Source organism: Mercenaria mercenaria, chromosome 17, assembly GCF_021730395.1.
Source record: "Mercenaria mercenaria strain notata chromosome 17, MADL_Memer_1, whole genome shotgun sequence".
Taxonomy (NCBI): Eukaryota; Metazoa; Mollusca; class Bivalvia; order Venerida; family Veneridae; genus Mercenaria; species Mercenaria mercenaria.
The window spans coordinates 42,016,491-42,160,669 of record NC_069377.1 but is presented as its reverse complement, the minus strand read 5'-3'; the positions used below and the strand labels follow the sequence as shown (position 1 = coordinate 42,160,669).

Below are 144,179 nucleotides of genomic sequence, written 5' to 3'. Positions count from 1 at the left end.
GGACTAGCAGTGTGAAAATTTGAATATGCGTTTTGTTTTTCTTCGAATTACATTTGTGTATTTCCATAAAAGTATATTATGAAACAGTATATACTGTATTTATACATGTGTAAATACTGGATATTAAACGTTGTCTTATGTTAGTGGCATTATTATATCAATAAAAATAATTATTGTTATGAGTTACAAATAACGAAACCAGAGATTTATTTAACATGTTGTATAGTGACACTTCAAAACAAAACTTCTCTTTGACAGTCCCTGAGTAGAACAGCATTTATTAAATAATACAACTTATATCATGGCTGTTATAGTAACAATTTGATAAAAATATAAATATTTAATTCATGGTATTTTGAGTTCCTGTTCAAGCTTTATTAAAAACGAAAGTGGGAGTTTGATATTGTTCAATCGAAAAATGTCATAATTGTTTACAAATGCTCAAGCTGAAATCGTTTTCGATAAATAATAGAATAAGTAAATTTAAAACATTATTTTATATTTTACATGTAATTCATTGATTCCATTGTGTACACTTAAGTTTTCAAAACTGTAACTTTCGTTCTCGCACAAATACACTCAGCCAAGCCGAGTCTGTTGTTGATTTGCTTGGTTACGTCATGGGCTTCCAGGGCATCTCCTTATAGATTTATTGTAAGTGCCGTGCGACGGAAGTAGATAGTAGAAAGTCTCATTTTACTTGGATACAATGTTGTTACTTTTCGGGTTGTTTGTGATAACAGAAATGTACAACAGTATTCACCTTAAGTCGGTACTAGGGATGTTGCACACTTGATTACCTCTCATAAACAGACTCAATCAAAATCATATCTGCTATCATTTTCCTTGGATGCTCTCTATGCTTGTAAAATACCTGCTTCTATATGACTGCAGTAGCGAAACAATCTATTGGTTTTTCCTTTGATACTAAACATAGTACATGTAACTTGTTTTTCATTCGGGAAGCAAAATCATTATTTTCACGTGTTTCTTTCAAATGGCTTAGTGCATAAAAATATCTACTTTACCATTAAATTAAATACTCATTTGTGAACCTGATAGATTTTTCTGAATTTCTACTGTTCAGCCTTTCAATTTATAAATTCCAAAGTATCCCGAGTTGGAAACTTATCTTCCCAATCGAGAAACTTAATACTAGTAATATACTTACATCAAATTGCATGATGTAAAATTATGGTGATCAAGTGACGTCCATATACCGTCTTCTTTTATAAGTAATAAAACTCATCTCGTTACTTCGTCAGAAGTTATTTTCGTGCAAGTGATCGATTCCATAAATATAAGTCCCTAACTTGATCATTTTATCAACTTGGAAGCCATCATTTTCTCGTCCAAAATATTTTCCCATATAGCTTACGAACATTAGCCAACTTATTACTTTCTGTCTTCTATTATCCTAATCCCATGTGGCTCGGTTCTCTTTCTCTTTATTTTCTCTGAGATGACAGCCCGACCTGACACGCTTAATTTTTCATCTGCCACAACAAGCGTACATGGAGGAATACTGTGCAAGTGGTTTTGACGGTGCACACGCGTCTCGTCATTGTAAGCAACTCTTCATTTCAGCCGCGCCATGAGAAAACCAACATAGTGCATTTGCGACTAGCATGGATCCGGGTCTATGCTGTTCGCTAACGGTTTCTCTAATTGCACTAGACTTTGAAAGCGAACAGCGCAGGCTGGTCTGGATCCATGCTGGTAAAGGTATGTTTATCGCTAGCACATACTGACTACGTTGTATTGCTTAGTATTACTTAGCGTTAACTTGGGTATTATTTAGCGATCTTTTAATTTTGCGATCACATGTATTTGATATTCGTAAACATTTCAAATATTTAAAGTATATACAACAGAACAAACAAATCCCATTTGTCATTGGCATGATAGGTCTAAGTCTAATTAAGTATACGCTTTCTGTTACTAGCACGGACTTCCATCGTACGTTAATTTGCAGTTTCTTAATTCATTTTCTTACATTATGTTTATTTGTAGACATTACATCTCATTCTAGGGGCCCTCATGGCTGAGTGGTTAAGGTCGCTGACTTGAAATCACTTGCCCCTTACCAATGTGCGTTCAAGCCTCACTCTTCATGTGAAGAAGCCATTCAACAGCTGGCTCACGGAAGGTCTGCGGTTCTACCAATGTGCCCACCCTTGATGAAATAATGCACGGGGGAGAGGGGGGTTGGGGGGGCACCTGGGGTCTTCCTCCACCATCAAAGCTGGAATGGCTTCCTATGACCTATAATTGTGTCTGCGCGACGATAAACCCAACAAATACACCTCATTCTATTACCGCTGTAATTAAATGCCATGTTATCATTGATACTGACCAAAGCGTATCTTAAGTATTTTATGTTTCTTTAAAGTTCGTTATTCCGTCAGGTTTATTAAGACACCATACAAAGACATTCACATTTAGTTATTGTATTGTTTAAACGGATGTTTTCTGGGCAATATTTTTCTCGAATAATTTGAGACAGACAATTTGTAGACAACAAACATTGCTGTTTCTCAAACTAACATATGATATAAAACAAAATAAAGTTTTACTAGTAATACATATCATCGGGGAAAAACGCTTAGTTTAGAAAACAAGTGTTCTACCGTCGCTTGACTGATAGAGCTGTTGATAATATTTTTTTGTAAACTTAATACTACTGTGTTTATTCAAAGCTACATATCTAAACACTGCAGTACTACAAACATTTAGATATTTTATTGTGTTATTTTAGATTATGTTTTTCGTTTTTATTTGCTGAAGTAGGCAAAGATATATGTTTACTTTCTGATAGGAAAGAGCAAAATACTAAAACGGCTACAAAGATTCTTTATATTTTTCGTTTAACTTTAATCTATTGAAATATAGGCAGTGGAGTTGTTACCAAACTGAATCTGTCATAAAGGTTGTAATGCAAGATAAATTTTCAAATCATCGTCTACAAAATGATAAAACAGTCACACCATTAGATATATGGCAGTCCGTATTGTAAATGCTTCGACAACTGTGTTACTAATGTGTTACATTATGAATTTATGCAAAATACAGAATATGAGGGGGTGGGGGGAGGGGGGAGGGGAGTTCTTGGATAGTTGGGGAAGGTAGAGCAAGGATAAATATTAAACAGGGAAAACCACGTTCCTTAAACGTAGTATTTTTACAACGTTGCAGACACGCACGTTCTTGTCGACTGCATTTTAACATATCACCCTGGCATCAACAAACTTCACTCAATTAATGATTGTTGTTAATAATGTTTTCCGAACTCAGTCTAGCTGTTTAGCCAAGAAGGTTTTTAAAGTGCCAACTTAACAGATACAGAAAAAATAGGCCCGCTCATGGTTGTGATGAGACAACTTTAAGAATGATAGAAAGTCATACAAGAAACATTCTCTCAAATTACGTTATTTGAAAGTACTTGTTTGATTTTAGAATTATTACACAATGTGCTTGTGTCCCTTTTCCATACTTGATAATGGCATGTTGATATGTTAAAATGCGTGGTCGCTATGATCGTGACTTATTTTCCCTGCATGTATTATCAAAACTATATTTCGCAAATGATTCTTCTTGAGACTTTTTCACTTTGTTCAAACTATGTGATCTGCGAAAAGACAAAGCTGCCTTATCTGTCTGAACTGTGAAACTCAGTTGATCGCTCTAGAACCATCGTGACCCATATGTTTTAAGCAAAATTTATCTCGAGAGCTCGACATCTTATTTCAGACGCACTACACCTTATCTCGAGATCATGGTCTTTGATTTCGAGCGCGATTTAAATCTTAAAGATAAGTCCGTGTCCTCAACATATCCCCTTATCATTGAGGAAATTTTTTAAGCCAAATGATATTTATTATAAGCATGCGTTCTTTTTACCAGGGTTATAAAACATTTTGGCTGGTTTATCATAATGGTTAAGTTTTGATGAAAAATGATATAAGTGGAGAAATTTGTTCGTAATTTTATCCACTTTTCCACAATGAAATACAGATGCAAACAGAAAATAAGTCGTGTGCGTACAGTATCTACCTGCTAGCAGAATTCACACATGTCAGGCAGATGTCTTCGATAAAGCTCGTTACAGCACGGTCAGACATAATATGCAACATACTTGTTTGTTACAGATAAAAATAGCTAGTTCTGTAGAAAAAGAACCTGGAATTATCAACATCCCATTACAGTTAAAAAAATGAACATGGAATCAAAATGGAACGATATTGTGACATAAATTGTTAAAAGAAACTTATATTAACATTTTTTATGGTTGCCGATAATTTTGATAACGTTGCACATATTCTACTATGATTAACAAAACGCGGTATAAGACCTGAACAGACATATTAGTGTATTTAATCAAGGTCATTAACAACTGAATTCACTGATATATATTAGAATGTCCGATTCAGAATTGTTTTGATAAATAATCTTACACATTTACACAGTGCAGGTAGATTTAAGACCGAAGTAGTTACTTTAAAAACATTTTCAGACACATTTTCAAAAGTTGGTTATCCCGTGTACTATCAAACATGCTAAGTTTATATCAAAACCATCATTTTTACAATTGATACATAAGTTACCTAACATATAAAAGCCTGCGACACTTTTTCTTTTATGTTCTTGGTTCATTTTTATATGATGCATAACATAAATACAGCTTATGATAAAATAATCATCGATTTGGTGTTGTATTTAGTAAATGCTCGAATACTAATAAAAATGATATACAATAAGATGAAAAGACTAGAGGAAAGATATGAAAGTCAGCCTTTTAAATATTCTTTTCAAAGGCTTTAACATGTTGTGTTAAGAAACTAACTTGATGCGGGAAGTAACATATTGAACAATGAACTGTAACTACAATTGTAAGAGATAGGGCAGCTGGACATCTATTATTTCGTTTTATTTCTAAGATCCAAGAATGTATCTAAATATAGCAATTATGGAACTCTGTCAGTCTATAACAAAGTTAATAATGGTATACAAAGCAATGAGGAAAGTGGAAATATTTAGTTAATTTCGATTAAGATATACAAAGCTGTTAGGACACCAAAGTGGAAATATTGAGCTATTATGGATGAATTTATACAATACAATACAATACAATACAATACAATACAATACAATACAATACAATACTTCTTTATTTCGTCAAGGTTACATAACAGTAACTACAGACAATATAAAAAATATAACAGATTGAACACATGTGGGTAACAAAAATATTGTGACAAAAAGTAAATTACACTGTATTACTATAACATGAATTTTATTATAATTGTAAACATCAAGGAAACAAATATTTATTTTTCTACCCTAAGATGTTTGTTTGGGTTTGGGGACAGCGATACTCATTATCGATTTTCGCTGTATTCTTAGTTGAGAGAAATGAGGAAAGCAAAGCGGATATACTTAATAACGATAGATGCATACAAAGCATTGAGTACTGCAAAGTGGAAATACTGAGTTAATATCGATAGATGCATACAAAACATTGAGTACTGCAAAGTGGAAATACTGAGTTAATATCGATAGATGCATACAAAACATTGAGTACTGCAAAGTGGAAATACTGAGTTAATATCGATAGATGCATACAAAGCATTGAGTACTGCAAATTGGAAATACTGAGTTAATATCGATGAAAATACTGAGTTAATATCGATAGATACAAAACATCGAGTACTGCAAAGTGGAAATACTGAGTTAATATCGATAGATGCATACAAAACATCGAGTACTGCAAAGTGGAAATACTGAGTAAATGTCGATAGATGCATACAAAACATCGAGTACTGCAAAGTGGAAATACTGAATTAATATCGATAATTGCATACAAAACATTGAGTACTACAAATTGATAATACTGAGTTGATACCGATAGATGTATACAAAGCATAGAGTACTCCAAGTGGAAAACTGAGTTAATATCGATAGATGTATACAAAGCCTTGAAGACAGCAGAATGAACACTGAGGATTGCAGACTTATGCAGCTAAATTAGAATATACTAGTCCATTAAAAGCAAAATAAAAAAAGGGAAAATTAAATGTAATTTTATTTCAAATTGCCTGCTCTTAAGGTACGGTTTCACACACAAAGATGAACCTGTGCATATATATAGGAAGCCAAGAATTGAGAGTTGAGCAAATTTCTGTGTTTTAAGCAAGTTGTAAGTATTATATTTCGAGGTGTCCTATCAATGAGCATATAATTATGTGACATAAGTTATGAAACGATATGCATTATTATACAAAACATGAATTTTTGTGTGTGTGAAAATGCCATTATCAAGACAACGACATTATTCTACAACACACGGGCATGCTGAGAACCACAAGCCTTTCACTTACTGTGAAGTTTGTGATTACCACTTTTTATATCTATTGTAATATTTTGCTCCATCTCCTTCTCGTGCTTAAGAAAAAGCAACAATGGAAATAATTTTTAATATCCATTAACACATAATAACATCATTACCTATATCCATTAACGTTTATTTTTTCATACATACCGTACACTCTGGTATACGTTGTTCGCCGTAATTGCTTTATCAGAAATACTACGTACCAGGCAGACGATTTGATGGGAAATATTTTTGCTTAAAGAAGCCGAATGATTGTTTTACTATGTTGTGATAGCTTCCAATGGTAGAAATTTCAAGATTCAATGTAAATATGCTTAGCAATATGAATACAATGACAGTCTTTCTTTTCTTTTTAAACACAAGGTGGCCAACCGGCCTGCGAAACATTAGCTCAATAATAATCGTTACAGCATGGTCAGACATAGAATGTGGCATACGGCTGATGTGTGTTCTCTATCGTGACTCCTTCCAAGATATCTAAAATATCAAGAAGAGTTATATTGTCTTTTCCTTCTTTATTACGAATCCAAAAGTGATAATAATAAGATAACACCAGTAATGTCTACATAAGAGTGATTTTACAAAGGAAAAGACACACTTTTAAACTCAAACGTACTGCTCCAGGCTCAACGACAAAAAAAGGTGCTTAAAGGGTTTCCTCTCAATAAAGGTAAGATATGGCCAAAGCTTGCGGTCAGTTTTGAGAATCTTGAATTACCATGAAAAAACTCACTGATAAAATAGGTGGTCGTTATTAGAAACGTTTTGTAGATTTTATCTTAATTCATTGAAAGCCTAATCTCTAAACTAATTGCGCTAAACTGTGGATAATGATTGGTACATTGGTTAAATTAGAAACCTTGACACATAATTTATCAGACTGTCACATTTACACGTGTTTCCGTTTAATTTGATCCAACTAAGTCATCATTTTAAAGTTCCAGACACTTAAGTGGGTAACCTCAAGTGTTATCAAATGTGTAAATATAATTTTTATAATATTTGCATACCATATCGACGTCTATAGTTTATATATTAACGAGGAATGAAACACTAGAAGAAAGATACGAAAGTCAGTGTTTTATTTTTATCATGGTTTTCTGTATAAATCGAAGTCAATAATTTTCTGTAGCCCAAGCTGGATTGATGCGGGAAGTAACATATTGAACTAACTAATGTAAGGGACTATTAATAAAACATATATTACTACATTTAATTAAACGATGATGGTGTACAAAAGTACCAATTATGGAACTCATAACAGTTTTGACAAAGTAAAATTATTGAATCTAAACGTAAATTGGAATATTTTGGCACTTTAGAGACAAAATAATTTCTGAATGGAGTTTTATATTAAAGAAATATGTGCATAGCTTGAAAAGTAGTAAAACTATTTGCAGAACAGAATGCATGCACTGTGGGTATGTGGTTTCGAAAATGTAACTTCTGCATATAGGAGTCACTTAGTTTTGTTTTATGCAAATTTCTGTGATAAAGATATGTATTAAGTTTCGATAGGCCATTTTAATAAATGAGCATATAGCTGTTTGGTGTAAGTGTTGACATGATGAGCATTATATTCTTAAAGTCATGCATGTATGTTTGTGAAAATGCCATTATCAAGACAATGAAATTATTCCACAACACACGGGCATGATCAACCTTTTTCTTACTGCGAAGTTTGTGAGTACAACATTCGATATTTTATTTCAAAATATCATCTCTAATCTATCATTTTTACCTTTCATAAAATGAGAACAGGTAGAATTGTTCATTACCCGTTAACACATGATGGTATTATAACCTGTACCAAACACTTTTTCTGACCTAACCGAAACTCCTGTGTGTATTTTCGACGCTGTTCGCCATAGTGTGATCATTCTCTGCCCAGACACACATGACTATCAACTCAGGACTACATTGACATTTTGTATAGTGACACTGAACCTGACAGCCCCTAATTTGTATAGCGTAAATAGTTCTATTTATTTCATGGCTGTAACCTTACAAGATTATAAATAACTATTTGTTCCGTGGTATACTAAAAACATCGGAAAGACTGAAAAGAAAAAAAGAGGATATAATACTGTTAACGTTGACAAAAAAAGACAGGTAATTGTTTCAAACAGTACCGTATTGAAGTTTTCATTAATATACTAGTTATAAGTAAGTTAAAATCTGATACTCGTATAGTTTAAGTTGGATATTTACGTTATTCATAAATCCCATTGTACATTGGATACAAACTGGCAAACTCGTGTATTTTACTTTTGGGGCGAAGTGAATAAATTGTTTCCTTGACATTTGTTCTTTCTATTAACTATGAAAACTATATAATATTTATAAAAATGCTAAACAAATACTAAATACTCGAGGAGAATCTAATCTTATGTTATAGTTTTAAAAGTCGAAAATCGTTGTAAGCTAATTTCTTTTCCTCGCCTTCAACGTGTAATAACCGAGATTCATGTATTTATGGGAAACATGCAACATGTTACACGTTAAGCATAATTCTCATCTAAATTAGCAACATCTTGTGAGTTACTGGAGCGAAAAAACAAATTGCGATTTAATCAAATTTTCATTTTAAAAGATACCTAATTAATATGACAAACTAATGTTTTAGACTGGAGATGAATACAAAAGTGTAAATCGTATTGACTGTCACTGAGTTAAAGCAATCGGCACCTCTTGGTGATTATTGAAACACGTTACGAACGTAGACGGAAAGGGCCGAGCAGGATTGCTTTTTTAAGCTGTACTGCTATTTTTGCCCTTAATTGGTTGAGACTACACATATTTTAGAAAATAAAAGGACTACAGTTTCAACATGCTGAAATCATTTTTTTTCGCATATATTTTGAATGGAGTAGAGCAAAACGGTTTTATTGATGTATGATTTTCCGACAGCTTGCACATGTTTATACAATACTTAAGCCCTCTACAGACGGTAAGTTTTTGTTGTACAACACCAATTAAATTCAAGATGTACAGCCAAATATTACCGTGTGTACGATGCTATTCCTTGATTTCGTAAATCTTAAGTCTTGACTTACAGATTAGGACATGTTCTATTTCGTAAGTTTTGCCTTACGTACCACCCACGTTGACAAGCAACAAATTGGTAAATAATTAGTTGATAAGAGGCAAGTGAATGAAATTCCAGAAACAATTGCCCAAAAAATAAACACAAATCTTAATATAAAATGGCTTCTAATGCATAATAGAAAAAGGATGACACTGAAAAGTTAAATGATTTGAGCCGCGCCATGAGAAAACCAACATAGTGCGTTTCCGAGTCTGGTCCATGCTGTTCCCTTACGGTTTCTCTAATTGTAATAGAGTTTGAAAGCAAACATCATTGATCATGACCAGACTGCACGGATGCACAGGCTGGTCTGCATCCATGCTGGTCGCAAAGCCACTATGTTGGTTTTCTCATGGCGTGACTCATTTGTGTCATACGTAATCAAATTTATGGAACATAAAAAGGCGAATATTATTTTTATTATTAATAGTTACATTTTTTTCAGTACCTGATGCACTATGTTTACTAGGTAAATCTCTGTGATTTTTATGAGAATGGAATACTGTCTGTATGTGAAAAATGTACAATTTCAAAATTGTACATCTTTCAGATAATTAGTGTTGTACAACAAAAACCTACCGTCTGTAGAGGGCTTTAGGATAGCTGGCATATATTTTATACAATTTCGCAGTTATATGTATGTATTTGACAACACAGAAAATGACGTCAGACGATTTTCAGCTTTTCCTGGAAGTAAAGAAATGAAACGAAAACAGGCTAAACTTGGAAACGACAGTCGCATCTACATTAAGGGCTCCCTCGGGGAGTCAAGCTGTCTAAAAGTATGTGCGTGGAATTTTGCTAATGGGGCTTTTTTTTCACTTTCTTACGATTTGATTGAAAATATGTAGGGTTGAGCAAGACATTTCAGCTTTTTATCTATGAAATAATATTTTGCTCGCGGATTAAACACAAAGGGAGTCTGTAACGGGGCAAGGGTATATCGAATTTTTTGGAACTTCGCCAAATCGTTCAAAAGGCATCTTTTGATGTTGTTTAAACTTGTCAGTATATGCCTCAGTTGTTAGGTAAATCCGTATTTGAAAGCTATTTCGGCCATATTTTCAAAATAAATATAGATTCTTTGGAAGCAGACGCTAGTACATTTTTTACGTTACAGGTGTTGAAAAAATATGGCTTCAATTACATACACCTTATCACATTTTAAGATTACTTTCATTCTTGTCGCATTTATCTCTGTGTTGAAAGAAGAATAAGTGTAAAGTTATGTTCTAAACGTGAGAACATAAATTGAATCTAAATGCCAAAATAAATGCCAAAATGCCAATCTTTTTTTTTTTCGAATTAATTCAAAGCTATGCAGAATTCAGTGGAATAAAATATAATTATCATGTTACATAAGAATTGCAATTGTAGCAACCACATTCAATAGCTGAACAGTTGTTCTTTATATTTGTATTGTTGAATAAGTATATACATGTAAAATATTCTAGACGTACAAACTGAAAAAAATCACAGAAAAAAAATAGGATTCTAGAAAGAGTAATTAAATAAGTAAATATATACCAAATTAGCAATTTAGACGAAGTAAAGATGATTTTTGGATGATTTTTTGCAAATATGAGTATTCTGACTGATAACGTGACATGGCTCGAACATTGTCGAATGTTACCACAGGCGATATAGTCTGTGAGAAATCGCGTGTTGTAGTTGTTTCTGGAATGTGACCAAAATATGTTATGTGCATAGGTATTGTTTGAGCGCTCTCAAGAACTATATTGCCATGTATCTAATGTTTTTCTTTTAATCTAAAGTCAAATTCATTGCATAACGAAACTAATTATGTTTGAATGTTTCGTCAAGGTAACGCTGTGTTATTCTGACGTTTCTAATCTATAGATGTTATATCATTTATTTAACGAATAAAATAGAACGTTACTTTCACCAATCGAATTCGACGTTGAGAAATAGAGGAAGTTTTTATTTAACATTTATTGCGTTGTTTAACAAACACAGATATGTGTTTACAATACGATAGGAAAGTGAAAAATACCAAAACTTGTCCAATCTTACTTTACAACTTTAGACAATATTCTATCATTTTAACTAAGTTGAAACTAAGCCGTTTAAAGAGATTTAAGCAAAATTGCGCTCTCGAACGACGGTAGCATTAAGTGATTGTCCAATTTTTAATCAACAGGGATGTGCATTTTTTCTATGTGTAGTCTCGGTGCACTAATCAAAATGTAAAATAAGGCTTTTGTGTTTCTAAATCGTTTACTGGAAATAAAGCACATACCAAAGTTGCTCTGTTATTTGTCGCTGCTACAAATTTATGTTTATTTGAGCCAGAATTATCAGTGTCTAGTCTCCAATCAAAGCGCAATATTCTCTAAGTTTCATCGTTCTATCACATGACGCGATATACCGGCGAGGCTAGATGACCAATGGTTTAAGTCCTTTTTCAGATTTTACCTTAACTTATCGAATATTGGTTCGAAATGTATCCACAGACTGTTAATCGAAAGTTCTGCAATATTAACTCTCTAAAAAGCTGTTGTAAGTCGTTCATGAGGTATTTCTAAAAACGAATTATAGGTAAATGTGCGTTCTTTTAGCCATAATAATTCAAATCTTTAAAAGAAAATTGTGTTTGAAAATGTAAGTCAAACTTCAATATCATAGGTAAAAATTAAATGAAATTGCAGAAATTCTCTCGTGATTTCATCCGTTATGTTCATACTCGTTGTTGTTAATGAATAACATCATTATGTTAACAGAGAGTATAGTGTTTGTATATAATACTATAACACATGTCAGTAATGTAGCAGTTGGTACATTCCAGTACTATTGGCCATTGTCAAAATCTTAAAATAATGTTAAGTCTCAAAACTGAAGGCCATGTTCTCCTTCAAAATAATATTCAATGAGTATTTTGTGCTGTTATGCTATAGAATTGTCATGTTTTAAATTTCTGACAAACATTCGGCTGACTTGAGTAGAATGTGTGTCCAGAACTTGTCAGCTGACTTGAGTAGAATGTGTGTCCAGACCTTGGTCAAATTTGGAGCTATAAATGTCGACCGCTAGCTGTACGAGCAAATGCCAAAACAAGAGACCTAATTCAGCAAAGATTATTGAAAAAAGTAGTCAGTTGACAGTAGTTTTGTTATGTTGAATTGGTAAAGGAGAGGTTTGTGTGCGAGGTAATATCTATTGCTGGACCACTGCCTTGTCTGCCAGTTATTGCCGAGCCAAGTATGATAGTGTTCTTATAAGTTAGTTCAAGTTTTTGCGGACAGAGGTTCCACTATTTTTTCATATGTATGGACTACAGACTCATATCATAAATGTCAGATATTGTTTATGGATTTTAAGAAAACTGTACTATACTGTACTATACTTAAAATATACTAAATACTATACTATGTTCTGAAACGAAAAATCAAGCACGATACGGAATTATTTAGATTATAAATCCTACTAAACTATTGATGAAAAAACTCACCGATAAAATCGATGGTCCTTGTTATAAACGATTTGTATATTTTATATTTGAAACGCTTAAAACACACACACAAAAAAAAATAGCCCGCCCGCTTAGTTCAGTAGGTAAGAGCGTTGGTCTACGGATCTCGAGGTCGCGAGTTCGATCCTCGGGCGGGACGTATGTTCTCCGTGACTATTTGATAAACGACATTGTGTCTGAAATCATTAGTCCTCCACCTCTGATTCATGTGGGGAAGTTGGCAGTTACTTGCGGAGAACAGGTTTGTACTGGTACAGAATCCAGGAATACTGGTTAGGTTAACTGCCCGCCGTTACATAACTGAAATACTGTTGAAAAACGGCGTTAAACCCAAAACAAACAAACAAACAAATAAAACACAGAATATTCTATCTTTTTTTAATTCATTGAAAACCTAATCTCTAAACAGAATGCGCTAAACTGATAACGATCGGTACTTTGCTTAAATAAGAAACTCGGATACATGATTTATAAGATTGTCAAATTCGACGTGTGTCAGTATAATGTAATTCAACTAAGTCAATATTTGTCACTTACATGCTTTTAAGTGTTCAACCTTATATATTATCAAATGTGTAAATATAATTTTATAATAGAAACATCATTTACATAATGTATCAAAGTCTATGGTCTATATAAGAGAAAAAACACAAGGAAGTCAGTGTTTTAAATGTTATCTTCAACTGCTCTGAGACATGGTTTTCTATATAAATCGAAGTCCATATTTTTTATTCCTCAAATTGATTTGTTGCAGGAAGTGACATATTGAACTACTTTTGTTAAAACATGTATTACAAGATTTAATTAATCGATTATGGTGTACAAGAACATTATTTATGGAACTCATCACTTTATGACAAGGCAACATTTTTAATGTATACGTAAATTGGAATATATTGATGCTAATTTCTGAATGGAGAATTATATTAAAGGAATAAAAGTATAGCTTTAAAAGTAGTAGAAATATTAAAAGAACAGGAATACATACATGCATTGTGGGTATCTAGTTTCGAAAATGGAACCTTTTTATTTGCAAACAGGAATGGAACATTGGTTGCTTCGTTCAGTGTTACGCAAAATGCAATGTTTCGTAGTGTCTTAACCCTGTGTGAAAATGTAAGATACGGTGTCGTAAGTGAAAGCTATTTTGATATCATGTGTAAAACAAACATATTTTTTTTTCTTTATTGCTTTTCTAAATTTAACTATTTCGTAGCATCTTACCTCTGTGTTTCCTATATACCTCAAGAAGTGTGCTTTGGTACATGAATAAACTAGGAGTACAATGCACCAGACTGGCATTTATGAAACGAGAACCGTATAAATGAAACGTACTCTCTGCATATTGAGTAAAGAAGAAATTTCATGGCGTTCAGTTTGTGATAAAAATAACGTTTTATATTTCAAGGCTGCATAGGTCCAATTAATAATTGAGCGTATAATTATGCGATATAAGCTTTGAAATGATGATCATTGTTAAACCTTTGCTTATCTATCGGTGAAAATGACAATATCAAGACAACGAACTTAATCCACGACACGGGGGCATTTCGACGATGACCTAATTTTTGCTTATGTTGAAGTTTGTGAGTACAATTTTCGATATTTATTGTAGCATCCCATTTCTATAATATCACCTGCTTGAAAAGAGAGCAGTTAAAATATTTTACGATCCATTAACAAGTAATAGCATCATCATAAAGTGACCTCAAATCCTGAAGGTATTTCTTACACTGTCCGCCACTATTGCAATATGATTATTATACCGATAAAATGTTTCTGCACAGACTCTTATGTGACTGAGAAATCGGCTGTTGTAGTTGTTTCAGGAATGTGACCAAAACATTATGTTATGTTTGCACAGGTAGCACTCCACATATCCATAGCTTGATTCACCCTTGTATTGAACTTTCTTGCAGTTCGTTTATGAAATATTTTGAAAACACTATAGTGTGACAACCATTACTGACTATTTTGTGTGCCAAAATGAACTAAGCATTGTATCAGTATAAATGGGATTACAGCAGGGTAAAAACGTCAGGGTATCTATATAAAAAAGGGTTATGTGAATATCCATATCAACAATTATGAAGTGTGTCTCTGGCCAAATGGACTTGGAATGATTGTTGCCAATAATGTTTTTGACCATTTATCCCAAAATATCGGTGACCTGTCATAATCAAAATCAAAGTTAGATCGATGTTTATCATCGCAACATTTCTGCAATCTCCGCGTAAACGAATGATCTAAAACAAAATAAAAAGTAAGAAGTGCCTAAAAGATTATTAATAAGTGGTTAGCAACAACACTACCTGTCTGTCCTGCTGCTACGGACGCATGACGACTTCTGGTAGTTGTCACGTGTTACAGTTACTTATTCAGACAAAGAATCGAGCTGTTAATATCCATTAACAAAAAGCAACACACAAAATGACTAATAAAAATGCCCAAAATATCTTTCAGTATATTACTTTGCCGGTATAATTAGCTACACATGTACATGTATGATAGATAGTTGTCTATGTTTTAGTAAAAGTTTAAAAGATAATTTCGCGTATTTAATTAAGGTTTAGCAGTATATCACAAAACAACATATTTTTTTAGTAAATGAACAGCATTTTGACGCACAACTTATCTGTCCAATACATGTTTTACTGTTCTGTCCCGCACAGCTGGATACTTAAAATATTCTAAATGAGTTGTCCTCATTTGAATAAGAATACCATTTGTAAAGAAATAAATGTAAACAATTTTCAAAAACGATGTTTTACCTAGTTATGTAAAGTTTAAACACCCGCATGATGTTGCAAATGCATCAAAACGAAGACATGTAACAGTTTTTTAAAAATGGTGAGTTTTTAAAGGCGCTGAACTGTCCAGAAGTGTGGCCCCTTCATGCAGTCCCTTTCCGGAATTCAATACATACATGAGTAAATTGACAATGGTTTTGTAGAATCATATAAATGTTTTATATGCTGTTAAATGTTCATGTAAAACAATGCTTTCTTTCTATGATTTGATGACGTTCGAACTTTTTTCTCCGAAACATGGACCTATATCTTAAGATCACTGAAACCTTCACCTCTAATGATAGCGGTTAGCATCCAGGTTATAAAATATCGGATACCGGATTCATAATTGTTTCAATATAGTCTGGCACAATTATATAGTGCAAGTTATACTGATGTTACTACATTTGTTATCCCATTTTAATCATTGAAAGCTTTAATATGTTTTTCTCCCAACCTATACTGGACAGATGCGGGAAGTAAAATATTGAATGACATAGAGCGTGATTGAAAGGAAAGCTTAATTAATTGTTTCATTTATTATTAATTGATTGATTGTGTAAATTATTGAACTTAACAAGTCTACAACAAAGCGAACGATCTGGGTTTATATCGATAGATGTAAACAAAGTATCGAGAATAACAACATGGATAAAAGAATTTCTGAATGGAGTATTGCCAATGATGTTTATGATGTATAACTTACAGTGCGCTTACCGACATATTATGGTTTTCCTTATAAAGTTATCTTATCGTCAAATGAGTATTGCCAATGATGTTTATGATGTATAACTTACAGTGCGCTTATCGACATATTATGGTTTTCCTTATAAAGTTATCTTATCGTCAAATGAGTACTGCCAATGATGTTTATGATGTATAACTTATAGTGCGCTTACCGACATATTATGGTTTTCCTTCTTATCCACAAATAGATATGACCATAATAATATGCACGAATTACTACGTGTTCTCCGTGACTATTTGATAAACGACATTGTGTCTGAAATCATTAGTCCTCCACCTCTGATTCATGTGGGGAAGTTGGCAGTTACTTGCGGAGAACAGGTTTGTACTGGTACAGAATCCAGGAACACTGGTTAGGTTAACTGCCCGCCGTTACATAACTGAAATACTGTTGAAAAACGGCGTTAAACCCAAAACAAACAAACAAACGAATTACTACAGTCACGTTTTTGACTGCGAAATGGTAAATCTTACTCTGTATAATTAATGGATTTCTGTTGAAGTATCACTGAAAGCAATACAGTAAATAAAATAATAAAAAGTCAATAACATATTTTGTCATGTAATTTATATTTTCTTTTTCAGAAGCAAATATACTTTTAAATGATACCAAAATTATATGAGCTTACCAGGCATCAACATTTGATATATTTTAATGGCACGGTCTTGTAGAACTTGCTTATTTGGGGACCGGTACCTTACACATTTTATGCTTGAAGTTGAATAGCACTTACGCATGTTTGTCTCGTGTTATGACCTCTGCAGTATCCACCACGATATGCTAGTGTCCTCGACCAACCGGGCTTGGTCACTGATAAATTCCTCGGCATTCTGAACATGTTATAACATAAATAAAAAAAAAAACATACCTAGTCTGCTCATAATGCATTTCCTCGTGTCTTAGTTCTGATTGCATGTTTATCTTGAAATGACAATTACACGAAACACAGTTAATTAAATCATCTATCATATCACCATAATAAAAGACTATATGGAGGGGGTACAGGCACATGGTAAGAGCTCTTGCAAGCGAACCACGAGTTTGAATCTCGTCATTTTCAAACGCTAGTTTTTTTCAAGAGAAAAGAAAAAAGAGCCGTAACTATAATTTGAGATTGCTGCACTTCCATACATGTTTATCGCTAGTTTCGTGTATTTCTACTTTGCATTTACTTGGTATTATTTGGCGACAGGTATGTGTGATTTTAAGTGATTTTAGGCGAATACGTTAATTTCGTGCAGACTGAAAATGTTTCAACGTCGCAAAATTAACCACTTTATAGTAGTAAAGTCTTTACGAGTTTGCAATTTACTCTTATGATGTATATACCGAATATAAAATATTCACTTAAGACTGTATACAGTTACACACCCTATAAACGACTGTATACCTCGCTTCCTCTTGCGAGTGATCAAAACAATAAAATGACACGGAAAAGGTAAGAATCGTCATTAAATTCATTATTTGACTTTACACTGTATGTGTATTTAAGTTAAACGATAAGTCTAACATAAATATGTGAATATGATGATATAATAAATGCAACTGACAGGTAATGTTTAAAAAATGTTGACTGATCACACTCATTGCATGAAAATTCTCTCGACCAAGTCACGAAATTGATGAATATCACGCCAGATTGATTTGTAATCCAATTATTCATCATGTTTTCTGTAATAAGTATGCTTACTCCATAAATGCATGTAAATAAAATGTTTTGTTTCTGTTGCGTTTTTGAATGAAATTAATTTTTCTCTAGTCGGTGAAAAAACATTTACTGTATGCCGGCTTGCCAATTTTGATATTTGATCAGAATTCGTATTTGCGAGTGATACTGTATTCCATCTTGCGATTATAAAAGGCAATTTATGTCCTTAAAATGCGTAAATGAAATAAAAAGTATGTATACAAAATTGTTTCCTCTGATCAGTCGTCATGTTTATAATGTCATTAAATGTCGAACCCAACACCCCCACCCCCATGCGATACTTATACTAATCCATTGGGGGTGGTTGGATTCGAGTGTCTGTGACTCGCTATCCTACTTAATTGAATAATTAATTGAATGCTTCAGCATCGTTTACATGCAAGTGTTCAGAGTTGGCTTTACACACATATACTATCATGAAATACGAATTAGAAACTGAATGTATACACAAGGTCCCTACCATGTCTTGCAAAAAATTAATCGTCGATTCCCTATGGAAATCACACGAAGTAATGTTACCTTACGATTTCAAAATATCAGTGAGATAAGACAGGAGAGGACTATAGGCTGACCCCCGTCTGTCTGTCCGTCTGCAGGAAAATGATCCTCTGATTTAAAAACAGCAAACAAAACTATTTCACCCGCAAGTATCCTGCGGATGAACGTATAAATAGAAAAGGATAACGAATATATTATCGGAAAAGTCGATTAAGTCCTTATTAGTAATTCAGAGTTAACTTCATGGTGAATCAGTCAACAAGATTCAAAAGCAGCACAAAATAGCTGAATGGCCTAATGGTTTAACCCCGTTTCTCAATAATAAAATAAACATGTTATCGTTACAAATACAGCCGTCATGTTTACTGACTGTCAAGATTTACCGCTATTTCTCATGTTAGAAATAGTTTGCATTTGATATTGATAACGCACACACGCCAGGAATATGTCCTTGCGGATTTGGTCGTTTTCATTGCTTTTTACAGTTTACAATTTATTAATCAAGTCAATGCTCATAAGGGCCTCTGACAACAATTGTAACAATAACAAGTCATAGTAACAAAATCAGACTGACATGTAAAACCTCGTTGCAGAAGTAACTGATGATGTGGAGGACGAAAACTAACTATTTATCTAAAAGCAGACATAATTTTCTTACAGGAAACAGCCAGTTTTAACAAAGTATTCTTATTGTAATTGTTCATAAGGTCAGAAAATTTGAGAGTATCTATATATTAAATATATAGATGAATATTATATTGATAGAAAAAATATATTACATTTGTTATCAACATTGAAATATATCTTTGTAATAAAAAGGAAATTCATCTCCTAAATATGTTACTGTTACACAAATGACAAGTACTTTGTTTTCCTGCATTTTTTTCAAATATACCTTTTTCAATTGGCAACATGATTCATGCATCTGAATTTACAAAGTGAAATGCTAAGGTCAAAAGGTAAAAGTTTGAAATATTTTACAAATACAAAGTCGTGTTTATACATTCTATAATTTAAACATTTGCTTGGGTTATTAACTGAATAGTTCCAGTTTTGTATAAACTGATTTTTAATTCAAGTGTTAACAACATTTTTGAAGGAGTTACAAGAGCGAATCTTCTGATCTAACGACTAATTAGATATACCAAGAGAATCAAGAATTTCTTTAAAATAACATAACCAGTTAAATTTCTTGTTTCGTCTGTGAGACAGTGAGAGAAGTTCTGTACAAAATATTACAAATTTTATTTTCCTTGGAGTTTATTAACTTACTCCAAAAAGTTAACACTCTACATTTAATACGACTCGAAAGTGGTAAAATACTAAGATCACCATACAACATGTTATTAGGGGTACTCTGCTTCAAATTTAAAATAAGTTTTATATATTTCAACTGAAATATATCAACAATATCTAAATTTTCAACCCCTCCCCCATACCTCTGAGTCGTACAAGACAATAGGAGTAACCATGGTATCGAAAAGGTGCAACTGCAAATAAATAGTTAAAAACAACTTCCTGAATTTACTAATAACTGCAAACATAGCTTTGCGTGCTTGATCATCTAAATGAGCCTCAGTTCTACCGAACTTGCCATTGAATGAAAATTGAATACCTAGGTATGAGAAGTAGTCAACAATTTCTAAAATATTACCACCCTCAAATTGAAATACTTAAGCATTACGTATACCTCTCTTATTTTTCCAAAATATGACAACTTTAGCCCCAATGAGGTGCAATACTCTGACATAGCATTAAGAGCTGACTGGAGGTCATTAGGGGTCTCTGCTTATGTGACTGTGTCATCAGCATATAATAGCAAATATAACTTGAAGAAGAAAACTTCAAAATCGTTATCACTTAATATATGACTAGCATTATCAGAAAATAACTGAAGACCATGAAATTTACTAGACAAAAAGCTATTAATCATTCCAGAATAAAGAAAATAGAATAGGAAAGAGATTTTCACCTTGTCTAACTCCTGTATCACAAAAAAAAATCAGACAGTGTATTGTTTGATTTTACACAAGACTTCGCTTTATCATACATGTTGAGAATAATTTTAAAACATTTACCATCAATATTTTAACTTAGAATCTTTCGCCACAGAGCAATACGATTGACTGAGTTGAGGGAAATTTGGTTAATCCACAAAAGCACAGTACAGTTTTTTATTATTGACAAAATACATATCTATTAACAATTTTAAAGAAAATATATGATCAACAGGGCTATAATGTTTTCTAAACCCAGCCTGTTCTTTACACAATATGATATTGACCTCAAAAGTGTTTAACCTAGTGTTTTATAAAGATGTGAACAACTTTCCAAAACAGCTTAATATAGTTATGACCCTGTAATTGTCAGGGTTATTAATGCTACCCTTATTCTTGTACAAAGGTAAATAACACCATTACTCCAGATATCGGGGAAAATACCCGACAACGACAGACGACGGACACAGGATAGTCACAAAAGCTCTTCTAGAGCACTTCTTGCTCAGGTGAGGTAATAGACCCTCATTTTTTTCCTCTAATGGCACTTCTGCTTGTAAAATGGGGACTTATTTCATTCGCAGAATGTATTTTCAGTAAAATAAGACAAGGTTCATGTTAAAGTTCATGTGTTTATGGCAAATACAAAGACAAAACTAAAATAAAGCTGATTACTGTGTGACGCTGTCAAGAAAGCGATCCACAAAGGATTAGTAGATTTAATCTCACGCCATTTCACCCCATTTACTGTTCATATTCTCAGTTCTGATTATATATTAGTTGGTTTGAAATTCTAGAAAATATAGTCTTGTATGAGACACATTGTCGCATTACGGTCTCATGATGGTGAACATTTGTGTCAAGTTATTTCAAAATCCCTTAATGCATAAAGACGTTATGGCACTGATACGAAACACAGACCATGTTTCACCTTTAAGTGTAACTTTAAAAAGAAAAAGGAAAGTAATAAGATGGACATTAACTACATATGGCCGATGTTTGTATGAAAACTTTGAGAGAGGTAGGTGCAATAGCATTGAAGAAATTGCACGACTAAATATATGAGGACACATATACAAACAGATCGAACAGACAGACCGCATGGTGACTGCTTTATACCACCCTCCTTCAAACATCGTTTGCGGGTTCTAAACATGAAGAAATACTACAGGAGCATAGGAAACACCGATATTTTTTAAAGAAGTCACTCACAAACAGGCATACAGTCTTTATACCAAGCTCACAAGCACTTGTACAGAAATTAAGTAAGCATGCATACAGTCAGGAAATAGCATTGAATTTTCTTTCCTTTACGGTTATAAACAAATTCGAGTATTTATCAATGGTTTTATTTCATTTTACCAAACTAGTTTTGTTTCTTTATCCATGAAATAGTGGAATTCACATATAGGTCATTCTTCAAGCAAGAAAATAAGTACTTTTGACGCTGACAATGTATAATTTCTCGACAAAATCAGTGATCAATCGAGTTTTTTGCTATAATTCTACCTGTCATCAGACTAGCACATTATATACAGAAACAAGTCATGTTCAGGTTCTAATAAAATGTAAATATATATACCTTTAAAGCAAATCAGTCACTTTAAAATGCTGTTTTTCAACGTTTAGATGTCAGTTTATTGTTTTGATCACTCGCAAGAGGAAGAGGGGAAATACAGTCGTTTATAGGGTGTGAGTTATATCTTAATCAAATTATGTATGCGATAACGGTCACTAGCACGGCTCCCACGGGGTTTTCATCGTAAATAAATTTGTACACCTCTTAATTCTTATTTCGTATTCCAATATTGCCTTAACAGAATGCTTTGCTATCGTTGAGATTGATTGAAGGATGTTATAAATATTATATATTTCTTTACGCTTCATTATTCCTTGTTTCGACTCTTAACAAACAAGGATACTTACTTCTAGTCATTTAAGACGAAGTAAAAATTGTATCCTAAACATACTTTACTCGTCTTTAGAAAAAGTTTTATACAGGCAAGTAAAATATGTATGTCAAATATGAAGAATGCCGAAAGATCGAAAGTTCAGACCAAAAGGTCGAAAGCTCTGGCTACTGCATTTAAGCGTTTACAAGAAGACGGAAGTGACGTTACGCCTATAGCATGCGTTTGGTTACAAAGTCTCGGCGCGCTATTCTTTAGTGTTTATGCCATAGGGTCGGTACGTCCTTAGTTTGTTTTTTCTACGGGTTTGCCGTGCAGCTTTCAAATCCCATCAATGCGAAGTCGTCCTTATTGTGGCCGTTTATGTTTTAAGTTAACGGCCACTGAATCGTCATATTTCGTTCTAATCATGGATACGTTTACCAAGTGTCTTTGGTAAAAAGCTTCACCGGTTTCTCCAACAGATATATATGAATGGCAAATTTTGCAATACACCGCATACACTAAGTTTGACTCTTAGGGCAAGGTGGACGTCCATGAATTAATCGGCTTCTATGATGTATGGGCACACAACACAACGGTTTGCAACACACGGGCCACATGAAAGTTTTCCTTAAAAATTGTCTGTTGTGTTTCTTGTGTATAAGAACGTCTTGCAGATTACAGTCCCTCTTAAAGGCTATGACGGGTGCCTCTGGATATACTTGTTTCATCTTATGAGAGGTGTCTAGCATGAGTAAATGTTTCCGTAAAATTCTACCTATATTTGGTAATGCTCGGGAAAATATCAGAACAATCGGAACCTGCTTTTCCACTTTGTTTACTTTACTCTAAAGCAGCAAGTCATCGCTTTCTTTCATGTCTACCTTTCTAAGTTCAGTTTCCACAAATTTCATTTCGGCTGTGTGTAATTTATACTCTGATTCATCGGAGCAAATTCATTACCTAATATGAATTATCACTTTTGAAATCGAAAAACGACTTCAGTTGATTCCCATTAGTGAAATACGGTAAAACACGTTTGCTTATTTCTTATCTGTTATCTTAGGCTTTTATTCCCGTTTCAAACTGCTGATAGGTTGAATTTGCAACAAGGAAGTGCAAATACTTAACAAATTTAAAGTACTAAATTTCTGTTAGGTGGAAACAAGCCAAATCAGAACAGAACGTAAATATACTTATTCGACTTGTACGACAAATCACTGCACAGGTCTACATAAAATATGGTCATGAACTGGAAAATATATAACCCTTTCAAATGGGAATTTCTCACCAAACTCGCGTTGGTAAGTGCTATGTATATCGAAAGTATAATGATCTTCCATTGTCTATGGATATTTAATATTCTATAGTTTGCTGAAAATATGTGCTTAGAGTTAGAAGTGAGCAGAAATTACATGAGGTTTTTATCTTTTAACCCGGTCATACTGGACAAGTCCAGACAAAGTAACCACAGGGTGAATATGCCTTTAGAAAGTTTTTTTTTTTAAATAGATACCATTCAGAGAGTCGAAAGACATAGGCTTTGCTCGTTGAAAAGAAAAGAAAAATAGTTCTGCAGGCAAAATGAATTACAAACCAGATGACTGTCTAACTGTATTTGATTATAATTAAACAAAATTTCGCCTCTTTCAGTCCACAAGAAAAACGAAGTATCGAAGTAAGGCTTCGCGATTACGTTTTTGTTAACTAATTAAGAAAACTTCAAATTGTATACCAAGAAACACTAAAATAGTGAAACGGTATATTAAGTCGTTTTGTTTGTATCTTTTCTGCAATAAGCTATTCAAAACCACATGTTATCCAGCAAAAATATTTAAATTCCCACACACACACACACACACACACACACAATTAAATTATATAGAAAAAATAAATAACATTACATGGGTTACTTAATGTTTGCGAACCGGTTTCGTTTGTTTACTCATCAGGGCAAAAAATATTATAAAGTAACTAATGTAATGTTATTCATTTTTTCTTTATAATTTACTTGCTCTGGCACAGACTTTTACATTTTTATAATAATTATATATAAACCTATACAGGTCCTCATAATTTTTCGCATACCCCTATTGCGGTAAAACCAGGTCTCGAAGCCTACTTATTATCATGTGATATAAATTATGAGCTCCTGATGCTATTTTCTAACACATATTCAAATGAAATTATATATTTTCACAAGCAATAAATGACTAAACATTGTTGAAAATATTTCAGTCTTCTCAAGTTATTACGAAATTTTAATAAGTTAACAGTATTTTGTACTCTAAGTAATGGATATTTAAAATTGCCAACCAAAAGGTTTATTGGTTACTTTACAAATAACAGAAAATACCATTTATCTAAACACCAAAAACCTTAAATCTTAAAATAGGAACATCTTAATTTTGCAGATACAAAAAAAAACCCCTGTAAACAATACTTTGATTCGGACTTCTTTGAAAAACAAAAGCCCTTTTGAGCATCTAAGTAATAAGATATCAATCTCACTCCGCTTATTTCTCGATTTCAAAAGCATTCAGGATACCTTAGACTACAAAAAGGAGAAACATTTACACATTTAATTAAGTTAATATGTTAATCTATCTATTAGATATTCACATGAAAATTACATGTTGATAATTTAATTAAAATACCTTCCATTTTCAAGGATTTACTAGACTTATAGAACAAGTTAATGACCAAATATGGGTTAAATATAATTAGGAAACAATTGAAATTCACGAATATGTTGTTTCGGATTAAGATAACCAAAAAGTAGGTATTACTGGCTATAAAACTGGATAGAACCTTCACTTGTTTGCTCCTTAAGTGTTTTAGTGAAAACATAAATTGGTATATCTTCTTTTCAAGATGTGACGTTATTACAGACATATTCAATAACAGAACATCCAAATTGATGGGATTTCTACATTAGGCACTGTCTCACAGTTTGTTAAGACAAGTCTTAAACTCTGTCTTAAAATTATCACCATTTAGGACATGCATAAGATCGCTTTGTGGAACAGTATAAAGTATTAAAGAATTCAGTATTGTCCAATGATACAAGTTAGGACTGAACTTAAAAAATCAAATAGTTTGAGTAATTCGCAATTAAAAAGCTACAAACATGCAGTTTGTTGAAAAAAATGCAACTGATCTGAGTCAAAAAGTTCAAATTATCAAATAAAATTAATTTGATATAATATTTGCCTGATTTATCGTTGCCTGCTTGAAATAACTACAGTCATTTCATTAATTTAAGTTTCATTAAATTTAAGTTCATTTAATTAAGTTAATCTTCATTTAAATGATAAAAAAAATGTCAATAGGTCCTGATGAGCTGTGACTGAGTAACTTCTAAAGCTGAGTTACATGATAATACGTTCTATTTTACCACAAAAATATGAAAAATTGACCCGAAATTATTTTTGTTAACACGCTTTATTACTAGAATTCGGTTTCTTGGGATAACAAAACAGGACAAGTTACATAACTCTAGCCTTTATTTTGTCAAAATATACCTTTTTAACCTAGAAATTTTGGTTAAAGATTTGTTTGTAAGCAGGGCTTTCAAAACCTACTATTGCAAATGCTTTCAACCTTCACACATGTCTTCGAATTCACAAGATGATCTCATTTGGCAAGTTACATAATTGTTAATTCGTTAAAAGTATGCCCCTTATTGTGACAATTTTTCATGTATGATTCTGAAGAATAACTTTACCAAATGTTTTCAAACCCTAAACATCTCTTTGGCATCATGGGATGACCTCACGTGGAAATTTTATAATTCTGGCTTACATTTTTGAAAATTTATGCCCATTTTCAACTTAGAAACTTTTGCTAGGCCAAATGCTTAAAATATCACACATGTATTTTACATTATTAGATCTTAAATAATGTTGTTGTTTTTTTTCTTAGAAATATTGATTAAAATGATGTATGTAAGCAGGTTTCGCAGAAGTCACTTAGCCATATGCTTCGACATCATGGGTAAACCTCATGTGGCAAGTAAAATTACTTTAGCTATTATTTTGTCAAAATAATGCTCCTTCTTACCCCGACACGTTGGTGCAGGTTTTGCATGTAAGCACGTTTCTCAAACACTACTAACCAAAGGCTTTCAAACTTCACACATGTTTTCCGCTCTTGAGTTTATCTCATAGGCAAGTTACATAAATATTACTTTTGATTTGTTAAAATTATGCCCCTTTTCAACACAGACGTTTTGAAATTTTTCATCTGAAAATTTTATCTCTGGCGTCATAAGATGACCTCACATACCAAGTGTCACACCTCTGGCTTACCTTTTTGGGAAAAGTATAAGCCTAAGCTTTTGTATGTAAGTTATAATAAGGTCGAATGCGCTGTCAGTAGACAACATTTACAGCTGCCTTCAGAAGGTAAAGCGTGTGCATATGATATGTATCTGTTAACAAAATCAGAAATAATCATTACAACACGGTCAGAAATTATATGCAACATGCTTCCCTTCACATCAAATATCATCTAGGCGCTTAACGTAAATGAACTATCAAACACGTTACGAAATGATTTTGACACTAAAAGTATGTAGTAGTTACTTTTTTTGATATATTGTATGAATAAAACTCGGTTTAGAAAGGTTGAAAGACAGTTGAGTATAGTTAATTTTGGTCGTTGAAAACTTAATCTCTTAACTGAATGCGTTAAACTGATAATAATCGAAACCTTGCTTAAATCAAAATGTAGAACATTGGATTGATTGTCCTATTTAGAATTGTTTCAATATAATCCACTACATTTATTCAGTGCAGGTAGATTTAGACCGAAGTGTTTTACAAAAGTCAGCCTTTCTCAGATGCAGACCCAAAAGTGGATAACCCCCTACATTATCAAATATGATGATATTTTTATATGATACATACAGACGAATAACTGACATGATATATCAAAGTAAATAGTTTTGTCCATGTATCGCTCATGTTTTTCACGTATTATTTTATTCATTTTCATACAGAACAGTCATTGATTTAGTGATCTTATTAGTAAATGGATTTAATGCTAATTAAGTTGAAGAATGTTTTTAACAAATGAAATGTGTAGAGATTGACGAATTATATGAAAGTCAGCCCTTTTAAACATTAACTTCAAAGGTTTAACATGCTTTTTCTGCATACAGGAAAGTCCTATCCCGTATTTCTTTACCCGAAGCTTGCCTAGTGTCGGAAGTAAATTATTGAACACTGTAGTGTAATTGTATACGCTATAACAGGACAATTGTTAAAATATGTATTATTTTTATTTCATTTATCGATTCTGGTGTACAAAGTTTCAGTTATGGAACTCTATCAGTCTATTACAACGTGAAAATATTGAGATGTGTACCAGTCTGTGTGAATAGCAAAATCCTGCATTTAAACTGGATTATATTGGCACATCGGAAACATAAGAATTTCAGAATGGAATACCCTGTTACGGAATAAAAAGCATAACTTTAAAAGTAGTGGAAAAGTTGAAAGAATAAAAGAAAAAGGATGCACTCTAGGCAATTTGCTTTTAAAAAATAAACAAAAGATAAACTTTTGCAAATAGGAGATGAGCATTTGGTCATTTATATTAGTATCAAGCAAATTTCTTTACTACAGCTGAGTTTGAAACGATGCAGTATGTCTCGATACGTCCAATTATTGAATGGACAGACAGTTTTGTGATATTAAATTTGAAATTACGTGCATTGATTCTTTAAAAACATGTATGCTTATTTGTAAAAAAAATGCCACTATCAAGACATCAAAATTATTCCACTACTCACGGGCATCCCGAGGACGACTAGCCATTTGCTTACTGTGAAGTTTGTGAGTACAAACTTTTAACACTTGTTGCAATATAACTTCCATCTGTATCATTTTACATACATAAAAAAAGAGAACTTTTATGATCCATTGACACATTCTTGCATCAGTCTGTACCCATCAACCTACGTCGAAACCTGTTTTTTACACTTACCGAACAGCTAGATGATTGTATGTTCTAGTAGTATATTTGTGCAAAAATGGTATGTTACTGGTTTAAATCAATACGGTAAATTAGGAAACATTTGGCACACACATAATTATTAAAGCATAATGTAGGGATAATACACGTTTTTTTGTTTTGTGTATTAAAGTCTGCAGAAGCCCGCGGGATTGTTTGTGACCGAGACCGAAGGTCGAGGTCACAAACATATCCCAAGGACCTCTGCAGGCTTTAATACACAAAACAAACGTGTATTGTCGCTATTCTTGCATAAAAAAACTTTACACGACGACTGAATGCATTGTTTTCATATGTGATGACTTGACGATTCCGGTACATTTTTTATTTACCATTCTTGTTGTTCTTGGAAACGGTAAACATGTTTTAAATATCCATAACCTGGGCACACATAACAACAACACAACTAAAAGCATGATTTGAAGGTTTTTGAGCATCTTATTTTTATTTTTAGTTATTACAAACGTTACATTACACATAATTTTGCATATAACTAAAAATTTTGATAAACAGGAACACAATTCATTTAAGAATAACAACTTTACATTCGAATTATTTTGAGTACGAACAACATGCCGTGAATTCCCAGTCCAATATTACCACTTTAGATTTTCGCAGTAGCGAACTGTGGCAAGTCTATATCTGCATGTAGTTTTCGTGTGGCTATCGGTGTGTAACATTACCGTATTCGCATTGACCGTTTATTATAGGCTATAGCATTTATTTTTATCCATCGGTATTCAAGAAATGAGAAGAGTTAAAGACCCACCAATACCTAGTGGTCTACTTTTTCTTCCCACATGAACTCTGTGCAAAAAAAAATCTGGTAATATTGGTATCATACAACTATTCTACAAGATGACAGGCGGACAAGCTAAGCCCTGTTTTCATAACTTCATCTGCAAACTTACTCAGTCATTCTCTTCTTAGTATAGTTTTATAAAAAATAGAATAATAACTATCTTACACTGTATATAGAAACAAAGTGTGGTCTAAATACATGGAAATACCGTGCATGCTACTACATTAATTGAATAATATACTTAGTAATGCATTGCCTTAGCCTTATATCTGTTACTGTCAAACTGTAATTAGATACTTGTTATTTCTCATTTCTCCATACAAAAAATGTATAATTACAATCATGGAACAATCTGACTGAAGTACTTGATCTTGTAAACGAAGATCCACGAATGACCCATTCTCATTCATCTTCTGTATATTTTTGATTTCCAGAAATGCTATTTTCATTTTCGCAAATCTATTTTTTATTTTAACCAATCAGACGACTGGTTCGAATGTCAAAGATTAAGAAAAATGTGCAGGCAGTCAGCGACTCGAACCCGGGACCAGTCGCTTACAGAGCAAGTGCTCTACCGACAGAGCTAACGCTTTACCAACAAAGCTAACCGGCTATCTGACACTTTACGTCATAAAAATATAAATATCAAAAACCCAGTCTAAATATAGATTTTTTATTCTTACAAAATGTTGTAAGTAAGCCTTCTGATTGGCTAGCGGAATGGTCGTCAGAACGAGGCTGTCTTTAAGGTAACTTGAAAATAGCCTCTACTGACCTTGACATTTTATAGGGAAAATGACAAATATATATAACTCTCAAAGTTAGAATTGAAGCTCAAACAAGATCTGGCACTATCAGTTACAAACGCCCCCGAGGTTTGCCCAAGAATGCTACAGTTCGATGCGCAAAATATGCCAGAATAGTTTAGGTATGACTCAATTTCTCCGAAGGTAACCTTGACCTTAGAGCTAGGGTCTGGGTCTTGAGCATGACACAATAACTCATCATAGGGAAAAAAGTGACAAGTAATGTTTGATGTCGGCAGAGTTATTGACTGGACAAGAAACATAAATGTTAACTTTTGAATTTAAGTTTGACTTTGACTTTGAAGCTAGAGATCATGGACTTGCGTCTGACACGTCATTTCAATACAGGGAACGTTTATGCTATGTAATTTTAAAATGTCTTCATCGATGGAATAGTTATGGAACGGACAAGAAACACACCATGTAAACCGTTAACCTCTAAATGTGACATTGACCGTGGAGCTAGTGGTCTGGTTGTTATGCATGACACGTTTTTCTCGCTATCGGGGAATATTTCTGCTAATTAATTTTGAAATTTCTTGATTAATGACAGAGTTACGAACCGGATATGAAACAGAACCTTTTAACCTTTCACATGACTTCTAAGTGTAAATTTGATCTTGGAGCTAGGGGTCTGGGTCTTGCGCGTAACACATTGTCTCCTTATGGTTAACATTTATGCCAAGCTGTTTCAAAATCCCCTCAGCGATTACAGAGTTATCTATTAAGATATGACTTCTAAATATACTCAGCGCCACTGAAAAGTTACCACCCTAATGGCCCTTATATTTAAAAACTCGCACTAGACTGTGTTTAAAGCATAACACGACTACATTTTTGACGCAGCTGAAACGTCACTGGTGTAAAGTTTTGTCAAATCCGATTAACTCAATTTGAGGCACGGGCTGCACGTGCAAAATGACTTTTTCCAGCAATGTCGACATGTACGAATTTTCTATCGCAAATCATTCATCGCACTTGAAAGTTAGTCGACAGACTAAAAGGAATACGTTAAAAAACCCAGAATATCCTTGCTAAGAATGCCACGTTTAAGGCACGATAAACGCCATCAGGCCATTGGCACGGTTGACGCCGAACTTTCATGTCGCGAAATTGCACGTCGTATATCCTGTTCTCACCTGACAGTCATGAAATGGGTTAGGAGACATGATCAGACAGGGTCTATGAGTAATAGACCGCGCACAGGCCATGAAAAAGTGACGTCTTTATTGTATAAAATAGTAAAGAGGTATATAATATGTGGTAACTCTTCAGTGACGCTGAGTATATGACCTTGACCTTGGAGTAAGGGATCTGATTCTTGCGCGTGAGACATTGTCTGATTATGGTTACCATTTATGCCAAGATATTTCAAAATCCCTTCATGGATGGCATTTGAGCACTAAGTCTGACCTTGACCTTGGAGCTAGGGTTCTCATTTTGATAAACATTTATGCTTAGTACCTTTAAAACCTCTTGATGAATGGCAAAGTTACGATCCGGACACGAAACAGACCCTATTTATGTTTGACTTCTAAGTGTGACCTTGGCCTTGCAGATAGGGGTTTGAGTGTTTCACATGAAACGTCGTCTCATTAAGTTAATATTTATGCCAAACTATTTCAAAATTCCTTCATGGGTGACATAATGAATTTTACAAAGTTACGGTCGGACGGACGGACATTGCGATTTTAATATGGCCACCTTCGGGGGCATTAAAATCAAAGAACATACTGTAGTGTAAATAAAAAGTTTTTTTGCTGAAACATCTTTAAGGAATGTAAGAATGTTATTATTAAATAAAAACCTAAAATTATTATATTACTTTTGTAAAGTTCTTGAAATAGATATATACTTAATCCCTTAATAACGACATAATATATCAGGCCCTAACAAAATCTGAAAATAGATCCCTCGGAAGCAACGAGGACAAAACTCGATTTGATTGAGACCGCATTAGCTCTAGTTGGTTTAATTTGTACGCTAGTAAGCAGTGAACATGTATTTAGATAATTTACAACCATGCTTTGCACGGAATGTCACGGATCGGAGGGTAGACTGGCTATATTCATCACTACAACCCGGCAAACTGTATGAAATCTAAAGTGGTAGGATATTCATGGCATGAACAGAGTACGGATGAGTACGAAGCTAATGACTAGGTTTCGAGGTTTATTATATGAATTATGCGGACAATCAGGTAAAAACAAACCGACTGATACTAACAAAAATCATTAATATAATACCTAAAAACGGGCAACAGCACAAGTTACACGCGATACTTATTTATTCACAGTTATTTACAATAACTGAACAGACGCTTTGTAAAGGGAGTAAACTCTAAGAGAAGCTAGAGCGTACACTGATGGGGGCAGTGCGTTTGGGGTTGGAAACTGATACAGCTAAACATACTATGGATTACATTGTATCTATAATGCTACAAGAAGAGGTTATTATGGAAGAAAAAAGATGCAGATGCCAAATATTAGTCTGCGCAGAAATACATACATACGTCCCTGGCAAAGCATTTCAAAAATAAAAATCATGTATTAACAGCACATGAATTGCTTTGTTTGCACACGATTTTTCTCCCGTTTATACATGGGCGGATCCAGTGAAAAAAGTAGTTTTTATGCAAGAATGAATCAAAATATACCTATTTTCTCTCAAAGCTTCATGCAATAATAGAAAATTAAGGTCACTGCAAGTCATACTAGACAACTAGACAGAGTAAAATTTTAATGTGCATAAGGATATATGCAAGCAGTCACACATTCTGTTATACATGTGTAAATACAAGGAATAAAAGGTTGCATTATTAATTATGCAGCATTAGCACTATATATCAACAAATAATTCTTGCCCAGCCTGTTGTAGTGATCAGTTACTAAAGATGGAACCAGGGCTTCGTTTTACACATTGTGTAGCGGCAATGAACGAATCAACTGAAATCTGTGTCCTTCCTCAGTTGTATAGCATAAATAATTCGATTGATTTTAAGATTATGGCAGCAACAAGGTTATAATAATATAAATATGTATGTTAATGGTGTATTAAGTTACTGTTTATGTCGTGGTAAAAAGGAGGATTAGGATACAGTTGACATAATTGTTTCAAAATGGTCATGCTTAGGTCGTCATCAAAATAAGCTTAAATAATGCATTCATTTCACTATACATGTATTTTATTAACAAATTAGGATATAGATCTACATTTAATTCATAAATTCCTTTGTGTATGAACATGCTCACTACAAGGAGGGAAATGCTCGTTGAACAGATGTGTCTATAGGCACACACGAAAACTATTGAAAAAAAATATTTCAGTTAAGACGAAAGTTAAACAAATCTTATTATTATGTTGCAAATGTCTCCATAAATGGCCCATGGAGAGACACAAGAGATGATAACATGGTAATACAATGTATAGCCTAATACATAGAGTAATATATTTAAGCATAGTGGATATACAGTGAGGTATAGTATAATACAATAGCTTACATATTAAACATTAATGTTATGAAGCCGAGTAATAACGAATATTAAGGAAAACGCCAAGGATGAATATAAATTCATGCAATATGTTACACGTTAAGCGTTATAGTTTATAAACAGCATGTTGAGTTACTGACGTGAAAAACTAATTGCAATTTTATCTAAAATTCATCATTGAAAAATACTTAATTAATATGAGGGAAATAAGCTTTTATGTTCGTAATGAATATAAAACTGCAAGTCTAATTGCATAGCCACATTTAAGCAATCAATACGCCTCCACAATTCTTAATAACACTTTAACAGAGCTCGACAAAGATGGTCGAAGGAGCTTGAATGCTCGAATACTTGAGCATCTTTATAAGAAGGTTCTAACCAAATATGGCAAGATAATTTTTTTGAAAGTAGTAAATCATGTCTGGCGGAGAGATTGCCCATTGCTCTACTTTTTTATACGGGCTTTCATCCTTCAGAACGCCCAGTATCTGTGATATACGTGCCACTTCGAATAACATGACATGTTTTCCAGTCTCTAATTTTGAAAGACAAGTCAGATCTAATAATATATCGTATTTGGGATTATAAACCTAACGCTCCGTAATGTTATATACTACCGGTATTCAAAATATAACCGCGAATATGCGTTAAAGACCTTCTGACTGACATGTGTGTTAAATGTAAACATTTCTTTCTAAATTTTATATGCAGAACAAGAATAAATCCAAGAAATAAAAATACAATATTGTCAGATTACCTTACTAAAGCATGTCTAATACATTTGAATGGCATAACTATATCAACTATATGAACTACATGGTCATATATTTTAGACACTCCCCACATCTTACGCATGATGAGATGACCTTACATTGCAAGTTTCATATCAGGCTTACATTTTGGCAAAATTATGCACCTTATTCAAATTTGTTCCACGTATTTGTGTTGTCGGCATAAATATGCACATTTAAAATTATTCTGGTTTTGAAAGCGCAAGAGACCAGAGACATATTCGTTCTATATAAATTTTCATACTGGTTGGCATATTTAGTGTGTAGCTTACAACACCGATTCTCAATAACTCTCTAAAGATACTGGTAGGTATATTTACAGTGTGTAGCTTAGCTCTCGTTAGATTTATTGCATGGTTCGTCTTTGTCGCTGTTTCTGTGATATCAATCTATAATTAAAATGTCTGATTAAAATATTATTTAATTGTTCACTTCACTGTCGTTTGTAAAACTGCTATTTGCTTTAAATACTGCACAATGAAGACGTTTATATGGGTCGTTAGTTAATGAATCTAATAATTAATTTAGCAGAACAGAACAGAACTTTTAATTACTAATTTCTTTCATCACATGGTAAATTTGAACAAAAAAAAGTTAAATCGTTTAAAATCTAATCTTATTAATTCTGAACTTCAAACATTGACGTAAAACAATTTTATACTGATCGTAGATTCGTTTTCTAAAATCTTGTATGATGTCTTTATATTTTTTTATACATGTTAATATATCTTCTGCAATATGTATGAAGGTGCATACCTCCATAAATGCTCCACTACGCTTTTCCCCATCGCAGAAATACAATATGAATACAATATAAATATGACATATCAATACCCCCTCAACCTCCCCCACCCCCACAATCCGCTTAGCTCAATAGGGAGAATGCACCCCCACCCCCAATCCGCTTAGCTCAACAGGGAGAATGCAGATCTACGGATCGCAGTGTCATCAGTTCGGTCCCCGGGCGAGACACGGGTTCGTAACGATTTGATGAAATTATTCGCCCTCAACCTGATTCGTGTGGAGAAGTTGGCATTAACTTACAGAAGACAGGTTAGTACAGATTCAGAATACAGGAACAGTGGTTAGGTTAACTGCCTGCTGTTGTGTACGAAATAGGGATTTCTACACACATTCATTTAAAACAATAATTACTGACCAAAATTCAGTGGATCCATATTTTTCACTTAGTTTACCACTAGATATGGAGGTAATATATGAATTCCAAGAAAACAATTATCTTGATCTGGAAGCGACATGTATCCTTTTGTCTATATTTTGGCCTGTAACAGCAATTTAGAAATATTTTATATTTAAACAGTTTTAGGAAAATTAAGACACTTTGATAAAAAAAATTACAAAACAATTTTTCGAAGAAACAATTTAAAACTAGGCGATTGGTCACTGCTTTTTAATATCATTAAATTGATAAGTTCTTAAATGTTTTACTAAGGAGTACAATTTTCATAATTTAGAAAAAAAAGAAACAATTGTTTATTATTTTATTCTGTGAGAATCATTGAAACAATCTCACTTAAATTGTTTTTGTAAACCATTTTATTGTTTTAGATCATGAGACGCGGTTTACAAAATTTGTTTGATTGTTAATAAATACTATCTAAACGGCCAATTCTAAAAATATATTTAACATCATGCGTGTACTTTCTTAAGTAAAGTAATAATTGCAGAGCAATACAAGATGATTTTAACTGTGCTATGATACATAGACAGGACCCTGGATTTTCCCTCCGCTAATTAAACTGAAATATTTGGTAGAGACGGATTTCATGATTTTCCTCTGCTACTTAAGCTGAAAAGTTTGCCATATGGAATATCAAAGATAAAGCAAGTTTGAACAAAGGACTATTGTGACAACTCTTGAGGACTGTTAAAATTGTTGGAGAGTAAACCATTCAATTGTTTGCGTATATTCTACTATATATGATATAGCACACATGCAGTTGATGCATTATATGAATTTATATTTCAATATAATTATAAGCAACTGCCATCATATATCTTAGAAGTACGTCATCAAATATTTTAAAAGCGTTTGTACATGGTGCAAATATCAACTATTGTGTAGAGGCTGTTGCATAATTTAAAGGAAAGCGGGTAGTCTGACGGCTTCGAAGCTAGACGTGCCATTTTCTTGTGATATATTTCTCTTTAAACACGAGTCGGGGTAACAGTGTCATGAATATTGCATATGCTGAGAGAATGAGAAAACATTTTCATTTGTATACTGCCTGTGTGATTAGATAGTTTTAATCCCTAGACTTGGATGCAATTAAAGACAAAATAGCGCACGAAATTTTTACTTAAAAGTGTTGCAATACTGACAATGGTTCAACGGATCATTACTAAAATGTATATTTTCATATTTTGACATTTTATTCAATAGGTTCAATTTTGATCATTACAGAAAAAATAATGTACATAGTAAGTGATACGTTTATACTTTCATAAACCCTAAATTGATTCTTGGTTCTGATTCAGAACACTTGATATTACTTTGATCAGGGATGGAATAATTTGTGTTATGCTCACATAGTAGTGATATATTCATTTGTTTGAATATATACTTCTTATTCAAATGTATATCGTGCCATTAAAAACTGTACAATATCAGCGAAAATAATTTCTTCTAGGTTGTTGAGCTTGTTGACGTTGTTTGTAATACGTAATGTTTCTGCTGCAAATGATACATAAATATAACCCTGTCTCTAATTTGAATCCTCTTAAATGTTTTCCTTCATTGTTTACAAACATTAACAAAGTCATACTTTATTATATCACTTTCCCTTTTTAATTGGGGTTGTTTCATTTTTTGTATTGTTTTTGTATTTCTGATATATGCGCAAAGTTATAGAAGAGAACTTGACTCATGAGGTTGGTTTGAAAAGATCTTAATTTATTCCAACAATTTTAATATATGAAACAATTGTCGGTTGCATGGTGATACCTACACTAGTTTTGAATTAATTAAAAACGATATACAGTCTTATATCACTATTACATGAGGAAGCTGTAGTAGCGTAAAAAAATCATAAGTATTAAGCATTAACAGGGTTAAATCTGGAAGCGCATGTTATTTTTTTGTACTCTGGGAATACTATTCGAAAAAAAGGCAAATATTTCCAAGCCGCAGAATTAGCTTTTTATATAGTAGTACAATATTCAAGGGTTTGAAATAAAGTTTATAATGCATATATTCGAAATGATAACACCGGAAATTAAATTATTTTCATATTCCTCCGTTGGTACGTGTACACTATGAGCCTCATTAAATATTCATTAACGATTGCTAGCACAACCCCAGAGGATTTTAACGTAAGTTTGCATTCGTCTTAATTTATTACATAATGCATATTATGTATATTATGTTCTTACATTTTTTGTAATACCGCTGTATTCAAATGCCATGTGGATGTTAACTGAAGATTCGTTATTCCCTGAGGCCAAGATCAGACCAGATTTGGTTGTTTATAAACAAAAACATTTACAACATGCAATGACTCCAAGTAATAATGCATTTAGAAATAAAAATAAAAAAAAAAATCATCGTTTTCAAGCAGATAGAAATATATAAAAAGAATTCCATGCAATATGTTATAATCATTTCCCCTTCACCTTTTTTTTGAAATCAATAGAGTTACACGTTTACGTCACAAAAGCGGCAAAACTGAAGCTATTTTTTGTTTAGTAATCTTGACATGTTAATCCCGCCCCTTTCACTAGCTTTTTTTTTCAATAAATTATGTATTCACCTTGTCGCTTGAAAAACTGAATGCGTCATTTTTTCTTTATCTTGACATCACCTTACCTCGCATTAAAAATTGATTGATCTGCCCAATACTGTCACACGCACACACAAAGCACGCTCTGACTCCATCTTTGAAATGTCAACGAAATAAGACGCGAGGGCCCATAGTAATCATATAGTATCGCCGTCCTTTTAAACGTTGCAACTTTATCGATTGGAAAAGTCATGAAAAGGTACAATAAGACTAATATAATGGATACGTTGTTTAAAAATTCAATTACGTCCAAATGGGAACAACGTTTTTTTTTGTTTGTTTTGACAATTATTATCGACAAGGGACAAATGAAAAGATACAGCCATTTGCGTCTATAGTAATTTCCGGCCACGCAAGGTATATAAGATATTATCATTGAACCTTCAAGCAACACAACACTTGTAACTGTCATAGCCATTAAAAACATTAATTTGTTATTCAAACTTCTGCAGAATGCATCATAAAATCTTCCGTGATTAATGCCCGTCGTTTAAACAATATTTAATTATTTACAGACAAGCAGTTGATAAGCCTTGTTTTCGTTCCTGGGAAGAAGCAGTTCCAGACTTATTTCTAGAAAATGCCGACTTTTTTCAAGAAAGAAATATGGTCTGTTCCGGGAATCGAACTTTTGATCAATTATAGGTTACAGTGATTAAAACAAAATGAGCGACTCCAACAACTCGACCACGAGTCAGTCGCGTTTTATATTGTAAAAGCTTAACACGAGTATATTATTTAAAAGAAAAGTCTGCAGCAAAAGGCATTGAAATTTAGGCAGGACAATACCTATAATGTATTAGAGGGTTCCGTCTTTAAAAAAAATGTAGTGTGCATGCTCTATGTAATATTTTGTGGCAAGATTCATTTAAAATTTAAAATTTAAATTTAATTAGTATCTTTTATATTTCGGTTAAACACCCGTTTTAACAGTATTTAAATAAACTTTTTATCTTGTAAAATTCTCGGTCATGTGGCCAACGTAAACAAGTACATTCAATGTATTTTACCGACTTGTTGCGTAAGTATCGGAAAAAAGTTTAATGAAAAGGCGGAGTTACCTGTATAGACGAGATCCAAAAATAGCTTCAGAATTGCCGCTTTTGTGATTTAAGGTAAAATTCTATCAATTTAAAAAAAAAGGCGATGGGACAATTTGACCCGCAAACAATAGTACGCATAATGTTCATTTACTTCAGCAACATTTTGAGTTAATGAAGGGGAAAGTGCAATTTAATATAATGACCTAATTAATACCCCGGTCACAAGAACGCCACGAGCTCCGTACGAGCATGTTTTCAGTCGAATTTTGGCAACTCGCACGGCGTCCGTGCGTTATTTAATTTCCACCAAGTACTGTCGAGTCACGAGCACCGTACGAGGTACGGCCGGGCTCCTTGCGAGCTCCGCACGACTTGTCTGCGAAGCCGTACGGATATCTTATGATTGCATCCTCTAAAGATAGTACGGGGGCCCGTAGGTACTGTAACAAGACGCTACGATTGTACAGAGATCGTAAGGATTCTAAAATTGGTGGACTCGTACGATCTTTTAAAACCGTACGTGCATCATACGGTTTTGTGACCGAGGCATTATATAACAGACTTGTGTTTATAGAGGGGAGATTATTAAAAATGTGCAAATCAAATTTACTACATTTCTAAACAATTTCTACCCTTTGCCCATTTTTGATAAGGCGTTATCAAGGTAGAAGCTGTGGTTGCCGTTTTAGCTGTGTTCAGCTTTGTTATCCTTGACTGAATGCTTTCAAGACTCTTTGTATATCTGTTGTAAGAAAATAAACGGAATGTCATTTAAGCATGGTTAAATACTTTTACCGCAAATAATGTGTTCGGCAAGGAGAGAATTTAGTGTCCTGTCGATTGCATTTGTAATTTGCAACACTAAGACTTGTGTTTCTTAACGGTGTCTCTTAGTATGCCGTCTTCACCATTCCCTCCCTCACATTCTATTCCCATTGTTTTACTTCTAGTTTCTTGTGTTTCTTGATATTGCCTCTTAGTATTCCGTTCTCAACTCTGTCCTCTCCTCCATTTCTTCCTTAATATTTTGACATATTTTTATTTTCACTTTATTGTGTTTCTCAGTATTATTATGTGCCCATTTCTTTCGACGGGCTTCGTTGTTTGTTGACATTTTTTTGTGTTTTTCTGAGATGACAGCTAGATCTAGGTCGTATTCATCAACAACTTAGACTCAATATCTGTAAATAGTCAAGTTGCCATTCCTTTGCCTATGCTGCTGAAATTTTAGCTGCAAAATGAAAATTCCTTCAAAAATTTCATTGCGGTCTATGCATCCTTGACAGTGCCAGAGCAAATTTAAAATGTAACATTTTGAAGTCTACGTTCAAGACTTTTAACGTAATGAATACGGACAAAGAACCATCTATTACACCAACAAAGATATATGGAGGGAGTATTGATACATTTAGAGACGGGGCTTGAGGGCGTGGACGGTAGCTTGCACTTCCACTACCGTCATGAACAGGCTCAGTCAAACCGAGCCTGCAACATTTTCGTTTATGTTGTGCTGGTCGTGTTTGGAGACCTGTGGTTTTCTACTTTTTTATTTTATCCTCGAGTCGTGACTTTGAATTTTGTCATTTCCAAAATAAATTTACGGCACATCTTATCCTCGAGTTGTGAGTTTACATCCGGACATTACCTAAATATCTTAACGGACCAATTTTATCCTCATGTTTTGAGTTTAAGTCTCTTCATAACCAGAATGTCTTCATGTATCTGAAGGAGATTCGAGCTGTGCGTTTAACTCACATCGTTACCAAAATATCTGTATTCAATCACTTAGAAGTGTATGAAACAACAATTGGTTGTAATAATTTTAAGAATGTAATAAGATAACTTGCTTCACAATAGTCGGTTGCTATGCAATCATATTTATCGCTAGTGTATGGTGACTTAATTTTGCATATCACTAGTAAATGATGACTTAATTTGCTGTGCAGTCGTGTATATTGTTATGTATGGAGACTTTAATTGCACTTCAGAAATGTATATCTCTAGTGTATAAAATAAAAAAGTGAAAAACCACAGGTCATCCGACACGAAAGGTAGTGGGGATGCAACCTACAGTCCACGCCCTCCACCCCCGGGTTGAGCAGAACTTATCATTTACACATGTTATAGGTACCAGGATATAATTTAGAGACATCCGCAGATGTATTCATATGGAAGTAGTCATGTATATCGCTAGTGGTAAATTCGTAGTATTATGTCGTACATAATTACATCGGCACAGGTCTAAGAACGTTATAAATACTTTGTTTCTTTAAGCTTCATTGTTCCCGTAGGCTAAATTATCCCCGTTCTGGTTCTTAACAAACAAAATCATTTACCCCAATTTGTTAGCAAATGAAATGAAGACATTTTGGCAATGTTTTCCTAAACATTTCTTTGTTCCAAATACATACTCAACATTATTTTTCGTAAATACCTTCGCGAGGCTTGCACCACGATACAAAAATGAAGATGGTGTACCTATAAGCATATATATTAAAAGATAATAGGTAAGGGTAGATTTCTCGGAAGCACAGAGCACCAAAGACACAGCCTCAGGGCCACGCATTTGCAAAGTAGGCCCACAACAAAAGAAGCTGTAATGGAAATATATTACAAACGGCTTGCTTCAAACATCTAACAAGTACATATTAATTTATGTCAAATATAGATAGAGTGGGGAGGAAGTTGTAAATGGTGGGGTGGGTGGGGATTTGAAGGGGAAAGAAGAACAAGGATGAATATACAAAGGAAATGCTACGTTTCTTAATAACAGTAGGACACAAAATAACATTTATGACAAATGGTAAAAATACTGTTAATATTTCCCGTAATGGGAAACAGGTTGTTTATTTCTCAATGAATCAAATAAACAACTTTTAAAATTGAAATCTACTACTTATAGGAAACACTTATCGGAGGCCGGTAAGGCTGCACCAGGCTGCATGTTTACTTTGAAATAGGGAAGTGCAAAATACTAAAGCAGGTCCGAATCTACTTTGCTTTTCCTATTTTTTCTCTCTTTTGGCGGAAAAAAACCAGATCACAAAATTAAACTAGGAAAACATTTTAGCGTGAGACAATTTATCAAACCAAGTCAACTTATAAAAATGATAGAAACAGGCACAAAACAAGAACAATACGGATGTCCAATGCTTGGATTCTCGAACAGTTCAAAGTGTAAAAGTTTTGGCTGCTTTGTTTCTAAAATGTTCCTTGCAACAAAACGTACATCAAATGCGATAATTCGATTGACGCTTCTGTAAATCAGCACTTATTTTATACCATACGTGTTCAACGGTGTCTGGCCTTCGACTACTTCGTTTTACGTATACAGACCTACTCAAGTTTCACGGTTCCGTCCTAGATGAAATATGCCGACGGTGTAAGACTGTACATACTCTTCGAAACTTTTGTGAATTTCTAAGTTTTGAAAGAGCAATTTCTGAAGCAAAATTACATAACTATAGTATTACGTTTTTAACCACAAAAAAAAAAAATAGAAAAAAAAACGATTAAATGAAAATCATTTGTCGACCCTAAGTCTGGTAGTCAAGTATATTGTCAAGGGAATGTACTCGCATGTAAAAGTTAAATGAGTGGAGAGAAATCCGTAGGGGACTTTATCCACCACCTTCAAATTCCTGGATAGCTCGACTATATGAAAATTTTCAAACAATAGAGCTTTTGTTTCCACCCTTTCGTCAACCTCGGTGCAAGTGTTGGCGTCTATGTAGGCGTCCACGTCCGCGTCACAAGTTTTAATTATAAGCAGATTTCTTCACACATGTATTCGGCATCATGAGACACAAACAGGACAAGCTACATCTACTCTAGCTTGAAGTTTTTCTAAACCGATCGTCTTAAATATTTTGGTTACATTTTTTGTATGTACGCAGGTTTCTCAAACACTATAATGCTAAATACGTTCGTGCTTCACACATGTCTTTTGCATCATGAGATACCCTGATGTGGAATGTCAAAATTATGCCCCTTTTTAAGGTAGAAATTTTGACATTTTTGCATTTTAGCATATTTTTCAGGAATTTCTAGACCAATTTTTTCAGATCCTACACACTTTCATGGCATCACGGGATGACAAATTTCAATACTCTGGCTTACATTTTGGCAAAAGTACGCCTTTTTTCAATTTAAAAATTTGCTAGGCCAAATTTTCTTAAAACAACAACGACAAATATCAAACAGGGAATGCCACGTATCAAAAACGCAGCCTCCCAAAACGAAACCTACAGCACGCAGACGTGCACATCACAAACACACACACACACATACACATACACGCGCACACACACAAAGTCAACACAGGAGGACAAAACAAACAAACAGGAACACTGGGGCACCGCCTTGGAACGGTCAGTGGCAAAAACACCACTGGGGAGCTTAAACCGGTTTATGGTGCGCACCCAACCTCACTCTTACCCCCACCATGTTCCAAAGACACGGGACAGTGTAAATAAAAGTAATCCCCTCCAGGTGAATCTCTAACACACGTAATGGAAACAAAAAGGAATGGCATGTAAAACACAAAAATGCTCGTGTATAAATATATAAAAGGTAAACCTTTAGAACCAAAAACGTATGTACTCAATGACTTTTCAGAAGACAGAACAACAAGAGAAACACCCTTAAGGGCCCGACGAAACAGGCCAGAAGACAGTTATCAAAACAGTTCAGTCCTGGTAGGATTTAAAAACTGCTTTTCATAGAGTCCTCCCCCTCTTCCGTCAGACACAATCAAAGAGGGAAGCGTAGTGTCCAACTCTAAACGGGTTGAACACTAAACATGCGGTATGTCTCAAAACAGTTGGGTCCTAACCTCTTTTAATAAAACGTTTTATAATTTTACCAAATACATTTGGAAATTTACCATGACCCAAAATCTTACGAAGTTTGTAAACCACATCCCCATAAAAAACGGGTTTAGAAATACCTTCTCGCAGAAGTGTCTTTAAATTACATTGTACTATTGAATTTTAAAACTAAATCAGAATTACGATAGTAAAATTTAGCAAAATATTTACGCAATTTGTAATAACGGTAGCCTTGCTGAAGAAGTTTACTTGTAATATATTGATTACGTTCATTGAAATGCTTGACATGACTACACGCTCTGGCAAACCGAATTAACTGAGAAATATAAACCCCATAAGATGTAGCCTGAGGTACATCCCCATCCAAATGGGGAATATATATATATATATATAAATATAAGAAGTCCTAAAATTTTGTATATTTTAACTTAAGAATATTGGTAAAGGTTTTGTACTTAAGAAGATTTTTCAAAAGCTTCTAGGCCAAATGCAGGAGTTTACAGGAGTTGAATTACATAACTCTTACTGTTATTTTGTCAACATTGTGCCCCTTTTAATTTCGACATTTTTATTTAAGCAGGTATTTTTAGAAAAAAGTTACTGAGCCAAATGTTTTCAAACTTTACACATGTCCTCTGCGTCATGAGTTTACGTCACATGGTAAGTATCACAATTCTGGCTTACATGTTGATAAAAGTATGCCATTTTTTCAAATTTTGCTAAACCTTATGCGTGTCAGTTAATTTTATAAGGGTCGAACGCGCTTTCATTAGACAGCTGTCGCGGATACCAACAGAAGGTAGGGCGTGTATGATATCTATCTGCTAAGAATGTTTTTCTTTCTTCAGAAATAATCGTTACAGCACGGTCAGACATAATATGCAACACGTTTTCTTTCATATAAAATTATTCAGTCCTATAGGCAGTGAATCTAAAATTATCATCTAGCCGTTTAACAGTCAGAGCAAGCTACGGAATGATATTGACACAAACATATATATATATATATATATTTTTTTTTTTTTTTTTTTTTTTTTTTTTTCGGTCTAAAAATGTTGGACAATAATTTTGTGCTTTGAAAACTTAATCTCTCAGATGAATGTGCTAAACTGATAATGATCGGTACCATGGTTATTTTTAAATTAGAACCTTGAATTGATTGTCTTCCATATAATCTAATGCATGTGCACGGTGCAGGTAGATTAAAAACATTCAAAGTATTATCAAATACGATAATGTTTCTGTGATATTTAAAGATGAATAATTTAGATAATGCATAAAAGTAAAGGAATTTTTTATGTATAATTCAACATTTTTCATGTATAATTTTGTTCATTTTCATACAGAATAGTCATCGATTTGGTGTTATTATAATGAGTATATGCATTTGATACTAATCAAGGTAAAGGATGTTTTTAACAAATGAAAAATGAAGAGATAGTCTGATTCTTTTATATCTTAAAAGACTTGACGCGCTTTTTCTATATAAAGGAAAGTCCTATCAATATCTTTACCTGAAATTGGCCCGGTGTTGGAAGTAAAATATTGGACGATGCAGTGTAACTGTATACGCTTAAGCGGGACAATTGTTAAAATATGTATTATTTTTATTTCATCTATCGATTCCGGAGTACAAATTTTCAGTTATGGAACTCTACCAGTCTATGACAACGTGGAAATATTGAGAGGTGTATGCACTTTGATTAAAAAAAAAACAGCAACTGAATTGGAATGTAATGCCACTTCGGAAACAAAAAAGAATTTCTGAATGGAATATTCTGATAAGGCATAAAAGCGTAACTGGAAAAGTAGTGGAAAAATCGACTGAACAAAAAACGGATGCATTCTAACGATCTGGTTTTGAAAAAAATAAACCTTTTTTTTAAATAGGACGTTAGCATTAGGAAGTTTATTACTTCGGTAATACATATATGTTTAATACAATGCATTATGCCCCGGTACGTCCAAGTAGTGAATGGACAGACATGCTTGTGACATTGATTTTGAAATTACGAGCATCGATTCTTTAAAAACATGAATATGGACTTGTGAAAAAATGCCACTGTCAAGACAACGAAATTATTCCACAACGCACGGGCATCCCGAGAACGACCAGCCTTTTGCTTACTGTGAAATTTGTGAGTACAACTTTTAATATTTATTGCAATATTATTTCCCTTTTGTTTTTTTTTTTTACATACAGTTAGATAACTTTTTATGATCCATTGATATATAATAGTATAAGAAAATCTACCCTTCAATCTAATTCGAAACCTTCCTTTTTCTCATTTACTGAAAACTGCATAGGTTTTCACTGGTTGTTTTTATCAAAGCTGTAGTGCATGCCAGATGATTGAGTATCTGTGCAAAAAGTGATACGTTACCGTTTTAGGTTACTTCCCTCGACGTAAACATTCCTAGGTCAGGAACGAAACGATGTAAACATATTTAAGCGTAAGGGATGAAAATGTATTTATTTTTCCTCCCATTTTTATGTTTTAGAGAGAATTAAAGGCACTGTACGTTTGACTAGTAATACGTATAATAGTAGATACAGAGTGAACAGTTTATTGTGTGCCTTTATATTCGCTTTATTTCTACATAAGAATATACCAAAGAAGTCACACATTTTGCTATAGGGGGGCCTACATGTGTAAATATTCCAAGAATAAATACCTAATCAATTATGCAGTGCTATATCAATAAATAATTCCTGTCCAGCCTCTTAAAACGATCAGTTACTAAAGATGGATCCAGAGCTTCATTTCGGCAAAGAACAAATAAACTGCTATTTAAGTATTAGGTTGTATAGCATAAATAATTCAATTATTACGATTATGGCAGTATCAACAACCTTATAAGAATGTAAATATTTATGTTCATGGTGTATTATGTTACTGTTAATGTCGTGGTAAAAAGGAGTATCTGGATACAATTGACATGATTGTTTCAAAATGGTCATGCCAAGGACGTTTTCATTATACATTCACCGCACTCTACCTAATTTACAAATTAGTATATTAGATCTATGTGTTATTCATAAATTCTTTTTGTGTATGAACATGCTCACTATCGATTTATTGTTTGAATAGAGTTTATTTTGCCATAATACAGGTAAACTTCTGGACAAATCCAGTGCAGTACTCAAGACAAAATTTAATTAAATCTTATTTATGTTCGCGTTAAAATCGTTTTGAAATACTTTTTCACAGCTATGCTACTTTATGATAAGTTTGATAAGTTTATTTTCAATATACCCTGATGCCAAAACGGCAAAAAGAGACAAACAAATCATGAAAACATGATAAGAGAGTGTAAGGCATAAGACCTAAGGCGAGAGAGTATACAATAAGGTATACAATAGATTGAATGTTTAACATTTATGTTATATAGATACTGGGGCTACGATGAAGCTTCGATGTCAAGAATGTATATAAATTCTTGGACTTAATCATAATATAAATTACATCCTCGAAAAATATCTAATTAATATGACAGAAATTTAAAGTTTGTACTGAATAAAAACTTCCGATTGCATGGCAATATCTAAGCAATCGATACCACTCCGCGATTTTTAATAACACATTAACCGCGGTTTGATTGAGACTCTAGGAGCTACGATTGTCTTGAAGATGAATAGGTGTTGAATGCTAGCATAATTGAGCATATGTTATAGGAAAGATCTTTCTAAACATGGTAAGATAATTTTGTTGCCGGTAACAAGTCATGTCTGGAAGAGAAATTTTTAACAAAGGATATCTTCCTAAAGGAATTCAGTATCAATGAAAAAGACTGAACAAGAATAAATCCAAGAAATATAAATCAGTGGCGCTGTGATCATTTCAAAGCAAACATAGAAAACTGTTTTAGACTTTTCAGAGCAATTTATTCATTGGTAAGGCAAAGATTCAGTCGGTCAGTATGTATTTCTAGGAAGAACCTTCGTTCTTCGTAAATATGCTGTTAGCGCAAACATGCACATTTAAAAATATTGTCGCTTTGAACGCGCATTTTAGCTGAGACATTTTTATTCTACATAATATTCATCCTGTATATCTGATACAAAGACTAATTCAATAAGCGAAAACGCCGATTTTCATTAACAATAGGTATCCTGTTTATATGTGCAGTTTACATGTTACGAATTTAGCAAATATGCGGATTCTCTTGAGATTTCTTGCATGTATTGTCAATGTTATAGTGGTATTAATCTATGACTGATGTGTTTGAGTTATAATACTTATACGTAATAATGGTAGATTGTTTTAATACACTGCTATTTACTTTAAATACCGAAGTTCCAATGGAGACGTTTATAGTTCCAATAGGTCATAAATCTAATAATTCATTTTGCATAATATAGTAGAACAGTAGAGAAATAATTTCTTTGATCCTTCAGTCTTTTAAAATTTGATGTTATGAGTTAAAACCTTGGCGTCAAACAATAATATACTGATCGTCAACTTGTTTTTTAAATCCTTGTGTGGTGTCTTTATAATATTTTATACATGTCAAGACATCTTTTGAAGATGCATTACTCCAAATGTGCTACACTACATTTTCGCAAACAGTTTGCAAAACATTTGATTATCACAAATAATAAATTTATCAATATGTAAGCTGGTATTGCATAATTATAGTATGAATACGACATATCATTACCCTGGTTAAATGTCTCCTTACACGCTTAGCTCAATAGGGAGAATGCACATCTACGCATCGCGGTGTCATGGGTTCTATCCCTGGGCGAGACATTTGTTCATAACGATTTGTTGAAATTAGTCTTCCTCAACTTCTGATTCATGTGGATAAGTTGGCATTTACTTGCCGAGAACAGGTCAGTCAGTACAGGTACACTGGTTAGTTAACATCTTGCCCAGCAGGGATTTCTGTACCCACTCATTTACATATCTTAAAAATAATTGCTGACCAAAACTCACCAAATTCATATTTTTCACTTTAGTTTACAGTTATTAATGAATTGTAGTATACTACTTAATTTTCAAGAAAAAATGACCTTAACCTTCAGCCAGCTGGCGGCAAGTGATTCTGCCTTTGCGACCAGTGCAGACCAAGATCGTCCGTGCAAGCTGATCATGGTCTGCACTGGTCGCTATTCAGTCAGTAAATTTTCAGTGGACACCCCTTCGAATAATAAATGGTACTGCCTAAATTGAATGATGAACCAATCGATTTTAGAAGTTTTGCAGGGTAAAGGTTAATCTTGAAGCGACAGCTTTCCTGTTTATAGCTGTATTCTTATATATTGGCCTGTAATAGAAATTTAGAAATGTAATTATAGTTAAATAGTTGTAGGAAAATCAAAACATTTGCTTAGAAATTAATCAAACCATTTTCGCGATAATCATTGAAACAATCTAACTTAAAGTTAATGTTTTTATTGTGTTATATCATCAGACGTGGTTTATAAAACCTGTTTATTTGTAGATATATACGATGTACAGTCTAAAAAATATTTAAAATCATGTGTGTATTTTCTTTAAGTTGCAGAGGAACACAAAATGATTTGAACTGTGCTGTATAGAGGGGCATCTTTGGGTTTTTGTCTGCTGTTTCAGTTGAAAAGTTTGCCATATGGAATATCAAATACAAAGTAACTTTGAACATGTGACTATTGTGACCATGCTCGGGATACTAATAAAATTATCACCATTATATTTGATTAGATAAAATTTACACGCATACAGTCGGTGCATTTTATGAAACTATATTTCAATACAATCATTAGCTATTTGCATCAAATATTTTAGACGTACGTCCACAAATATTTAAAAGCGTTTGTACATCCTGCCAATATCATCCATGTCATAGAGACTGTTGCATAATTTAAATGAAAGTGGGTCGTTTTACGGCTTAAAAGCTAGACGTGCCTTTTTGTTGTGATATATTTTTTCTTAAACATGAGACTGGGGAACAGAGTCATGAATATTGTATATGCTGAGAGAATGACAACACATTTTCACTTGTATATTGGCTGTGAATATCGTAAAAATGATCAGACAATTTTGACCTGTAGACTAGCATATGAAATGAAATTGAAGACAACTTAGTGGACGAATTTTGTAATTAAAAATGTTACAATCCTGGCAATGGTTTTAAACAGATCTATACTAAAATGTACAGTTTTCATAGTTTGACTTTTTATTCGATAGGTCCAACTAATCGTTACAGAATAAATTGTACATAGTAAGTGATACTTTTATACTCTTTGCCCAAACTTGATACTTGGGTTTGGTCCAGTAAACTAAATAGAATGAAAGAAGTTTTATTATACTCACATAGTAGTATTAAATTGTTTGTTAAGTTCGATTTGCGTGTTCAAATGTACATCGTGCTTTCCAACTTATATTTGTTTTGACTGCAAAGGACATACTGCTGTTGATTGTAACTAAGTCATTATGAAACCTACACAGTATCAGCGAAAATCTTTTTGCCTGGGTTGTTGTTGTTGTTGTTGTCTTAAATAAGTTACGTTTACATAGATATAACCCTGCCTCTAAATAGATAGATACCTCCATGAATTCCTGTTTAATATTTTCCTTCAATGTTTACAAACATTACAAAGACATACTCCATTATATCTCTTTCCCTCTTTAATTATTTACATTCAAACGGGTTTGTTTCATTTATTTTATTTTGACATATGCGTTTGGTTAGGGAAAGAGCATCATAGTCGTGACAAAATTTTCTTATTCTCAGTTGGTACGTTGAGTATATTAGACTAATTAAACATACAATAACGGTCTCTAGCACGGCCCTAGGGGATTATCCTCGTATGCATAAGTTTGCAGTCTTCTTAATTTATTACACTGATCTTACATCTTATTCTAATACATCGGTAATCAGATCTAATGTTATCATTGACATTGATCCAAGGATATTATACATATTTTATGTTCATTGATAATTCTTTATTCTCATAGACTATATCAGACATTATTTTGCTGTTAACAAACAAGAACATTTACTTTTACTCATTATACATGGCCCGATCAAGGGCGTGCAATCAAGATGAAAGGGGTGAAGTTCGTACTACAGATGACATTTTCCCGATGTCTACAGAAAATATATCGTGTACACATATTTGTCTGAAAAGAATATACACATCAATAAGGTCTCTTCAGGAGTATTCGTTACAGCCTGCTTAGACATGATCTTTGGCATACTTGTTAATAAATTGATCTTCAGCTAGATCTTTCTGCAAATATTCTGAAATAAACGCTCTGAAGCAAAAAGAAAAAAAAACAAAAAAAAAAAAACAAACATCAAGCCTTTTAATAGGAAATAACTATATACAATTACCTATTTTTATCAAAATAATTGCCGATGATTAAATTGACTATTTAAGGAGATTATAGATACTTCAGTAATTGCATTTTTGTTTTTCATGGTCTCCCCGCACTTCAATGTTGTTATATTTTCTGGTCCTTTTTGGATCATTGAGTCCATTAAATAGATCTGTGATAGAGTTCCGCTTAAGCCGGTGCTGGTGGGTGTGGGAAGTGTAGCACATTTCACTACCCTCAATCAAACCGAATCTGCTATTATTCTGCTTGGTTTCAGTTTATGCTTCCATGGGATCTTTTTACAGATTGATTAAAAGCTAAAAAATACATTTAGTAAACACTGAAACGAAGTGCACTATTTATTATGCTGTAGATGATAGAATAGGTGATTGCGCATACACGAACATGTTTAAACACTGCAAGTTTATTCCTCTATATGTGTTTAACAAAAGCTTTTAAAATTTACATATATATGCTTAAACATATTTTTCTTCCACCAAAATCTGACTCGATGCTCGAAGCAAAATATTTATTGACACAGTGTAACTCATTAGGATAGTTGTTAACATATATATTGCTTTACTTAAATTGATCTATTCGGATTTACCAAAGTATCAATTAGAGACAAAAGGAAAATATTGAGTATATATTAATACATGCCTACAAAACATTGAGGATACCAAACTACTGCAAATACGTAAATTGGAGTATATGGTAAATGAACTTAAATAATATCTGAATGGAATATTTTCTAAGACATTTATCAAAAATAAATAATACACACTTTGCAGTGGAAATAGAGACAGACTAATATATTTTCAAGGTATGCAGTTTTGAAAAAATAAACTTTTGCAAATAGGAAGTCAATCTGACTAAAGTACTTGATCTTCTAAACGAAGATCTGAGGGTGACCTATTCACATTCATCTTTCTGTATATATGGATTTCTGATATTGCTATTTTTATATTCGCAAATTTATTTTTATTTGAACCAATTAAACAACTCGTTTCAACAGGTATTTGGCTGAACCATCAAATAACATCGAATGTCACAGAGTAAGAAAAATGTGCAGTCAGTCGAACCCGGGACTTCCACTTTCACTTTCAAAATGTTGAAAGCAAGAATCTGATTGGCTAGCGGAAGGGTCGTAAGAACGAGTCGATAAATAGCACGTCTTCAGATCCAAAGCGTAGTGTTTATTGGAGATGTGCTTTAGTCAGATTGATAGGAAGTGAGCGTTATACAAATTTGATATAAAGCATTAAATCTTGATATTTTGGCAATAGAAATGGGTAATGCAGTTCTGTGATATAGGTGTTCAGTGATAAGCATTGCTTATGTATTTTTATGAAAGCTATTATCAAGACAACATAATTATTCCATAATGCACGGGCATTCCGAGGCATACAAATCTTTTATTAATATGTACTGTGAAGTTTGTGCGTACAACGTTCAATATCTATCACTTCTGTTAATAATTTTCAATTTTCAATACAAAATAATGAAAAGCTCTAAAACAGGATAGTCGGGTATCTCTTTGAAATCAGTTATCTCAAATATGCTGCATCATAATCAGACCTCTTAAACATGCAATAACTCTTCATGTTAATGAAAATTGTGGCAAATAAGCGCTAAGCAGATAAGAAATATATGAAGAAGTTCATTCAACATGTTACAACGTTTAGCATTATAGCACATCTACTTCAGCAACATCTTGTGTTGATGAAATGAGAAAAGTGGTTGCAATTTTATATAATTTTCATATTGAAAAACACCTAATTTGTATAAAAGACATGTGTTTAAAGAGAGGTGGTGAATACATATGTGAAAATCATATTGACCACATTTCTCAAGGCAATCCAGCTTCGCTTAGTACTGAAATTAGAACATTAAAACATTTAAATGGGTATCCGGGATGAAGCTGTGAAAATTGTTCGATTTTATCAGGGTCATGTAAACATTTGACTTTAACCTCCTAGACTGAATATTTTTTCAGAGTGTTTTTTTAGTAAATTATTGATTATTCAAGTAAATTAACAAATAGACGGAATGTCATTTAAGCATGGTTAAATAGTTTTGCTGCAAATAATGTGTTCTGTCGGGAGAATTTAGTGTCCTGTCGTGTAAGCAAGAGTAACATATAAAATGTAATTTCTCCTCGTATATTAATTCAAGACGTACATAGAACCTGTTATTTAGAATGAGATGACTGTTGTTATTTCCTCAAACAGTCATTTCTTTGCCCTGAGTATGTATTGATAAGAGCAACTAGGGGTATACAAGTTTTAAATCCATTTCATTCGGTTTATTTGAGAAATTGTTGTTGTTTTTCAATGTTTATATAAAAAAAATGAACGAGCAAATACATAAATTGCGCTAAAGATTTAATATTAATTTTGAAAATTATCCTACGAATCATTCAAGTTTTGTGTCAATGTTTCTCCTAAACCAAATATGTTAAGGTAAGTAAATGTCATAGCTGTAACTTAATTCATGATGACAAAATTTGAAATTGAATGGACTATGTGAAGACTTGTGCTCTGAACTTTTGCTTAACTGTTCCCGTAGGCCTTATCGTCCTCATTTTGGTTCTTAACTAAAAAAGCATTTACCACTAACCGTTATGAGACAAAATAAAGACATTTAGGCAATGTTTCCCTTAACATTTCTTTCTAAATCATATTGTTCTGAATTTATTTTTCACAAAAACTTTCGCGGGGTTTGCACAAAGATACAATAATCAGGATGTTTTGCCTATAAGCAATCACATAAAAAACATAATAACATTTATAACAAATAGTAAAATGAGTGTTAATATTTTCCGTCAAGGGAAACACGTTGTTTATATTTCAATAAATCAAATAAAAATCTACTTTTAAAATCGAAGTCTACCACTAATAGGAAACACTTATCGAAACTCGGTAGCGTTACAACAGGTTACTTATATTCAATCGCGTTTAAGAATGTTTTTCCATTCCGTATCTAATTGTTGAAACACGTGTATATACAATGTACATGTATGATTTTTTTTATAGTGAAGTGCAAAATACTAAAACGGATCCGAAGCTACTTTGTTACATTCCTGGTGGAAGATAGCTAAATCACTTGGGAGTTTAAACCAAAATGAAGCTGAAAAAAAGATGTTAGTGTTAGTTAATTTTGCACACCAAGTCTACCAATAAAATGGTAAAAGCAGCTACAAAACATGAACAATACGAATGGACAATCGGGTTAGATTCTCGAACAGTCCGAATTGTAATTGTTTCGGCTTCGTTCACTGCATGCAAAATATCAAATGGGATAACTTGATTGACGCTACTGCAAATCACCGCTTATTTCGTACCTGACTTATTCTGTAGTGTCAGGACTTCGATTAAGTTCCATTTTAGATGTACAGACCTACTAATGTTTCTCTTCTCTGTCCTAGGTTGAAATATGTCAACGGTGGTAGACAATATGTGCTCTTCTGAATCCGCTAAGAGCAGTGTTTTATGCCTTCTAAGAGTTGATGCATATCTGATTTGGCATTTTGCTGTTTCCACATTACAGATCAGTGTGTTTGTGTATAGGGTTGATGTCTCAGAGTCGTTGATCACTGGTAGCGTATTTTAGCGCTATAAAGACGTTAACACTTTCTCGTTTCAGTTGAAACAACATTTATTGAGAGAACCGGCAGACGAGTTTATATTTTGATAGCCTAAAATTAAGACATACATGTTTGTAATTTTCATTTTAGAAGACACTTTATCAGGTTGTATTTTAATATTTGCTTAGTTTAGATACTGGAAAACCGCTCTCTGGTAATTTTTAGCTCATCTGATTTTTTGAAAAAAAATGATGAGTTATTGTCATCACTTGAGCGGTTGTCGGCGTCGGCGTCGGTGTCGGCGTCGGCGTCGGCGTTGGCGTTGCCTGGTTAAGTTTTATGTTTAGGTCAGCTTTTCTCCTAAACAATCAAAGCTATTGCTTTGAAACTTGGAAGACTTGTTCACCATCATAAGCTGACCCTGTATAGCAAGAAACATAACTCCATCTTGCTTTTTGCAAGATTTATGGCCCCTTTTGTACTTAGAAAATATCAGATTTCTTGGTTAAGTTTTATGTTTAGGTCATTTTTTCTCCTAAACTATCAAAGCTATTGCTTTGAAACTTGGAATACTTGTTCACCATCATTAGCAGACCCTGTACATCAAGAAACATAACTCCATCTTGCTTTTTGCAAGAATTATTGCCCCTTTTGGACTTAGAAAATCAGTTTTCTTGGTTAAGTTTTATGTTTAGGTCAGCTTTTATCCTAAACTATCAAAGCTATTGCTTTAAAACTTGCAACACTTGTTCACCATCATAAGCTGACCCTGTACAGCAAGAAACATAACTCCATCCTGCTTTTTGCAAGATTAATGGCCCCTTTTGGACTTAGAAAATATCAGATTTCTTGGTTAAGTTTTATGTTTAGGTCAACTTTTTCTCTTAAACTATCAAAGCTATTGCTTTGAAACTTGCAACACTTGTTCACCATCATAAGCTGACCCTGTACAGCAAGCAACATAACTCCATCCTGTTTTTTGCAATAATTATTGCCCCTTTTGGACTTAGAAAATCATTTTCTTGGTTGAGTATTATGTTTAAGGCAACTTTTTTCATAAACTATCAAAGCTATTGCTATAAAACTTGCAACAGTTTTTCACAATCATAAGTGGACACTGTACATCAAGAAACATAACTCTATCCTGCTTTTTGCAAGAATGATGGCCCTTTTTAGACTTAGAAAATCATGGGTAGGACAATATTTCTATTATACAAAAAAAATCAGATGAGCGTCAGCACCCGCAAGGCGGTGCTCTTGTTCTTAGTTATCGTAGCCCGACAACAGCTATACAGCTATATTGATAACTAGATTAGAAAATGCATATGAAAACTGACATTTTTGATAATTTTTTGTACAAATTCCTTAAAAATTAAAAAAAAATAAAATAAAATTGGCTACTATGACGCATGATTAAACTATAGTCCCGTAATTTTATAAAGTGTTTACATCACTGTAATGGCTGTTGTTTATAATCATTAATTAAGAAATATTTAACAGCAAAACCGTGCGCAGCCCGATTGTTTATTTCGTACGACGCATAACCGCCGGGTTGTATAAATAGTGTTCAAACTTGGTTTCGCTATAACTGTACTAGATATAGATTAATACAGCTGGTGCGCCATTTAGCTATACATCTATGTACATGGTAGCTAAATTTCGAGTTATAAAGTATATACTGGATAAATTTGTATGCGTACGTTACAGTGAATATATATATATTTAAGTCATGTTTCTAAAAAGCTTTCCAAAATCCGTAGATTCTATTTTAAATCTGCGAAAATTTTAAATTGTGTTGCATTTTGTTAGGAATAACGACAGGAGAAAAATACTTGAAATAGTTTTAGGTAACTTATTTTACATATATTCAGAGTGAAAAGATTGCTCTACAACTTCTTTATGCCAAAAATAGTTTTGCAAACCAATTGCAAATTATTGAATATTACTTTAAATTGTATACACTAATCGTTGCTTTAAATTGCGTCAGTCATTTCAACTTTTCGTGTTCGTCTTAAATATTAAAGTGTAATGCGTTATAACATTATTATAATTATTATTATTATAATTACACCAGATTTATATAGTGTCCTTTTCATGATAAACACGTTCAAAGGCGCTTTACATATAACAAACGCAGCCACACAGGGCGCGAAATTCATCCTCTACTAGTACAGACACAGAGCTATCTGACCAAAGGGAAAGAGAGAGATAAAGTCCCCAGAACAGATAGAGAGAAATCCTTTTTAGATACCGGCTTGTCCAGCTGACTTAGCCTAGCTCTTTGCGAATAGACAGTCTGGTTCTTTAACGTGCCCAGTGTATAGCACCGATACACGCGAAGCCGTCTTTCCTGGGAAGAACCAGTACAGGCCTCTTAGGTGGGAGACATTCAAGAGCATCTCAGAAATTTCCAGTGCCTGGACCGGGATAACATAGTCGATCCTATATAACATGTATAATTTTTACTTTCTTAAAAAACTTATTCGACTGTTGATCACGGCCAATAAAAGAGAACTGCGTTACAGTATTTGCATTTATGAAAAGCCATTGTTAATTTGCGATTGCGCACTTTTTGATTATATACATCGTTTGTTACCATTTTGATTTTTTTTTTGAAAAGCAAGTGTTGATCAGCGGCATGTACTATTTTATACAAGTTGAATGAAAGAGGGAAACTCGTTTGTAACGGTTTGTAACTTTTTCCAATACTTGTACATTATTTGCACCTAATGAGCTACTCATGCAATTAAAAAATATAACATGTTCAAATCGCATTTATCTATCAAAAGATGTAGTTCATACGTGTCACGTAGGTTGCACAACACTAAATATATTTGTCCTTTGCTCTTTATTAAATATAAAAAAATCAGAGCTGTCTTTTAAAAAAAGGAACTGATTGTCTTGTGTTCATCAATGACCGTCAAGAATAAAGTACGGTACATAATCTTTTGATCATATTTTTGTTTGACATGCGTGCACCACGGAATTTCTTTTTAAAAAATGACAGCTTAAGTGTGAGAATGACTTCATGCGTTTTCATCATTGAAAAATCATTCTTTTTTATAGAAAATGCTACTACAATGTCTTATCTAGATCCATAATGAAATGAAAACAAAAACTGACCTAAATAAACGGTGAAAATACAAGTAACCTGGAAAAAATGAGGATTATTTTCTGTCCGACACCATCTGCTGTTAATAAGCAATTTACTATCATGCTTCCTGAAAGGTATCTTCAGTCAGTTAATTCAGCTCGGTCAGACATAATCTGCAGCTTACTTATCCTTCACATCAAACAAGGTATGTGTTTTAGCTACTTCTCCATACAACGTATCTGGAATTAACGTAAAGCTGCTCATAAGCAATTTAATGCCTAAAGGGATATTGTATATGCCGATATGCCAATAAATCTGAAACTGAAACTAATAAAATCAAGCACGCAACGAAACGAACATAAAACACTGGTAAAGTGTTTGTTGATCAAAAAAGCTAACGATAAAATTGGCTGACTACTTACGAAGTTTTAAATATTTCAGTAATGAAATTGTATTTAACGGTTTTAAAAAGTTTAAATAGCAATTCCGATACTGATCATTGAAAAACATATGCGGTATGATCCGTACATTATTTATAATTCTATAGAATTTATGACATATTAGGTTTACCCGAGTCAGCATTGTTTCAATATAGTCTTAGACATATACAATACAAGCTAATACCTTTGTATTTAACAAAGTCAACCTTTTGTATATTATATGACATTTTACAAAGGCCTTAACATGTTTTTCTTCCACCCTGACCTGGTAAGGTGCTCAAAGTAAAACACTGAATGAATCAGTGTAACTGTATACACTCGTAAACGTTATGTATTGTTTTATTTATTTGATCGATTCGTGTGTACGGAAGTATAAGGTATGGACCTATTCCAGTCTACGACAAAGTGAAAATATTCAGTATATATATCGATAGATGTTTACAAAATATTGCGGATCAGCTAAGTTGATTATACAACAAAACTTCTGGATGGAGTTTTGTTTAAAAGTGTTAATGTTAAAAATTATTTCAAAGGATTAAGTGTATATCTTGAAAAGCAATGGAAATATCGACAGGACTGATATTATCAAGGAATGTGGTCACGAAAAGATAAACTTTTGAAAAAAGGAAGTGAGCATTTGTCTTCTTGTGTGATGCATGTTTCTGTGATAAATATACGTATTAAAACTCCATCATGTCCAACATTTGAGATTAGTGAGAGATATGGACATACAATTCTGTGATAAGCATTGTTAGTTAAAACGCATCTTTATTTGTGAAAATGCCATTATCAAGACAACGAAATTATTCTACAACACACGGACATCCTGAGGACAACCATTTCACTCATTGCGACGTTTGTGAGTATTACTTTTAACATTCAAATGAAGTATTCTTCCATTTTTTTATCATCTGTTCGTGCACCTCAAAGTTTTCACAAAATGATATCAGTTTAGAATTCATAAAGCTCGACATTTATTTTTTCTGATACTCTAGAAGGTCTGTGAAATGCCATAATCAAGACAACGAAATTATTCCACAACGCACGAGCATTCCAGGAGACCATCCTTTTGAAATATATATTCTAATATATCTACTTTTTTCTTATCATCATTTTGTGCTGAAGAAAAAAACAAAAGAGAACATTTAGCATATTTGCGTTATCCATTAACACATAACGGTATCATAACCTGTATCCATCAACCGGTATCGAAATTCTTATTTTTTCTGACATAGCGAAAACTCTGTGCGTATATTCTCGTTACAGTGTAATTACACGATGGAGCCCTGTGCAATGCTTGGCTTACTGTGGTACTTGCACGTATACTTTAGCAGAAAGCATCTATAACGTTACAGCGACAACATCTTGCCGTTGAAATAAGTGACACTTAAAATTATTTCACGTAGGAATATGAAAAAACATCATAACTGTATTGTGTTAGACATGTGTAAATACCGGAGATTTAAGGCTGCCTTATTAATAATTCAGTGGAATTATCATGTCAGTAAATAAGTTTCTATCCATCGTCTTATTACTACCAATTACAGAAGATGGACTTATAATGATGTAAATATTGAGTTCATGGTGTATTAAGTTACTGTTAGAGCCGTGGTAAATGTTTGGTGTTTGGATACAGTTCAAATAAGAAAAATGACATAACTTGAGCCGTTTTAAATCAGTTTGTAATACATTCACTGCACTATAAATCATATAGAGATTAGGATATACTTACTTATGCTTAAACTTGTACAATTTCGCTATTAAGAATGACTTACGTACGCTGTTTGGCCTTGACATTGTTTTTTCTCTAAACTTGCCAAAAATATTGATGGCTAGTTTTGCATATCGAAAGCGAAAGTAGGGGTTTACTGTACGCGACAGCGCAGCATAGTACCACTAAGTGCCATTTCACTAGGAACTATCAAAACCCCCATTTCCTTTCCATTTTTTCGTTAATTTATGACAGAACTTTCATAAAAGTGGGTGTTAGAAAAAAAAGTTATATAAAGATACGTTAATAAGACCTGATGTTGTCGTTTTCTATATGAAGTAACGAAGGATCTGAATTAGTGACCTTTAACCTATATTATAATGCAATCGGTCGAATAATACTTTACCGGAGTTTGAAGGAACGGACGAGAATTTGCGGTTGCCCTTACAGCCTTTGTACATCTCTTACAAGAAATGAAAATAGACAACGATTTACATACGGTTAAATGCTTTTGCTGCATATAATGTATTTGACATAGTGATAATTGTTAAGCAAATGCTCATGTAAGACTTCATGCACCTACATAGAAATTCTTTTCAGTACCCATGGTAATAGAAATACCTTGGATATGATGGCTGTTTTGTTTCTTTTCTCAGACAGTTATACTTTTTGTCATATCATTTCTGACCAAATTAGCAATGTTAGTTAGGAGATTATGAATACACGTTTTCATTCGTTCCGATCGCATTCATCTGTTATGAAGGAAATAAATGATATAAATATATGTGGTAAATAATAAACATTTTGCTCAAAGGTAAGCAAAGATGTGGAGAATTTAATGGAAGGATTTTAAAATATATTGTGTTGTGTTGTGTCGTGTTGTGTTGTGTTGTGTTGTGTTGTGTTGCATCGCATCGCATCGCATCGCATCGCATCGCATCGCATCGTATCGTATTGTCAATTTAAGCAAATTCGCTAAGCAGAACATTTTGTCTTCGTAGAGCTATGTATGTTGCAGAAAAAATGCAAAATCATGTTAAAGAGAATTTCACATGAAAGCGCCATGTTGCAGACAAATATTCATCCCGGACAAGTGCTATATGTCTATACATTTTATACAGAGACTAATGCAATAAGTCAAAACACTGTCTTTCATTTACTGTCAACTGGCAGGTAATACGGATATGTTCAGCACATCTAGAATCCACCACGACTTGTATGAAAATATCCATGATGTCATTTCACGTCTCTGTGTAAAAAGTATATTTTTCAATCATACATAATTTATGTATTAGGTACTTTTTTCTAACCGTTATTCAATAAGATCTAATACAATACGCTCATAACCAGAACATTTTATGATTATAATTCTAACTATCGACCTCAGATATTTTAGTAAAAAGTTATACGCCATCAAATATTTAAGTGCCTTTGAGTGAAGCAAGTCTGTAGACATGTGTCATCTATTGATTAGAAGTTGTTTTATGATTTGAAGACGTTTTAAAAGCTAGACATGTATTTTACCCTTTGAGAAATGTCTTTTAAACAAGAAGGAGAACAGTGTCATAAATTATACACTGATGAAGTGACAAAATATTCTTTGTTGTGTATTCTCTTGATTGTCTTGGACGCATAAAGAACACATATCAATATGTAAAACAGTAACTTGAGAACCACTTGACCAAGAACATTCAAACTAACTTGATAGCATGGATGGGCTTATAAAGTAGATGGCCTCTATTGTTTTTAGGAGCAGTAAGTCAAAGGTCAAGGTCACAGGGGACTGAGCCTTGAAAACCGTTACCGCTCAATTACTTGAGAACCAATTGACCCAGTATCTTCAAACATAATTGCATGATTGGGTTTATGAAGTAGTAATCTTTTTGGGATTAGTATGTCAATGTCATAATGATCACGGACTGAAAATGGGACAACCCAGTGTTATACAAACAGTTCTTGTTTCTGTTTCTGTCCTATGCCAATTCATTTATACTGCATTTGTCACATGTTTTTTTTTATTTATATTATATAATGTATTTGTTTTATACGGGTTTATGGCAGAAAAATACATAGGTGATTGTTTGTAAAAAAAACACACACCATTATTCGCAGTATTACAGCGAAAACTAGTTCACTAGAGTTATATATTCTCTGATGCCGTTGACGTTGTAATAATATGACCAGGAATAAGATGTAAATTATGCTCACATAATACAGTTGAATCAGACTATCACTTTGAAATTAAATAAAGTTTGAATTGTTCATTTGTGAATTATTACAACAATATGTATACTTTGTCATTTTATGTTTGTCATAATTATTACTAAAAATCATAGGCTAATTGTAAGTAGACCTTCACATTTTTTTCGCTGATTCAAAATTTAGAGTAAAATAAATTGTAATTTAACATATCAAATTACCTATACACCATGACGGCTCTACGTCTGAAACAAATACCAATGTTGGATGAACCGCGGCATTACATGTAATCTGCATCCCGGGGCATAAATATCAATGTTTGTTAATTAAACACACTGCAAACTAAAAGTTATGATATGGATTCTAGATTAAACATTTTACCTGTTTATTTGCAGTTGTAATCAAACTGCATTGGTCCAACATTAATATGGGAAAACAAATGATCCTTTTTTATTTGTTCTATCCGTCAGAAAATGATGATCTCCTGTAGAAGTTACGGAAAACATGGACACATCCGATTTTTGTAAATATACGGTTTGTGTAATGACGAGGTCTTATTGATTTGCATTGTACTTATGGTTAATATTTACGCGACGATTAATGTAGCGAAAATTAAAGCCCTGCGAACAGTTCGGCATTTATAGTATTAGAGGCATGAATAAACCTAAGTTCAAAAGACACGGTGTCATAAAGTGTGCCAAAGACTAAAAGACATGGTGTTATAAGGTATGCCAAAGACTAGAAGAAGACCACTGTTCTCAGACTAAGGATCACTCTCTCACATGCTTTTAAATGTGATCAACCACTCACTGCAAATTCAGCAAGTAATTTTGTCAACATTTAGAGATCTAGAGAATATAACCTAGTCCATAAATTGATCATTTTGCCAGCCTTTAAACCCTTATCAATCCTAAATTTGTTTCCACATGGTTTACGAACATTAGCAAAGTGCTCCTTTATTACATTATTTCCCTCTTCAATTATTCACATTATTCACATTCCCACCGGGCTTGGTTCTTTTTTTAATTCTGAGATAGTAGATCATTCAGTCGCAACTTGATTAAATCATCTATTACACCAAGAAGCATATATGGAGAAAGTAAATACATGTAGTTTGGGGCAGAGCGTCGGACTCCTTAGCTGCGAGTCGTGAGTTCCAGGATATTTTTCAAGCTGTTAAAATCTATAGTTACATGTCGTTCTGAAAATTTTACTGATTCGCAATTTTCTCAAATTGCCATGCAGACATGTTTATTGCTAGCATATGGTGAATTTGTAGTAGCGTATTCAACTATTTGGTATTAACTTGGTATTGTATAAATTGCATCAAAGGAATCAGATATAATATAAATAGGCTAGGCCTAACGCGCAGACTTCTAATTTTAGTGAGAAGTGGAGAAGGGTAATAATGTATTTTTTTCGTTTGGTATATCTTCTTAGTTGACCTATTGAAATGTCATTTGATATACCCATGCTCGGGTATCTGACCATTGTGACCGATTTCAGAATAGCATCATGAAAGGAATAATTCGTTTTCATGGAATGCTTCACCCTTGTGACGCGGATAACTTGACATTTGCCATTCTTTAAATCGGCACTACATTTGCAGTGTTTCATTGTTGAGGTATGACGCCCTTATCCTGATAAAAAAATCTCTAAGGCTGGTGAATATGCTTGTATTAGTTTTAAGATCATGGAGATGTGTGCTAGGGGACGTGAAGGTGTTGCACTTGTCATTACTTCTAATAAACAGACTCAGTTAAGCAGAATCCACTATTACTTTGTATGTATTGTTTGCGTTGAATGCTTATAAATAAACATTTTTTAAACATTGATACAATTTCGCCTGATTGCGACTGAAGTTGTCACATTTGCGAAAATGGTTACATTATGCATTATGATGACGTTTGTCAGAGTTAAAGATGCCATGGATTTTCAGTGCAGTGATATCTTACTGCTAAACGCGGGCTAGAATCGTGTTTTCGGCATATTTGACTTGGATTCAGTGTCATGATGTAACCTGTTTTGTGACTTAAATGGTGGGAGTGATTTTTTATCTTGCTACACAGTACATACGTAGGGAAAATAATAATATTCAGTTATTGGTTTGGTACTGACAGTTTGATTTACATTAAGGAAGTTTTCTATATATATTTGCAAATTCACAAGTCTTCGTGTATATAAGGGTAATACAGACGTTACAATGCCATTTTTACCAGACCATCAGATTAAATGTGTGTGTGCTTTAATTTGCTCATACAATGTTTTCAGTATTTATCGAAAATAACCAGCCAGACAAACTAAAAACGTGAATAATTTAATTAGTAGACGCGCTTATTAGGTACCAGAGTTATTTATTGTGTCTAGATCATAGTTAAATCGTGTTTTAGATATCTAAACCTATCCAGATTTCAGCGTTCTGTAACAGAATTACCTTTTTCAGCGGCGCTGTACTTGCTCATCTAGAATTTATTGAAGTTTTTATTTTCCCTATTCTGGCATATATAACGAAATAGTACTGTCGTCTTGCGTGGAAATCTACGTTTTTCGTGTATATATATTAGTAGGCTATTGGCATGTTTCAGTGTAATGTGCTTCCGTAGAAACAGTAATAATTGCTAAGTCATCATTTTTGTCATTGGATGAACATGGTCTGGCTCGTTCTTTATACTTAGACTATATCATTGTCATTAATATAAATCTGATAAATCTGGGAACAAACGAACGGATTTGGACACAAATTTCGCCAGTTTCACTAGTTTTGAAATTCGCGACTGAAATTCAACTGTTGTATATGAGGCTATGTACAATTTATTGAAATTCGGCAACAGCTCAAAGGCTCAACAAACAGCCTGATAAATTTATAAGAGCACAAGGTAATTGTCTAGTTTGTATTAGATTAAAAAGAATTTATATAAAAATCATCAGTTGTAGATATATATTTTATTGAAATTCTTATTTATTTAAAAGGTAAATCGTCACTGCATTTCAACTAAATAAAGAAGATTCGGGGCTTTTTAATGAATTAATATCCCCGCTTATATCGCATACGTTTAAATCATCAAGGCTTCTATTGGCTAATTTTAAGCAATTTATAGTATTTTGATATTTATAATTAGAATGCATTGAAGTACTATCTAATGGATAAGACTGAACTGTTCAGCGCTATTTTCAGATAAAGAATTCAAAGGCAAAGTCATGCGACGGAAACATATTCCCAGACACCAAACCTGACTCTCTAACATTTCTAGTGACCGCTATTAGATCTACCCGTTGAACAGAAGAAAGATCTGCAGTTCCTGTCACGTAGCTAAAGTAAAGGAGACAGAGGTCGGAGAGCTCAGTGACAACCAGACAAAAATTACAGTGAGAGGTAACATAATATCCTAAAACACTGTGTCATACAAAATATGTTTTACCATATTGTTGATGGACATTGATTTGTAATATTTATTGTATATTTCAGTTGGTTTTAAAAGATTTAAAAAAAATGCGTCTGCGAAACATTTAAGGGAAAACGTACACCCTTATAGCTTTACAACACTCCCTTGTTTTCTTGTTGCATTGTTCAACTTCATTTATGTTTCCTAAAACTCCTTATTTTTCATGCAAACCCTTTTAGTTTAACTTTAATCAATCAGTATTTATAACTTGTTCAAGCTGTATAAAAAATCTTAGCACTGGCTGCCAATCCTTTAAACTTTCTCTGGATCATGTTACTAAAACGTGCACCAATTCTTCTCAATTTAGCCAGTTGTGCGTCGTTCTTTCGTCAGTTTTGTTATATAACGTGTGTTTGGCACACAATTTAACATCCTAATTTCTCTGACAAATTCCTCCCAATGGAACAATGAAAATGTGTTTCATTTTGTCGCTCTTACTTTACATTTTTAGATAGAGTGAAAACTCCACTGTTTGAGCGTTTGTTAAGCAATATACCTGCACACATAATTTCCGACATAACTTTAATAAAAATGCAAGCTTTAAGGGGAATATTGCACAGCTATTGTTTACCATTACTTCTCCGACCTACTTAGGTAAAAAATTTGAGTAACAAATCTTACTATGAAATTGATTCCGGATGTACCACTTCATGAGCTAATAAACGGTCGTTTCTTCTTTCAGGGAAAGCATTTTAACAGCAAGTCTACCGCAAAACAGCTACCAGTCTTGAATATTCGGTTTTATATTTCTTTCATTTGAAGACTTTTTATGAAAGAAATTAGCATGATTAAATAGTTGTTCCAGTTGTTATTTCTTGACACTCTTGGATGTATAAAAGTTAAAACATCTGTTATCGTTATTTGAAACAGGTAGCAAATGGGATAGTATGGTAGCCTCTCGCCCCTAACTCGCGAGTTCGAGCGCTGGTGCCCGAAGGAGCTAACTCGACTGTAGCATAATAACCATAAGAATTTGTTTGCAATCGATAGGACGAGGAAACACATTCTATTTTCGTCAAATGAAAAGACTTTCTTCGGATCCGCAAACCAAAATAAATATTGTATTTGAGCAGATCTTTATGCGATGAAAAGCATGGCTCGTTTTCCTTGTTGCGACGATCAAAATTCACCAAGTAATCAGAAAATTATCAGCAAAAACGCTATCAGAATCAAGCGAAATTTCCGAGAGTACGGAGAAAACGTACGCATCTTCAAGGTAGGCCGAACGAAATGAAATCTCACGAGACTGAAAATACGTATATGCGAGAACGCCATTACCATGACGCTACTACGCAACGACGTCAAAACGTCAAAAATCCTTCATAGCTATCAACTGCATTCTTCACATTGTCTTTAAATATTTGCCAGAAATGGAAGCTGAGATTGGCACTAAAACAAGGAACAGCGTTTGGAAGTGCCTTTCTAGAAATATCAACAGAAGTAAGATCGGCGCATTTGCAAGAGCCTTGACCAGGGCATTTGGAAGCATCAGAATCTGTAAGAGAGGTGTGGAGGAAAGTTTTGAAGTAAGAGTTCCATCTTCTGAGCCGTCTGACTTTGTCTATCCAGACGACAGATACCTCAGCAATGATGAAATTCTGCAACAACTTGAAGTGTTAGAGAAAAGATTCAATAAACAGGCTGATATATTTGCCAGAGCACAAGGTACTTTGTCACTTTTTTTAATTTAGCAATTTGTTTAGATGTAATGCTCGTTTAACTTGAAATCTGGTGGCATTACTTATTTTAAATCATCGGTAATTTGTGAACTATTTTGACTAAGTAAATACATGTGCTAAACAAAGTATATCACTGACTGATATTCCATATTTAAGAAAAGCCCAATGTAGGACTACTTGTTTTTGTATTTGAAATATGGTCGCATATAGCTTAGTCAGCGATATTTTCTTGAATCGTAACGTATGAACCTACCTTCAGTATAAAGGGCTTAAATTGCAATGAAACAATTTGCAGGTAAAGAAGTTCACTTCAGAAAGGCAAAGCCATACCATGGAAACATATCTCCTGACCTCAAACGCGACCCTCTGTCATTTCTTGTGGCCACTATCAGACCACCGCGTTATACTGAGGAAAGATTCGCAGCTCTTGAGGATCTGGTGCGGAAAGTGAAGCAAAGGAGACAGGGGTTGGATAGTTCAGTGACAAACCAGGCAAAATATGCAGTCACAGGTAACAAAATATTCTTCAGTATATTTAATCTGTTTAAAACGGTCATGCTGTAATTATTATACATAGAAACATGTAGAATAAAGAACCTTTGTCAGGACTCTTTTGATGGTACTTTAACATTAATATTGAATACTCATTCTCCCAAACAGTTCTTTTTTATTGGAAAGAAAATCACTACAAGTGAGATCTTGGTGGAAAAATTTCCAGCGTGCCTTTTGTTTTTATTGTTTAGTACATTTTACACACAAATAATAAAATAACTCGCACTCATTTGATTAATGAAAATGTGTTCCTTTCTGTAGTACTTTTCTTTCAACATCTTATGACTCGGTAAAACACCCAGGCACGTGTCCAGGTGGGGGGCAAGGGGGCCCGCCCCTCACGTGTCAAGGTGGGGGGGGGGCAAGGGGGCCTGCCCCCCCCCCCCCACACACACACAGCTGGCTGGCTAGTTACGATTTTTATTACTACGGGCCCCTCAATTAACAAATTTATACACCAGCGCAATTGGTTTGATTTGACAGCAATACATAGGCTCAAGAGCCATAAAACCGTATCCGGGTAGTGGAAATTAGCCCCAGGCATATGTTACAGGTAAAAGTTTATCTGTACATGCTTCGTTGATCGCTTGCTTTTAAATGCGGTACTTTATTGGGTAGTGGGTAGTTTTTCATTATATTTGCTTAGAACGCAAGAAATGCAGAAAAAGTTCAAAAAATATTTTTGTGTTTTTATTTATTTTATTATTAATACTTATTTGTGAACTTAGTAAATCATTTTTCTACAAATCATGTCATTTTGTAGATCTATCTACAATTTTTAGCAGTTTTTGATAACTTTTTTTTAGTGAAATTACACATATTATTTTTTATGATAAATAACGTTGATTTTCAAACCACTAGCTTCTTTATTACTGGTAGCTGGTTATACATTGGATTGGTAGATATCAGAGCCAATACACTGAGACCTGGGTATCATACAGAATCAAAGCCTTGAGATGTCTGGTGGTTGCGGGTTTTGCTAGATTTATTTTCATTTTAAATGCCGATCTATAAATATACATGTATAAGAAACAAATACTTATGTGCCTCATATCTAAGATAAACTCTGCCTGACCTTACATGAACAGCTGGAAGTCAGTGGTGTAACCATGGGCTGGAATACCTAATCATTGACAGATCTTATATAATCTAAATGGCCAGTGTGAATGGATAGAGGATGAATAAGAACTGCTTGATCATTGATAATTCATCCGCATTGTTCATGAATGGGACTACTTTGTGTAGCACATGAACATCCTTTGGATGTGATTTGGAATCAAATAAAGATGCTACATTATTGTCAGAAATACACTTAACTTTGGTAGCGGGATAAACCCGCAACCCAAAATGAAGTCCGTACACTTTGACTGTACAATCATACATACATTGAAAAGGCTTGATGAAATGATTAAAAAATATATACTTTTCCTTAAATATATAATACATTCATGCATCCTTAAAGGTGTATCAGGTAGCAGGAAAATGCATCTTTTCATGTACCATATTAAAAAAAATCGACATCGGGAGGGATACTCCTCCCGTACCCACCCCAGGTTGCCCCCCCCCCCCCCCCCCCAGCAAAAAAAAAACCTGCACACGGGCCTGCACATCAGAATAAAACATTCATTTTCCAGTTGTTACTTACTAGGACAGACGTAGCGGTCCAGTGGTAACACTCTCTGACTACGAAACTAAATGTCGTGAGTTCGATCCCTCGCACCTCCGACTAAAACTTACTAACATTTGGATAAGTGTTTCATGTATAGGTGTTTTACCCCTGGTACGAAGCTTAGAACTGGAGAGAAAGCATCTTCTGTATCTTGTCCTATCCCCCAGATGGAGGAGTCGGTCATTTGGGTTACTACTGTCGACTGTATATCCGTTCCGTCCATGTTCCGTCACGCTCTTTGTTTTAATGATGTGCAAAATGGTGTCGTTCAAGTTTGATGTTTTATCAGAACATACCTCTGAATGACTGTGCAATGCGCAATAACCCTTCCTGTCTTCTTACACAAGACTGTTCGAGTTAAAGAACATGCAATATTTCATTAATTCATTTTTTTTTTTAATTTCAGGAAGGACATCGTGAGTTCCAGAAATTGTAGAAAAACATCAGCAGTTTTGACTATATTATGGAAATTCAAAATAAATGTTAAAAAATTCTAATATATCAAAATGAGTTTTACTTTTTATTCATAACCGTTCCTAACTGAATAAAAGTCATAGCAGTACCATCACGTTATGTGGATGTAAAGATGCATCAAGTGGTGTTTGCCAAACTTGCGGTAAGTAGCAAGTTCGAGGACATTTATCCCATGAATTACACATCTTTACTACAGATTTAAATGCCATTTGGAAGCTTAGACTGAATCCACGTCGTCGAGTCTTCAAATGCGAGATAATGAAAGTGCAACGCCCCTCGCCTCACAACACACCCACTCAACACTCACACACATACAGACACGCACATGCACCTAGTGCCGGTGTAATGAAGTATTTCGACCCCCATAGAATAATGACCCTCCGGTCATTATTCTATAGAAAAAGTGACCACCCGGTCATAGTATTATGACCTCCAGATCATAGTACTATGACTCCCCCACGTGAAGTAAACTGAACCTCACGAAGAATATTGACTCCCATAAAAAAAACGACCCCCGGTCATTTGGTCAAATTTAGTGATAACTCATGTATCTAAGGCCTAATTGCTGCATTTTATGCCCCCACTCGGTGGGGGGGGGCATATAGATTTGCCCTTGTCCGTCCGTCCTTCCGTTTGACCATTAGCCCCAGATACCATCACTTGACACAGAAATCAGAGCATTCCGCAACGGGAAAAGGGATTCTATTTCTAGACGCTGTATCTTGGTGTATACATTTTTTTAGGAAAATAACAATTCACAGTACGTTCACAAAACACACCAGTGTCAATAATTCCTGCAAACTTCGGTATGAAGTAATTCTTTAGAAGAAAACTGCACAAGAAACTGCTAGCATAGAACTTAGTATTAATAGAAGTTGCAATACTTAGCAGTGGCAGTAAAGTACGGCAGCGGCAACAATAGAAAGTAGTAGAAGTCGTAGTAGTAGTAGTAGTAGTGGCAGTGGTAGTGGCAGTTGCAGTAGCAGAAGCAGCAGCAGCAGCAGCAGCAGAGGAATAAATGACAGCAACAACAGCAGCAGGAGAAGAAGAGATAGATGTACAAGACGTATTAGTGGAAGCAGGTATAGTAGTAGCAGTTGTAGTAGCAGTAGTAGCAGTAGTAGTAGTAGTAGTAGTAGTAGAAGAAGTACATGTAGTAATAGCAATAAAAGTAGCGGCACCAGTAGTAGTAGTAGTACAATCAAAATGTTAACTATTGGCAATGGAGGGTATTAGAGTTGTAGATCTAGTAAAATTGTCCGTTAGATTTGGTGGGGATCACTTTTTAATAGATATTATCGTCGAAAGTCTTTTTAGGAGCCGGTGTTTTACACGGAAAGAGTAACTTTTTTAATAGAATAATGTCCGGGAATCCATATTGTATGAGAGTTCGAATGTAGTAATTTCGGCAGTGAGTATTTTACATGGAAGGAGTCACTTTTTCTATAGAATTATAACCGGGGTCGTTATTCTATGAGATTCGAAGGGAGTCATTTTTATGGAGTCAGTATTTTACTTGGAGGAGTCAGTTTTTCTATAGAATAATGACCGGGGGTCGTTATTCTATAAGAGTTTTCAAAGGGAGTCAGTTTTTTATAAGGAGAGTCAATATTTTACAGGAAAGGAGTCACATTTTCTATAGAATAATGACCTAGGGTCGTTATTCTATGGAGGTCGAAATACTTCATTACACCGGCTTAAGTGGAGCTGTATCATGAAATAATACCATCATAACTGTAATTTCTAGTTAATGAAAAATTACTGATAAAGGCCGTGAAGAAGAATGGGTAAAATAAAAAAAAAATATGTTTAGGACATGCATTTTTTTTTAGATTAAATTATCTTATAGATAAAATGGCAGCAAAAAATTAGTGATGACGCAAAGGAATAAATTTAAGTCCTTGACAAAATAAAGATTTAGTATGTAGGCTTTGCCCATATATCAAAGAATTTCCTCGTTCCCCTTTAATTCATGCATACAATTTTATAACTTTTCCGACAATGTGCGAATTGATACAAATTTGTTGCTTTGCTTAAGCGTCATTAATTTTGAAGTTCCCAAATGATGTGATAAATTTATACTTGTGGGAAGTTTAAATAACATCTGAATAGGCGGGGCCCTAATTATCTACTTAAGAAATAATATAGCTCATTTAGTGATTTGTCTCTGAATAAATCATTGTTTGGAGTTAAGATGCGAAGGAATTATATCACGAGGGCGCAGCCCGAGTGATATAATAATACGCATCTGGACGACAAACAATGATTTTATTCAAGAGCAAATCACTAAATGAGATATATTATTTCGATTCTAACACGTTACCAAGGACTTTTAAGTACATCCTTGACGGCATTCATTAAATATTTGCCCGTTTTCAATCGGTTTCTTTTCCAGCGCGCCACTGTGACGTAATAATTGTGACGTCAGAACAGTGAATTGTTGAGTAATAATTCACTGTTTTCAGCCTTCTTTGTTTAAGAAATAATAATTATATCTCATCCAGTGATTTGTCGTTGAATAAATCATTGTTTGGAGTTCAGATGCGAAGGAATTATATCACGAGGGCGCAGCCCGAGTGATATAATAATACGCATCTGGACGACAAACAATGATTTTATTCAAGAGCAAATCACTAAATGAGATATATTATTTCGATTTACCGTAGTTTTAAGTACATCTTGACGGCATCATTATATTGCCCTTCAATAGGTTTTTTCAGCGCCTGTGACGTAATAATTGTACGTAACATCGATGTTAAATATTCACTGTTTCCCTCTGTTAGAAATAATATTCTCATCCAGTGATTTGTCGTTTAATCTTGTTGGGTTCAGATGCGAGATTACCGGCCCGCTATGCCGTTTGACGCCATGATGTAATAATTGTGACGTCAGAACAGTGATTTGTTGTATAATAATTCTCTGTTTTCTGCCTTCTTTGTTTAATTAGAAAATGAATCGGATCGTGTTAGAATTTATAGGAAAATGAATCGAATCGTGTTAGAATCGTTCGTAATACTATGTTTTATTGATGACTTAAATACACACAAAGGACCCTAATATATATATATAGATAAGATGTCGTGCGCACGAGATAAGGGCTAGGCAACATTGTCCGAATTTCATCATTTTTCACTGCTGGTCATGGTTCAGACAGTTGTCTCTAATTAACTTATTTTGTATCCTTGACTATATCTTATTATTATTATTATACAAGATTTATATAGTGCCCTTTTCATGATTAACACGTTCAAAGGCACTTTACATAGCGCAAACGCAGCCACACATGGCGCGAAATTCGTCCTCTACTAGTACAGACACAGTGCGATCTGACCAGAGGGACAGAGTGAGTTAAAGCCCCCAGAATAGATAGAGAGAAATCCCTTTTAGATACAGGCCTGTCTGGCTCTTTGCGAATAGATAGTCTGGTTCTTTAACGTGCCCGGTGTATAGCACCTATACACGCGAAGCCGTCTTTCCTAGGAAGAACCAGTACAGGCCTCTTAGTTAGGTGGGAGATACTCAAGAGCGTCTAAGAAATTTCCAGTGCCTGGACCGGGATTCGAACCCCGGACCTCTGGATAGACAGTCAAACGTGTTATCTTAACATACTTTCGGATTAAAAACAAAACAAAACAAAACAAAAAAAAAAAACAAAGAGGAGAAATAGCATACTTTATATAGCAAACAAATATTAAAACTTCCCTCTTTCATGCAATTATTCTTGATGAAAATAGAAACGGTTGAATACTGTGATCAGGTTTTTTGGAATAGGCTAACATTCCATCGCTAACTTCATCCGTCGTTTAAGGATAGTGTGCTTGATATACGGATCGAACATGATAGTTTTCCTATTTCGGTGGAACTTTGGAAACTTGTGTATCCCAGCCAACAAACATCTGGTCGTAATGTTCATGACAATTCATTTAGAGATACTGGCGGGGTTCGAATCCTATTTCTGGGAATAAAATTTCCTCCATATAGATACTTTATGAGATATATAGCGTTAACCGCTATGTGTACACACAAATTAGATCAAAACTATTTAAGTGTCTTATGAATGTGCTCGTTTTAAAGTTTTATAAATTACGCGTATACATATGAACCCAACCCGATTGACGTCTTGAGCAATTCCATATTGCTGTTAGCATCATTAAAATGCCATACCTTAACCTCTTCTTCCATTCCTGTTTTTATCGACACGCCTTTGCTTTAAAATACATGCTGCTACCAACATTTATTATTCCGTGTAAATATTAAATTATACTGAAGGATAAATAATTTTGGGAACACCCTGTAGTCATCACTAGCGACGCAGTCAAGCAGAACGTTGTGTCACGTGACAGTAGCCAATTTTGTTTACAAATGGGATGGGACGGGAATTAATTAAGAAATTTTATCGCCAAGTTTGTTAATATGATAAAGTTTTCGGAATCTGAAAATATGACTTCACAAAGGAGACAAGGATGGCGAAGAAGCCAGACAATGGAAGATAAACGTGAGTCTTACATTTTTATTGCTTCTGATCAAATATTTGCTGAACAAGTTGCAACTTTTTGGCATTTCGTACATGAATATACTCGACCCATCACGAACAGGTTATTTGTTATTACATTTCTTCTTTCTTTTTCCAATTTAGTAGTTTATTTAGGACATGAAAGATTACTTCAGATTACTATTTTCCAGACCACTTAATTTCAACAAATTTCTGGTTGGTTCTACTTTATGCTAGTATACATCTTCTTTATGATAAATTTATACATAGTTGGACTAGATAATGCCACTTGAATAATATTTTCCGGTCCGGTAAATACAAGCGGTAAATCCCGGGGGTGGACTTTACTGCCCAACCTTGATCAGATATTAGAGAAACTGAAAATGCTGGTCTAACATTAGTCAAACTTCTTGCCTGTGGTAAGTAGATGGTCTCTGTTGTTTTGTGGTCAATAGGTCAAAGGTCATGGTCACAGGGACTTAGAGATTGGAAAGAGTTTCTGCTCCATTCCTTAAGAACATTATGGTCTGCAATTATCAAACTTCATAGGATAATAAGATAGATGCCCCCTATTGTTTTAGGAGTTGACAGGTCAAAGGTCAGGATCACTTTGATCTTGACACTGAAACAGTTTTCTCTCAGTAATTAAAGAATGGGTTTAGGGCCTTATGTTGTACAGAACGTTCTCCCAAATAGAGTTGCCTGTGTCGTCAAAATGAGCCATGTTTTTTTTTTAAGTTTTGGGATTGGTGGCAGGGCCCGTAAGGAGAGGAAAATTGCACAGTAACCACTAAAATAGGGGGAAATTGCATCATGATAAAAGCAATGTTTTTCATAAATATGTTACAAAAATGAAAAAAATGATTTAAAAGCACATTGTCTCATGTTTTATCATGTACATCTAGAAAGGGTTTTGTAGGTTGGGATATGTAAAAAAAAAGAAAGAAAAAAATTTTTTTTGGAGGATTTTTTTTTCAGAAATACTAGGGAAAAACAATAACTTTTTTGGACAGGGGAATGGGGCCGAAATTCGGCCCCAAAAATGGCCAAAAAAATCACTGGTAGATGACCCTTATCTTTTTGGTGGTTGGTAGGTCAATGGACCTGAAGATCGAGAACATTTTCTGCACAATAACTAAAAAAGACTTCGGCCTACAGTTATCAGACTTCATAGGGTGACAGCCAGTGGTCAATATATTTTTGGGGTTTGGTCAAAGGTTAAGGTTTCTGTGTTTTCTAGACTGAACATGGTTTCTGCTTAATAATCAAAGAATACTTGCGCTGACTATCTTCCTAGGATGGTTGCCAGTAGTCAGTTACTCAGTAGATGCTCACTGTAAGTTGTGAGGTTATTTAGCCAAAGTTACACCATGTAAAATTACATACCTATTTTCCTCAGGCAGGCAGGCAGTCATTAGGGGCATATGTTTACAAGCACAACTTGTTTTCAACACTTATCTCTCAGAGAGACTGTAGACAGTTATCGTAATCCTCTGTCCATTGGTGGATTTCGTCCAAAATTATTGGGTCTACCGGTACTTTCATGTGTTGATCAAAAAAAGCTTAAATGCTATTCAAGTAGAGTACTTGTAGGATTTCATTGACGTCTAAGGTGTCAAGTTATTTACGCAATATAGTCCTACATATTCGGTTGCTTCTGTACAACAAAACTAAGATTTTTTATGTTATCAGTAGCAAGCAATAGTCCATTTATGATTAAATATATCAGCTGCATCTTGAAAGAGAGCAATTTAAATTTGATTCTGACTGTAATTAGTATTATCATTGCAGGTCGCAAATTTGCCATAATTTTTGTCCCAGTTGAGACATATCTTCTTAATTTAAACTGTTCTTTGTCTTTTTTAACAGACTCTTCCAAATTAATGTAAAATAAACGTTAAAAACTTAATTTGAAAATTTAGCTGGGGTTTCTACCTTGAACTGTCAAATTTTCTATGGTTTAACAAATTTTGCCCAATATTTTGAAAATATGTTACTTTTTGCTATACCATACACTTAAACATTACAATAGTCCAATAGACTAAACTGACTTTGATGTAACTTTCTCTTAATCTGTTCAGTGATCAGTTAGTACTTTGATCTCACCCTTCAGACAACCATTCATATTAGAGTAATATAGTTAATTAGTTTTATACATGATGCCAGAAAAATCATAAAAATATATCAAAACAGATTGGTATGATATGTATTGTTTTGATTTTCCAACATAGGCTGAAGTTCCCTTAGTATTTTAATGATTATAATTTTAGGTTAGCAAACAGCATTGCTTATCTGGCCTGAAGTGTTTTGTTATATAATACTGTAGTATATCCCATAATAATATGTTAAAACAAGAAGAAGATATTCTATGTTGGGTGAAAGACTACAGAAACTGAGAGAGAAAATGAATACTTTAGGCATAAAAAATGTTTGTTTCCGGTATCCCGACCTAGCCTAATTTTTGGTCCGACCCAAAATATTTGTATGGCCTTGAATAATATTTTTTAACTTTTTAACAAAAAGTTGCAAAACTGCACTTTTTATGCTTTAAACATGGTCAGTGATGTTAGAAATCAACTTATTGATGCTGTAAAGGCATAACCCCCTTATTTGTATTCATTTTTTGACACAAAAATAATTTCCAAAAAGTCCCACATAATAAAAAAATATTCCCCCCCTCCCCAAAAAAAAATTATCGACCAACCTACTAATTTTTTATCATTGATGTTACCGCAAACAAACAATTTTTTTATGCCTTATAAACAATCTGAACAAGAAATAGATAATTGTGACATATAAGTAATAACAATCAATGGTGGTGATTTTTAGGGTAAGTTAAGGTTATAGAACATGTGATCAATACTGATTTGGCAGATAAGACTGAGAAGTTTCTTGTCTGCAAAAAAATACTTCCTATATTTACCTATGATGTAGTCAAAATATGAAAATGATTTTTTGATACTGACTGCTGAGTCATAGGAGAAGTGGAGAGCTATTTACACTGTGGGTCTCAGGAATGTTTATTGCAAAAGTTTGGAATAATATTCTGTTCTGTGCAAAGAAATATGGATGTTATGTTATTGTAGTTTGTAGACTTAAAATGGCAAGATAAACAATATTTTAACAAACCTGAAGGGACCTGCTTGTATTATTTGATTGTGCAGGTTGCCTTCCTTTCCACTCAATGACTTTAGAATGCTTTGATTAAAGATCATCAAACATGTGTATTGCACAATGTCATGCCATGGGTGCATTGCACATTGGCAGTTTATTCCCATTATTGATTATGAGGTCAGTGGGTCAGAAGTCAAGGTTACAGTTAGTACAAGAACTGTCTTCACTCAATATCTTGAAAATACCTTGACTTATGATCCTAAAACTTGGCAGCACATTGTTCATGGGGAGTGGATGACTTATAATTTTGAAATCTGTGGGTCAAAGGTCATGGTCTCATGGCTGTCAGTACAAAAAGGTTTTCTGTACAAGTTTTGAGAACCCATTGACCTAAAATCCTCTTACTCGTCAGGCCCATGTCCATGGGCAGTGGATGACCCCATTTGATTTTGAGGTCAGTAGGTCAAGGTCACTGACTCTTAGAAAAGAAACTGTTTCTGCTCATGATCTTAAAAACCCATTGACCTACAATACAATAACTTTGCAGGAATGATGTACAGTAGATGACCTGTTGGTTTTCAGGTCAGTTGGTGGTCAATAGTCAAGGCTTAATATCTTAAGAATGCCTTTACCTACTATCACCAGACTTAGCAGGCAAATTGTACATGACAGCAAATGACCCCTAATATCTTTGAAGTCACTGGGTCAAAGAACCCCACATTGCTTTGGGCATATTATGCTCTGCACAGGATAGCTGTTTTTCAAAATTTGCATTTTATGAGTAAATTTTTAGCTTGGCTTTTCGAAGAAAAAGAAGAGCTATATTGCACTTGCCCAGCACTGGTGTTGGTTAAAGTTTTTGATAAAGTCAAATATCTCTGTTACTATCAAAGCTATTGACTTGAAACTTGAAATAGTTATTTACTATCAAAGTCTACATCAGAAGAAACAGTCCCCATAACTCTGATCTGAATTTTTACATAGTTATGCCCCTTTTTAACTTAGAATTTTTTAGTTAAAGTCTTTGATAAATTCAAACTATCAAAGCTTTTGACTTGAAACTTAAAATAGTTATTTGCTATCAAAGTCTACACCAGGAGAAACAATCCCCATAACTCTGATTTGAATTTTGACAGAGTTATGCCCCTTTTTAACTTAGAATTTTTTGGTTAAAGATTTTGATAAAGTCAAATATCTCTGTTACTATCAAAGTTTTTGACTTGAAACTTAAATTTGTTTTTACTATCAAAGTCTCCCTGATGAGAAATTCATGAACAGTTCATGAATAATCCTTGAACTATTCCAGAACTTTGTTCATGAACAGTTCACGAATAGTTCATGAAAGTTTGTGAACTACAAATGGGACTTTTTACGGCATCAAAAATTCATGAACTGGGCGTGGTTCATCAAGTTCATGAACTGGACTGGTTCATCAAATTCATGAACTGGATGTGTTCATCAAAGTTCCTGAATTGATAGGTTCATGAATTTGATGAACCAGAAATTCGCGAACTTGATGAACAGTTCATGAATAATTCTTGAACTATTCGTGAACTATTCGTGAACTATTCATGAACAGTTCATCAACTACAAATGGGACTTTTTGCGGCATCAACTATTCATCAAGTTGATGAACCATAGTTCATGAACCAGGGGTTCATGAACTGAAAGTAACAAGATAAATGGAAAGTTGATGAACCCAGCTGAATTAGAAACAGTGATTTTTACAATAGTGATGTTACTATAGCAACTGCCTGATAAAGCCTGTCTGAGAAAAGCAGGCTTTCTCAGGTCAGTGACTTGAGAACACTTTGCACTGTTTAAACCTGTGATTAAATCCCAAGGACATCCGATTGTGTCCATTTTGCATTTAAAAATTATTACGCCCTCATACGACACTGAAAAGGGTCTTTAAATTCCAAAATATAAAAAAGCGGAAAAAACAACAAAATCCTAAGTGAAATTTTATCCAAAATTCAGTTGCTAGACGGTCTAATTTACTTTAATCTCAAGATTTACATTCAGACTAGATACTAGCTTTGTTTCAGGGTCGTGAAAACATGTGACATTTTAAAAGGATTTTATATTTTTAAAATGAACAATTTATGACAACACCATAATTACTTATTTGATATTCAGTATACTCATGTTCCTTTTAAACAATTCCTTACTGTAGTATGATAAATATTTCCTTCTCATTTGCTGCACAAACTCCTAAAAAATTGCTGTATCACATGTGCAAAAAATTTCCCAGCATGCAGCAAAATAATGGAAACTGATCATGTGACATAAATTTAATGTTCATGAACACTCATGAACAGTTCATGAACTTATTCATTTATTGTAAAAGGAATGCCTAAGTTTTATGTTTAATGAGTGAACAGTTCAGAAACTCCTTATTGGGTTCAAGAACTGGTACTGAACTAGAAAAAGGTTTTGAATTTTTAGTACTTTTATTGAATCTTAGATGACTTTTTCTTAAGAACACATCAAGAATGTTTTAAGAATTTAATATTCTTAAACTGCTCATAAAATTTTCATCATTTTTTTTCAAGAATTTTTCTTGAATTCTATAGGTATATTGACATTCATGAAAAAATTTTGATTCATTCTTAAACAAGTTCATGAATATTTCAAGGATTTCTGGTATGAAATGAAAGACATCAATAAATTCACTAACCTAGTATCAGTGTACACCATTATTCTTTTCCAGTGACATTTTCTAAATTGCCAAATAATGATGAAACTTCTGTTTGCTATCCCCAATGTTTAATCAAAATTTTGTACAAATTGCAGACAACATAAAATACAAAATACATGTAGTAATGTATGTTATCAGTAACTCTGGTATTAGCCTTCAGCTGTAAATACTAGAAGCTTTTACAAGTAAATGGATCCTGTTTTATGAATTTTATGAATTTCAGACTTGATTGATCAATTTATTAATTTGAAGTTCATGAACAGTGTATGAACTTCAGGTTCATGAACCATCAACATAATTGAAACAAAATCAAATACTGCACTGGAGTTCTGAATGAAGTCACTTGTTTGATTACTGAACTTATAATTCGTGAACTTAAAATCATGTACCAAAGGTGAAATTTTTGAAGAACCAGTTCTTGAATAATTCTTGAACTTTAGGTTCACAGACAGTTGGTGAACTTTTTCAGGAATAGTTTCATGAACAATTCATGAACTTTTGGTTTGTGAACAGTTCACAAACTTTTTGAGGAACATTCATCGCATTGTTCATGAATGGTTCAGAAATGTTCATGAACAGTTCATGAATGCTCATCAGTTCATGAACTACAGCTCAACAGGGCTGAGTACACCAGGAGAAACAATCCAAATAACTCTTGATTATATATTTGATTGAGTTAAGCCCCTTTTATTGGTAAAACTCTAATCAGAGTCAAGCACTGACAAAAGTAGAGTGTGCTGTCTTACAGACAGCTCTTGTTTAATAACTAGTATAGTGAAAAAGGGTAGAAGTATTTGGATTTCTCTGACATGAAAAGTATAGAAATTCAGTAGTTTTCACTAATTCAGGCATCCAAGTTTGTAGGAGACCTGGTTCATCCATCTGATTGTCCATTGTGAGACTGGTCTTTAAATGCAGTTTTATAACCAGAAAGAGTCTGATGGTGTGACTTTTATTTTCAAACAATATAGCTCTAATAAAACAATTGAGGAAAAGTCACTGTTATTGGAAAACTTCTTAAAAAACAACTGAAGAATGCATCATTAATTACATAGTCATATCTTAGTGTTAATCTGCATTGTTTAAGCCTTAAAGAGCTTAATGTCTTATTCATAATAGAAATTTAGTAGACAAAAGTGCAAGTATTTGTATTTATGAATTGAATATACAAATGTATATATATACAGTTTGAATCAATAAAAACAGACTTTTTAACACATGGATATATACACTATAGGCTAATTATTAGATTGACACTGGATGAAAATATTATTGTTAAAACAATTTTACAATGAAAATGAGCTATTAGTTATCAGAGAGATTAGTAACTGGGACAGATCTGCCAAGATAGGTCAGTGCCATTTTAGGTTGATCATGTATAATATTTCACTATTATAAAATACGATTGATCCAAAAAAAGATTTTGTCACATTAGGCTTAAGTATGACCTGTATTTAAATATATAAGTAAAGACATTCTTTTGAGATAGGGTTTTTTTCTATTGAAGTATTAAAGTAAATAATAAACAGTGGAATTGTCTTTTAATGGAATATTTTGAATTATACATAATCAAAGAAGTGATTAAGTTATCAATAGATTTTCAATACCTGTGACATCTTTTGGACAGATTTAAATAGAATTTATTAGTTTTGAATTTAAAAAATAGTATAGAGACTGCTTTGTCCTTCTGTGCTATTTTGAAACTTTTAACTAGAATTATAACAATATACAAGTGATGAAAATGAATAAAACTGAAAATGGCAACAAACCTAAGAAAAGAAATCCAAGAGTTTCATTTAACTTAGAGAATAAGGAAATGGAAAAAGAGGGAGAATATTCAGATGAGAATAACATAATGACATCAGATGATAATATAGTGACTTCAGATGATAATAATGCAGTAAATTCTGATGATGAAAGAAATGAAGAGGACACTAATTGTCAAGCACTGAAACTGTCTGTAGTACATGTACAGGATCAGATAAGTGATAAAGGGATTAAGAAAGAAATAGGAGGAGTTGTGTATGAATGTAAGACAACTGAGCTTCATAAACGTCATCCTTATTGTTATAGTAAGTATGTAGGTAGGGAGAACTCAACCCAATACCCTGCTAAATTTCTATATTGAACTTGTCCATTTTTCAAATTGGACAGTACCATTAACTAAGTTAAAAGGGGTACTTACCAAAAAGATACTGACTGAATGGCGAACAGTGGAGATCATGATCAGACTGCACTGATGTGCAAGCTGATCATGATCTACACTGGTGGCAAAGGCAGAATCAAGCGTGTCCAGCATTATAAGGGTTAAAGTTGAGCACGTATCACCATATTATCATCATTTTCATCATTGTAATAACACATATCTGTAGGGAAAAGCAGCAGGCCCTGTTTTATAGTGTCAATAAATTATGCACTTTTTGTTATTACTCTGATACAATTGTACTGAAACACAGTTTGAGGATGGGGTATATTATAATAGGAGTCTAGCCAATGGTCCATCAAACAGCCACTCATTCAACTGCAAAATATTTATTACATGAACTACTTCCACACTTCAAATCATCACCAGTAAGCGTAAAGGTGGACGACTTTTTATAAGCCCGTCTCTGAAAGAGCGCGTATTATGTGAACACCCATGGCGGGCGGGTGGGAGGTCGGCGTCCAAATACATGTCCGTTCTCTAAGTCAAACAGTTTTCATCCAATCTTCACCAAACTTTCTAACAATGTTTGTGGGCATAATATCTTGGCCAGGTTCGATAACCACCTAAAACATCACAGGCACTCCTGGATTTATGGCCCTTTAATTACTAGAAAACTGCAAATTTAGCCTTTTCCACTCTCTAAGTCGAACAGTTTTCATCTTATCTTCACCAAACTTGCTGACAATGTTTGTGGGCGTAATCTCTCAGCCAAGTTCGATAATAACACAATCGCCCAAGGCATTCTTGGATAATGGCCCTTGAATTATTCGAAAAACTGTGAATTTAGCCTTGTCCGTCCTCAAAGTCAGTTTTCATCCGATCTTCACCAAACTTGGTGACAATGTTTTTGGGCATAATATCTCAGCCAGTTTCCATAACCACCCAAATCACGCCAGGAACTCTTGGATTATGGCCCTTGAATTAACATAACTGAATATTTAGACACGCGTATTAAATTTGTGACAGTCTGGCACTCTTGTTACAGGTTGCTGAGTTAAAGGCCCTCTGATTTTACACATTTTCCTGTGAAATAATTTATCAGTAACTGTTTTCTTAGTGGTTGTATTTTTTTGGTCATGTTCTTAAATGTTATTGTATCCGGATTTCACTACAAACCTCTTAGTATTTAATGGTAGTCAATCACAGTTAAATATTAATGTAAATGAGATCAGTTTCAACAAAATGAAGCAAAAGGCAAGTTTAAGAACAGTGTGTAGCTTCCAGATTCATTTATTTTCAATATGTCCTAGTTGGAGAACCAAGACAGGTACATTTTAAAGGGAGGTTATAATAATTTTACAAACTTGCATTTCTAATGAATTTTGCCTAAATATATATATTTGTCAATGTAAATCATTCAGTAGTTCTTATATTCATATTCATTCCATATTTGGTTGGGCAACCAGCATATAGGAAAGTCAAATTTTAAAAATACCTCCATTGAAGCTCTAATAATGTATTAACCCTTACCCTGCTAAATTTCTAAAATGGACTGGTGACTGGTTCATCATTCAATTTGGGCAGAACCATTTACTATTCAGAGGGGTGTTCACAGAAAATTTAATGGCTGAATAGTGAACAGTGCAGACCATGATCAGCAGGCTGATCTTGGTCTGCATTGGTTGCAAAGGCAGAAATAATCACTTGCCGCCAGCAGGCTAAAGGTTAAGCAGACACAAATAAGTGTAAAATGATCATTTGGTAAACTTTCTAAGTTCACCACTTGATCAAACTCTGATTAACCCCCTTTTAAGTTCAGTATTACTTCATTTTGAATATTAACTGTTGTAATTTTATTATTCTTGCCCTTCTGGGCTGATTTTTCTTTACACTTAAAATTGTCCATAACTGATTTTCATATAGAAACCACACTATTAATCATATGATATTTAGGCATAATGGGTCAGGTAACATCTTAAGGTTGTCCGGTATTATGATCAAATGTCCTGAGTATTATATCCTATGACCTGATGTGACACATTGATTAATATACTGTGTTGAATTGTATAAAAGGTTTCATTGAATTCGGCCCAATGCTGTCACAGTCATTACACCATGCAAATATTTACTCTTTAATGACCAGTCCAATGGAAGTAAATCTCTTTGACAGTGTACTGTTTGTGTGATTTTAATTGTGCTGACTATTATATAGGATTACTGACATAGGATTGCTTTGTGTATTGATAGATTTTTTTTTTATTCACTTGGAAAATCCATTTTAGTTATAGAGTATGAAAATGTGTTAGGGACATCTTCATTAACAAAAGGAATATGTCACAGATTTGATTTGTCAGCAGATTTTTGTAATAATTACTTTTTTGCATGACTAATATGGATATTAAGCAATAAAATACTATTTGTGTATAAAGTGCTTATCAAACATGGAGTTACCTGAAAATCTAACCAAAACTACTTACCGAGAATGGATGACACAACTTACTTGTAAGTTTACATTCTGTTCTTGAAAAAAGTTTGAAAGAAAAAGCAAGTATGTTAGCACATATAATCAGTAGGAGTCTTTTAACCCTTAGCCTGCTGGCGGCGATTGGTTTTGCCTTTGCGACCAGTGCAGACCAAGATCAGCCTGCTCATCCGTGCAGTCTGATCATGGTCTGCACTGTTCGCCATTCAGTCAGTATCTTTTTGGTAAGCACCCCTTTTAACAGTTAATGGTACTGTTCAAATTGAAAGATGGACAAGTTCTTTATAGAAATTTAGCAGGGTAAGGGTTAATTCTGTTTCTGGTGTCTCTATAGAGGAGAATTATGGTTTGCCAATCAGTCAATTAGTCTGTGAGTCAGTCCAACAGTCAGTCACACAAAGTGGGATGCTGTGATAACTTTAGAAGTACAAGATATTTTTTCTGAAACTTTGTTCAGTGAAACACGACCCATTGGAACATCAATAACTTTAACACATTGGCCCACATGCTTATTTTGAATGATCCTTGGCTGTTTTCTTTGTATTTTCTGTTCAGATCACTCGAAATCCAGGATTTAACTCAAAGGTTTTGTGTTTTTGTTTTTGTTGGTTTTAACATCGCACAGACACAATAATAGGTCATATTGGCGATTTTCCAGCTTTGATGGTGGAGGAAGACTCCAGGTGCCCCTCCGTGCATAATTTAATCATGAGCAGGTACATCACACCCTATTACCTGATGTCCACCACGCCGAGGGATGCGGCTGCCACAGAGGTCAGAAATCAATAACGATGAGTAGTGGTGTTAGTCTTTTGAGCTGTATTTTTTCATTTCGACTTTCCATGAAAATATTCTGGTGCAAGCATACATGTAAATGCCTTATCATATTATATAATTAATCCTGGTCGCCAACTTTGCGAAATAAAGAAGTATTCAGCTGAATATGATTCCATGACCTCCCAAGACTTAAAAGCGAAACAAACAGCCAAAATATATGTTTTACACAAAATCCCCCTCTGCCGTAAACGGTATCCTATATTTTGACTCCTCGGTGGGATGGGCATCATTTAAAAATGCCCTCTGCGGTAAAGTTTATCATACGTGACTATACCCGGGTCCCTTTGGAGGGTCATAACGTCGGTGTAGACGTACGGACAGACTTGAAACTTGCCAGGATTATCCCCAGATGATTGATCGTTTGACGTGTGAGGTAAACCCGATCAAAGTATTTTGTAAACACTTCGAATTGGGCCGTTGAATATGATTTTCGCATCAATTTTAATAAACGTCCAATTTAAACAGCTGAATACTTCTTTATTTCGCAAACTTGGCGACCAGGATTAATCATATAATATGTTTAGGCATTTACACATATGCCTGCACCAGAATATTTTCATGGAAAGTCGAAATGAAAAAATACAGCTCAAAAGACTAACACCACTATTCACCGCTATTGATTTCCTACCTCTGTGGCAGTCGCATCCCTCGGCGTGGTGGACATCAGGTAATAGAGTGTGTACATGTATCTGGGTAGTTCCGACGTAAGCCGGCTGTATCATGCTTCCTCACATGAAAAATTCAACATCCCGAGTGAGACTCAAATCCACATCAATGTGGGGCAAGTGCTTCAAAGTCAGCAACATCTAAAGTCATATCTCTGCATCTGAAGTCCTGTTTTATCTACCTGTGCATCATCTGCTTTAATTTAATGTGATGAAAATGTAATTTAAAGTACCAGTGCAGAATCCATAATGGTAAATATTAGGTGGGTTTACAGTTTGTCCTGATTTTGTATCGTCAGATTGTGATCTCACATATGTTAACTACAGTTGCTGCCCTTGAATTACTTGTAAATGAATGAGTTGGCTTATTACAAAACTGTATAAAATGTTCAGAATATATTTCAACTGACTTGTGAGAAATCATTTCACCAGCAATAGTTTAAATATCCAAACTTAGTAAGTTAAAAATATCAACATCTATGACTTATTCATCTTGAAATCTTACATCTTTTATGTCTTAATCTGTGGACATGGATAATATTAATGTTTGATACCCCAGTAAAGGTAGATCATGTTAACGCTTACCCTGCTTAATTTCTATAATGAAGTTGTCAATTTTTCAGTTTGGACAATACCATTTATAACTGTTAAAAGGGGTGTTTACCAAACAGATGCTGGCTGAATGGCGAACAGTGCTTATCATTATCAGACAGCACGGATGTGTAGGCTGATATTGATCTACATTGATCCCAAAGGCAGAATCAATCATGGTTTAATAAAAACCTGTTAAAATAGAAATCACTTTGTTGATAAGTGTTTTATACCAGTTAAAGGTAAGTAGATCATCATGTTGATAATGCGAGATCATCATGTTGATTATTACTGTTTCAATTCCTAGTCAAAAAGCATCATGTTGTTGAAGAATTTAGATTTTAATGTTGATTACATGTACCAGTGCATGTACCAGTATCTTGAATATCTATTAATGGTTAGATATCTATTTAAAGGTAGCTTATCATCTGAAGTATACATTAATAAAAGGTAGCTTATCATGTTCACAGTTGGTTACCAGTTTTGATACCCATTAAAGGTATCTCGTCATGCTAATTGCAATGTAGTTTGACTCCCATTCATGCTGATTGCCATGTAGTTTGATACCCATTAAAGGTATCTCATGATGCCGATTGCCATGTAGTTTGACACCCATTAAAGGCATCTCATGACATCATGCTGATTGCCATGTAGTTTGACACCCATTGAAGGGATCTCATTGTGCCGATTGCCATGTAGTTTGACACCCATTAAAGGCATCTCATCATGCCGATTGCCATGTAGTTTGACACCCATTGAAGGGATCTCATTGTGCCGATTGCCATGTAGTTTGACACCCATTAAAGGGATCTCATCGTGCTGATTGCCATGTAGTTTGCCACCCATTAAAGGGATCTCATCGTGCCGATTGCCATGTAGTTCAACACCCATTAAAGGGATCTCATCAGGCTGATTGCCATTTAGTTTAACACCCGTTAAAGCTTATCTCATCATGCCGATTACCATGTAGATTGACACACATTAAAGGCATCTCATCATACCGGTTACCATGTAGTTTGACACCCATTAAAATTTAAAGGCATCTCATCATGCCGATTGCCATGTAGTTTGACACCCATTAAAGGTATCTCATCACATGTAGTTTTACACCCATTAAAGGCATCTCATCATGCTGATTACCATGTAGTTTGATACCCATTAAAGGTATCATCTTACCAGTTAATAATGATACCCTTTAGAAGTTGCTTCTAGTCTTACATTTTGTATTCATATCAGAAAAGTTTCTGTAATATTTCACTAGAATACGTAATTGAATTCCCCTTTTTTTTTTAAAAAAATACTGCTTCATGAAAAATTATGTATCTTGGACATCAGTTTTTGTACGTGTGTAAGAATTTACAAGAGTATGTTTACATTTAAAGGCTTTAATAATCCAGTCAAGTTTGTAAGTTTAAAGATAAACATGTATTGTAGGTTTTGGATAATGATAATAATTGTACTTTGTATTAGTAACCTGATTATGGAAATACAGGTTGGCTAGTTGAGTGTCTATTTAATTGCAAAAAAAATGTTTGAATTCACATTCTTCAAAAAGTATTGAATGAATTCAAGGTGTATATCGGGACTGATTGAACAATCTGTTATTGATTTTACATAAACGTGTTTTAACGCACAAATTTTATGTTTTCACATTTAAGTAAAGTTAGTTAGCTTTGTATATGTTTGATAAGATAAAGTTTTACAATGTGTGTAAAACTTTGAATGACTAAGTCATCTTGTGATTAAAGTTTCATGAAAAAGGATTAATCTGCTGTTAACAATTTGGATTTTATAAAATGGACAAAATACATAGCATTAAGCGTTCACATTCAAGTTAGTATCCAAAGTGTTTTTTTTTTTTCCAATATACAACATTGTTGAAACTGTTATTAAGATTGTGTTCTGATTCCATTGAAACTGTGCTCAGATTCCATTGAAACTGTGCAGATTCAGATTCCATTCAAACTGTGTTCAGGTTTCATTCAGACTGTGCTCAGATTCTGTTCAAAGTGTGTCAAGGTTCCATTCAAACTGTGTCCCATGTTCCTATGCTCAGAATCCATTCAGACTCGTCAAGTTTCCATTCAAGCTGTGCTCAGATCTTGTTGAGACAGCTCAGTTAGGTTGTGCTCATGTTCTTTTCAAACTTCTCAGATTGCGCTCAGATTTAGTTTTAACTGTGTTGAAATTGAGTTCAGATTATGCTCAGATTCGCTCCTGTAAACAAATTTCCTTCATAATAGTACAGTATATACAGTAATTGTGCATAAGAGACTAAATAACTGTTATTTATCTTATTAACTTCAGATTTTTATTTTCTTAAAAATATATACAGTGACAGTTAGTTGCATTATTTTGTTTGTTATAATTCAACAACAAAAATTATGTTATTTTATAAAAATGAACTGTAAACATTAATTCATCATTTTGCCTGTAAAATGGTTTCATATTAATCATAATATCAAATCTATGGATATACCCAATGCATGTTGAGACATTATGATCAAAAGCACTGATATCATAGATATTCCTCATTGATATGTTGCAGGATTTCTGCTAGTCTGGCTGCCGACTAGATAATCTTTTTTTTTTAGAAAAAAAATAATTCTTTTATATATTTTGACTTCATCAGTCTTGGCTCTGATTATCTAAACCAGATTTGCACAGACCGTATGTTTTGAGAATAAAAGGGATATAATGATACAAAATTTGTATTGCCTCAGGAGTTATCTCCTGTGAACAAAACATAAGGTCTGAACACAGACTAGATTTCAGTTCATTTTCTCGAACATGGCTTATCTTGGAAGCAAAGACAGAATAAATATACACATGTAAATCGATGAATACCAATTATTGTTTTGTGTTGATAAAAGATTTGAATCTTTTGTTCTTCTGTTTTCAGTGGATGCATTGCTGCATGAACTCAGTCGTGGTGCATTGCTTCACAAGATAAAGGGCGGAGGAATTCTGTACACTCGAGAGTTCTTCCTCGATAGTAAATCACTCAGGCTCTTCTATACTGGATCACAGAGAAGATTTAGGAAGAAAAGTACCTCCTGTAAGTGAATTTGTATGCTTGAGAAAAAATTTAATTCAGAATCAATTGTTGAGTCAAAGCTTTCCTGATCAACTCAATATTGCTCAACTCTTACTGGTAATATGAGACTCACACTTTTTAGCTTGACTTTTTCGGGGTTGGTTAACCCTTAGCCTGCTGCAGCCTTTGCAAACAGCTTGGAACCAGATCAGACGCCGATTAAATCGGCGTCTGATCAGGTTCCAAGCTGTTTGCTACTCTGACAATATTTCTTCCAATTTTGGAGCAAATTGAATGAACTTAACAATTTTAGCAGACGACATTTCCAGCAGACGACAATTTACCTAGCATGCTAAAGGTTAAGCTGATTTGCACTTGCATATTTATTGGCATCCATGTCCCGATTTGGTAAAGTTTTATATATATAAAGTTGGTATTTCAGTAACCACTCGGATTGAAACTTCACACACTTCTTCACTTTCATGAATTGACTTGCATTGCACAGGTTCCATAACTCTGTTTTATTAGCTGATATGAGCTTGAAGTTCTCATGGTGAACTATTGTGACCACGCTGTGTCAGTCGTCTGTTGTGCTTCCGTCTGTCTGGCGTCAACAATTTCTTTAAACAGCATCTCCAAAACCACAGAATGGATTTTTATGAAACTTGGCCTAGATGTTCCTTGGGTGGGTCTCTATATCAAAATCATTCAAAGTTTTGCTAGGTTGCACATATGGGCCGCCAGAGCTAAAAACAGCATCTCTTAGAACTGCTGGTCCGATTTTGAAATAATTTCACACAATTGGTCCTTATGTAACCTTCTAACAACTTTGGTCAAAATTCGGATTTGTCAAAAAACATTACCGCAAGGGGGCTTGGTCAATTTTCCATATATGTATGTAGTGGAAACTTTAAAAATCTTTGTGTGTGAAACTGCTAGTCCTATTTAAAATAACTTTACTCAGATGGTCCCTTGTGTGACCCTCTACAAAGACTGTTTGAATTATTCTGATTCATCTAAAGATATGACTGCCAGAGAACTTGGTCACTGTCTCTTTTTTATATAGTGAATTCTTTGAAAACCTTCTTGTGTGAAACTGCTGGCCAGATTTAAAATAATTTCACACAAATGGTCCTTGTGTAACCTTCTACCAAAACTGTTCAAATTATTTTGATTAGTAAAAAAAACATGACTACCCAGCATGCCCATTCACGCACTGCAGTACGTGAATCACGTACAAAATATCAAATGCACGCATAAAAATCACTTGTTGGGGGTACATGCACGCAGAGATTCGGAACTCTAGTTCAGCTGCAATATCGCTGTTTATTTCATCGCGCACTTGCCAATTGTTTGGTATGGTCTAAAACGCAGATCCGGTCCAAGAACGTTATAATTTCGTTTCCATCACCGAATTCTCGGCGTAATTGTCAGCTGTATAGAGGGGTTTGGTAAATGTTTTAGTCGGACGTCATACGGGTCGTGTGCAAAAAAAGAATGGATACGAAACGCAAAAAGGCATTTTAGCTTTAATAAACTCAGCAAAAGGTTAACAGTATTTTATTTTCGATATTTAACTGCAATTTTGATACACATTGCATATCTGTAATAGTTTGGCCATTTATTATTGATGGACGAATTTTACCAGTCTTCAGTTGACTGTATGTTATTTCGGACGAATCGTGTTCCGTTCACGAAATTGGGAATACATGAATCTTGCTGAAAAATTATTTATATTTAGTATAATATAGGGAGGGGTGTTTTGATTCAGAATTTCCTATCTTAACTTTGGAAAAACATTTTACTTTTTCTAAAATTATCTCATCTGTTATACCCCACCCACGAGAGTTCTGTATGAAGAAAACAACAACAAAAAACAAACAAAAAAAACATGTAATATACAAATTTCAGTAGTTAAATAGAAAATTTTCAGATCTGCCATGTAGTGTACCCCCAAATTTTGAAGTGTACCCCTATTTTGCAAAAGCAGGGTGTACATGTACCCTCAACTTTAAAAATGAGTGGGCATGCTGCTACCTACATGTATGCAATACTACAATTACCGCACAGTATTATGGCGTTTTTATTTTTAGCAACATGTCAATAAACAATCAGTACTTAGCAATCTCTTTTAAAACAGAACATATTGGAAGTAAAATCAATAGATGGTTTGATGGCGCAGTAGGTTGAGTGGATAGACATGTAATCATTTTGTAGTGATAGTTTTGATGGTTCGAACCTAGCAACTGCCATTTTTTTTTTTTTTTTTTTTTGCATTCAATTTATATACATGTACTTTGTGTAAGTTTGTTTTTCTCTGGTTTCTAATTTATTCATGAAAGCCTAAAAAATGTTAGATCATATTTAAGATGAAGAGTATTTAAACATGATTACGTGTTAACAGTGACATATATAAGTAAGTGAACAAGTAAGTACTAGATTAACTAACTTGTATTGTTTTTGTTGAATCGTATTGAAAAAAGTATTAGATACAGTTTTCAAAATTCTTTTTTACGGGTCCGGAAATCGAACGCCCAACGAAAAAGTACAAGACGGGGACCAATACCGCTTGGCCAACGCGGAATTACTGCTTGCAACGTAATCGTTACATGTATTAACTTAAATTTATGCTTTTGTTTTGTTTGTTTACATTTCAAAGCGCCTTATTACTGTGCGATACCTATAGATCATATATTATTGTCTATGAACCTGTACCATTATGTTATACAAACACACATGAAGCCTTTTACACAGGTGAGCACTTAAGAGTCAATGCCCCTTTTGTTTTAAATTTTTACAAAATTATGCCCCATTTTCATCTTTGGAATTTTTGGTTAAGTTTTTAGCTCATCTGATTTTTTGAAAAAAAATGTTGAGTTATTGTCATATCACTAGAGTGGCTTTGGCATTGCCTGGTGAAGTTTTATGTTTAGGTCAGCTTTTCTCCTAAACTATCAAAGCTATTGCTTTAAAACTTGCAACACTTGTTCACCATCAATAGCAGACTCTGTACAGCAAGAAACATAACTCCATTTTGATTTTGCAAGAATTATGGCCCCATTTGGACTTAGAAAATATCAGATTTCTTGGTGAAGTTTTGCGTTAAGGTCAACTTTTCTCCTTAATGGTCAAAGCTATTGCTTTAAAATTTGGAGCAGTTATTCGCCATTAAAAGCTGACCCTGCACAGCAAGTAGGCCTGCCTTAACTCTACATTGCTTTTTGCAAGAATTATGTCCCCTTTTGCACTTAGAAAATCTATTATACTGAGACAAAAAATCAGATTAGGGTCTGCACTCGCAATGCAGTGCTCTTATTGTATGTTACAAGCTGTTATCTCGAGAACGCTTGGGCCTAGGATCATGAAAGCTGATAGGGAGGTTGATCATGACCAGCAGATGACCCCTATTGATTTTGAGATTAGTAAGTCAAAGGTAAAGGTCACAGTGTCCCAGAACAGTAGAACTTTTTTTGCCAAATAACTAGAGAATGCTTTGGTCTAAGATCACATTAATTTTGCTATTGAGGTCATTTATCACTGGTAAACAGTTAAACCGTTTCCGGATGATAACTTGAAAAATAAAACATATTTCAGGTAATAACTCAAGAATGCTTTGGCCCAAGATCTTCAAGCTTGACTTGAAATTTGAGCATGACCAGTATTGATTTTGAGGTCAGTAGGTCAAAGGTCTAGGTGAAATTGACCCAGAACAGTAGAACTTTTTTGCCATATAACTAGAGAATGCTTTGGTCTAAGATCACATTTGATACGGTCATTTATGACTGGTAATTTTAAATGACCCATAATTATTGATTTTAGGTCAGTACGTCAAACGTCCAGTGCACAGTGACCAAATAATTTCTGTTCCTTATGCAGTTACTGAATGCATCAAGGGGGCATTTCATGTTCTGCAAGCTCTTTTTACATAGTAATGCCTCCTTCCAACTTTTATATTCATTGATTTAATTTTCTTTAGTGACAAGGCTTCGAATAGTTGAGCATTGCTGGCCACCAACAGCTCTTTTTTTACTGTTGACTTTGTATTTTGTGAACACCTTTGATGAAAACAGTAATGTTTAGATGGTTCAGAATCTGTGGTTAAACAAATCATTTATAATGAAGACGAAATGTATAACTGTTGTCTTAGTTACTCTGCATGTCAACATACGGGTATTCCCCTGTGGAAAAGGTTCGTGAACTTCATGAATTTATTCATGAACAAATTCATGAAATAGTTCATGAATAAATATTCATGAGAGTCAAAATTTATGTTTCATGAATTAAAAATAATACATGAACAAGTTCATGAATATTGAAATTCATGGAACATAAATTTTGATTCCCATGAATATTTATTCATGAATTTTAATTCATGAAGAAGTTCATGAATATCGAAATTCATGAAACATAAATTTTGATTCTCATGAATTTTAATTCATGAACATGAATATTGAAATTCATGAAACATAAATTTTGATTTTCATGAATTTTTATTCATGAACTATTTCAGGGTCTTGAAAACTTGTGACATTTCAAAAGGATTTTATAGTTTTTAAAATGAACGATTTATGACAACACCATAATTACTTACTTGATATTCAGTATACTCATGTTCCTTTTAAACCATTCCTAACTGTAGTATGATAAATATTTTCTTCTTATTTCTGCACAAACTTCTCAAAAATTGCTGAATCACATGTGCAAAGAATTTCCCAGCATGCAACAAAATAATGGAAACTGATCATGTGACATTATGAATTTAATGTTCATGAACATTCACAAACAGTTCATGAACTTATTCATTATTGTAAAAGGTAATAAACCTAATTTTTATGTTTTATGAATGAAAACAGTTCAGAAACTCACAATTGGGTTCAAGATCTGGTACTGAATTAGAAAAAGGTTTTGAATTTTAGTACTTTCAATGAACCTGTGTTCATGAACAATTTTGGTTCTTAGTCTAATACCAACAGTAACTGTTCAGGAACTGGTAAAATTCTGTAAGTTATTGAACTTGTGCAGTTTTTGAACCAATGGTCAAGAACATCATTGTTCTAGAACCACAGTCTAAGAACTGTTATGCTGGTTCAGGAACAGTTCTTCAAGTTCTTCAGAAGTTCTTGAATGTTCAAGAACTTAATACTAGTTCTAGAAAATCTTTTACAGGGGAAAATCATAACCCTGTAGTTCCTGAATCACAATTTGAATCATTATCTGAATTTCATTTTCAAGTTCATGAATTTCTTAAATTATTTAATGGATTTTCTGAAATGTTCATGAAGTACATTTACAAGTTCATGAAATGAAAGTAATTTTTCTTGAACTTGAGAGTTAATGAATTTAAGTAAGTGAACTTTTCCTTGTAGTTCATGAACTTTTTTCTTACAAATTCATGAATAAATTCATGAAGTTCATAAACCTATTTCACAGGGGTAATGTTAATGGTCCTGGTACAATCCTATGTAATAAAGCTAAACAGCTTGCAAGTGCTATTTGTTTCGCTGAAAACTGGCTGTGACATGTCTCAAGGATTGCCCACAGAATCTGTTGTAAATACTTCTTTATAAATTTTTGTTGCCCACCCCCACCCCCCCTCCCCCACCCCCCACTCCATATAGGAATATTATTCAGCATGTGAAGTTTTGCACCTGGGGTTTGTTTGAGAATTTAACATCTCCTTCCCCACTCCTACTCTCCATCACCACCCATCCCCCCTACCCACCCCCTAAAAAAATAAGAAAAGTAAAAGAAATAATAATGAATAAAAATATTTTTTACCCTTTCACTTTCTTTTATCTTGTGTTTCTTGGTGATATTTTGTGGTATGCATACAACCAGCCTAGCCTCCCCTTATGTCTCACACCCCCAGTCGGAGGTACTATAAAAGTTAACTAATAGTTTTGCATTGTCAGCAAGTAACATATAATCGTATGGTGACAGGAGGTGTGGGCACCAGTGTCCTGAGGACATCTAGTCTTTTTCTTCAAGTAAACAACTTTTACACTTGAGGAAATATTAATCATATAGTTATATCTTTTGTTGTCATCTTGGATACATTCAATTCAAACCTAGACTGATTACCTTTCTACCCTAGCAAACCTGGTATTTCTACAATATTTTTTCTCTAAACTGAAATGATAAATGTACGTTCCAAAATTACATCCATTATCACAAAAGGGTAGTTCTTTTTTACATAATTTGTTACTTTTTGTATGCAGGGCCTTTGTCGTCGATAGAAGAGGTTAGAGAAGGTGAGAAGGATTATGCCAAGCGCCTGGATCACCATGATGTAAGTTGAAAACCTACAGAAATATTTCTGCAACTGACCTCCCTTTCTGTGTCTGTATTCACAAGAAGTCAGGCATTTTCTCTTGAGTATTTGAATCATTGAGGGAAAGGGACCCTGAGAGATGATTAAATTTCTGCTGACACTAGCAAAGTTTTATTATCATGTTAAAAAAAGTCTTAATGAGTATCAAATTTTGGTTCTTTATGAAGTAAATAAAGAAATAAATACAGCTTAATAATATAAAGGAATGAAACTTCTTTGAATGCAGTGTTATTCTGAAAGATACTCATAAATTACTGTGGTAAAGTGTCATTTTAATATGCGGTTTCACATTATTGTACCAGTAAATAGAGGAAAATTGATATGCAGCATTTTTAGCATGCCACTAAAAATAAATGCACAACAGGAAAACATTTTTGAAAAATTGCCAGATTAAAAATTTAAAATAATTCGTATTCTGTTTTATGGAAATTTTGAATAAAGATGAAAATTGGTGTTAAATTGTAGTACCATAATGTTTTGGTTTTTTTCTGCATTGAAGAAAACTTCAGATATCTCATCTGACATGTGCACATGGCCACATGCATCATAAAAATTTGAAAACAAAGAAATAGCAGAAAGCTTGCCAAATCTTGAGTTAAATCCGCACAGAGCTTGAAGTTTTTTACTGAAATTTTCCACCCACTACACCAACCACTCCTTTCCCCAAAAAATGGGAGGGAAGTTCCCCAATATGATAGGATACGATTTTGATGTAATCAAGTTTAAAAGGTTTGCTGAGACCTGGGAAAATGTTAAACTATGACTAAAGCAATATCATTTTAACTTGTTTTTGTCCATTTCTGTTATAGGTCTTCACTTAATTTTAAAGTATTATTAATTGCTTTGAACTACAGTTCTCCTGGGACAATTAGCATACTGGTTGGAATCATTTTTATTAATTTTCCACCCCCTACACCAACCACCCCTGTCCCCCAGAAATGGAAGGGAAGACCCCCTATATGACAGGATACGAATTTGATGTGTGCAAGTTTTAAAGGTTTCCTGAGACCTAGAAAAAATGATAAACTACAACTTACAGCAATATCATTTTTAACTTGTTTTCATCCAATTCAATTATAGGTCTTCACTTAATTTAAAAGTATTATTGCTTTGAACTACAGCATTGTAGTTATTGGATGCCAATTACAATCACTGAGATTACTCCGGGACAATTAGCATACTGGTTGAAATCATTTTTATTAATTTGTTGAATTATTCATGTTCAAACAACCATTGTATTTCATATGCTCGAGCTATAATATTACAAGTAATTTGAGCTCTTACACAAGGTTCTTCACATCTTCATAAAATACATTCATTCAAAAATAAATTCTTTTGAACTATTATTTCGTATTTATGCTCCTGTTATTATGTCTCTCACCACACAGTGGTGTGGGAGACATATTGATTTACTCCAGTCTGTGTGTCTGTCTGTCTGTCACAAAGCTTGTCCACACTCTTTAGTCGAAAATTTCTCATCAGATCTTCACCAAACTTCAACAAAATGTGTCTGCCAATAAGTGCTTGGCCAAGTTCGATAACTAGCCAAATCGGCCGAAGCACTTCGGAATTATGGCCCTTGAATTACCAAAATCACTCAGATTTCTTGCGTAGTTTTACCTCCAAACCGACCCCTATACTACTAGTAGTATAGGGGTCTTTTTGGTGTCAAGAAAGCGCATGCACATGTGGATTCAGTAAACAGTATATAAAGACTGACTTACTATTTAGATGATTAGGCAGTTGTGGGAGACATGCACTTTTCTCAAAAGCATCTCTAGTTGCTGTATGTTTAAGGTGAAAAAAGAAGGTTTCATAGCCTACATCTCTCAACTGTCTAAATCTGCCAAGCATAGAACCCAACTGAACTAAATAATGGCAAACTGTCTAAATCTGCCAAGCATAGAGCCCAACTGAACTAAATAATGGCAAACTGTCTAAATCTGCCAAGCATAGAACCCAACTGAACTAAATAATGGCAAACTGTCTAAATCTGCATAGAACCCAACTGAACTATTGAACTAAATAATGGCAGACTCAGTTTGATTGAGTCTGTTTGTAAGTAGAAATGTGCAACACCCCTCTTGCTGAATTTTATTATTCAGCAACTTGAATGAACTGCATGATCCCAAAGGAACAGAAATGAGTCCAAGTGCATGGGCAACTTTTTACATCTCCTGCACAACACTAAAGATAGTTATTGTGAAGGTTAATCTATCCTTTGGAAGCATAAAATGCAACCAAGCAAAAGAATATCAATAAAACCTGTACAAAGAGGCCTCCTTTTGAAGTATAGAACACAACCTAGCAAAAATAATAGCAGACTTAATGGTTTGAATGAGTCTGTGTATCAGAGGTAATGAAATGTGCAGTACCTCACACACCCTCTACAACCGGTTTAAGCAGAACTCTATTATCCATTATATTAAGCATTGAATGGACTCAATGATCCAAAAGGACCAGATCTTAAAAAACCTTGAGTCGAGACTTATTGTGAGAGTTTAATTGCTCAGTAAGGAAGTGAATACAGACACTCGCTCTTCAGGTCTTAGGTTAAATATTATACAGTTACAGATGACCAGTATCAGTTAAATCATTGTTTAAAACGATCAAACTGATTAAAAGAGACTGCTGTTGTTGTTTTTGTTACAATAAAATGAGGTAAATCTACTATTTCCTGTCAGTTTTGCACTAATTCTGTGCAGTCCAGTTCTGAAAATAAAAGTTGAATGGGTAATTTCACTGACTTTACTTGAAAAAAATTTGAAACTTACAAAATATTTATAACTTGCATTTTAATTTTGACATTTTCATTTTATAATTAATTGAAAATTTGCAGGTGGATTAAGTACCTAGTAATGCTATTGAAGGTGTGGAATAAAATATTTAAGAAAAGCATATCCTTGTTGATAATTACAGTAATTGTCTGCTTGGATCAGTTTTCATGAATTACCAACCTTTATACCAAGTATTTGGGATTCTTTCTGGTATGTTTGTCTTCGTATGAGTTTATTTAAGTTATAACAGTCCACTTACAGGTCACCAACTAGTACTATTAATGTAACAGGGGCCTCCGTGGCCAAGTGGTTAAGGTCGCTGACTTCAAATCACTTGTCCCTCACTGATGTTGGTTCGATCCTCACTCGGAGCGTTGAATTCTTCATGTGAGGAAACCATCCTTCTGGCTTACAGAAGGTCGGTGGTTCTACCCAGATGCCTGCCTGTGATGAATTTATGCACAGAGGGGCACCTGGTGTTTTTCTCCACCATCAAAGCTGGAAAGTAACCATATGACCTATAAATGTGTCTGTGCCACGTTAAACCCAGCTAAAACAGAACAAAAAAGCATATTAGTTCTCTTTTTTACGGGGTTGAGGTAGTTACATAATACAGTCAATATGTTTGTTTGATTTCCTCTTATGTGCTGTCAAGTAGCTACACCTTCTTTCTAGCTCTGATACAGATTCAGAAGCGTCTGTGCAAATTTAATGGTCCCATGTTTGATCTTTCACTCAGTCATACTTAGTTTTAGTCATCTTGATTTGTTTGTGAAGAGATTTGGAAGGAGTTTTTATGGCCACAGTTACAATACAAAATGCAGTCAACAAACGTGCTAAACAAAGATAGCATTTAGTGTTTATTATCCTCTTTTATTATAATATATGGTCAGTATTCAGTAGCAATCTGACTAAAGTACATATCCTATTACGCTACGCCTAGGATCTGACAACGAGCTATTGATAGCCTCGTTCTGACGACCCTTCCACTAGCCAATCAAAAGCTAACTTACAACATTCTGCAAGCTTTAAAAAGCCTTGGTTTTTGATATCAATAATTTATATGTCAAAAGATGTCAGATAGCCGGTTAGCTCAGTCTGCAGGACATTTGCTCTGTAAGCGAGAGGTCCCGCGTTCGAGCCCTGGATTGAGTGCAAATTTTTCTTACTCTTTGACATTTGAACAAGTTGTCTGATTGGTTCAAATAAAAATAGCAATACTGGAAATCCAAAATATACAGAAGACAAATGTGAATAGGTCGTTCTCAGATCTTCGTGTAGAAGATCAAGTACTTTAGTCAGATTGTATTCAGTAGTTATGAGAATGTTTTGGCTTGTGGTTACCATTTAATTTTGCATTATTTGCATGAATGACCTTATGTTACCACTACACTCCTAAATATGTTAATATATAGGATATACCTTGCTTGATTAGCCCTAGGCATGTCTACATCTCAAATATTAGGCGCATTTAGAGCACAGCAGGTTAAAATTCATGTAAGGTTTTGTATTATAATACAGTCTGATACATGTGTATAATGTCTCATGTAGTTTTGAAAGATGTCAATAGATAAAATCAGCCGCATGTATTAGCATTCTTTTTCTGTATGATAATTAAGCCATTAGCTAATTATTCCCAGTAATATATAGGTGTTGTTTGAAAACTCACATACCATCACAACATCGAGGTCATGTTTGAAACTGTGTTTATTTCACATCAAAGCATGTAATATGCGCACCAACAAAATTATAAGTCATATGGCAACTTTATCGCTTCTCAATGGGGAGGAGGACCCCTGGTGTCCCTCCAAACATTACTGTAAGCACGGATGGGCACGTGGGTAGAACATTGAGCTGATTGTCTTCATCACATGAAAGAATTCTACATAAAAAACAAGGTCTCAGACCTGCAGCCATTGAAAGTTTCATGTTGCTGTAAAAACCAAATTTCAGGAAAGTGTGAAGTAGTTAGGCATAAAAAAAAAATTGTTTGTTTCCGGTATCCCGACCTACCTTAAATATTTGGCCCGACCCTAAATGTTTTTATGGCCTTGGAGAACATTTTTTTCAACTTTTTGACAAAAAGTTGCAAAACTGCACTTTTTATGCTTTAAACATGGTCAGTGATGTTATAAATCAACTTACTGATGCTCTAGAGGCATAACCCCCCATTTGTATTCATTTTTTGACACAAAAATAATTTCCGAAAAGTCTCGCTTAATAAAAAAAAAATCCAAAAAAAAAAGTTTTTCCGACCTACCTACCCTGATTTTTTTTTAGCATGTTACCGGAAACAAAGAATTATTTTTTTTAGGCCTTAGTATTCTGTTATCTAGTTAATGTAAAGAGAGGTAACTTGACACTTTCTTTAGTTATAACAGCAATATTTTGTTAATAGTTGTTGAATTCTTAAAACAAAATGCGGATTTTTGTATTTTATTTTAGGTTTGTTCTTTAATGCAGGTAAAAACAGTCACTAAATGATGTGTATGATTTCTGCTTTAAAAATGAAATCTGTAAAAATGGTCTTTAATTTAACACATAATTACCTTTACCTGGAATAGAAAAAAGACTATTATACACATATTCAAATGAACAACTCTGATTGATATTGAATTATCTGCATTTTCTTTGAAAATAGAAATTGGCTAAAATTTTGAGGGGCAGTATTTTATTTTTTGACATTATCAGGTACTTGAAAATTTCACATGTTTGTCCTTAGCAAATATTTTAGATGTGGGGTCTGTTACCATAACACACAGTATGGCATTTTGTAAACATTTTTGACCTAGTAGATATATATTTTCTTCAAAGGATTCATATCTGTTAGACCCTTACTTTAGATAAAATTTTCAGTTTCTTGCTTGAATATTTTTAATGTAATTGCAATATGAAACAGCTGTAATGAAATTACATTGAATAATGATGTATTTTTTATTTATTTTAAAAAGACTTTGAATGAGGAGGAACTTCGTTTTTCGTGCACATAATTCTAACTTGTGAGGTCATTAAAAGTTACTATTTTGATCTATCAAATATAAGGTTTCTCCTGAAGTGCAGTTTTGTTTAGGATCCATATATAAACTATAATCATTTAAAAGGTTTTCAAGTAAAATCTATTTGAAGTTTTGAAATATTTTTAATAAGGCTAATTTTATGGCCAAAAATGTTTTTCCCAGTTGTAAACATCTTGCAGATCGAGTCACACTTTGTTAGAAATTTTACAAAAAAGTTTTCTGTGTAAATGTTGCTTTTTTATGCTGCTAACTAAATTTATAACAATCTGTTCACAGATAGTCATTATTGAATTTTTTTAGCTCACCTGAGCAATGCTCAGGTGAGTTTTTCTGATCGCTCGATGTCCGGCGTCTGTCGTCCGTCGTCTGTCGTCTGTCGTCTGTCGTCCGTCGTCTGTCAACATTTAGCTTGTGTATGCGATAGAGGCTATATTTTTCAATTAATCTTCATGAATATTGGTCAGAATGATAACCTTGATGAAATCTAGGCCGAGTTCGAAAATGGGTCATCTCGGGTCAAAAACTAGGTCACTAGGTCAAATCAAAGAAAAACCTTGTGTATGCGATAGAGGCTGTATTTTTCATTTAATCTTCATGAATGTTGGTCAGAATGATAACCTTGATGAAATCTAGGCCGAGTTCGAAAATGGGTCATCTCGGGTCAAAAACTAGGTCACTAGGTCAAATCAAAGAAAAACCTTGTGTATGCGATAGAGGCTGTATTTTTCATTTAATCTTCATGAATATTGGTCAGAATGATAACTTTGATGAAATCTAGGCCGAGTTCGAAAATGGGTCATCTCGGGTCAAAAACTAGGTCACTAGGTCAAATCAAAGAAAAACCTTGTGTATGCGATAGAGGCGGTATTTTTCAATTAATCTTCATGAATATTGGTCAGAATGATAACCTTGATGAAATCTAGGCCGAGTTCGAAAATGGGTCATCTCGGGTCAAAAACTAGGTCACTAGGTCAAATCAAAGAAAAACCTTGTGTATGCGATAGAGGCTGTATTTTTCAATTGATCTTCATTAATTTTGGTCAGAATGATTGCCTTGATGAAATCTAGGCCGAGTTCGAAAATGGGTCATCTCGGGTCAAAAACTAGGTCACTAGGTCAAATCAAAGAAAAACCTTGTGTATGCGATAGAGGTGGTATTTTTCAATTGATCTTCATGAATTTTGGTCAGAGTGATTACCTTGATGAAATCTAGGCCGAATTCGAAAATGGGTCATCTGGGTTCAAAAACTAGGTCACTAGGTCATATCACGTAAAATCCTTGTGTATGCGATAGAGGCTGTATTTTTCAATTGAACTTCATGAATTTTGGTCAGAATGGTACCCTTGATGAAATTTAGACCAAGTTCGAAAATGGGTCATCTGGGGTCAAAAACTAGGTCACTAGGTCAAATCAAAGAAAAACCTTGTGTATGCAATAGAGGCGGTATTTTTCAACTGATCTTCATGAAATTTAGCCAGAATGATTACCTTGATAAAATCTAGGCCGAGTTCGAAAATGGGTCATCTGGGGTAAAAAACTAGGTCACTAGGTCAAATCGAAGAAAAACATTGTGTATGCAATAGAGGATGTATTTTTCAATTGATCTTCATGAAATTTGGTCAGAGTGATTGCGTTGATGAAATCTAGGTCGATTTTGAATATGGGTTATCTGAGGTCAAAAACTAGGTCACTAGGTCAAATTAAAGAAAAATCTTGTGTATGCGATAGAGACTGTTTTTTTTTCAATTGATTTGTATGAAATTCGGTCAGGTTGATTGCCTTAATGAAATCTAGGTCGAATTTGAATATGGGTTATCTGAGGTCAAAAACTAGGTCACTTGGTCAAATCACAGAAAAAACTTCTGTATGTGATAGAGGCTGTATTTTTCAGTTGATCTTCATGAATTTTGGTCAGAATGATTGCCTTGATAAAATCTAGGTCGAGTTTGAACATGGGTCATCTAGGGTCAAAAACTAGGTCATATCTAAGAAAATGCTTGTTTTATCGCAAGAGACCAATTTTTTGGTCCAATCTTAATGAAAATTGGTCAGAATATTTGTTTCCATGAAATCACTAGGTCAAACATGTTTTACACTGTTACGGAGTGTTTCTTAGGTGAGCGACCTAGGGCCATCTTGGCCCTCTTGTTTATAGAAATGGCATCTCAAATGGCTGAAATTTACAGTGGAAAATGAATTCTTACCTAATCAAGATACTTTGAAAATTTAAAAAGATCCAGTTATCACCCTAAGAGTTCTTTAGAAAGATGTGTAATATCAGTGGTATTGTCTTATATTCACCATTACCCTGCTAAATTTCTTTAATGAACTTGTCCATCTTTCAATTTGGACAGTACCATTAACTGTTAAAAGGGGTGCTGACCAAAAAGATACTGACTGAATGGCGGACAGTGCAGATCTTGATCAGACTGCACAGATGTGCAGGCTGATCATGATCTAAACTGGTTGTAAAGGCAGAATCAATCGTGTCCAACATGATAAGAGTTAAAAGAAAAATTATGGGGAAAACCTTTTTATAGAAAAGGTGCATAAACAGTAGTTCAGTGAACACTTTTTTTCATGCGATAAACATTGTTCCATGCTTATGTTTGAGACAGTATGTTACTCAGTAGACTACAGCAAATGTAGGATGTAAAGACCAACCACATCTCCCAGAAGTTAGATTGTAATCTGTTGAACTTCATAATGTTTCAATTTATTTGATAGCATGATTATAAGACACACCCTGGTGAATAATAATGTTACATTACTAAAGGCTGGTATTAAAATGATTTAATGTGCAATTTCAGTGCAGTTTGAAAGTGACGATATGGACCATGCCATGGGAAAACCAACATAGTGGCTTTGCGACCAGCATGGATCCAGACCAGCCTGCGCATCCGCGCAGTCTGGTCAGGATCCATGCTGTTCGCTTTTAAAGCCTATTGGAATTGGAGGAACTGTTAGCGAACAGTATGGATCCTGACCAGACTGCGCAGGCTGGTCTGGATCCATGCTGGTCGCAAAGCCACTATGTTGGTTTTCCCATGGTGCGGCTCAAATTATTATGGACTTGTCATTTCTGAGAGTATATGTTGCCTCTGACATTTTAAACAGGTTAATTTTAGAAAAAACTTTCTCTGACAAATCGGGATGGCTAAATGATCGCCTATAAAATTGGGCTAGCAATAATCTTACCTATCAGTTATTTTATTTAAAGGCTTTTGAGTACCTGCTGTTAGCTTTAAATCATTAACTTAGGTCATGCTTCTTTGCTCAGCTACAAGTATTTTAAATAAAATATTAATTTATACAGTATTAAGTAGGTGTAGGTGGAACCTTACAAACCTTTGTAATTTCTAAATCTATATGTTTTATCATTTTCTATGAAATAGGTTTTATAGCCATTATCTGACATGGGGGTAATAAGGACATCTACATATTCAAATGTATTGAAGCATTCAGCGAAAGTTAACATAAAAAGATATACATACACTACATGCACAATGTTTAAGCATGATGAATGACAACTGCAGTACACAGTGATGTACAGGGTGTTCCCAAATGGATTTTACCAATTCTTAATATGTATTCTAGTAGTATATAACTAGTAGTATAAATAGTTTCAGATACTGTCTCTTAAAATTATTTCCATGCCTAATCACTCATTATTTTCATTGAACTGAAGATATGATTAATTTAAAGTTGGTAATACAGAAAAGTATTTTTTGTTGGCACTTATCTTCAAATAATTATATGCACTTTGAGAATAAAGTGCAGTATGTGCAGGGGTTAGGGGAAGGGGCCCAGGCCTCTGATTTGGGGAACAAATAGCTTGGTTTTTGGGCAAAGGGGAATAAAAGACCTTATGTAAAGTCAGTTTTTGGGGAACACTGCATGATTTAAAAGAAATTTGCTGAGGGGAAGGGGCCTATAAACAGCCACTATTTAGAAGGAAAAAAAAAACCACTGAGTATGTGATCATGTTAAACATTGTTACATGTTGATTTACAGAGAGGGAAGGCATTTTGTGTGGTGTTTGGGTCCAACCATAACGTCCTGTATCTGCTTGCTCCAAACTACGACATCAGGGACAAATGGATCAAAGGGCTTAGATATGCTTTACAGCTCAATCAGTTCCTTAAACAGAAAGAAAGTGATAAATTGTAAGTTTGTAAATACAGAAGTATTTTACTTCAGTGTTTTTGTATTTGACTGCTGTTTTTTGAGTGCAACCATTATGAACATTTTGGGACGTTTTCTCAATCTGATGCATGTATTTTATATTTTATGCATGATCCACAAACGTATCAACATGAATGGAAATACTGTTATCTGTTCTTAAATTTCTGTAAAGCTACTAAACCCTTAATACTAAATAAAAATAAGTTCATTGTCCCCTGTTTTATTTTTATTCATTTTTTATCACTTCCTGAGTATGAGAGGAATAGACCATTTTGCTATTATTTCAGCTGGATCTGTGAAGCATTTGACCGTGCTGATAAAAATTCTGACAACAGACTCGATTTTGAGGAGGTTATGACATTGTTAAAGGGCCTCAATGCCGACATGGACAGAGGTTATGTCCGGGAAATGTTCAATGTAAGTCTGTTTCATGTTTTTGTACATGCAAATCAAGTGGATGAAAATGTATATTGACCGTTTTCTTCATACATTTGGATTTATATAATATTTATGCCCCCTCCCCCTTCAAAGAAGGAGGGGTATATTGTTTTGCAGATGTCGGTCAGTCTGTATGTAGAACAATCTGTTTCCAAATGATAAATCAAGAATGCTTGGGCCTAGGATCATGAAAGTTGATAGGGAGGTTGGTCATCATCAGCAGATTGCCCCTATTGATTTTGAGATCAGTATGTCAAAGGTCAAGATCACAGTGACCTGGAACAGTTAAAGGTTTCTGGATGATAATTCAAGACCGCTTGGGCCTAGGATCATGAAAGTTGATAGGGAGGTTGATCATGACCAGCAGATGACCCCTATTAATTTTGAGGTTAGTAGGTCAAAGATCAAGGTCACAGTGACCCCGAACAGTAAAACGGTTTCAGGGTGATAACTCAAGAATGCTTGGGCATAGGATCGGGAAAGTTGATAGGGAGGTTTTTCATCACCAGCAGATGACCCTTATTGATTTTGAGATCAATAGGTCAAAGGTCAAGGTCACAGTGACCAGGAACAGTAAAACAGTTTCCGGACAGTATTTCAAGAATGCTTGGGCCTAGGGTCAGGAAAATTGATAGGGAGGTTGGTCATGACGAGCAGATGACCGCTATAGATTTTGAGGTCATTAGGTCAAAGTTCAAGGTCACATTTGCCAGGAACAGTAAAACGGTTTCCGGACAATAACTCAAGAACGCTTGGGCCAAGGATCATGAAAGTTGATAGAGAGGTTAATCATGACCAGCAGATGACCCCTATTGATTTTGAGGTCAGTAGGTCAAAGGTCAAGGGTACAGTGACCAGGAACAGTTCAACCGTTTCCAGATGATTACTTGAGAACGCTTGGGCATAGGATCACAAAACTTGATAGGGAGATTGGTCATGACCAGTAGATGACCCCTTTAGATTTTGAGGTCAGTAAGCCAAAGAGCAGGGTCACATTGACCCAGAACAGTTAAACCCTTTCCGGACAATAACTTGAGAACACTTGGAGAAGTGAAGAATTAACACAGCTTATTTCTTAGAACAGTGGTATCATGATTGTTGGGCTAATCATATTTATATGCAGTCCATGTGATTAGCCATACATTGACATATCTAATTTTGCATTTTTCATCAGGCTGCAGACTGTAGACGAGTGAAAGGGGAAAAACCCACCTTAGATCGTGAAGAATTTGTGCAGTTTTATACTGTACTTACAGAAAGACCAGAAGTTGAGGAATTATATGCAAAGTAAGTTGTTTTGTTGTAATCGCCTTTGCTTGGTGTACATGATATCAGACTAGTTAGGTACTAGTAGGCTTTTCCTACTACCATACAGTTAGCATACACAAGCTTGGTAGCCATGAAAATATTTATTTGGGTGAAATTTGCTCAGGCATTGGTTTATGTTACACAAATAGAATACAATCAAATGTCAGCATTGAAAAGTTTAATATAGATGTTTAGTGGGAACTTTAAAAATGTTTCTGTCAGAAACTGCTAGCCCAGTTCCAAAATAATTTCACAAAACAAAATGTACTATAGGTGATCCTTTAAGAAGAAAGTTTTGTCAAAAAATATGACAACTGCAGCTAAACAATATAAAACTCTTTACCTCTTCTGAACACTGTTGATTTTGAAATAATGTCACTGAAATGTTTCATGTGTGGTCATCTTCTAAGATTGTTCAGATAATTCACATTTGTCAAAAACTGTGTAAGGGGATATGGTCTAGGGATCAATATAATTGCACCTTTACTAATCCTACCAGGTGTTCTGTATTACAAAAGTGCTTCTATTGTGACATTTTGATACAAGCAAAACTGTATTATCTGCACTATAAAATACTAACTGGTATTTCATTTTATTATCGGCTTGTTAAAAGTTAATTTTTTACCATAAATAAGTTGACAAAATCATAGGAAGCAGGTTTTGAGTGGTAAATCAAACACATGAATAAACCGTTTTCATTTTCCACTCATTTGTGTAATTGCAAGGGAAGTAAACTAATAGATGTCTCTTCTTATAAGTACTAGCCCAAGGCAAGAGTTTTCATTTTTTGCGGATCACAACTTCTAATCAAAAATTAAAACTTCTGTTACTGATATTAACAAAACTGTCATAAATTTCACATTTGTGAAATCATTTTTGGTTATTTCAAGGACTTAGAAATCAATTTCAAGACTTTATTTAATGTATTTCTTCATTGAAAATTTTAGGGTCTATCTCTATATGGTCATTTAAAGTGAAAACTTAAAAAACTTTCATGTGAAGAACTGCCAGCATGATTTTGAAATGATTTCTCACACATGTTCCTCTATCAAGATTTTTAAAAATGATTTCAGTTCATCTAAAAAACCTGGCTGCTAGAGAGGGTGTGTTTTTTCCCTATTTTTATAAAAAAATCTTGTCAGAAACAGCTTAGCAAGTTCTGAAATGATTTCACAGATATTTTCCTAGAGTGACCCTCTCTCAAAATTGTTCAAAAAAAAAGTCCCCAATGGTTGAAGCTAGTTGTCTCTGGAAATCTGCAGACCAACTTTGAAAGCAGTTTGGCAACATTTTTTTTTCTATGACTCTTATTTTAAAATTGTTACCTGATTGAGCTGTAAAACTCAGGCGAGTTGCCTGTGACCATTATTGCTCTCTTGTTTAATATCAGCATTGTTGCTTACTGCTATAACATCCCAGATAAAACCTGTCAACAGAGCTACAAATATATTATTGATTGGCACTGGTACAAAAACTGATATTTGGATCATATCCCATAGGAAAATATTGCTAATGTGTTTCCATTCTGTATAACAATGAAATAAGTGTAAGTATACATTAGACAGTACTAGCTAGATTGTTCTGTCATATCTGGTCTTGTCTCTGTAATGGATTGTTATATTAACAAATTGAAAGTTTATTACCTAGAACATAATATGGTGTGACAAAGGACCCCACATAAAGATTTTTGAGCCAGTTTTGCTACTGTGTTCAGCAGTGTTAAAGATTGAATGTGAAAAAAACATTATCAGAACCCCTTAATTCCTACATGGTGGTTTGTGAAAAATAAAATCATGCAAAGACAAAACACTGCAACAGTCTCCTATATTTACATGAAACTTGATGGTGGATAAGATTATTGTTTCCAGAAGAATAGATATTGAAGTTTTTGCAATCTTGCACTTTTAGTCAGCAGGGAGAGCCCAGATCTATGGACAGTTCAGTCCCCAAGTTAGTGAGGCGTAGGTTCTCCATGACAATTGATTAAAGACATTGTGTCTCAAATCATTCGTCCTCCACCTCTGATTCATGCGGAAAGTTGGCAGTTACTTGCAGAGAACAGGTTTGTGCTGGTACAGAATCCAGGAATACTGGTTAATTGCCAGCTGTTACATAACTGAAACACTGTTGAAAAACAATGCTAATCCCAAAACAAACAAACACAGTCATGTGCTATTAGTAAAATGTTACAGTGATTAACTCAGTTACCATTGATTAAAATTAAGAAGCTGTAATTAGTACATAATTGATAATATTTAACAGGCCTTTTTTTCATCAATTTGGGAATGCCACCGACACTGGTGGAATTGGGAAAATGCTCTCAGAAATTGTCTTAATTGGGACAATTTGCAAATTACCAAAATCTACATAAATGTGTTTTTGTGTGAAATATTAATGAATTGCATTTCAGTAATTGTTCAACTGTATTATAATTTACCTAAACATACATACAAATTGGCAAAACTATCTTAAAACAGCAAAAACCCTAAAAGGTATAATCATTTGGGAATTTTAAATTCAACTTTGGGAAAAAAACATACTTTTTAGCTCGACTAAACGAAGTATAAGGAGAGCTATCCTACTTGCCCCGGCGTCGGCGTCTTTCCGCGTCCCCACCTTGGTTAAAGTTTTGGTGCACTTTCTCTTTTTTCAACTTATCTCTGTAATTACTTGATGGATTTGATTCAAACTTGAAATACTTATTCCTCATCATTATCCACATCAGCTGACATAAGGGCCATAATATTTCATGAATTATCCCCCCTTTTCACTTAGATTTTCAGGTTAAAGTTTTGATGCACTTTCACTCTATCTCTGTTATTACTGAATGAATTTGATTCAAACTTAAAATAGTTGTTCAGCATCATCACCCACATCATATGACACAAGATGCATAACTCTGGGACCATTTTATCATGAATTATTCCCCCTTTTTACTAAGAATTTCAGGTTAAAGTTTTGGTGCACTTTCACTCTACCTCTGTTATTACCGAATGGATCTGATTCAAACTTAAACAATTGTTAAACATCATTACCCTTATCATATGACAGAAGGTGCATAACTCTGGGACCAATTTTTCATGAATTATTTCCCCTTTTTACTTAGAATTTTAGGTTAAAGTTTTGATGCACTTTCACTCTGTCTCTGTTATTACTGAATGGATTTGATTCAAACTTAAAATAGTTGTTCAACATCATCACCCACACCATATGATGCAAGGTGCATAACTCTGGCAACAATTTTTCATTAATTATTCCCCCTTTTTACTTAGAATTTTAGGTTAAAGTTTTGATGCACTTTCACTCTGTCTCTGTTATTACTGAATGGATTTGATTCAAACTTAAAATAGTTGTTCAACATCATCACCCACACTATATGAGACAAGCTGCATAACTCTTGCACCAATATTTAATGAATTATGCCCCTTTTTGCTTAGGATATACTTATATAGTGTTTTGATACATTTTATCTTTACCTCTCTTATTACTTTTAGTTGATATTTTTGACATAGACTCAGGCTATTGTGCAATATCTTCATCCACAATTGGAGTCATTAAACACTCCAGTGACAGCTCTAGTTTCCTCAGATGTGCCCAGTTTCACTATCTAGCATCGAAATAGTCGAGCGCACTGTCTCCTGTGACAGCTCTTGTTTGCATTGGGATTACCTCCTTTTACAGGAGTTAGATTTATAGGGAAAAAAAGCCCTGTATTAAATATGTAACAAAAAGGTAAATATATATGTATTTTTAGCAATTCATATAGGAGTTAGTCACTTCAAAGAAAATTGAAATGTTTTAAAGGATGGTGTTTCCACACCTCCCATCCTTCTCCCATCCCCAATCCCTTCCCGGTCTCAGAACTTTATAATGAAAAAGGTAACTTTGATTAGAATGATCTTTAAACAGAATTACTTTAGATATTGGTAAAATCACTCACCCAGCGTTTCATGGGTAGTAAAGTATATCTTGAGATAATGTCATTAAGTAGGAGGAACGGCCTGGGAGTGTGAAATATTTGGAATATTGATCAGTGAGAAATCTCTTCATTCATAATTTATACTGGCTTGGTCTCTATTATATCTCTTGATCTATGTTTACTTAATATTGTTTGTTGTCATATAATCCACTTGTACACAGATTACAGAGAAATTTCATGGAGGGAATTTGTTCGATTCAGTTTCATTTTATTTCATAATACAAATTTGAAAATTGTGTTTTATTATAAAGATGTAATTTTAAGACTGCAGTTGAACCTCTGTCCTTGGCACCTTTGAAAAGCAAATATCAACATACAAAGGCTGATTTTTTTTTATACAAGTAAGCCAGTGTTTTAGGAAATTAATCTTTCCATATTGACCAAAAAGATTTTTTTTCTTCCAGAAGTGTTGTCCCACACAGGTTTCATTGTACCTTTATTTAGAAATCCTTGCATAATTTTTTAAGTCATATGTTTGATGGATGGATTATGGAAGCTGGCTGGGGCAATTCATGAGGTTTCAATCCATTTCCCTTATATATTTTCAATATTTGGATTATCGGAAACCTTCGATAACTCAAGCATTATGTGCATCCCTTTGAGACCTCAATTAGGTGTTTTACTGTATATGGAAACCATGCTTTGGAAAACAAAATGCTGGTCTTTAATCACAAGTAGTTATTACAGACAGAGAAACACTGATGGAGAATAGTGTCATAACTAAACACAATGGGCTCGTGACAATATAGTTCTAAGGCAGAAGAAACATTCAGAGATGGGAATTCTTGATTATCTCCCGCCGATGAAATCAGGAGGGGGATATTGAAATGGCGTTGTCAGTCCGTCCGTCCGCAGCCATTTCTCAGTAACTACCTGGTAGAATTTCATGAAACTTGAAATAAACATGAACCAACATACTGCAATGATGCCCGTCAAGTTTTTTTTTGGATTGGTCAATTTCCCTTAGAGTTATTGCCCTTAATTTAATGAAAAAATGTCAGTCCGCAGCCATTTCTGAGTAACTAGCAGGTAGAATTTCATCAAACTTGAAATAGACATGAACCAAGATAATGTGATGATGCCTTTCAAGTTTTTTTTGCGATTGGTCAATTTCCCGTAGAGTTATTGCCCTTGATTTAATGAAAAGTCCACGTCTGCAGCCATTTCTCAGTAACAAGTTCGTAGAATTTCATGAAACTTGAAATAAATATGAACCAACATACTTCATACTTTGATGATGCCCATCATTTTCTTTTTTTATTATAGGCCCGAAGGAACGTATTATGTTATGGGCCCGGTGTCCGTCTGTCTGTCCGTCCGTCCGTTAGCAATTTCGTGTCCGCTCTGTAACTCTTGAACCCCTTGAAAAATTTCAAAGAAACTTGACACAAATGTTCACCACACCGAGACGACGTGCAGAGCGCATGTTCTGGATGTCTCATTTCAAGGTCAAGGTCACACTTAGGGATCAATGGTCATATTAGTGTGTTTTGTGTCCACTCTTTAACTCTTGAACTGCTTTAAGGATTTCAAAGAAACCTGGCACAGATGTTCACCACACTGAGACGACGTGCAGAGCGCTTGTTTTGGATGACTAGCTTCAAGGTCAAGGTCACACGTAGGAGTGAAAGGTCATATATGACTGCTGTGTCCGCTCTGTAACTCTTGAACTGCTTGAAGGATTTCATAGAAACTTGGCACAAATGTTCACCACACTGAGGCGACGTGCAGAGCGCATGTTTTGGATGACTCGCTTCAAGGTCAAGGTCACACATAGGGGTCAAAGGTCATATATGACTTTGCTTTGTGTATATTGCTATGCATTGCAGTACTCTTGTTTTTATTTGGCAGATCCCTTTTTGTTCTCTTACAATAATTTTTTTTGAATTACTTCCCTTTTGTGTTACTATAAATAGCTTATTTTGAAACTTTTTTATTATTGGCAGTAGGGAAAAACTGAGACCACTTTTCTGTGGTACAACATGGATGGTACATCCAATTTTTAGATGTATTTTGACATAACTTTACCAGGTAAGAATTTTTTTGTGGACTTTGAAATTTTTTTTTTTTTTTTTGGAATCTCTTCTTTTTCTTATTCCTGTCCTTTGGGCTTCAACAGTCAAGTTCTTTAAATTTTGCTCCCATTCTCTGATGTAACCCTTCGGTCATATATTGCCCCGCTTGGCGGCGCTCTTGTTTGTCAATTTTCCATACAGTTATTGCCCTTTAATTGTTTAAAAATCCACAGATTTGTACATAACAAACCAACCAATTGGAACAATTTCATTAAACTTCTTTCATTCTTTTCCATGAACATTTTTTATAAACATGTGAAGTTGTGTACCCACTGGTCGCCACCTTGCCTCGGTCACACCCCCTCCCCCTCCCAACCCCCACCCCCCCATTTTTTTTTTTTTTTTAAATTTTTATTTTTAATTTTTAATTTTCCATCAGTATAATCAACATGTAAAGTTTTGTACCCCCCCCCCCCCCCCCCTCAAAAAAAACATTTATTTTCTGTTAATTTGATTTTGACTAATGAAATTATTTGCTTCTTTGTAATATTCTTAACTTTTTGCTGGATATATTTTTTTGCCGTTCCTCACCACAGACCCTTTCGGCGGGGGATACCAATTCATCGAATTTGCTTGTTTTGATAGTTAGGGGGACTGTGTAGTCATAGGGACTAACAGACATTTGTTTTTAATGTATTTTAGATATGCCAAGGATGTTGGTTACATGACAGCATCAGACTTACAGATGTTCCTTACACATGATCAGAAGGTATTATACTGTTTATACATCATAGTTCTATATTCTTCTTAGCCCAGTTTCTTGTAGCCCCTTCAATTCATGAAAAATCAACTAGGCATCAAGGACCATTGATTTAAAAAGGTGCAATCACTAAAGTCAGATTTACAGCAAATTATTGTCTGCCTGCAGTAATCCTGTCAAATTAATGAAACTCATCAAGTTACCTATTTAAATCAGAATCTTTTATAAAACACAATAAACATGATTTAATCTGTCAACAGTATTTGTAATCATTGCAAAACCAGCCGTGTATACACATCTTTACTGTTTGGTCTGTTAGCACACAGCCTTGGTACTAACTGAAATTGTAAACATAAGGGCCTGTCCACTTAGTTCAGTAGGGAGAGCGTTAATCTACGTATCGCAGGGTCACGAGTTTGATCCCCGGGTGGGGCGTATGTTCTCCGTGACGATTTGATTAAAGACATTGTGTCTGAAATCATTCGTCCTCCACCTCTGATAATTCATGTGGGGAAGTTGGCAGTTACTTGTGGAGAACAGGTTTGTACTGGTACAGAATCCAGGAACACTGGTTAGGTTAACTGCCCACCGTTACATGACTGAAATACTGTTGAAAAACAGTGTTAAACCCAAAACAAACAAAAGTAAACATACGGCTTTGGATAGTGTTGGAAAAAAATTCATGTCAAGCAAAGAAGTATGACATAAGTAAATGACATGATTAGTTTCATTTAAATGATGTATTGATACAGGATTACTGAATTTAGTTGATAATTAGCTGTAAGTCTAGTAAATGTCTGTGCAAGTGAAGTGAACCCAGTGTTCGGAAGCCCAAGCCTCCAGTTTCTGGCCTTGTCTCTGATTTATATAATATTTGATCATATTTCACTACTTTCTTCATTTCGGTTCATTTTTGATGAAAATGGGTGTGATATATGTCTTGTTATATTTTAGTTATCCCAGGTCCAAATGTTTATCTGACCCACAAAAGTCAACAAGTCAAAACACTAACTTCTGTTGCAGCAGCTGTCAACCAACTTTTCAGTTCATATGCTGTTTAAAGTGGTCAGAGATATTCATAAATATGGCTTGCTTGCAAACAAAGCAATTTTCATAGAGAGATTATTGCTTTGATAACTGGTTAACTAGTGATAGAAAATTGGTTTTAAGAGCTGCATTTTACATTTTGATATAATACTTCTTTAATTGTGTGAAAATATATTGTAATAAAGGTTTTGTGGCTTTTGTGAACAATAGAAAGGACTTTCTAAGAGGAACAATGCAAAGTGCAAAGGCAGATCCAGAAGATCCTTAGGTGGGAAAGGGGGAAGCGAAGAAAAATGCTGTCTAAAATATATCATACATACATTTCAAAATGAAGGTCTTAGTCATGTTTGTTTTACTTCAGGAGACTGGAGTGACTATAGAAAGATGTAAAGAGATCATTGTTGTGTATGAACCTCAGCCAGAAATGAAGAAAGGTGAAAAAATGAGTCTCATTGGTAAGTTATAGAGCTCTGCACATCTCATGCCTTATGAATAAAATTGAATGAATTTATTTACCAGCCTATGCCCATATTCAGCAATGTTTGAAGTCTAAAACTTAAACTTTACGATGCTAAATTTACTTTTTGCTCTGTTATATTTAAGTAATAAAACTTTACACGAGTGTGCATTATGTAGCTCAAGCAGCTCAGTAAAATTTCAAAATATTGATGCCAGCATACAAAGGGTTACTTCTCTAGGCTTGATAATGGTGCTTAGAAAAAAAAACTATGAAACTTAATTTTAGACATATCATCATAATACAGGTGAATATGCCTGATTATTATTATCCAGTATTCTCACTGATGATAAATGGTTGCGAGTTACCAATGTTTATGGATTTCTAAATTATTTTAGAATTATTCATTGCTACGACACTAAATGTGCAGTTTACGAATCACGATCATAAATTGTTGCAGTTATGATTGCTACAGATCACTAATTGTTGTTTACTGATTGCTACAGAGTCACAAATTGTTGCAGTTTTACTGAATTGCTGTAAGTTACTTAGTTTGAGTTTTACTGAATTGCTACAGATCACTAAATTGTGCAGTTTCTGAATTGCTACAGAGTCACTAAATTGTTGCAGTTTTACTGAATTGCTGTAGAGTTACTAGTTGTTGCAGTTTTATGAATTGCTACAGAGTCACTAAATTGTTGCAGTTTTACTGAATTGCTACAGAGTCACTAAATTGTTGCAGTTTTACTGAATTGCTGTAGAGTTACTTAGTTGTTGCAGTTTTACTGAATTGCTACAGAGTCACTAAATTGTTGCAGTTTTACTGAATTGCTACAGAGTCACTAAATTGTTGCAGTTTTACTGAATTGCTGTAGAGTTACTTAGTTGTTGCAGTTTTACTGAATTGCTACAGAGTCACTAAATTGTTGCAGTTTTACTGAATTGCTACAGAGTCACTAAATTGTTGCAGTTTTACTGAATTGCTACAGAGTCACTAAATTGTTGCAGTTTTACTGAATTGCTACAGAGTCACTAAATTGTTGCAGTTTTACTGAATTGCTGTAGAGTTACTTAGTTGTTGGTGAGTTACCGATGTTATAAATAGTGAGATCTAATAGAAGTTAGATTTCAAAATTTGTATTCATAAATGTTAAATGTAACAATAAGATTGTCCTTTAAAGTAATTGAGTATCCATATTCATGTACATATGAAACATACAGAACAGGGCTGGTGTTTATTCAACAAAATAGACTTTAATACAGTGATTCATTGCCATATCAGAAGGCAAATGCATGCATATAAAACTGCAGTAGAGAATGCAAATAAAGGATAAAATTATATGCAAAAACATATCTGCATACATCTGTTTGAATTTAAAACAAAATTGATATATCGTTAGCTGTCTGAATAAATATTTACACAGTGATATTGGTTACAGAAAGTTAAGTTCATCGTTCTTATCTTTGCATAAAAACAAAATAAATGTACGTTTGTTTAACATTATGGCATTACAACAATTTAAGAGGTCTGTAAATTTTGTCATGATGGGAATAATGATAAATTATGTACCTGGTTTTGATAAGCAAAATTAGAGTTTGCAATATATAAGGGGCCTCCGTGGCTGAGTGGTTAAGGTCACTGACTTCAGATCACTTGCCCCTCATTGATGTGGGTTCGAGCCTCACTCGGGGCTTTGAATTCTTCATGTGAGGAAGCCATCCATCTGGCTTACAGAAGGCTGGTGGTTCTACCCAGATGCCTGCTCATGATGAAATAATGCACGAAAGGTCACCTGGGGTCTTCCTCCACCATCAAACCTGGATAGTCGCCATATGACCTATAATTGTATCGGTGCAACATTAAACCCAACAAAATAAATAAATTGCAATATATAAGGCATGTTGAGCTATGTATATTTTGTTCATATTGCAGTACTAACTTAATACTAAGACTTTTAATACCACAGGCAATTACTAAAATATATAATAAAAGTCTGAAAAGTCTGACATGTCATTAAAGAAATAGAATAGCAAATCCTGCCCAATGTTTTGACCTCAAAACTTTGAAAATTTTAGGCCTGTAAGAAGGTAAAATTAGATTAATTTTTTTTCAGGTTTCCGTTGTTTCTTGGTATCTCAGCAGCAACATTTATTCAACAGAAGTCATCGGCGTGTCTATCAAGATATGACCCAACCAATGACAAACTACTTTGTTAACTCATCTCATAATACGTAAGTTTGCAAGTATATTTTGCTAACTTGAGCACAGAGTGCTTATGGCGAGCTTTTAGTATTGTTGGACGTCTGTTATCAGTGTGTCGTCCACACTTTAAAGAACATCTAGACTACCAAGCCAGTTTCAACCAAACAAAACAAAGAGTGTTCACTGGGTTTTCCCAGTTCATATTTCTTATAATCTGGGTCATCCATGCTGAATTCTAGCTGTCATGGCAACTAAAAGGAAAAGCTATAAAATCTTCTCAGTAGTCACTGGCCTGATTTTAAAATTATTTCACAGAAATGTCCCTTGTGTCACCCTCAACCAAATTGGTGCAAATCATCCTTCTGGCAGCCTGTGAGGTGGGGCTGGTTTTTGTACCCCCCGACAACAAAGTTGTAAGGGTGGGTATACTGGTTTCAGGTTGTCTGTCTGTCTGTCCGTCTGTCCGTAAACGCAATCTTGTGCGCACCATATCTCCTTATCCCCTTGACAGAATTTAATGAAACTTCACACAAGTGATCAGTACCAACAGTAGTTGTGCATGGTGCTTGTTAGGTTCTTTTAGATAAAAAATTTGCAGAGTTATGGGACTTTGTTTTTTTGTTACTATACTATATACATAGACACAATCTTGTGCGCACCATATCTCCTCATGCCCTTGACACAATTTAATGAAACTTCACACAAGTGATCAGTACCAACAGTAGTTGTGCATGGGGCATGTTAGGTTCTTTTAGAAAAAAAATTTGCAGAGTTATGGGACTTTGTTTTTTTGTTACTATACTATATACATAGACACAATCTTGTGCGCACCATATCTCCTCATCCCCTTGACACAATTTAATGAAACTTCACACAAGTGATCAGTAACAACAGTAGTTGTGCATGGGGCATGTAAGGTTCTTTCAAAAAAAAATTTGCAGAGTTATGGGACTTTGTTTTTTTGTTACTATACTATATACATAGACACAGTCTTGTGCGCACCATCTCTCCTCATCCCCTTGACACAATTTAATGAAACTTCACACAAGTGATCAGTAACAACAGTAGTTGTGCATGGGGCATGTTAGGTTCTTTCAGCGACAAAAATTGCTGAGTTATGGGACTTTGTTTCTTGTTAACATACTATGTACATACAGTCTGCATATGCAATCTTGTGCATGCCTAATCTACCAAACCCTTACACACAATTTAATGAAACTTCACACAAGTGATCAGTACCAACCCTAGTTGTGCATGGTGCATGTTACATTCTTTTAGATAAATATTCTGCATAGTTATAGGACTTTGTTGTGCCCCCCCATGAGTGGTGGGGGCATATAGATTTGGTCTTGTCCGTGCATCCGTGCGTCCGTCCATCCGAAGTTCGTGACGCGCCTAGCTCGAAAAGTATTTGATATAAATTGATGAAACCTTGCATGAGTCTTTATCATGATATGAACTTGCGCACCTCCTATTTTTCGTCTGGCTCCACCCCCGATTTTCAGAGTTATGGCCCCTGAAATAGTCAAAATGCACATTTTGACCTTGTGACACGCCTAGCTCAAAAAGTATTTGATATAGATTCATGAAACCTTGCATGAGTCTTAATCATGATATGAACTTGCGCACCTTCTATTTTTCATCTGGCTCCGCCATCTATTTTCAGAGTTATGGCCCCTGAAATAGTCAAAAATGCACATTTTCACCTTGTGACATGCCTAGCTCAAAAAGTATTTGATATAGATTCATGAAACCTTGCATGAGTCTTAATCATGATATGAACTTGCGCACCTCCTATTTTTCATCTGGCTCCACCCCCTATTTTCAGAGTTATGGCCCCTGAAATAGTAAAAAATACACATTTTCACCTTGTGACACGCGTGGCTCAAAAAGTATTTAATATAGATTCATGAAACCTTGCATGAGTCTTAATCATGATATGAACTTGCGCACCTCCTATATTTCATTCGGGTCTGTCCCCAATTTTCAGAGTTATGGCCCCTGAAGTAGTCAAAAATGCACATTTTCACCTTGTGACATGCCTAGCTCAAAAAGTATTTGATATAGATTCATGAAACCTTGCATGAGTCTCAATCATGATATGAACTTGCACACCTCCTATTTTTCATTCGGGTCCGCCCCCTATTTTTAGAGTTATGGCCCCTGAAATAGTCAAAAATGTACATTTTCACCTTGTGACACACCTAGCTCAAAAAGTATTTAATATAAATGGTTGAAAACTCGCATAAGTCTTTATCATGATATTAACTTGCACACCTCTAATTTTTTGGCTGGCTCCACCCCTTATTTTTAAAGTTATGGTCCCTGAAATAGTAAAAAAAATGCACTTTTTCACCTAATTATATACCTAGCTCAAAAAGCATTTGATGTAAATTCAGGAAACCTTGCTGGAGTCTTTATCGTGATGTGACCTTGCACACTTAGCATTCTTCTTGAGAATCTTAGCTCTTATTACAGAGTTATGGCCCTTGAAATAGCCATAATAGTGGATTTTTTGTTTGTGATGCTCATAGCTCAAAAAGTATAGCGCCTAGAATAATGAATCCTTTTCATAAAATGTTTGTTGAGGCTATACCCCATTAAGACTGCAGTCATTTGAATTATTGCCACTTATTTGTGACAAATGTACCAGTGGGGGGCACACCCTGTGTCCTACAGACACATTCTAGTTTTTTCTTACTATACTGTATACATACAGTCTATATACATACAGTCCACATAATTATGCAATCTTGTGTGCGTCAGATTGCAATGTACTGTGTCAGTGCATGTGGGGGGTACATTCATCACCTTTAGTGATAGCTCTAGTTTCTGTGTGGCTTTTTGGAAATTTTTAAAAAATATTCCACGAAACTGCTGATCTAATAATGTATAGATTATTTCACAGCAATGTTCCTCAAAAAAATTCCATCAAATTTTCCCTATATGGCTATAATGATAAACTTTGAATTTTTCAAAACCTTCTCTTCTGAAACAACCTGCCTGCATAGCTCAATAGGGAGAGGTGCAGGTCTATGGATCATGGGGGTTGTGATTTTGATCCTTGTGTGAAGTATATAATCTGAAGGATGATTTGATGAAATACATGTTATTGTCTTGAGTAATTTCATCCTCCACCTTTGATGCATGTGGAGATGTTGGCTGTTACTTGCTGAGAACTGGTCATTACTGGTACAGAATTTAGAAAGACTTGCTAGGTTAACTACCCTCCATAACTGAAATACTGTTGAAAAATTTTGCTAAACCCAAACAAAAGAATCTCCTCTGAAAATACTGGCCCAGTTTTAGGATGTTTTCACAGCAGTGTTCCTTAAGTGACCCTCTGCCAACTTGCATCGTTAAAACATTATGATTAACAAGGGGTGGGTCTAGTTTTCTTTATATGAAAATTTTAATAATATTCTCCTGTGAAAATGCTTGTATTATTCAATACAATTTGACAGCAGTGCTGTTTGGTTGAACCTCTACCCTATTTCTTCAAGCCATGTTGGTTTGTTAACAAATGTGGTTTCCTGGGGGCAAGGCTAGTTTTCTCGAAATGGCTAAATGGAAAGTTAAAAAGATTTCCCCCTGAAACAGCTGGCCTGAATTCAAAATAATTTTATGCAAATGTTCCTTAGGGGACCCTCTGCCCAATTCCCTCAAAATCCTGCCAACATCTGAAAACAACTGAAAAATAGCTGATTTAAGTGAGCAATCTTGGTCCTCTTTTCTTTGTTACTATGAAATTATTTAGATTTTGTGGGCATAAGATTTCATGGTTTTGGACATGAATTATGGGTTTCAATTTACAAAGATAAATGTAAATTGAAAATTTGCTTAATTCCCAGAATTCAATTTGGTAAATTGATGCAAGCATGAAATCCATAAAAGAATTAGTTCCAACAAATGTTAATGATTTCTAGGCTTTAACCTGAAATTGCCAGAAATTTGTTTCAATCTTAACAAATTTTTATTAACTTATTTTATTTTTAGGGTATGATAAATATTGGAAAATATATTATAAAGGCTCCAGTATAAAAGAGTGTTTAGCATGAAAATATGTTTTAATCTTTATATTGTATTTTCATATAGATACCTAGCAGAAGATCAACTAAAGGGACCAAGTAGAGTTGAATGTTACATATCAGCACTGAAGAAAGGATGTAGATGCATAGAGTGTAGGGTTTTTTTTAATACCTTTTTATTTAGATTTTGCTTTAGCAATATATATTGTATATAACAAATGTAACAACAATTACCAGAGTGAAAATTTAACATCTGCAAAGAAAAAAAAAAGAATAGTAAAATAATTTGTTTGGTAATTGGTAAAAAATCCAACATAAGAATATAAGTAGAAAACAAAAGTTTAAAAGTTTACAAAATGAGTCATATGATTGTCTTTGAAATTGTTTGTTAGATAGAAAGTCTTACTGATTCACTAAAAAGGTTTTAATTGATGTAAGCAGAACTGTTTTTGACCCCCCATTCAAGGGAGGAGACTCGTTGACATGCCCAGATTATCAGGCTGTCGGTCTTTCTCATGATGAGTGGCAGATTTTTCTACACCACTCGTCTTTTTCCCTACATCTCAGTCTTGACTGTGTATTATATTCTCATTGACAGTGGATTGTTGGGATGGAAGTGATGGGGAACCAGTCATATACCATGGTTACACATTAACATCAAAAATCTTGTTCCAAGATGTCATCAGAGCAGTGAAAGACTACGCATTTGTCACCTCACCGTATGTTTTCTAGTTTTTCTTTGAAAAATGATATGGTAAAATATAATACTGTTCTGTGCCCTATAGAAGAGGGTGATGAATCTTGATCTTTGACTGAAAATTTCAAGATGTACATATATATATATATGAGTACAAGTAGTTGCTATTGATGTTATATTAATGTAGTTGTTGAAAGGCCCTAGAACTTGTCTCTAATTATTTATATGTCTTATCCCATCATAAATAAGAAGTACTGCATTTATTTTATATGTTACTTTTTTGTGTGGCTAAGTCATGCAATTCTCTACTATGAATTCAATTTTTTTGGGGAAATGACATCAAATCCACATATGGTTATATTAGGTTTTCTTTAACTTCACAGTCATTTAATTTTATGGTTATAAACGTTTGTAGCGGCATGAATTTGTGGATTTTACATATTAAAATTTGTTGGGGTTTTTTTTATGTGAAAGAAGCAATTTTTAAATCTACAAAAACAACTTCCAAACAAGAATGTTTTCACAGTATAATGAAAGTATAATAACTTGGCTTGAAATTCCTTACTGCTGTTTGTTTATCAATAATAATAAAACCACAATAAACATACTGTGAAAGCATTAAATTTCATTGGGATGAAATGGTGTGGTTTTGGCCAAACAGATATTTCACAAGGGTATAACTGTGTAGATTTTGAAGAAAAAATAACTAGAAAAATTTCTTACTTGTTTGAATTTATTTTCAAAGGTTGACTAAACCACAAAATCCTGAAAAATGAGTCCCCTTGTTAACCAATAATTTCCCAATAACTGTATGGATTCAACATTTCTGTATTGCAGGTATCCTGTTACATTGTCCATTGAAAATCATTGCTCCATAGAACAGCAAAACAAAATGGCAGAATATATGATAGAAATATTTGGAGGTATTTTCATAGTAATCTCATATTCTTTTGATGAATATTATATTTATATGTGATGGTTTTGTTAAAATTTGTTTTGTATGATAAGATGGGGATTAAAAGTAACAAAATCAATTTGTAGACATGTTACATTATTAAATCATTACAGTTGTGTCCTAATGATTTTAGCTCACTTCATGCTCAGGATGAGCTATTGTGATCACTCACTGTTGGTTGTCTGTCTGTCTGTCCACACCTCTTTAGATGAGATCTGCTCTGAAACAGCAGGTCAGAATTGCAATAAAATTGGTCAGTAGCGTCCTGGCATGATCCTAAAAATAGAAAAACTTTAAATGACTTCATCTCTTGAACTGCTTTTTCTCATGAACCGCTTGATGGATCTTCATCGCTTGATGGATCTTCATCAAACTTGGTCTATAGCATCATTATTATGTCCGCTCCCAAATTTGTTCAAATGGAGCAAAATGACCCTTTCAAGACTTTCTGCAGTAGTTTGGTTGACCATTTCCAAACAGCATTTTATTTCCAGACTTTTACATTATTTTATTTTCAGACTTTCTACAGTATTTCATTTCCAAACTTTCTACAGTATTTCATTTCCAGACTTTCTACAGTATTTTATTTCCAGATTTTTTACAGTATTTAAACTGATTATTTCCAGACATGTTACATTACTACACAAGCTTGCCTGAAGTCGCACCTTCTCCTCATGAACTGAAAAACAAAATTCTTGTTAAGGTAATATATATAATATATAATTATAATGATAAAATATAGACTTTTGGTATATATGTATACAAAATAATAATGATCTTGAGGTAATTAACCTTTAGCATGCTAGATAAATTGTGGTTTGCTGGAAATGTCGTCTGCTAAAATTGTAAAGTTCATTCAATTTGCTCCAAAATTGGAAGAAATATTGTCAGAGTAGCAAACAGCTTGGAACCTGATCAGACGCCGATTTAATCGGCGTCTGATCTGGTTCCAAGCTGTTTACAAAGGCTGTTAAATTCGCCTGCAGCAGGCTAAGGGTTAAGGAAAATAACACATAGCATGTCTTGAATGTATGTGACTTCTTGAATTCATGCCACATAATTGTGATTGATTGTTTGGGGTATTACATAGATGTTAATCTAGATACAGATAATTTGTAAATGTTTAAAAGGGAGTTGTCATTAATTAGCAGTTACTGTGGGATTTCATTATCTGTGTTATTTTTAATTATTAGCTCGACTATTCAAAGAATAGGGGAGCTATCCTACTCGCGCCGGCGTGAATGTTAGCGTCACACAAATGTTAAAGTTTGCGTACCACCCCAAATATTTTCAAAGTCCATTGAGATATTGCTTTCATATTTTGTATACTTGTTTACCATCATGAGCCCAGTGTGTAAAAAGGAGGAGGCAACTCTATCAAGCATTTTGACTGAATTATGGCCCCCTTTCAACTTAGAATATGCTTATTGTAATGTTAAAGTTTGCGTACCACCCCAAATATTTTCAAAGTCCATTGAGATATTGCTTTCATATTTTGCATACTTGTTTACCATCATGACCTCAGTGTGTAAAAAGGAGGAGGCAACTCTTATCAAGCATTTTGACAGAATTATGGCCCCTTTTCGACTTAGAATATGCTTATTGTAATGTTAAAGTTTTACTCATAGCTTATATTATACTATCAAGCACAGAGAATAGTCGAGCACGCTGTCAACTGACAGCTGTTGTTATGAAAAATTTATTAATTTGGTATCTTCTGTCACCTACCACTGATAGGATACATATATTTTCTTTACCCCACCCACTAATTACATGCCTATAATTTTACCACACCCACAAGGGTAAGAAGCTGAAAACAACGGTTGAACAGCCTGATGGTGATGAAGAAGTTACAGACGAGGATGAATCAGCAGATGCCAATGAAAATGTTCAACAGAATAAACAGAAGAAATCTAATAAATTGAAACTTAGTCAAAAACTTTCACAAATTGTAGGAATGACCAGTGTTCACTTTACCAACACACAGGAGATACCTTCAGGTACATATACAGTTGAAACTCACTTATCTCAAAATCCCATCCGGAAAACGCATTCACAAAATATCATTTTATGTCAGATTTTGGTTATCTCCAACTAAAACACTCGATCCCTTAGAATTCATGATGCTGAGTTTCAACTGAATTTGTGATTACTGTGCATTAAGCATCATTTTTAATGTTTCCAATAATTTAATTACATGTAAACTTGCTTTTACATCAACCTTGAGAATTTTTTTTCAAAATAAAAACATTAGGCTTAAAAGCTTATGAATATATGACGTTGCATTCTGGTGCATTGCTCTGTCATATGCAGTCATGCAAACTGTAACAATTGTGTGACAGGAACATGCTCAGTACAGTGTGATTGATGTAAAAGTGCACAGTCATCATTCTCAAGTTCTTCATGTTCTTAATCACAACTCATTGCAACATAAGTTTTAGAATTTTCTCTACTGTTTGCTAAAAATGAATGGGTTAAAGAGAGAAATAAGATAAAAAAAATACTAAAATGTGTATTTTAGGGAAAGGGAAATTCACAGTTGTATCCCTGGTTGAAAAGAAGATAAGTCGATTATTAGATGGTGAAATTGATGCAGTGAGTCGCTACACGAGATCAGTGTTGATACGTACGTATCCTGATGGAACAAGAACAAACTCCAGTAACTATAACCCTGTACCTATGTGGTGTGGAGGCTGCCAAGTAGGTATGTATTAACAAGGACTTACATTTCAGTCTTTGAAATGAATAAGGTTTTTACTGCCATCTACATGGAAGGTCAGTGGTCTACCCAGGTGCCCAACCTTGATGAAATAATGCCCAGAGGGTCACTTGGGGTTTTCATATACAATTAAAGTTGGAATGTCGCCATATGGCCTTAATTATGTTGGTGTGATGTTAAACTTGCAACAACAAAAAAACTGTCGTCAGACTGCATCCTGGGAGAAACCTTGAATTTTGTTTTCACCTTTGACCAGTAGGTTGAAGATACCTTGTCTGAAATGAAATATATTTCACTGATTACTGTTATTTTGCAGGGAAGTAAATTTGTGGATTTCAAATTCTTTATATAAAATGAATGGAAATTTTACTTGTTCATTTGGATTTAATTCTTTGAATTGACAAAAGCAAGAAATAAACAATAATAAGTCCCTCCGAAGTTTTAGTGATTTTACAGTATTTTAAGTGAGGGTGTCTTTTGTTTTGTCTCTAATTATATTAAGTTTCTGGTTCTTTGTATTTCAGTGGCCTTGAACTTCCAGACTGGAGGTGAGGAGATGCAGCTGTTACATGGCAGGTTTCTGGACAACGGTAACAGTGGATATGTGCTGAAACCCCAATGCTTGCAATCAGGTAAAAATATCTTTCTATCTGTGAAACATATTTATACATATTAAACTACCATGCTAACTATTTTATAGTGTCTTTAAACGTAAATCAAATTTGAGCTGATAATTTTACATATAAAAGATCAGATAAACAGAATGATATTTACTTCCAGAAACAACCAACTTTGTGTACAATTCTTGTTGTGGAAATTAGTATGCACTGCATATTTGTTTCTTATTAACATAATTATACATGTAGGTAAAATATATACATCTTCTTAGTTTTTTTAGCTCACCTGTCACAAAGTGACAAGGTGAGCTTTTGTGATCGCACAGTGTCTGTCGTCCGTCCGTCAGTGCGTGCGTGTGTCAGTCCGTAAACTTTTGCTTGTGACCTCTCTAGAGGCCATATATTTCAAAAGATCTTCATGAAAATTGGTCAGAACGTTCATCTTGATGATATCTAGGTCAAGTTCGAAACTGGGTCACGTGCCATCAAAAACTAGGTCAGTAGGTCAAATAATAGAAAAACCTTGTGACCTCTCTAAAGGCCATATTTTTCATTGGATCTGTATGAAAGTTGGTCTGAATGTTCATCTTGATGATATCTAGGTCAAGTTCGAAAATGGGTAACGTGCCATCAAAAACTAGGTCAGTAGGTCAAATAATAGAAAAACCTTGTGACCTCCCTAGAGGCCATATTTTTCAAGGGATCTGTATGAACGTTGGTCTGAATGTTCATCTTGATGATATCTAGGTCAAGTTCGAAAGTGGGTCACGTGCCTTCAAAAACTAGGTCAGTAGGTCAAATAATAGAAAAACCTTGTGACCTCTCTAAAGGCCATATTTTTCATGGGAACTGTATGAAAGTTGGTCTGAATGTTCATCTTGATGATATCTAGGTCAAGATAGAAACAGGGTCATGTGCGGTCAAAAACTAGGTCAGTAGGTCTAAAAATAGAAAAACCTTGTGACCTCTCTAGAGGCCATACTTGTGAATGGATCTCCATAAAAATTGGTCAGAATGTTCATCTTGATGATATCTAGATCAAGTTCGAAAGTGGGTCACGTGCGGTCAAAAAGTAGGTCAGTAGGTCAAATAATGAAAAAACATTGTGACCTCTCTAGAGGCCATATTTTTCATGGGATCTGTATGAAAGTTGGTCTGAATGTTTATCTTGATGATATATAGGTCAGGTTTGAAACTGGGTCAACTGCGATCAAAAACTAGGTCAGTAGGTCTTGAAATAGAAAAACACTGTGACCTCTGTAGAGGCCATACCCTTGAATGAATCTTCATGAAAATTGGTCAGAATGTTCACCTTGATGATATCTAGGTCAGGTTCGAAACTGGGTCACGTGCCCTAAAAACTAGGTCAGTAGGTCAAATAATAAAAAAAACCTTGTGACCTCTCTAGAGGCCATACTTTTCATGGGATCTGTATGAAAGTTGGTCTGAATGTTCATCTTGATGATATCTAGGTCAGGTTTGAAACTGGGTCAACAGCGGTCAAAAACTAGGTCAGTAGGTCTAAAATTAGAAAAATCTTTTGACCTCTCTGGAGGCCATATTTTTCAATGGATCTTCATGAAAATTGATCTGAATGTTCACTTTGACGATATGTAGGTCAGTTTCGAAACTGGGTCACGTGTGGTCAAAAACTTGGCCAGTAGGTATAAAAATAGAAAAACCTTGTGAACTCTCTAGAAGCCATATTTTTCATGAGATGTTCATGAAAATTAGTGAGAATGTTCACCTTGATATCTAGGTAAAGTTCAAAACAGGGTCACCTACCTTTGAAAACTAGGTCAATAGGTTAAATAATAGAAAAACCTTGTGACCTCTCTAGAGACCATAATTTTCAATGGATCTTCATGAAAATTGGTCAGAATTTTTATCTTGATAATATCTAGGTCAAGTTCAAAACTGGGTCACATGAGCTCAAAAACTAGGTCACTATGTCAAATAATAGAAAAAACGACGTCATACTCAAAACTGCGTCATGTGGGAAGAGGTGAGCGATTCAGGACCATTGGTCCTCTTGTTTGTTTATCATATAGTGTTTTCATCAGTTTTACCTTTATATGCTGTAAATCAATGGAAATATTTGTCAGTGCTTAAGCAGAAGTGATCAGAATCGAATCTTGAATTAAAGAAGAATTTACACAGACGCACGCATACACGTATTTTAATGTGCCCACCTTTTGGGGCATAAAAACAAATGTAAATGTTAGTAAAAATGGAAACTATTGATTGTTAGCAGTGTAGTCTAACCTGCTATCTACTGTCACTGTAAGTAACCTGTACATCATTAAGCTGTATATAAAGTCAGTATCGAAGATTGAATGTCTGCAAGGTTAATACATTTTAAACATTAAAACACAAGAATAATAACAATATTTGTCATTTCAGATGAAGGGTTCAAGACTGTTATGGGAACAAAACCTTGTGCACCTAAACGGTTGATCATAAAGGTACAGTAATTACAAATTATTTCTGACAGGACTGTTAGCAGTGCGTCTAGATATATTTAGACTGGAAATTTATTATTGGGATCAGTTATTAATAGAGCATGATGAAATCTGTAAAACGTGTTCTTCTATTGACAGGACCGCTTCAAACTAGAACACATGAAAACTGATAAAAAAAAAATTGCAGTCACTGTAATTTTGTCACTTTATTAGAAAAATACATCTGTAAACCAGAACCCTGTATACTGGAAACCCAGAGTTAACTTTTATTTATCAATCCATCTTCGTCATGATTTACATATTCACTCAGATTGGTAGAATATGTTAGTTGTTTTTTTTCTTGAAGTAAGTAAACAAGATCATGGTTTGAAATGTATCAGGTTTCCAGGTAGTTCTGCGGTATAACTTTTATGCTTTATAGCACACATTCTACTGACAAAATTCCTCTAAATGGAAAAGTCCTCCAGTCTGGAGATGGCTTAGTTTATAGTTGTTTGATTGTATCAGATTGTAGTTTGTAATTTTGGCCTTTTCAGGTGTTGAGTTCTGTAAACAAAAAGCCATCCAGTTATATTATTGAAGGACAGGGGGGCTACACTCATGTTTTCACATATATTGTACCTCAAGAGATGTTTGTGTGGGAGGGTGTTCTACTTAAACATTAAATCTAAAAGGTCACTGTCCATAACTTTCAGCATAATGTTTAACCCATTAAGAACTGCTTGTTTGTAGGGTCCAATAGCTAATGAAACATGATGTTTAACTCTAAGCTGTAGTTACTTAGAAGTCAAGAATTACATTGATTTTTTGCTTATCACAGGTTATAAGTGGGTTCCAGTTACCAAAACCTAAAGATTCAAAGAAAGGGGAGGTAATTGATCCATTCCTGAAAGTGGAGATTCATGGTGTACAGAGAGATGCTCAGGGAAAGAAAACTACGGTTGTAAAAAATAATGGTATGTTGTATACATCAAACCTACAAATGTTTTAATTATAGTGGAAGTTTGTATCAACATGTTTTTTGAGAAACAGACCATACCTGTTATTTAACATACCGAGACTGATGGAACATCATTATGTCGCAGCTTGCAGTGCAATCAGTTATGATTATTATATGACCCAGTTTGTTTTCCGGCAGAAAGAGTGACACTGAATCAATTTTACTCTGTATGAAGTAATTCACTAAGCTCTCATGAAATTATTTCACAGTCATATAACCTCGTGTGTAGATAAAGCATGGTTCTTCTATACATTATTTCCATTCTAGAATGTGTTTATGTAAAAAGTGAAAGAAATAGGAAACCACTATTTCTTGGCACATGTATAGCACCATAGGTCATAAAGACAGTATTTTACTAGTAATAAAACAGCAAAGGGGTAACACATACTGTGAAATAATCTAGGAGTGTATAGATATTTAGTGATATATTCTGTGTTTCTATTAATCAGTTCAGAATATGTGAATTAAGTGTAACACTGTTCTGTTGTATCTGTTACCAGGTTTTGAAAAAAAAACCTGTTTACTAGATTGGTAATTATCATTTAGCATGAGAGCAGGGTCAACTTTTGGTTTCCGCTTATGAACTGAGTTAGTAGTAACCAGTTGCAATTAAACTTGCTATAAAGGTAGCTTGCATAGAGACAAAGTTTTGGATTGCAAATGAGGTGACTAAGGTCAAGGTCATTGTTACTAAAAATAAAAATAAAAAAATCCAGTTTTCACTCAATATCTTAAATTTTGGTACATCTATTGTCAGCAAACTTGGTGTATAGGTAACTTTTATCAAGAACAGAGGTTGGGAATATATTTGGGGGTGGGGGTCACAGGGATCAAGGTCACTGTTACTAAAAATAGAAAAATTGTTTCCGCTCAGTAGCTGAGGTCGTGGTTCAAATCCTGGTCTGGGCCTTACATTTTTTTTTAACAGAAACCATCTAGATGTCATTGGATCAAGGTTAAAAATATGACTTAAGTCAGGATATGACATATGGCAATGACACATCTATGATTGTTGTATGATGGTATTTCTTGTTTTGATTCTGGAATTTCCTTTATAAAGGATAGTAGATCAAATATGCTAGCACTCATTCTCAGCACCTGCGTGATGCCAGGTAATGTCACATGTGATGTCAGTATTGCCATGTTTTAAAAGAAACTAAACATTGTTTTTCATATTAGAATATGGGATGTACATCATAGTAAATTGACTTCCTATAATTGTGCTCTGAAATGTGCACAGCACAAAGCAAATGATAAAACACAAGTGCTGTTTCATCCTTGAACATTAGCATTAGATGTTAGATAGTTATCATTATATCACTAGGGCTTTGCCCTTGTGATACAATTTCTACTCATTTGAACTTCAAACGATGTTTTTATACAATGAAATCACTGTTTTTGATATTAACAGTTTTTTTACAATTAGTGTGTTTTAGTCTAAAGTGTGTTGTTGCTATTTCATGTTAATATTAAGCAGTTTTGGATGAGTGATCAATGAGCCAATCACCTGGGTTGATGCACTTCATTATCTGTGATCTTGTTATATTGGTTGAAGATTACAAGTTAGTTACATGAAAAGCATAATAAACATTTTAATTGTTTTCAAGGTTTCAAGCCCATATGGAACGAAGATCTGATATTTGATGTGGAGGTCCCAGAGCTTGCATTGGTTAGATTTGTTGTTTATGACAGCGACAGATACGTGGATGATTTCATTGGATACTACGTCGTCCCTTTCAACAGTATTGTAGAAGGTACTGTCACTTACATTATTGGTCTATGAATGCTCTTCTTAGTGAACCAGTGGTAAGATTGTGGGGATCCAAATGAAGTTCCCCTCTTGTAATGACATTATTAATGCAAGATACCCTGGTATGACTGCTTTACACTTGGCTTGTGAAAGAATCGGAGATATTTCTTTAATTGGATTATTATCTGTATCATGCACTGTTTTCCACTGACCTAGCATTCTTCTCGAGTAGTCATCTATGTTATTTATGTAACTGGTTCCAACTATAAATTAACTTAGATACATTTGGAATGTTTCTGTCAATAGAAATGTTATGTTCCCACTTCCATTGAGCAAACTTTTGTCCTCTGGATTCTTGAGTACTAGCAATAAAGACAGGTGATGTTATTTAAAATAAGTGAATATTTGAAATGTTTAGGTAAACAGATTTAATGCTAGCTTATATATGTCCTTATAAAGGTAAAAGTATTTCAAAATGTGGGTGAATGTGCCAGATAGAAAACTGAAAATTTTATTGTTGTTACTGCCATTATACAACTATGACTTTTGTTAAATGTAATATCGAAGTGTTCAGAAAATGAACTATAGCTGCTTCAGCTGTTGAGAGACATATATAGTTCTGTTCAAAGTTTACAACTAAACCTTTCTGTTGTAACTAAACCTTTCTGTTGTTTGCAAACTAAAAGGATTCGACATAAATTTTGTTTGTTGTTTATTGCAGGTTACAGACATTTCCCATTGTTTGACAAGAGTGGAGATCAGTATGAGCAGGCATTGGTGTTTGTTCATGTTCAGGTTGTAGATATGCCACCCCAGCAGGCTCATTGATGTTCCGGGAGGCCCGCACCCATGTCCCCACTAGGCAAGAAAATACTTGCCAACCTTGAGATTACCCCAGTTTTAAAGAAATCAGACATGGGTAAATAAAGCTGACTTGTGAGATTACCCCTTACAGCAATTAACAGCACTGATTATCATTATACGAAGGAAAACAAGAGTATGATCTCTAGAACCAGACATAGGCATTGCCAGACATTAAAATATGAATATTTAACAGCAAAAATGTTGTGCTTGATTTACATATTTTGTTGCAAGGTTTTTCAATCTTTAATTTCTGAATAATTCTACAAATTGAAAATTTAATCATTTATTATACAGCTTCATAATCTTATGCAAAAAAAATAAGTTTTTGTGATATTCCTAGAAATGTTGATTTTTTTTTTTTTCAAATTAAAACTTTGTCAGTTTTTATACTAATTTTTAGCCATCTAGTGATAAAACAATGTTATTATTATGTTTATTTTTCATGATATGAATTTATTGCAGGCAAGTGTTTGTGTAAATAATAATTAATCAAATATAGTAAATATAAGGTAAATACTTTTTAAATCAATATATGAGCCGTGCCATGAGAAAACCAACATAGTGGGTTTGCGACCAGCATGGATCCAGACCAGCCTGCGCATCTGCGCAGTCTGGTCAGGCTCCATGCTGTTCGCTTTTATAGCCTATTGGAATTGGAGAAACTGTTAGCGAACAGCATGGATCCTGACCAGACTGCGCGGATGCGCAGGCTGGTCTGGATCCATGCTGGTCGCAAACCCACTATGTTGGTTTTCCCGTGGCACGGCTCATATGAAGAGAAAATTGGCACAATTTTAATTGGAAATAATCTCTGACAAGAACATTAAGCTATACCTTTGTTGGAGCTAGAAGAAATGGATGAAAAAGCACTTGTCATGGAATTTGTAAATAAACACAAGTTGTTTTATTAGTTACTATCACAGTTTGAATGAAACTTGTAAGATAAAAAATTATGGAAGAAGATAAAAATAGCAAATGCTTTAATTTGCCTAGCGTAGAATTTATGCAAAGCTCCAGGTGTGGAATGAGCTGAATTGCCAGTTTTCATTGTAATTTAGTTGCTATGGCTACATAACATCATTTAAACATTTTTGTTTAAAGTAACTGTTTGTGAAAAATATCTCAGAATGCAGTCAGACCTGTCTATAAAACCATCCTTAGGAAATGGAGAAAGTGGTGTTTGTTAAACAGCCAGGTAAAATTGTACTGTTTGTTGGTAAATGGGTTGAGAAAATTGAGGCATTTCAAGACACTATATATAGTTGTGGTCTTTATTTAGAGGTGGTCTTTATACAGGTTTGACTGTAATAGTGGTATAAAGATTTTTTCCCTTGCAAACAGACTTCCAATTACTAGTTTTTAAAAGAAAATAAAACCATAGGGAGGTCTTGATTTTCTATTTATTTATTTTAATATAAGATATATTTTATAATCAGGAATGACAATATTTGATATAATGATGTAATCAAGGACAAGTCAACTGTAAATTTAATGTCTGAAACATCAACATGTGCTCTTTACACCACTGCTTCTTTAGGCTCATAATATATATGAACCGCACCATGAGAAAACCAACATAATGGCTTTGCGACGAGCATGGATCCAGACCAGCCTGCGCATCCGCACAGTCTGGTCAGGATCCTTGCTGTTCGCTTTCAAAGTCTATTGCAAGTAGAGAAACTGTTAGCGAACAGCAAGGATCCTGACCAGATGCTGGTCGCAAACCCACTATGTTGGTTTTGTCATGACACGGCTCATATCTGGATTAGCTGAATAGAAAGCAACAATAGAACTTCTTTAGAATTTAGCAGCATTTACATAATTACCTTGTGATTCCACATGACTGCAGATTCAATAGTTCACTTTGCAGTTTTATTTGTAGTTTCAAAAGTCAGTGGCCTTGTTTGCATTATGAAGATTTTGTGATATATAACATATTATGTATAAAGACATGATATGATATTAATTAGTATTCCTTCTCAATAGAATTGGAAGAATATCCTTTGGAAGCATAGAAATCAGATCACACTGTTTGCAAATATGAGCAAATCAAAACCATTATGAATATTTCACAATACATGGTATAAAATTCTCACATTCTCTTAAGTATGTAGACTTGTCTGTGTTTCAGATGTAAGAATTTTGGGGAAAACATTTGGACTGGAAGACGCATTGACTGTAGTTATAATAGAGAAGTAGTGTAAAGTGTAACATGCATGTACAGACTTGAGTTAACAGAAAAAAATCTAAAAATAGAATGTAAATAAGAACTATATATTCAATATATTAAGGGTGAGGGCCTCCTTTAGATAATTTTGTAATACAATAGACAATACATGCATGTGTTAAGTTATTCAGCATGGTCATTATTTAGTTGATTGTTTCTTATACTCCTTTTGTACTTACATGTTGTGAACTTGTGCTTGTTTAACAAATGTCTTCACGGTTGTTATATTTCCAAACAATATTTGGGCGTTGTGTCATGGCAAATTTTTAATGTGGTCAGATTTGTTATTTCCGGCCAGAGGGGCCTCTGTGGCCGAGTGGTTAAGGTCGCTGACTTCAAATCACTTGCCCCTCATCGATGTGGGTTCGAGCCTCACTCGGGGCGTTGAATTCTTCATGTGAGGAAGCCATCCAGCTGGCTTACAGAAGGTCGTTGGTTCTACCCAGGTGCCCGCTCGTGATGAAATAATGCACGGAGGGGCACCTGGGGTCTTCCTCCACCATCAAAGCTGGAAAGTCGCCATATGACCTATAATTGTATCGGTGTTATGTTAAACCAACAAAAACAAAAAAAGTAAATATTTCAGGCCATTGTGGCCATGTCTTTGCTTCACCTTAAAGTCACCTAGATACATGTCTAGATGGTTTTACTGTAATGTTTGATTCTCACTTTGTAATAGTATATCTGTTTCCATGAGATTGTAAAGGCATTAAGATTAGCAGGGTAAAAGCTGTAGGACAAAGCACATGCATGTATTTTCTTTCTTGTCTTTATTTTTTATATTAGTTTATTGTACATATAGTAATTAAAGGTGTTTTTTTCTGTAATTTTCAGTTTGTTTTTCCAGAAACTGTTGTTTATTTTGTTATATATGTTTTCGTATGATTATACAATGACAGATATATTTGTTATTTTAAATTCAATAATGTGGCACTGTTGAATTTTGTTTATTCTTAAAAGCAAATAATTTTTCTTTTCATAATGAAATAAATGGTTGTGTTTTATTGATTTTTTTTATCAAAATGGAGTCTATGTAATACTGTATTATTTTATATATATTGCAATCTTGGTAAAAATTGCTTGAACATGGTTGTGTACTGTTGTTATTAAAAATTAAAACTGAAAAGTATAGATTTGGTTTTTGGTAAAAATTGGTGAAGTGTTAAGGCATAATGTTGGATGGGGAAAAAGTGGTGCAAGTAGGAGCCAGTCCCTCAAACCTGCCAACTATGTTATTAATACCAAAGCACATGTTCACACTCTCAGTTTATTGAAATAATCTAATATTATCAAGTATATGGATTGGTAGGTACATCAGTTAGATTGTTATCATTGAAGCTTTCATATTAAAACAGGGAAATGATATTTCGTTCAATAAGGTTGCAGTTATATATGAAATTCTGCAGTAATTAAAGTTCTTGCTATGCAATTTAGTAGTAGAGTAATAACTATTTAAGGATTATATTGTATGTTTTGATTGTTTGATTTATTTGAAACTGTGTTTATACAGACTTTTATTTTGACCAAGTTTATGTTGTGTTCTGTTTAGGAATTTGTTCAAGTATTTGTACATTTGTGCCATTGGGTTGTGAAAATCAGGTCTCCACGTCCTGTAATGAAAATACATCATTTTTTCGCTTTATGCTGCATCAACTTGTATTCATTTTCCCCTCATTCTTTATCTCATTTAACTCATGTTTAGAACATAATTAGAAAACATTTGTGGTCTTAATCGATGATTTACACCCAATAAATTATTCCTACTACTTTTTAAAGTCAGTCAATTTTTTCTTTTTACAGACATTTAATTATACTTAACAGAATTTTGGACCTTACTTCTTATGAGAAAATATATTTAAACCGTTTTAAACTGTCTTGAGATAAAATGGTTTTGATTTTACTGTGATTTAAAAAAAAAAAGAGTCTGATATTACTAGGGATCATTGACAAGTAGTTGTGAAAAAAATATTAATCGGCCTAAACAAGGTAATAAAGTGTTTATTGCTAGCATATTGTGTACTGTATCAGCTTTTAGAAAAATTTTACTTTAAAACATAAGGGTTGTTTTTCATATTTACAGATATCAGTTTATTTAATACCTGTCATTTTACTACTTAATACATTTAGTTAATAAAATTTGATTTTTTAGATTTATATACATACAGTGATACTTTATAATGCCTAAGTAATAATTTATAATGATAATATATATACAATTTCAGATCATTAAAGTTCATATTAAATGTTATTGTGATGAGTTTATTTTTTCAAATTTGAAAATTTTACTTCAAAACATAAGGTATGTTTTTCAGATTTACAGAGATCAGTTTATTTAATACCAGTTATTTTACTACTTACATTTAGTTAATAAAACATTATATACATACAGTGATATTTTATAATGCCTAAGTAATAATTTATAGTGATAGTATATATGTACAGTGCAACCTCTGTAGAGCAACACCCTTTGGGAGATACAAGTATTGACTGCTATTTAGAGGTTGTTGTTCTGGAGAGGTAAATTTGATAGTATATTTCAGCTTAGGGAAATTTTGATGATGTTGTTATAGAGAGGTTTTTGCTTAAGAGAGGGCCATTCTGGAGAGGTTGTACTGTAATTTCAGATCATTAAGCAAAATTCATATTAAATGTAATTGTGATTAGTTTATTTTTCCAAATTTGTCTCATTTGCTCATAATTGTAAATATTCAATTTCTTTGAACATTGATAATATTGTTTTTCTACCATGTACTGGACATTACAGTCGTGTAAGATACTTGGGTTAATTTTTTTCTTTATAAAGAAGAAAGCAAAATATAATATCCACAATTTATTCAAACATTTCCTTGCAAAAAACCTTAAAGGTGAATTATTCAAGTAAAATTTCCTGACATTTTCAAAATTTGAATTTTGTAAAATATTGGGATCTTTAATTATGAATCTCTGTAGGTGTAATCCGGTATTATAGCCCTGCTGTATATTAGTAATATAAATGTTAAACTGCTGTTCAACTGTTGATACAGTTTTTTTTTTATTCAAAATCATGTTTCATTATCTAGTAGAATAATCATGTTTTAGTTTAGCAATCACAAATTTATTACCTATATACAACATATAATAATTATAGTTATTGCTTCATACACTTTACATTTGTTAAAATTAAATGCAAAAACAATAAAAGACGTATTTTTATATGAACAAATTTGTAGCCTGTTATTTCAATTTCAAGCTGTGTGTAACTATTTTTAGCTCACCTGAGCTTTCTGTCTTCCATCAGCAATTATATTATTGATACAGCGGGAGCCGTCTTTTCATGAGCAATCAACAGGAACTTAGTGGAATATAATGTGAACCCGAGCTCTTCCTACATGGCACTCGCTAATTACATGGTACTAACTAATTAATGCTACATGGCTCTCCCTAGATAGTGCTACATGGTACACAATATTTAACTATAGATGGTACTCACTAAATAGACCGGTATGATAATAAAATAGTTGTATATGGTACTCACTAAATGTTGCAACATGATCCTCACTTGGTAGAGCTGCGCAATTTTCAAAATGGTGCTATATGGTACTCGTATAGTATTACATGGACCTTCTTGGCACTCGTTAAATAGTGCTTCATAATGTTAAATAGTATTACATGTTACTCTCTTAATAATGTTAAATGGTACTCATAAGGATGAAGAAAGTGAAGGTTGGTGATCTTTGCAAAATAAATAGCCAAGTCAAAATATTTTATTGGAAGTGTCCAACTGTCCGGTAACCGGACGGCTAGCACATCCTCGAGGGATTTTCTGGCCGTCCAGTAATCGATTTCTTAACAAGTGATATGATTTTACCTGTTATTTACAACTCATTGATTGGCAGATGGATCTTCTTCAAGCATGATCTTCAGTGTAATTGTAAGGCCCCCTCCAAAAGTTAACGAAACGAGGGCACCTTTTAGGGGCTATTAGAGCTAGATGAAACAACTTCTTCTTACAAGTTCCTTGATGGATCTTCATTTAAGGTAGTTCTGCACGTTTGGTAAACCGGAAGTGATGGCGTAACGTCATTTATCCGGAAAACGTAGAATAAAGCCTGGATTCTGCGTACGGAAATGAAAATCAGTTAATTAATCAATGGCAACCCGTGAGTAAATTTATTAAAATGACACTATTACTATCTTTCTAAAGTTCAAGTATGATATTAAAACATCTGATATGTAAAATAATTCAAAATAATGTCTTAAAATTGGCTTGAAATAGGCAGTTCACTTTAATCATGGCCAAATATCTCAAAAATAAGCACACGGACCTATACATTTTATTTCACCATATTATATGCCATACGTTTATTTACGACTGTGAGAAGTTTCATTAAAATCTACATTGTAGAAAAAATTCTGTTCGCGAAAATGTTATGAAAGTTGCGATTTTCCCTTAGACTCCCATTATGAAAAATTGCGTGAGGTCCAAATTTTTCAAATCAGTCTAGCAAAAAATCAAGCACACGACCCTATCTTTTTTATTTGCTGAATTTTCTTAGTATAGTCCGAAGTTGTAAAAAATCAGAGTTTAATCAAATTCTACATTGTAGAAAAATTTTCGATCCGATTGTGCAGAACAACCTTAACTTGGCCAATGCCATCATTGTAAGGTCCCAAATATTTTCAAAGGGAAGCACAAAGGAAGGACCACTAGAACTAAATGTCCAAATGCCTTTAGACAACTTCCTCTAATGAATATATAGCAAAATGTATGCAAACTAAAATCAATATATTTCCAAATTGAAGAAACTGCCTTAGCCTTAAAAAACTCGGAAAAAGTTATAAAAAATTCTGAGTTTCTGACATTAGTCAGTGTAAGACATACATGAATTCATATAAAAACAACAAATGCAATGATGGATATAGACCTAATATCTGGAAAAAGTGCATCCAACGGTGGCAAAATTTGCATTCCTCGATATATTGTTAAATTAATGTAATAGATGGACAGTACTAGATGCATTAAGGTGCTTTTAAATCAATAATTTTAACAAACTGCCAAACATGAAGAAACTGCCTTAGCCTTTGAAAAACCCTCGGAAACAAGTCCTCAAAAATTCTTTAAAATATATGAATATAAACATGACAATTGAAAACTAATGTCCAGAAAACTGTGCGTCAAATATAGTAGCAAAATGTGCAGTCTACCGATAGAAAACGACCGAAAATCGCGATCTGAAAAAAACCTAAACATCATCACTTAATATAAAACATAAAAATATCATGAAGACTGATAGAAAACAAGTCGAAAAATGCATGTCAAAAGCCTGCAAATTTTGCATCCCGTCCCAGTAGAAAAATGATATTGCGATCTGAAAAGAACTCGTTTCATATCTGATTAAGAAAAAGCTCAAGAGGCAAGGCCGCAAATCCATTTCAGTTTCTTCTGGACTCTATTGAGAATTCAATCTTAAAATGTTAAATGTAAATATATAAGCTATAATTTAATGACTTATCTTTGGTAGCCTAGTGGTAGAGCATCCACTTCGAGTGCGGAAGGTCGTGGGTATGATCCCCAGCCGCGTCATACCAAAGACGTAAAAAATGGTACTAGCAGCTTCCTCGCTTGGCGCTCAGCATTAAGGGGATATTGCTAGGACTGGTCAGCCCAGTGTCAGTATAATGTGACTGGGTGGGGTGTCATGCCACGTGTCTACGGCGTGATATTCCAGTGAGGCAGCACTATAAAGTTGGGCATTGTGCTCACTGCTACTGAAAAAGACATTAAACCCGAACACACACACATAATCTTTAAAACATGCAGCAACTGCCTAAGCCTTAAAAAAAAACTCGGAAACAAGACATTAGGAATTAGTGAAATAGATTGATTGAAACTACCATCCAGAAAACAGCGTATCTTATAATAGCAAAATTTGCAGTATACCGATATAAAACGACTGAAAATCGTGAAAATAATAGAACCATCATCATTTAATATAAAACAGAAATATCACAGACACGAAGACCGATATAGAAAACCATGAGTCGAAAAATGCGCATCCAAAAGCTGCAAATTTTTCACCCCGTCCCAGTAGGATTGAAAACATCAATATTTCGATTTGAAAAGATAACTTGTTTCATGTCTGATTAAGAAAAAGCTCAAGAGGCAAGGGGCGCAAATCCTTTTCAGTTTCTTTAGTATTCTTTTTGGAATTCAATCTTAAAATGTTAAATGTAAATATATAAGCTATAAATACTATAGAAACTGCCTTAGCCTTAAAAAACAACAACTCGGAAGCAAGTCATCAGAAATTCTAAGATGAGTGAAATACATGAATATAAACATGACAATTGAAAACTATCATCCAGAAAACAGCGCTTCCAATAGTAGCAAAATTTGCAGTCTACCGATAGAAAAAGACTGAAAATCGTGATTTGAAAAATAATAGAAACACCATCAGTCAATATAAAACAGAGAAATACCACAAACACGAAGACCAATAGAAAACCACGAGTCGAAAAATGCGTATTCAAAGCCTGCAAATTTGGCATCCCGTCCCAGTAGAAATACACCGATATTGCGATCTGAAAAGATAACTTGTTTCATGTCTGATTAAGAAAAAACTCAAGAGGCAAGGGGCACAAATCCTTTTCAGTTTCTTCTGGATTCTTTTGAGAATTCAATCTTGAAATGTTAAATGTGAATATATGAGCTAATATACAGGCTAATTTTTAAACCATGAAGAAACTGCCTTAGCCTTTAAAAAAACAACTCAGAAGCAAGTCATCCGAAATTCTTTCATTAGTGAAAATGAATATAAACATTACAGTCTAAAAGTACCGTTCAGAAAACAGCACGTCCAATAGTAGCAAAATGTGCAGTCTACCGATAGAAAAGGCTGAAAATCGCGATCTGAAAAATAATAGAAACATCATCAGTTCATATAAAACATAGAAATATCACAAACACGAAGAACGGTAGAAAACCACTAGTCGAAAAATGCACCTCCAAAAACTGCAAATTTTGCGTGCGTGCGTGCGTGTGTATGTGTGTACGTTTGCGTGCTGTACGTGGGTTTCAATTTGGTAAGGTTACGTTTTTAGAAAATGACATTCTCTGTTTGATATTTGTTGCGATCTGAAAAATAATAGAAACATCATCAGTTAATATAAAACATAGAAATATCATAAACACGAAGAACGATAGAAAACCACTAGTCGAAAAATGCGCGTCCAAAAGCTGCAAATTTTGCTTGCGTGCGTGTGTATGTGTGTACGTCTGCGTGCTTTGGGATTCAATTTGGTGAGGCTATGTTTTTGGAACATGGTATTCTCTGTTTAATATTTGTCCTTGTTTTTAGCAGTTTGGAGTCTTCCCGTTTTACTCCTACAAAGTACATCATTGAACAAATTGCTCAGACATCCTAAGGGCTGCTGCCGCACCCACTTCATCTGGTTGTGTAGAAGATCTATATGTTCTGCTTTTTATAAGTAACCCTGTGACACTTCTGTTGAGATGTTAAAGTTTTAGCTGCGTTCGAAAATACGTTATTTCCTTTGATAAAAAACATAACTGAAATATTCAACATTTATAACTGAAAATTTCAGGACGTAAGCAAGAAATTATTTTTCTTAATTTCATCCCACGTCTACATATTTTATTTTTAGTCTAACGTCGCACCGACACAACTTACGTCATATGGCGACTTTCCAGCTTTGATGGTGGAGAAATACCCTAGGTACCCCTCCGTGTATTATAACATCATGGGCGGGTACCTGTATAAAACCACCCATCTTCCGAAAGCCAGCTGGATGGCTTCCTAACATGAAGAATTCAACGCCCTGAGTGAGGCTCGAACTCGTATGGGCAAGTGATTCATTTATCTACCTTAACCACTCGACCGGGGAGAAATTTCCACCGCCTCCCCCCCCCCCCCCCCCCCCCCCATCCCCACGCGTCTAAATA

The 144,179-nt window shown here is 34.1% G+C and overlaps 2 protein-coding genes across 5 annotated transcripts; both read left to right on the top strand.

The window, feature by feature from the left end:
* The first annotated feature begins 58,978 nt into the window (after positions 1-58,978).
* Positions 58,979-139,439, top strand: LOC123537582 (1-phosphatidylinositol 4,5-bisphosphate phosphodiesterase eta-2-like). Of its 4 annotated transcripts, none has more exons than XM_053528023.1 (20): positions 58,979-59,467; positions 90,266-90,421; positions 96,619-96,689; positions 106,541-106,692; positions 106,999-107,128; positions 108,324-108,436; positions 115,154-115,220; positions 116,620-116,713; positions 118,830-118,947; positions 123,014-123,099; positions 123,545-123,665; positions 124,481-124,566; positions 125,225-125,301; positions 126,400-126,598; positions 127,120-127,302; positions 127,842-127,949; positions 130,338-130,399; positions 131,217-131,352; positions 133,004-133,150; positions 133,868-139,439. In XM_053528023.1, the coding sequence occupies exons 1-20, from the start codon at positions 59,389-59,391 to the stop codon at positions 133,972-133,974; spliced, it is 2,292 nt and encodes a 763-aa protein (XP_053383998.1). In that variant the 5' UTR covers positions 58,979-59,388; the 3' UTR covers positions 133,975-139,439. The 4 variants fall into 4 exon arrangements, with proteins under 4 accessions (XP_053383998.1, XP_053383997.1, XP_053383996.1 ...); XM_053528022.1 differs by lacking the exon at positions 58,979-59,467 and adding an exon at positions 74,678-74,830; XM_053528021.1 differs by lacking the exon at positions 58,979-59,467 and adding an exon at positions 82,275-82,714.
* On the top strand, positions 65,737-70,381 carry LOC123537580 (uncharacterized). Its single transcript, XM_045321400.2, has 4 exons — positions 65,737-65,891; positions 66,644-67,626; positions 67,936-68,151; positions 70,268-70,381. The coding sequence occupies exons 2-4, from the start codon at positions 67,332-67,334 to the stop codon at positions 70,279-70,281; spliced, it is 525 nt and encodes a 174-aa protein (XP_045177335.2). The 5' UTR covers positions 65,737-65,891; positions 66,644-67,331; the 3' UTR covers positions 70,282-70,381.
* Positions 139,440-144,179: the final 4,740 nt, after the last annotated feature.

What these genes read in the sequence shown, in the direction of transcription:
- LOC123537580 (XM_045321400.2), top strand. Translation starts at nt 67,332, where the DNA reads ATGGAAGCTGAGATTGGCACTAAAACAAGGAACAGCGTTTGGAAGTGC. An exon ending in TATATTTGCCAGAGCACAAG is followed by an intron (nt 67,627 to 67,935) that starts GTACTTTGTCAC and finishes AACAATTTGCAG; the next exon opens with GTAAAGAAGTTCACTTCAGA.
- LOC123537582 (XM_053528021.1), top strand. Translation starts at nt 82,378, where the DNA reads ATGAAAATGAATAAAACTGAAAATGGCAACAAACCTAAGAAAAGAAAT. An exon ending in AGCGCCTGGATCACCATGAT is followed by an intron (nt 96,690 to 106,540) that starts GTAAGTTGAAAA and finishes GTTGATTTACAG; the next exon opens with AGAGGGAAGGCATTTTGTGT. An exon ending in ATGTCCGGGAAATGTTCAAT is followed by an intron (nt 107,129 to 108,323) that starts GTAAGTCTGTTT and finishes ATTTTTCATCAG; the next exon opens with GCTGCAGACTGTAGACGAGT.